This window comes from Embiotoca jacksoni, unplaced genomic scaffold, assembly GCF_022577435.1.
Source record: "Embiotoca jacksoni isolate LCO1_2020_lvr unplaced genomic scaffold, fEmbJac1.0.p SCAF_60, whole genome shotgun sequence".
Classification (NCBI taxonomy): domain Eukaryota; kingdom Metazoa; phylum Chordata; class Actinopteri; family Embiotocidae; genus Embiotoca; species Embiotoca jacksoni.
In genome coordinates, this window is record NW_027185415.1 from 1 (window position 1) to 143,583 (window position 143,583).

The following is a 143,583-nucleotide window of genomic DNA, read 5'->3' on the forward strand; positions in this document are numbered from 1 at the left end:
GGTGTTTCTCCTGTTGTTATTTCACGTCTCTGGTCTGTAATAAGCAGATAGCACCACCTCCCTGCACTAACAGCTGTTAGCTGGACCTCTGCAGGCCGTCTGTGACTGACATTACTCGAAGTGAGTTGAAGATGTGTGAAAACCCTCCAGAGTTCATGTTGATGGGAAGCAAATGTGTTGTTGGTCCGGTGACATTCGCAGCTCTGTCACATGACGCAGTCTGTTACGAGTTTAATTGAATTCCCAGATTTCTTTTCTAAAGGCCAATAAACACTCAGGAGGCTCTAAAAACAACTTTTAAGACCTGATTTTTCATCTTCTCTGTGGATCATAAAACTTTTCCTTCATTTAAGCAGAGCTGTAAATACTGAGTGTGCTCTGATGTCTCCAACATATTAGTGTGAACCTCCTCCATGTTTCTGCTGTAACAGGAGAACACATTTTTAAAGAAGGAGGATTCACACAACAACACACTGTAAGGGACAGCAGGAAAGTATGAGGTACAGACATGTTTATGTCTAAACTGTCCTGGTTTTATAAATCTATATATGTTGCTCCAATGTGCATTTTTTATTAGTTTTAGATAATTGCTTGAATTGTTTTGGCCCACTTCGATGCAGCAGAACAGCTGATGTATTATCATTTTCATAAAGGTATTTTGGTGTTTAAAAATAATTACCTTTTCCCTCTTTATGGCATCAAAGCATGAATTCATGTGGAATCCTGTTTGTCCAACAGTTAGGTTCATTATTTACTCTCATTTTAGACTGAATGTTCCACCATGTTCACAATGCTATCCTCGCCTGCTGTGTGCTGCTGAGCAGGTGGAAAAAAAGCATCAAACAGCTAATTTTCTGTCTGAAAAACAAAAAGAAATAAACAAACAAGAGAAAAAGAAAAAAAAAAAAGAAGAAAAATAAGGGAATGCTGTTTGATAACTGATCTAACAATGCCAGTTGTGCAGTTTCACCTTGAGTTTCTTTGAGCTTCAGGGACCGATGACGATGACTTCTGGTTTGTCCTGGTTTCAGCTAAAGAAAATTCTCAGACTTCCGTAACTTGATGTTTAAAATAATAAATAATAAAAGGGTATAAATTGTCCCTGTTTTATCAGGAGACACATAAATGTAAAGTTGTGTGTCATCAGCGTAGCTGTGGACACTGATGTCTCCTGATGACGTTTCCAAGTGGCAGCATGTAAAGGTTAAAAAGTGAAAGGACCTAAAACTGAACCTTGAGGAACCCCACAATTCATGTTACAGATTTTTGATGAACATTCATCAATGTTTACAATACATTCTCTACCTGTAAGATAAAACTTAAACCAGTTAAAAACAACAATACAGAGCAAATTAGACTTTGACGTCTGTTTAAAAGAATCAAGTCGTCGACTGTCAAAGGCTGAACTTCAGTCCAGAAGAACAAACACAACAGGGTTGATTAAACGGTCAGTGGTTAAGTCGAAGGTTTTGGAGTTCTTTCGGTTGTCAGTTGCTTGTCTTGCATGTTTAATGGCCTTATTGTAGAAGATGAGCTGCTCTCAAAAGATTTGATCATTTATTATTAACTTGTACTTTCGCCATATTTTTTCCCCATTTCGACAGTTTCTCTTTAATTGTTGAAATTCCTAATTTTTCCAGTGCGGTGTTTGGTTAGAAATGATCTTTTACAGTTTTAGTGGGGCCAACTATGTCCAGGAATGACCTTAATTTATTGTCGAAACTATTTGTCTTGTAAAAGATTAATAAAACGTGCAGCCACGTCAGCAGTAAGATAACGTTTCCTGACAGTTCGCTCTGGAATATCCTCCTGAATAAAACCATGGTCCGTCTGTACTGAGCCATGTCTCAGTTAATCAATCAAAATTATTATCTGTAATCAGGTCATTAATGAGAAATGTCTTGTTGAAAAGAGATATGACGTTCAATGGTGGCGTGTTCAGAGTCGGTGGGTAGTTGGTGGTTTATGAGAACATGTGGACCTGAGATTGTTAAAATGACTCCGCCTCGCAGCTTATGAGAAAAACGTCTGTAGGACTTGTTATTATAAATCCTAGAAACAGTTGAGGTGTTTGAAGACCAGTAAGGTGAGATAAGGTGTGATAATAGCAAGCAAGCAGCAGCTGAAGCAGCTCAGTAGAACCTCAACAAAACAAAAACGATTAAAACATTTTTAGTTCAAAAAAACACAATTAAAGTTCAAACGCCAAACAGTCTTAAAATCCGTTAAAAGTTAGTTATTAGTCAAATATTACAGAGCTACACAGGTAAATACAGGTAGATACAGATATACGCAGGTATACACAGTTAGATACAGGTAGACACAAGTCGACTCAGGTAAATACAGGGAGACATGTACATACAGGTAGATACAGGTAGACACAGGTAGACACAGGTAGATACAGGTAGACACAGGTAGATACAGGTAGATACATGTAGACATAGGTAGACACAGGTAGATACATGTAGACATAGGTAGACACAGGTAGATACATGTAGATACAGGTACATACAGGTAGACACAGGTAGACACAGGTACATACAGGTAGACACAGGTACATACAGGTAGACACAGGTACATACAGGTAGACACAGGTAGACACAGGTACATACAGGTAGACACAGGTACATACAGGTAGACACAGGTACATACAGGTAGATACATGTACATACAGGTAGATACAGGTAGATACAGGTAGACACAGGTAGACACAGGTAGATACAGGTAGACACAGGTAGACACAGGTAGATACATGTAGACACAGGTAGACACAGGTAGATACATGTAGATACAGGTACATACAGGTAGATACAGGTACATACAGGTAGATACATGTACATACAGGTAGATACAGGTAGACACAGGTAGATACATGTAGATACATGTAGATACAGGTAGATACAGGTAGACACAGGTAGACACAGGTAGATACATGTAGATACAGGTACATACAGGTAGACACAGGTAGATACATGTACATACAGGTAGATACAGGTACATACAGGTAGATACATGTACATACAGGTAGATACAGGTAGACACAGGTAGATACATGTAGATACATGTAGATACAGGTAGATACAGGTAGACACAGGTAGACACAGGTAGATACAGGTAGATACAGGTAGACACAGGTAGACACAGGTAGATACATGTAGATACAGGTACATACAGGTAGACACAAGTCGACTCAGGTAGATACATGTAGATACAGGTAGATACAGGTAGACACAGGTAGACACAGGTAGATACATGTAGATACAGGTACATACAGGTAGACACAAGTCGACTCAGGTAGACACAGGTAGACACAGGTAGATACAGGTAGATACAGGTAGATACAGGTAGATACAGGTACATACAGGTAGATACATGTACATACAGGTAGATACATGTAGATACAGGTAGACACAGGTAGATACAGGTAGATACAGGTAGATACATGTAGATCCAGGTAGACACAGGTAGATACATGTAGATACAGGTAGATGCAGGTACATACAGGTAGATACATGTAGATACAGGTAGACACAGGTAGATACATGTAGATACAGGTAGATACAGGTACATACAGGTAGATACATGTACATACAGGTAGATACATGTAGATGCAGGTAGACACAGGTAGACACAGGTAGATACATGTAGATACAGGTAGACACAGGTAGACACAGGTAGATACAGGTAGATACATGTAGATACATGTAGATACAGGTAGACACAGGTAGACACAGGTAGACACAGGTAGATACATGTAGATACAGGTAGATACATGTAGATACAGGTAGACACAAGTCGACTCAGGTAAATACAGGTAGACAGGGAGATATGTACATACAGGTAGAGACATGTACATACAGGTAGAGACATGTAGAGACATGTACATACAGGTAGAGACATGTACATACAGGTAGAGACATGTAGATACAGGTAGAGACATGTAGATACAGGTAGATACAGGTAGACACAGGTAGATTCAGGTAGATACAGGTAGACACAGGTAGATTCAGGTACGTACAGGTAGATACAGGTATTATGACTTACTGAGCAGTGTAATGTTCAGCTGTCAGTCTGTGTGAATCATCCACCATCAGTGATGTCATCAACCATCAGTGATGTCATCGTTGGTTTGTGAACATTATGAATCCTCCAGTTCAGATTCTGTCCGTCACCATCTTTGCTAGTTCGGAGCGGTTTGGAGCAGGAAGTGACCATATTTGGACGAGCTGGGGGAGGAGCCAGCGGTGGATCTGACCGATCTGATCGGAAACCTGACGATACTACGTCCCGCCCACCGATAGCTGTAACCTGACTGCACCACAGGCCTGTCAATCAAACAGACACGCCCCCAAAAACAGGTCTTCTTGAATCTTCTTTTCTAATGAATGAGGGATTATTTTCAGATGGACCTCCAGAAAACTAATAAGAAGGAGTGACTTTAGCTAACAACACCGAGATAACTGATGGACACATTTTATTCACTTTGGATTTGATGAGAGAAGTTGAATGGGAGTCTATGGAGCCGGAGGCTTTTTGGAGCCGGCCTCTAGTGGCACTCGCTGGTATTGCAGCTGAAGACACTTCTGGATCAGAACCATTTTACAGACCTGAAGCTACGAACACTTTTATATCCAGTCTGTAGTTTTATATCCAGTCTGTAGTTTTATATCTAGTCTGTAGTTTCATGTCCAGTCTGTAGTTTTTTTATCCAGTCTGTGGTTTTATATCCAGTCTGTAGTTTTATATCCAGTCTGTAGTTTTATATCTAGTCTGTAGTTTTATATCCAGTCTGTGGTTTTATATCTAGTCTGTAGTTTTATATCCAGTCTGTGGTTTTATATCTAGTCTGTAGTTTTATATCCAGCCTGTAGTTTTATATCCAGCCTGTGGTTTTATATCTAGTCTGTGGTTTTATATCCAGTCTGTGGTTTTATATCCAGTCTGTGGTTTTATATCTAGTCTGTAGTTTTATATCCAGCCTGTAGTTTTATATCTAGTCTGTAGTTTTATATCCAGTCTGTGGTTTTATATCCAGTCTGTAGTTTTATATCCAGCCTGTAGTTTTATATCTAGCCTGTAGTTTTATATCCAGCCTGCAGTTTTATATCTAGTCTGTAGTTTTTTATCCAGTCTGTGGTTTTATATCCAGTCTGTAGTTTTATATCTAGTCTGTAGTTTTATATCCAGTCTGTAGTTTTATATCCAGCCTGCAGTTTTATATCCAGCTTGTAGTTTTATATCCAGCCTGTGGTTTTATATCTAGTCTGTGGTTTTATATCCAGTCTGTGGTTTTATATCTAGTCTGTAGTTTTATATCCAGCCTGTAGTTTTATATCCAGCCTGTAGTTTTATATCCAGTCTGTGGTTTTATATCCAGCCTGTAGTTTTATATCTAGCCTGTAGTTTTATATCTAGCCTGTAGTTTTATATCTAGTCTGTAGTTTTATATCTAGTCTGTAGTTTTGTATCTAGTCTGTAGTTTTATATCCAGCCTGCAGTTTTATATCCAGCCTGTAGTTTTATATCCAGCCTGTGGTTTTATATCTAGTCTGTGGTTTTATATCCAGTCTGTGGTTTTATATCTAGTCTGTAGTTTTATATCCAGCCTGTAGTTTTATATCCAGCCTGTAGTTTTATATCCAGCCTGTAGTTTTATATCCAGTCTGTGGTTTTATATCCAGCCTGTAGTTTTATATCCAGCCTGTAGTTTTATATCCAGCCTGTAGTTTTATATCCAGTCTGTGGTTTTATATCCAGCCTGTAGTTTTATATCCAGCCTGTAGTTTTATATCCAGTCTGTGGTTTTATATCCAGCCTGTAGTTTTATATCTAGTCTGTAGTTTTATATCCAGCCTGCAGTTTTATATCTAGTCTGTAGTTTTTTATCCAGTCTGTGGTTTTATATCCAGTCTGTAGTTTTATATCTAGTCTGTAGTTTTATATCTAGTCTGTAGTTTTATATCCAGCCTGCAGTTTTATATCTAGTCTGTAGTTTTATATCCAGTCTGTGGTTTTATATCCAGCCTGTAGTTTTATATCCAGCCTGTAGTTTTATATCCAGTCTGTGGTTTTATATCCAGCCTGTAGTTTTATATCTAGTCTGTAGTTTTATATCCAGCCTGTAGTTTTATATCCAGTCTCTAGTTTTATATCCAGTCTCTAGTTTTATATTCATTCTGTATATAATTTGTGAAGATATCTCTATCTGACGCTCTCTGACAAAATTGAAAGCAGTAATACTCGGAGCACTCTCCTACTCCTTCTCCTCCTTCTCCTTCTCCTTCTCCTTCTCCTTCTCCTTCTCCTTCTCCTTCTCCTCCTTCTCCTTCTCCTTCTCCTTCTCCTCCTTCTCCTCCTTCTCCTTCTCCTTCTCCTTCTCCTTCTCCTTCTCCTTCTAATCCTGGCATCGGGTTGCTCTGCATTCCTCGTCCGAGCCTTGCTCAGATATCTCCGTCAGCTTATTTACAGAACGAGCCTCCACACCTGCCAGCGGATCCTACAGGCGTGTTGTTGTGGGCGTGATGATAAATCTGCTCATTGTTGTTGCTGTGAAGAAGCCCCCCCCTCCCTTCCCCCCCTCTCCTCCCTCCCCCTCCCCTCCTCTCCCCCCCCTCCCCCGCTCCGCCTGACACCAGTCACATTGTTACTCAGAGGAGAAAGAAGAAGAAGAAGAAGGCCATTGTGAAGATGGCTCTCTCGTTGTGATGCAGCAGGGAGCAGCTGTTTATTGATGACTTATTGTCCTTGTTCTGGTTTTATGAGTGTTCAGGGAGCTGAACCTGTTTGAAATAGAAAACTGTAACTCAACATCACTGACTGCAACCTGATGCTCTTTGTTTCACGAAACTGCAGTAACCTTAAGTGACCGTCCACAAACCTCTTCACTGAACATTTGATGAATGGTTCTTGAAATATAGAAACATGGAGGCAGATTCAGTGGGTTCGTGTCATCGACAGGTTAAACTTTAGAGAGTGTTTGTCAGACGTTAGTCAGACATCAGGAATCTGAGATAAGTGAAGGAATACATAAATGTGACATCAATACTGTGTTTTGTGGAAATTTAAACAGCTATACAATCTTAGTATTTTTCTAGCAAAGTACGGTTGACTTGTTTGTACCTACCTCTGATTCATAGTGGCAAATTTACATTTTTTGATTTAAATTTTCAAAATGAAATGAGATAGAAATCAGAACTTCAGCAAGCGGCTCCAGTGAAATGTGAGGAACTACAGGATGTGTCTCCTTTTACCCAGAAACCCTTGCATTTGTTTTCACCTGATCCAATAAAATAAAATAAACCAGTGAACTCCAGAGTTTCCCTGAATTCTCCAGATGTGCTCAATGTGAACGCATCGAGGTTTATGGAGACGGTCCTGACTCAGTGTCTTATTAATGTCTCACAGCAGTCTGTGAGGAAATTATTGAAACTCCTTATGACCTTTATTTTGGAGGGATGGGAAGTCAAACTGCAAACTGTCAGAGGAAAACAGTCGAAAGACGTTTTGACTTGAGTTACAGTGCTGCTGCACATTCTTGCCTTATCTTAATGGTGTCTGATAGGATAGAGCCGAGTTTGGGGTGTGTGTGTGTGTGTGTGTGTGTGTGTGTGTGTGTGTGTGTGTGTGTGTGTGTGTGTGTGTGTGTGTGTGTCTGATAAAGAGAGGTAGTCTGGGTATCATCCTGAGTGTTGATGACGTCAGGCTAAAGAAAGAGGTGGAAAACAGGCGGGATGTTGAGGGATGAGATGAGGATGGTGCAGGAGGTGGGGAGGGGGGGCTGAGGTGCTTCCTCAGTAGTTTGATTTATTCATTTATATTTCAGTGTGTTGATTTATTTCATTCTCTGCTTGTGTGTGTAGATCCAGATTTGCTCTAGGCACCGTGAACAGACCCGAACATGCCTACAGAAAATGTTTCAGCTTGAGTCAAACTTTGTTTGCAAAGCACATGAAGTTATTAAAGTGAGAGACTGAAGAGTTCAGAGTTCTATTTAAAACATTGGTCAAACACACAGCAGTCAAATGTGTGTGAATGAGGTGAAAATATGCAGAACACAACATGAATATGGATGTTCATTCTTTAATGAAACCACACTTTTGTTTTTCACCGTGTTTCGATCTGTTTGAACGAAGTCATGAAAATAATGGATCATAATTATTATGAATTAATGTGAAGATGTTTAGTTGCTGGAAAACAGTTTGTATCATTTTGATCAGTCTCATGGCCTGAACACAATCATCTTCCTAAATAATTTGGATTCTCATGAATAATAAAATATAAAAATCCTCGAGCTCCATTTACAGAGTTTAACAACAGTTTTAAAGGTTGAGGTTTGATGATAATCAGGTTGTAAACTTTCATTACAATAATTAACTACAGAAATATTTTAATCTTAAATAACTGAAATACTGAACATGTCAGCCCCCCAAAAGCCAAACATACTTCCTCCACTCCACCGACCACCCAGAATGCTAACAGGGCACTCGCATACCCACAACCCACCTGGGCTGTAAAAGCCTGTCACAGCCTGTTTATGACCTGCTGCTGCAGATCTGACGAACCAACAGAGTTTAGCCTGAAGGCAAACGCATGCCTGTGTGAGCTACCTCCTAAATCCCAGACATGTCTTCTGCTTCCAGAGGACACACACCTGCTGCACAGGGAGAAACCTGTAAATATCGGAAACCAGCCATCACACACAAAGTCCACATTTATAACACTGTGGACCAGTGGAAAGTTAAACTGGCTCTTCAGAACCACAGATATTGTTATTTTTATTTCGCACATTATTTTTCCACAACACAGCTGACAGATTGGACGGAGGTTTGGTGCATTTGGTTTAAAAGTAGCTTTACAATAAGTTGTTCTGACCCAGCTGTCTGATTGGTCAAATCATGATGACATCACATCCTGCTCATCATTAGAAATATCACTCCACCTCCTCAATGGGAATATAGAATTAGAATAGAATTTCATTTAATATGTAATATAATGTAGTTTCTACTTGTTATAGTTCTATTAAATGACCCATTTGGTGAAGTCGGGTCTCTTTTGGTCCTTTTTGGTCGCTCCGAGCACCCGTACCGTAACACCACGGATAGTCACGCACTTACAATCCTAGAGGAGGCTAGCTGGACCGGTTTGGTTTGAACACATGACACGGAGCTAAAATGTTAAAAACACATGAGAACATGGATATCTTTGTTCATCAGATATCTTTGATCATCAGATATATTCGTTCATCAGATATCTTTGTTCATCAGATATCTTTGATCATCAGATATATTCGTTCATCAGATATCTCTGTTCATCAGATATCTTTGTTCATCGGATATCTTTTTTCATCAGATATCTTTGTTCATCGGATATCTTTTTTCATCAGATATCTTTGTTCATCAGATATCTTTGTTCATCGGATATCTTTGTTCGTCAGATATCTTTGTTCATCAGATATCTTTGTTCATCGGATATCTTTGTTCGTCAGATATCTTTGTTCATCAGATATCTTTGTTCATCAGATATCTTTGTTCCAACCAGACTGAACTAGCTGATCAGTTTAGTGTTTCTGTTCTGTATTTATTCAGTTGGAGACTAGAAATCCTCTCTGTTGCTAGGTGGTTGCTCAGGGTCCGACTACTACGAGTCTAATGATTGGTTTCCAGTTCTTAGTCATAGCCCATGTGTTGCCATGGAAACGGAGATCACACCAACAAAAAGTTTTATATTTTGAGAGTGAATTGCTCCACAATATGAACACATGTAGATGACATGTTTTATTTAGATGGTAACTGGTTGTATGATCACAAAAGTGGAGCTCTCCAGCGTAACTACGTGTTTCACACGTGTAAATATGATTGACTGTCTGAATGAATTCATGAGTGTTATTTATTATACAAACACCCTCCATTAACCTCTGAATGAAGGCTGTGTCTTCAGCTGCTTTGAGCTTAATTTCATGGCGCCTGAGTCATCCGGAGAGGCAGCAGGGTGAACGACTCACCCACCTGAACACCTTCGGTCCTGAACACCTTCACGTTGTCACTGCCTGGAATGTGAAATTAATATGATGGGAAACAGCTGGAGGAGGTTTTTAGACAGAAAAGAGGCTTTAGGATGAGTCGGGGTGGAGGTGGGGGAGGGGACAGGAGGGAGGGGGTGGGCTCTAATTATATGTTGTGGGGTTTAGTCAAGAGCACAGACTGGAAGTAGGTTGAGTCAGCCTGTACAGACAATTACAGGATAGAGTCTGTGTTTGTTTGGGCGGGACGAGGACAGCTGGACCGGGACAACACCAGCCCGGCTGGAGGGGGCTGGAGGGAGGAATGGAGGGAGGATTGGAGGGATGGAGGGAGGAGTGGAGGGAGGGAGGGATGGAGGGAGGGATGGAGGGAGGATTGGAGGGATGGAGGGAGGAGTGGAGGGAGGGAGGGATGGAGGGAGGGATGGAGGGAGGATTGGAGGGATGGAGGGAGGAGTGGAGGGAGGGAGGGATGGAGGGAGGGATGGAGGGAGGATTGGAGGGATGGAGGGAGGAGTGGAGGGAGGGAGGGATGGAGGGAGGATTGGAGGGATGGAGGGAGGAGTGGAGGGATGGAGGGATGGAGGGAGGGATGGAGGGAGGATTGGAGGGATGGAGGGAGGGATGGAGGGAGGAGTGGAGGGATGGAGGGAGGAGTGGAGGGATGGAGGGATGGAGGGATGGATGGAGGGATGGAGGGATGGATGGAGGGATGGATGGAGGGAGGATTGGAGGGATGGAGGGAGGATTGGAGGGAGGGAGGGATGGAGGGAGGGATGGAGGGAGGATTGGAGGGATGGAGGGAGGAGTGGAGGGAGGGAGGGATGGAGGGAGGGATGGAGGGAGGATTGGAGGGATGGAGGGAGGAGTGGAGGGATGGAGGGATGGAGGGAGGGATGGAGGGAGGATTGGAGGGATGGAGGGAGGGATGGAGGGAGGAGTGGAGGGATGGAGGGAGGAGTGGAGGGATGGAGGGATGGAGGGATGGATGGAGGGATGGATGGAGGGAGGATTGGAGGGATGGAGGGAGGATTGGAGGGATGGAGGGAGGGATGGAGGGAGGAGTGGAGGGATGGAGGGAGGGATGGAGGGAGGATTGGAGGGATGGAGGGAGGAGTGGAGGGATGGAGGGATGGAGGGATGGATGGAGGGATGGAGGGATGGAGGGAGGGATGGAGGGATGGAGGGAGGATTGGAGGGATGGAGGGAGGGATGGAGGGATGGATGGAGGGAGGATTGGAGGGATGGAGGGAGGAGTGGAGGGATGGAGGGATGGAGGGAGGGATGGAGGGAGGATTGGAGGGATGGAGGGAGGGATGGAGGGAGGAGTGGAGGGATGGAGGGAGGATTGGAGGGATGGAGGGAGGAGTGGAGGGATGGAGGGAGGAGTGGAGGGATGGAGGGATGGAGGGATGGAGGGAGGGATGGAGGGAGGAGTGGAGGGAGGAATGGAGGGATGGAGGGAGGAGTGGAGGGATGGAGGGAGGGATGGAGGGAGGATTGGAGGGATGGAGGGAGGAGTGGAGGGATGGAGGGATGAAGGGAGGGATGGAGGGAGGATTGGAGGGATGGAGGGAGGAGTGGAGGGATGGAGGGAGGAGTGGAGGGATGGAGGGAGGGATGGAGGGATGGAGGGAGGGATGGAGGGAGGGATGGAGGGAGGGAAGAATGGAGGGATGGACAGTGATCTTGTCACAATGGCAAGAAGTCAGATTACACAGCTGAATTATCCGGCGTTTAATTAAATTCAACCTGCTCTGCTTCTTATTGTCTGCTGGTGATTCAGAGGAACCGACATGTGAGAACAACAAGAGAACGTAGAGGGAGAATCAGAAAAAGTGACGTCTGATGTTTTGTTTCCAAAGAAACAATCTGCTGTTCTGCTGCTTGAAACAACTCATCATGTAGTTCATTTTAAGGGCTTCCACATTCACATTCCTGGTTTATTGAAGTAAATACTTGGGGAGTTCTGTCACTGAAAACAGATTCTGAATTCAGGTGAGAAAAGGTCATTTGCTATGAACTATTCTATATATAAACTCATAATCAGTATGAGACCATCCAGGAACTTACTAGTATATTGAATGTTTCCATACTTCAATACTGTTGACAATAAACCTGATTATTTGTCAGATGTTCCACCAGGTGTTTTTTTTTTTTTTTTTTTTATCTTTACACAACTTTTTGAGTCCTTTGTTGACTCAGTACCAACTTTTTTGAGAAGTGTTGCTGCCATTAAATTCAAAAAGAGCAGATATTTTTCATAAAACAATAATAATTCTCCATGTCAACATATGATATGTTGTCTTTAGTCTATGCAGTAAAATATGGCTTTACACATCATTCTACTTTTTTGCAAATGGGGTTGTGAGTGTAAGTATACAATCTTTCTATAAAGTCACCATGCTGTTGATACACTGCATAAACATTTGTGCAGAATTAAAGAATTTCATATTTTTGCATAGAAGATTATAAAATGTAGGCACAGAAAGTAAACTTGAGTTTTACAGATTTGTCCAATAAAAATGCACTGGTGTGGATAAAGTTGATAAAGTTGAAATATCTGACGATAATTCAACTGTTTAAAAATGACATCGGTTCAACTGTGCAGCATAATTCAGCTGTGGTGTTACTTTTATCTATTTATTTGACTATTATCTTGAACTATTAGACAAAATGAAAACAGAATAATGAAATATGTCACCTAAAAGATGAAAATTAAATTAGTATTGTTGTTGGTATTTAACAGATTTTTCTGTTTCATATGTTGCTGAGAGCAGAAAGAATTACTGACCTATATTCTCTATTTGCTGTTGGGCTTAAGCACAAGCTTAGTTACATTCAGATTTCTGAAACCGTATTACGATGTATGCATTACTGAGATTCCTGGCTGAGTCACAGTTTGATCAGAATACCTTCTATTCTTTAATAATGAGAAACAAAAAGCATCAAAATTTCCTACTGGATAAATGTGTCAGTGAAGGGCACTTGAACAGACAACAACAACAGAAGCAACCATAAATGCTGTGGCCGCGTCATGTGATTGTGTAAATAAATGTTCACCTTTCTCCAACAGCTCTCGGACAGATAGTCCAACATGTCCAACTCATACTTTCCTTGTCTTTCACTCATGTTTTAATCAGATGATCTGTTGATGTCAGGTTTTCTGCTGGCTGTGTTTCATGGTGGAAGCAGAGATGGATCACTGCCCAGGGGCCTCCAGCCAGGGGGGCCTCCTTCCTGACTAACCCGACCCCCCAGTCAAAAACAAAAATGTTTGCTCGGCTTCTTTGAGACAGGTTTGTTAAATACAAAAAAAGACAACCCCTGTTATATTGTTTCACTCATGACATTTTAAATATTTAACGATACCAAAAATAACAAGAAGCATCATTTCCACCTGGGATATGAAATCTTTTCAATTTTATAAAAATGTAAATAATTGTGTGAAACTTTCCCCACTATTTTGTCCAGGCGTTTGCCTCTAATTGCGAAAGCAACTGTTCAGAGCTGATAATCAAACTAAAAGTTAAAGTTCAGGTTAAGAAAACCCTCTAATCTTTAATTTAATAAACGTAACTAAGCCTCACTATATATGCGTTTATTTGAAAACATATCTATGGGCTTTCCTTAGCCATGCATGAAACAGTGAAAAAAAAACCTATTTCTGACACTTTACAAATGAAATTAAAGATCACTGCAGTGAGATATTACAGCATAACTATTTGACAACATTCGGGCTAATTTGTTGGCTTGTAAGACATTAAGCTCAATTACAACCTTGTTTCCAAAAAAGGTTGGACGCTGTGTAAAATGTAAATAAAACAGATTGTAATGATTTGGCTGCAACATGTTTCAAAAAAAGTTGTTCCAGGATCATGTTCACCACTGAGCTGCATCATCTCTTCTTTTAACAACACTCTGGAAACGTTGGGGAACTAAGGAGACCAGTTTCTGGAGTTTTGAAAGTGAAATGTGGTCCCATTCTTGCCTGATATGGGAGGATTTCAACTATTTAAGAGTTCAGGGTCTCCTTTGTTGTATTGTTCATGTCATGATGCTCCAGATGTTTTCAATGATTGACAGGTCTGGACTGCAGGAGGCCAGTTTATCAGCGGACTCTTCTACTAGAGAACCATGCTGTTGGAATACGTGCAGAATGTGGTTTTGTTTGCCCAGAAGAGGCGGCGGTGTTTCTGGATCATGTTTCTATCTGGTTTCTTCTTTGGAGAGTTTTAACATCATTTGTGGACGCAGCGATGAACTGTGTTCACAGACGATGGTTTTCACAAGTGTTCCTGAGCCCATGCAGTGATTTCCACTCCAGAATAGTGTGTTTTTAATGCAGTGCTGCCTGAGGGCCCGAAGATCACCACCATCCAATATTGGTTTCCAGCCTTGTCCCTTGTGTTCAGAGATTTCTCCAGATTCTCTGAATCTTTTAATGATATTATGAACCGTAGACGATGAAATCCACTAATTCTTTGTAGTTTTACGTTGAGGAACATTATTCTTAGATTGTTGAACTATTTTCCAACAGTCTTTCAGAGTGGTGAACCTCTCCCCATCTTCACTGCTGAGAGACTCTGTCGTTCTGAAATCATCTTTTATACCCAACCATGCTACTGATCTGTTGCCATGGTAACCTCATTAGATGTGCGATGTTCCACCATGTGTTTCTTTTAGTGTTACACAACTTTTTAAGTCTTTTTAAAATGTGTTGCTGTTTTTGGTCTATTTTTAGTTCATTATCGGTTTACATGGTTTGCAAATCATTAAATTTTGTTTTTATTTACATTTCACACAGCCCCTCCAACTTTTTTGAAAACGGGGCTCTAGATTGCTTTGAAAATACCAAATATATGTGGTAAAGCTGTTTACGCTCTATGCCTTCGTACTTGGTAGTTACTGTGCTGCAAGTTATCAGTGTTGCTCTCGAACCCTCTTAAGTCATCTACCTCTAGGCTGTGTGTGAACCACAGCAGCTCTTCTGACACTATCACTGATTACGCAACTAACTGGCTTGAAACAGCCACTTATGAGATTATGAGGAGCTGCTGCTGGAGACAATGGACATGGATGTTAAGCTGTTCTAGCTCCCCTCAGGGTTTACGGTCCTGTAAAGGCCATCTGCTACGAGATTTTTAAATAAAGTCTTACCTTTGATCATTTAATAAAACCACCTTCAGTTAATTTTACTCTGCAGCCAATGGTACATTGATAATATATTTTTCCGAAACGTATTTATTATTTATTTAGCATTTATTTCGATATTTAAAAAAAAGGGATTTTGTGGCCATATGTGCTGCAAAGACCTCTTTTTAACTCATGAAGATGAATGCTTACCTGCTCTTTTAAAGTTACTGATAATTTGCATAGCATTTTTTTTTATTTATTCATATATATGTATAGCTAAAGCATACACAGTCAACCAATACATATGTAATAAACAAGGTTGTCTTCTTCAGTATCAAATCTCAGAACTTTTCAGTTTTCCTTTGGTCATGGTAAGACTTCGTATATTAAGCTGAACTCTCTGTGAGCTAAACCTTTAAGCGTAGCAGTTCCTTTTAATTCAATTGATGTTACTCTGAAATTTTGCTTCTGTAAATGTGTTCATGCCCTGATCCACAAAGACTGCAGCTCTGAAAAATATTCGTACAAATAAGTTCCAAAGCAGCAGAACTCTGTAGAAAACAGCACAAATCCAACATAAAGCTTGTTATGAGTAATGCCACAGGTTATTTATGCCTATAATCACATGCAAGACATTTGTATTTCATAACTATTGTTTGCATGGCTGGTGACTCTAAATCTGTGACTAGGAGGGATTTTCTCAATAGACAGTAAACACTAATTTATGTTAGCATAGACACAAACACACAATGAGTGTGTCAGTGAGGTCAATGGGAAAAAGGACCATCGTATCATATCATCTTTATACCACAATATCCACTTCCTTGAGGAGGCTGCATTGTGATTCAGTTACAGCTTTAAGAGAATGAACAGTGGGAATTTAATTTCCTCTAAAAGGCCATGTTCATTTATTTTTAAGATCTGATGAGAATTTAGGACAGCCACTTTCTTTGTTGGGTGAATGTATTTTTGTGATACATTATTTTATGATTATAGTTCTTTGCTGTTTTGAAACAGGGAAAGTCCTCTTTGGTTTTAAAATGGCTGAGCTCTTCCTTCTTGTGTTGAACCAAAGTGGGAAAACAGAGACCTTGTTTAACAAGGGAAGCAACCTGTTTCAGAGCCTCAGGCTGATACGGGGCATCCAAAACACGGTACTATCAGTGTTTCGGCAGGCCTGCTCCAATTCAACAACAGTGTGTAAAAAAACAGCGGCCAATTATTAGGAACCACTGGTGTGTTATTGTTTTGGGGAGGGATTGATTTTGAAATCGAACCGAGATACTTTCTGAGGAAAATATTCTGGGAATGAACTTTTTCACTGATTCAAAACACTTACAATCAGCAAGTATGGTGTTGTTTGATGTTAATAAATGTATTTCACATTTTGGATAATTTTCTACTTTGATGTAACTTGGTACAACTGAAAATCTCAACCAGTTCCAGTGATTGTTACTATAATTACTTATGAGCCTTCCTACTGCCTCATCTCAGCCACACAGAGAAGTGGTCGTCCACAAACATGCACAATGCACTTCTGTTTTGCTTTTTCTTTGCTGTGCGTGCGATCAATAAGCCAAAGACTTTCATTTAAATTCTCTCTACATACTTTGGAGAAAATTCCCCTGCCAGGACTCCATCCTCCAGAGTTCCCTTCGGAGAGGATAAAAGCTCTGGATTTACCACTTCAAAGAACTTTTAATCTTATATTTGCCTTGGCAAGATCTCCAAACCACCCTGCAGGAAGTCTTCCAACCTCCACTATTGTTAAGGTGTGATTTTGCTCTCTGGAATTATATTCATCCAAAATGGTACTTGGCTGCATTTTTATTTGGAACATTAATTAATCAGGGGCCCTGCATTCCCCTGAGGAGGAAGGGAATGTTTTTCTCTTAAAATTCAAAGGTTGGAAGGGAGGAAAAATGTAATTTGATTGGCAGCAAGACATATCCGATTTCTCACAGTGAGAAAGAGGAGAGGACACATATGACTGCTTCCCTTAATGGTCTTAAGTGTAGCGTCAGATCAAAGCGGGACAGTCAGGTAGGGGACACTGACAGATTGTAGGAGTTATCTGGTATTTGAGTCAAAAAAGGCAAAACTATGTGAACACCAGTTCTTGGATTTTACTGAAGCAGCCAGTCATATCAATATAAATGCAGTTTTTGCTGGTGCATGTCTGCAAACTGGATCCATCCCAGCATTAGCCATTAAAAGTTCATAGAATTGTTCAAATAGTTGTGACTGTACAGTCTTTGATTTAGTCCCTAAAATGAATCATCGTTGAACAACAACCAGGCCTTATATTATCGACTTATTGGCAAGCAAATCCACACTCTGGTATTTGAAGGTTCCTCTTGGTGGGGCAGACTGGTTAAACACATCAGCGTCAGTCCAAATCAAGACAAAGGTTTATGTGCAGGTTACGACGACCATGGGAAGCATGTTTCCTGTCTGTTGGGACTCACAAAATAAAAGCAGAAGGTAGGTGTCATCGCTGTAGAGTCATTAAGTCTGCAGAAAGAGTTTTAGGTCAACAAAACTTCGGTTGAGTCACGAGAAGGCTGATGCTTTAGAGAAACCGTCAACAAGGGTTTCTTTCCACTGAAATAAATATATATTTTCTTCCCTGTTTAACAGGAAAAGGAGACAAAGATGCGGTCCTGGACAGTGAGGTTGTCCTGACCAAAATGAAGCTCTTCAGCAACTTCAACGAAAGGTTCCTGATGGCCGACGACTCGGTGTCCACCATCTCCACGGTGTCGGTCTCTGACCGGGACATCTCGGACCCCACCAAAGACTCTGACGTGAGTTCCCACCTCGATGACAAATCTGGACCGCCTCGGATGGAGTCTGGCTCCGACTATCTGTCTGCTATTTTCTCAGAGCCTCAGCTCACGAGGTTGTACAAGTTTGAGTCGGAGGACTCTGGAGTGGAGCTGCCCAGTGGAGCCAACTCTCCGTCCACGCCGACGAGCTCCGAGCAGAGCTTTGTGGTCCACAGCAGAGAGTCCTCTTGTGACTCCTGCAACTCAAACTCAGTGCCTACCGCTCTCGCTGACGGACTAGCTACTGGTGCACAGAGCTCTGACATCGAGCAGCAAAAGGACTCGGAGGAAAACGGTATGAAGACAACAGAGGATACTCAGGGCAATGTGTTCATACGCAAACTCAGTTCCTCCGCTGCGACAGTAGAAGCACACGTGGGTGAGGACGTGGACCAGTGCAGAGCTTCAGAGACCAGGCCTACAGGAGACAAGGAGACATGTCAGCAGCTGGAGGAGACCAGTACTGTAACGGAAAGGACCTGTTCAGAGGGTATGAGGCCGAGGACACAGTTCTCCAGAGGAACCTGTGATGACATGACATGCAACGACTTTGAACCTGAGCCAATCAGGCGAAGCGTCACCAGTGACAGCCTGGAGGAGTACATGGACCAATGCTGCAGACTCAGTGAGGTAAGGCAAACATCACGTCTCAACATCCATTGACCCATCGGTGCATTTTCAACACTGTATCAGGGTGCAGTTGTGCTGACTAAGCCAGCTAAGCCAGGTAGCCCAGGTAGCCCAGGTAGCCCAGGTGTCCTTTTCTGTTGACCAATCCTCCTGGAGGTTCAGCAGTGTGTCCAGGCTGATGGGATGGAGCTCTTGAACACCCTGTGGCTCGTTCATTGGTCCACCCGAGGCGTTCCTTCTGGTCTAAACATGTTCACCCTAAAATTTAAACTAAAACATTTATGCATCCAATGTCACATGACTTTTTTGTAGCAGAGATGTGTTCAGATTGAATCTAAAGCATTAAAGCATTGCTTTAGATTCCGTGCACGGAGCAGCAGGAAGATAAAACCCTGATGAGTAACTGGTCCAAATCTCATCACTTGATCTTCATCAGTTCTTGAGTTCCAGGTGTGTGAGATGTTTCACACCTGAAACTTTATCAGAGAGCGAACATCAAAGTTCGTGAAGTTTCTGGGGAACAGAGAGACGTCTCAGAGACCAATCAGGTGAGGAGCTACGGTTGTGTGTGTGTGTGTGTGTGTGTGTGTGTGTGTGTGTGTGTGTGTGTGTGTGTGTGTGTTTGTGCGTGCGTGCGTGCGTGTGCGTGTGCGTGTGTGCGTGTGTGCAAACACGGCGCTGCAGCATGGACCTGCTCCATATGGAGATATGAAGCGTTCATTCTCAGGTCATGTTTTAGCTGATCTGTGTATTTGGACATATCAAGTATATTTTAACATAAATGCATAAAATCAACAAAAATGTTCAGAAGGACTTAATTTTTGTTATTAAAGATCAGTGGCCAAGACAGTCAAAGGGATATCTTACAGTTAAAGGGACCACTCTGCTCCTCAGTGAACAAACTATGATGAAGAAACGGTTTCTTAATGATCTTCAACATATCCATAATCCTCTACAGTATGTTCTCTTCAACAAGAGAACATACTGTCTGGTCTTATCCCAAATATTAATAACAATGAGTAGCAGTAAGACTTTCTGACCAAACAACATGTCACTTATACAAATGAAGCTTCTTACATGTTTAAGTTACATGTTATTATAAGTGTATTTGTTTTTCTATGTAACAGTTCAGACGCTGATGGCAGCGCTGTGCTCATGTTGAGAACTGTGTTTGTGTCGTGTTGTGTTGGTCAGGACGGACGTGGATCCTCCACACTTCAGGGAAATCCCTTTTCTGTGAGCAACAAAGATATTTCACGTCCTCTGTTATTATCTCTAATTTTAAACTCGTCCCAGCTTCTATGTCATCAGGTAGTTGCATCACTGCAGCTGAAGATATCTGCAGTGTATTTATCGGTGTGATTACAACATCAGGTCGTGTTTTTACTGATCAAAATAATGTAAACAGCTCTAAAGGTGTACCTGTGCTTCGACCTCATGCCTCATTCATAAAGATCTGAAGAGCCGTGTTTCATTCATGTTACGGGAACTGTAATTTTTTTGTTCACATCCAGAATGTGAGAACACAGAGGGCTCCACAGGGAGATCACCTGACAGCTGCAAAGTCATAATCAACTGTGATGTTCCTGAACACATCACAGACTGTCTTTCATTACCAGCAGCTATTAGAGGATCGGAGACAGTCTGAAGTTTAACATGTAAATGCCTTCTGTTGTTTCAACACACTGTGGAAATAATACTCAGAAAAGAATAAAGACATCTAAAAATAGTCTTTATATCCTTATGAGTTAGCAGAAGTTTTTATTGACATTTTCCATCTTCTCATACAAAAGCTGATCTGCTACAGATACCAGTATAAATATTGTAGACTGTTAGCCATCCAAAAACAGCACACTGCTATATAATAGACATCATACAAGTAGCTCCGCCTCAGAGATCTGATTGGTCAACTGAACATCTGGAATAAATCATGATGACATCACACCCTGCTCATCACTAGAAATATCCCTCCACCTCCTCAATGGGAAAATAGAATTAGAGTAGAATTCCATATAATATAATGTAGTTTCTACTTGTTCTAGTTCTATTAAATGACCCATTTGGTGAAGTCGGGTTTCTTTTGGTCCTTTCTGGTCGCTCCGAGCACCCGTACCGTAACACCACGGATAGTCACGCACTTACAATCCTAGAGGAGGCTAGCTGGACCGGTTTGGTTTGAACACATGACACGGAGCTAAAATGTTAAAAACACATGAGAACATGGATATCTTTGTTCATCAGATATCTTTGTTCATCAGATATCTTTGTTCATCAGATATCTTAGTTCATCAGATATCTTTGTTCATCAGATATCTTTGTTCATCTGATATCTTTGTTCATCAGATATCTTTGTTCATCAGATATCTTTGTTCATTAGATATCTTTGTTCATTAGATATCTTTGTTCATCAGATATTTTTGTTCATCAGATATCTTTGTTCATCAGATATCTTATTTCATCAGATATCTTAGTTCATCAGATATCTTTGTTCATCAGATATCTTTGTTCATCAGATATTTTGTTCATTGATATCTTAGTTCATCAGATATCTTTGTTCATCAGATATCTTTGTTCATCAGATATCTTAGTTCATCAGATATCTTAGTTCATCAGATATCTTAGTTCATCAGATATCTTTGTTCATCGGATATCTTAGTTCATCGGATATCTTTGTTCATCATATCGTTGTTCATCAGATATCTTTGTTCATCAGATATTTTTGTTCATTGATATCTTCGTTCATCAGATATCTTAGTTCATCAGATATCTTTGTTCATCAGATCTCTGTCCATCAGATATCTTTGTTCATCAGATATCTTTGTTCACCGGATATCTTAGTTCATCAGATATCTTTGTTCATCATATCGTTGTTCATCAGATATCTTTGTTCATCAGATATCTTAGTTCATCAGATATCTTTGTTCATCAGATATCTTTGTTCCTCAGATATCTTTATTCACCAGATATCTTTGTTCATCAGATATCTTTGTTCATCAGATATCTTTGTTCCAACCAGACTGAACTAGCTGATCAGTTTAGTGTTTCTATGTTCTGTATTTATTCAGTTGGAGACTAGAAATCCTCTCTGTTGCTAGGTGGTTGCTAGGGGTCCGACTACTTCCTGGAGTAGGAAACATTACACACATTACATGAGAGTCTACTGATGCCATTAATTGTTTTCCAGTTGTTGGTCATACCCCATGTGTTGCCATGGAAACAGAGATCACGCTAACAAAAAGTTATATATATATATATATATAAAGGTATATTTTGAGAGTGATTTGCTCCACAATATGAACACATTTACATTACATATTTTATTTAGTTGGTAACTGGTTGTATAATCACAGTATTACACTCAACTTGACCTGCTAACAGACTTATTTTTACCAGGTATCATGTTTACAATGATTAACTATAATGTTTTCTATGATGAACTATTAACTAAATACAAAGTACAGTGGAGGCTGATGGGAAAATCACTTATTTTGCAGGTATTTGGTCATAAATTAAATTACTGGATTAAAGAAATTCTGACTTCGTAAAAAGTCAGAAACTACAATTAATCTACAAACTTTATAGCCTGTTCATCCATGTTCAGAAATTACTGACGTCAACAGGGTCCACCTCTGAGGAACAGAAACCTCACTGCTGATTGCTGAGATAAATGAGCAGAGACTAAAATGGAGCACCGACCAATTACATTGCTCATAAATGAAATGATTCATACACATGTCAAATGTTCATGTCTAGTGAATTTGACAAAAATGTCACTTCTGGTTATAAATGGCAGAACCAAGTGAAACAGGGTGTGAAGACATCGTGCTGAGATATGAATGAAAACATGAATTACTTTTGTGTTTTTTATTTTTACATTTGTATTTGTAGTTTGGGCTGAGCTGTATGTTTCCGTATTCAGACTCTTCAGGCTCCTGTTACAGCGACACGTATTCTCCCATCTCTTCCTATTTAAAATACTGTGCAGCTCAAAGGCCCTTTTGAAGACAAGGCTTTATTATTTCTGGCACATCAATCAAACCCCACCATGAGAGCCTAATCTCACTGAGACGGAGGCAGTAAGGTGGGGGTGGGGGGCATGCGCTACAGTTAGCGGCAGCGTTTTCATCAACCTGCATGTCATGCAACACTTGTTCATCTGTGCTGAGGGAGCTGAGATTTTCTCGGTGATACTGTCTTTGAGCAGCAGTCCCTCTCAGCCGGCCCCCCCCTGATCTCCAGCCCAGCGCCCGCCGGCCGACCTGGACGTATCAAATAGGTGTCAAATATCTCCACTGACTCACATCTTTACCCACATAAAGGCTCTTTGATCGGCACCAGGGCCCCTGTGAGGAGATGGCATGTGCCAGTGGATTTTAGGGGCCCAGCATGATGGACTCTGACGATACAGTGGTGACATGCTGTACGGGTGTGTGGCCCCCACCACCACCACCACCACCATTATCATCATCATCATCATCACTTGTCACCACAGCTCATAATGTAATTATTTTCCTGCTAAATGGGACTCTCATCCGCAGCAGAGAGATAATTGACTTTTCTTGCCTCAGATATGTGTTTTCTCGCCGGCCTGTTCTCACCTCATCGGTTCCTGTCTGTCAATAAATAGAACAACAAATCTCAGCAAGTCTCCAGCTCTACAAGTTAGAGGCACTATTGAGTGCATAGCTGTCATACCTCCACCATCAGGCAGGAACAGGGATCATATGGATCTGTTTATCTGCCGGTCTGAGCTCATACTCGGTGTACAGTTTCAAAGCATACTGACCTCATCAGTGCGAGTGTGAAATGTAATTAAAAAAGAAGCCTGGATGCTTCTGGTTAACTTGGATTCCTCATCTGCACAACAGAAGGTAGAACAGCACACATGTTCTCCCGCCAGCTGTTTTCACTGATGATATGAAGGGCTTCATGTCGTAGTAGAGACCGTGTTTACCAGGTTATTAAACTGAAACCTAAACGGAACTACAATTTCAGAAATGGTGAATCAAAAAGAATTTGATAAATACTTTTGATAGTTTTGATGCGAAGACTTGGCCAACCTGTTGTACCAATAGGGTATCGTTTAATTAAGTAATGTTATGTTTTTGCCAGTTGTGTCCCACTATTTCAGGGCATTTTTATGTGTTCAAATTCAAAAAGGAAAGAAACCAATCATCAACCATCAGTGATGTCACCATCCATCAGTGATGTCATTGTTGGTTTGTGAACGTTATGAATCCTCCAGTTCAGATTCTGTCCGTCACCATCGTGTTAGTTCGGAGCGGTTTGGAGCAGGAAGTGACCATATTTGGACGAGCTGGGGGAGGAGCCAGCAGTGGATCTGACCGATCTGATTGGAAACCTGACGATACTACGTCCCGCCCACCGATAGCTGTAACCTGACTGCACCACAGGCCTGTCAATCAAACAGACACGCCCCCAAAAACAGGTCTTCTTGAATCTTGTTTTCTAATGAATGAGGGATTATTTTCAGATGGACCTCCAGAAAACTAATAAGAAGGAGTGACTTTAGCTAACAACACCGAGATAACTGATGGACACATTTTATTCACTTTGGATTTGATGAGAGAAGTTGAATGGGAGTCTATGGAGCCGGAGGCTTTTTGGAGCCGACCTCTAGTGGCACTCGCTGGTATTGCAGCGGAAGACACTTCTGGATCAGAACCATTTTACAGACCTGAAGCTAAGAACACTTTTATATCCAGTCTGTAGTTTTATATCCAGTCTGTAGTGGTTTTATATCCAGTCTGTGGTTTTATATCCAGTCTGTAGTTTTATATCCAGTCTGTAGTTTTATAACCAGTCTGTAGTTTTATATCCAGTCTGTAGTTTTATATCCAGTCTGTGGTTTTATATCCAGTCTGTAGTTTTATATCCAGTCTGTAGTTTTATAACCAGTCTGTAGTTTTATATCCAGTCTGTAGTTTTATATCCAGTCTGTAGTTTTATAACCAGTCTGTAGTTTTATATCCAGTCTGTGGTTTTATATCCAGTCTGTAGTTTTATATCCAGTCTGTAGTTTTATATCCAGTCTGTGGTTTTATATCCAGTCTGTAGTTTTATATCCAGTCTGTAGTTTTATATCCAGTCTGTAGTTTTAAAAAATGTACCTCACAGTAACAAACAACAACTGTTACCATGGTAACTGTACTGTAGCCTCAGAACGTTAGAAATCAAAAACTTGACTAAAATACTTTGTTTTCATCAAAAGAATAAGATTAAAAATAAATCTGGTCCGTAAACGAGGACCAGCACGTCTTCAGCTCCTGTAAACTACAGGGAAGTGAAGCAGAAACTGTGTGTGCGTGTTGAAAAGAAGAAAGCAGAATACGTGATCCGCTCGTACCTTCCTCCTGAAAGCCAAAAAGATATTCACACACATCTGGTGTTTCATTCCTTTCCAACACGGTCATTTTTAGGAAAGTATTTGGGATGCAGTGCAGATCATGGAAACATCTTCAAGTGTGTGTGTGTGAGGAGATTTTAGTTTCTACAGTGATCCTGGATGTTGTTTTCTTATCGTATTATTTTGAATGTGAAAAAAGAAAAAAAAAGAAATCATGATATTATGGCAACAGCAAAAGAACTCCCCACAGAGATTTCTCAGTTTTACAGTAATACGTAAAGATGAAGGAGATGCTATAAAAGAAGCTATAATGAAGGACTGTGGTTCCATCCCACTTCTGTACGTTGTGGTGTTAAGAGGCTGTAATATTGTGGACTGTTTAACGGACTGCTTGGTCACAGCAGTATGTTTCTTGTACGTGTAAATGTGATAATAAGACTGTGGTTCTTCAGGGACCTTTTATGAGCTTTTTATTCACAGTAAATCTTTAAAGGGCTTTAAGGAGGCCACAGTCACTCACTTAGTCTAGATTTATCAGCCATTGTTTGCTCCAACCCTCAATTATAGTCCAGACATCTGGGTAGTGAGAGCAATTATGACTTTGCAGATCCAAGTGGCCCAATTGAGTTCAGAAAGTCGACATGGAGCTGAGTTGGTTTGGGCTTTTACCTTCAGGACTCCTGGATGTCTCCGTGTGAAGTTATTTCCAGGAATTTCCAACAGGAAAAATATCCTGAAGCTGACTCAGAACTCAGAACTCACACAAGCAGCTTGTCAGACTGGTTCGGAGACCACCAGTGACCACTCACATGGTCGCCTCTTCTTTGGCTCAGAGTCCAAGAAGGGCTGGACCAGATTAACTGGTAGGGATGTGACCAAATAATATAATGACCTTTGCTGTGTTGGGGATGTGTTAGTATTACCATAGGAGCAGGTTAGATCAAATGTTTATATCAATGCCTTCGTTGAGACTTTGAGTATTCATTGTAAGTATGTTGTCTCCAAGGTGGAGGTATGGGGTCAGGGTCAGGTAACCCAATACCTCAAACACCTTTAGGGAATTTATTCAAATTTGGTGCAAACGTTCACTTGGATTCAAGGATGAAGTGATGAAACGCCTTGAAGGAACCACAATGGAAATGAATAAAAGTGAACAATTTCTGAACAATTGTACATAGATCCTGTACACTGTATTTATTTTTTCTTCTTATTGTTGAATAAATAACCAGTTTTTTCATTTTGAAATCATGATCATTAGGCTTCTGTCTCAGATGTCAGCATATAAATGATCTTCAGATGATAATTTAACAGATAAAACCTTTTCCGCCTCTTTTCCACTTGCAAGGCTTCATTTTCTTTCTCCTCAGACGAGTGGGACAAACAGAATTCCTGATCTGACTCACGGGATGAGAGGGAACTCAGAGGAAGTGCAGCAGGGCGTGTGTGTGTGTGTGTGTGTGTGTGTGTGTGTGTGTGTGTGTGTGTGTGTGTGTGTGTGTGTGTGTGTGTTTCTACTTTCTAAATGGGCCTGTGCACGTAAAAAGGGGCTTCCTCCATCCCACTCCCTCTGCTGGGCTGTGGATTGGTCGTTCGTCTCGGAGAGATCATGGATAAAATCAGTGCCGACCCTGATAATGTGACTGCCCCCCCTCCCCCGCCCTTATCATGGACCACTCCTGAGGAAGTGAGGGTCATATCCTGGAAGGAATACCCTTCCTTATCTCAATCAGGGACCGCTAAACTACATAGAAGAAGTCTCGTTTGAGTCAGAAAAGATGTTCTGGGGTGTCGACAGATGAGGAAACCTGTTAAATGTGACATTCATCAGTACTCTGTACACACACACACACACACACACACACACACACACAATACAAACACACACACGGCTTTCTCTGATGTTCGTTATGTCTGATCGTAACTTGTTTAGACATCATTTTCAATAAAACTATCTCGGGGATCTCCATGATTATGATATAAACAGGTTCTGATTGGGTTCCTCTAATAAAGAAATAAATTAACATGGCTGACCTACGTGACCGTTGGCTCTCATGCTGTTGGTTGTTCAGGAGGACCGGCTGTCAATCTCTCCTAAAAACTAATGAAATATTACTTTTTACAATTAAAGAGCTGCAATCATTTGGGGCAGAAGGACGAGGGATGCGCATTTCAAGCAAAACTACTATTTGAAATTCGCTTGTAACTATTTGATTTTGAATCGAATATTGGCCCTCGTCCCAATCCACACACATGAATATAAAGAGATAGGCCGGTTTCTCTGTGCTTCACTCTAATGAAGTGTGTTTAGCGGTGGAAGGCTTGTATGCCAGCTTTACCTGCATGGTTTGCACCGCACCTCCTCTTTATGTATGTTTTGTAGGAGAACTTTCTGACGGCTGTAGTTGTCCATGTTCATACCAGGACATCTAACACCGGGATAGTTTTACCTGCAAAGCTCCGATCCCTGAAAACAGCGTGTTCTTCTTCTCCTTATATTACTTAACTGCAGCTGGCAGGCTTTTTGGCGCACTACCGCCACCTTCTGACGGGAGTAACGCATTACAACCAGGCACCTGCAAAAACAGGAAATAAGAAAGAACGAAAGTCATATGTACTAATCGATTTTAGCAGGAACCACTACATCTGACAGATCACCAATGTATGAAACTGGCTAACCAGCCAGCAGACACTAAACTTGAATGCATTCATCTTTGGTCATTTATTTCCATCTGGTGAATCTAAGTCCAACATTTACTCTCTTCTAGCTCTGATTTTGGTCTCCACCGACTCTTTAGCTGCTAAATCCTCCACTATTTTCATCAGCTACTCTCTGTGTCTTACGGAGTTGAAGAGGACCGCAGAATAGATTAACACCAGTGAGTTTAATACTATGTGACCTATTTCACATTGTAGTCAGTCGTTTGACTTATTCATAGAAATATTAATGATGTCACCTTCAATATGTAGCTCAAAATTTCAAGACCTTTGAAAGCAAAAATGAACCATTTAGCTGTAATTCAAACTATACCTAGAAACATTGGCATTCCTTCCAGTACCATGTGGGAACTGGTTCATGGTCAAGACCCTGAGTGATTGTCCATCAGAGGAAATGAGTGATGTCAGTGCTGCAGGCTGTGAGGCCATTGTTTGACCAGCGTTTCCATCACAGCTCCCATTTGTGTGACCGGAGATTCAGTGTCAGCTGCATGGGAAAGGAGGAGGAGGGAGAGAGGGGGGAGGGGGGGAGACCCCCGCCTCACCGCACATCCTGCTTTTGTTGCAACATTTTAGGAAAGTGGATGATTGAATAAATATTTGCTCAAAATGTCCTTTTTCTCATTTTGCTGAAAAAACGTGGTTGTCAGTACGTCCACATCCACTTGAGGAGAGACATAAACACGACAACGCTTTGAGCCTTTTCATCATTAGTGATGCTGTAAAGCACATTTCAACTAAAGTGAATATAGATCTGCAATGTCCATCTCAAAGCTCAAATCAAATTTGTAATTATTGATAAAAGTTACAAATTCGTCTCTGAAATGAACTTAAATTTAAAATATCTTTTAGAAACTGTAAAATAGGATGTTACTTTTAAACATTTAAACTGTACAAACATTAAACTATGTGGACCACTTTATCTACTCTACATCTTTAAAGTTTAGCTTCTTCAACCTTTGTTTGTTTAAGGCCGGTCAAACAATAATATTTTTCAGTAACACTCCTCATATCTACGTACGTATTTCTGTCGCTGACCTCAGACCAGCTGCCTGCAAGAGATGTAACATCTAGTTTAAAGTCATTTTAATGGAGTAAAGATGCAACTGGTCTAATTTACAGTGCTAGTTTATAAGTACTTTCAGAATTTATGCTGAAGTTTGCACACTGTAAAAACTTCACAGAAATTATAGTCAGTGCAAACTTTGAGAAATAACTGAGACTCCTGAAGATGCTCTATGATATCTGCCACCAAGGCATAAAATAAATTAAAACTAAAACTGATAAATAATGTTTCAAAGCACTGCAGAGGAAGCATAAACTTGTCCGACTTGTTTATGAAGTTCTGTAGTGCTATATCCTTGTAACGAGCTGCTTGACGTTTGCAGTGGATGTTTAGTTCCCCGATCGCCACGAGGCCCAGAGAGTCTTGAAAAGAACAAAATCTGATAAGCGTCACAAGACTAAGTCACTGGTTTGCCAAATGCACATCTGGTTAACTTTTTCACCTCCAACAGTGAGCAGATAAAGATCAGCACACAGCATGGGAAGCATCTCCGACTGTCTGCAGGGGATCACACCCAAACATCGTTTCCCCCTCGTTTTCAGACCCCTAAACCTTTACATTTTAGCATTTGCTCATTCACTTTCACACAGGAATTAAAAATAAATATTTTAACACGTGGAAGTTTATATTTTGTAGGTGTATTAATGAAATGTTGGGTCAGTGCCTGCCTGCTCGGCTCTGTGCTCTTTCTCAGCCACCCGAAGGCAGCTTCAAAGCTCTGTATTACATACGTTTCTCCTGCCTTTGAGTTGCCACTCATTCTTCCTGCCCGACTGGACCTCCTTTATTTTAGTCTCATGGAGATTTTGTTTCTTGGTTTGTTTCTGAGAAGCTTTTCCATACTGACGATACAGTGATGTAGAGGGTGAATGAGTCTCAATGTCTGGCAGCTCTGTGCACAAGCAAATACATTGATATGAAGCTCATTTAAAACACTGGATTATACTGCAAATATAATGATGAAATGTGTTTCATTTTTGTATTTGGTCATTTATAGATGAAGTAAGTTAATACTGAACATATCAGTTAAATATTAACTGACAACTGACGTTTTTTCATCAAAATGTCTAATGTCAGTGGGCATTATGAACTTGCAGTCACTACAGCATCATTAAACTTGTTATGGTTATGTTTAGACTACATTAGGGAGGAATTTCAGTCTGTTTTAATCCAAAAAGTCCTCACTGATTTGAAACACTGTTGTCCTTCTATAACCATAAGAAAAGTGCTTTGCTGTCTCTACTGCAGACAGGAAACCGGACCTGAACCATAAAAGTTCTGGTGAACCTGGCGACTGTGGTGTAGGTCATAAATATAGCCTCATTAATTCAAAGCCAGTGATTGGGTTTGTTCCCACAATGTCGGGAAAACATTTAGAAATGTACTGAACGTCAGTAATGCCAAAATAACACTTTGCCTCCAAATCCCATTTAATTAATAGAATTCAAAGAGCAACAACACAACTTATTTTGAGTTTCTTGATAAACCTGCACACCTTCTGTTACAGGCGCAGCAACTGAACTCCAACCCTCTGGGTTCAGGCCTGGGCTACCTGGAGCACATTTGCCAGCTCATCGAGAAGATAGGCCAGCTGCAGGAGACCAACCTCCGGCTTCAGAAACAGATCTGCAGTCTGCAGAAGGACGGCAGGATGACAAACACCAAAGAGGTGTGTGGATATTCTTTATTGTTCTCTCAGGCTGTAGCTCTGATGGAGGCAAGTAGTAGTACTGCCAACCATCAACCACACCGGATTATTTCTGCTCATCTCAGTTTGGTCGAGAGACTTTAGTGAGGCCTGTGTGAACAATGCTGTAGCCTCCATTCTCTGCTAGAGACCACCCCAGAAACTAAAGAGATTCTAACTACTCTGTTTTTAATCTCCTGTCTTTTGTGAGTTAAATGGCTGACTTTAAATTTCTGTAGAGGACCTTTAAACCACAATTATTTCAATGAAGAGAGACTCTTTGACTCAGACTTTCTGAGTGGGAAATTCCCAGTTCGACAGGCGTTCAGGTGATTTCTACCACTCTGAGGTGGGAATCTTCCCTATGTCCCAGTTGCTTATGAACACACCTTAAACCATCCCCACCTGAGCAACAGCTGGAAGAAAAAACATCCTTTTAACAGAAAGAAACCTTCGACAGGAGCAGACTCAGAGGTTGAGAACATCTTCCTCGACCGGTTGGAAGGACTGGAGAGCAGAGAGAGAAAAGAACAGCGTAGAGAAACACTGTTAAGACTGTTAACTTTGGGTGTGTTGGTGATGCCGGTAACAGACATGGATGTGGTGGGAATGCATAGAAAGACTGGAGGTGAACGGGGTGTAAGAGGGTCACAGTGGATCGTCCTGATGTGACAGCAAGAGAGGGGAACACATTTCAATTTTCACAGCAACGCTGTGATTGGCTGATTGAGATTGTGATGAAATTTGGTTGGTTTACTGATATTGCCCATAGTCAGGTGATGAGAGGGAGCAGGAGAGAGAGTGAGAGGGAATTTTGGAAGATAGTTTCCCTAATTAAACTTATCCTGAGTTTAATGAAATAGTCTTTGATAGAGAATAAGATGGACTTATTTAAAATGCTGCGGCTCCATCAAAGTTCTGCATGAAAGTACAAATGAAACGGTACATTTTGATCTGAAGGGTTGACCCTGATTTTATTGTAAAGGGACAGACGGTGTGAATCAAAAATGGTTGATAGCTAACAGAAAATGTCCAGTGTCAACCTTCACCATCTTATTCTGGTTATTCTCCTTCAGTAGGTAGCAGGTCAAATATAAAACTTACCACTTTCATGTAAGAAGTGATCTATATTAATTGGACCAATGCCTCACAGCTGCACTAATATCAAAATTCAGTAAGGTCAACCACATGTTTGACAGAATCAGTTTTATAATGAAAGGGCAATGACTTTCTACAGCAGTAGATGTTCATGACATTTATGACATGCCGTGCGAATGCTGAAGAAAATATTGTAATATGAAGGTGTTTGTGTCATTTTCCTGCCTTCTTTCTTTTTTAGGACTTCTTCCAGCAGCACTGCAGCTGTGGTGCAGCCAGCTTAGCCTTCCAGGACATTCAGAAACGATATGCCAGAAGTGAGTTTCTGTCATCAAGTGGAACCCTCTCTGATCTGTCCACCATTCAGGAGGTCACCCGGCATCCGCTTATATCAACCAGAAGAGGTAATACCGGTGCATTTTCATCATGTTTATAATGACACAAATGTTCAGTCTTTCATTGAAGGCAATCACAGTGTTGGATTCATGCTGGGTGGAAAAGATGGATGGAGTATTGTGTATCTGAGGGAGTAGAGACCAACCAACAACAGCAATGTAGATCGAGCTGTGTGACTACACGCTTGTCCAGATGCAGCTTCGGGCAGGACGGTGAAGTGTTTGGGAGTCTAGACCTTCATAAATCTGGAAGATAGGATATTCATTCTTCAGTGGATGTTGGCTGTGAGAATATGATATGCAGCGAGAGCCCTGGAGGTTAATGAAACCACCCCTAATGAACTTTAAACATTTAATTACCAGAAGGGTCAGCCCTTAATAAGCTGCTCCGAAGGGATGTGTCAACAAACATGCACAACCACGTATTCATGTTTTAATTTCAGTGTTTGTCTGACACGTTCCTGGACAGGGATGTGTCAGACGAAACACATCCATATTATTAAAAAGCTTAAGCAGGATTTAGGATTCCCGACTTGACCCAGGAGCAACCCCGCATGTTTTCCAGCCTGGTTGTTTACCTTGTCATCGGATCCAAGCTCCAGGTGATGTTAGTCATTCGGGAACGCCGTCATCTCCCCAAATGTTATCATTACTGTTGTGTTTTTGGAGCGGCTCACGTTGCCGGAGGAGCTGGTGGTCCTGTGGGGAAGATGAAATTATAACTGGAGCAGGACACGGCCGGAATTCCTGGCATCCTGCTCATGATGGGAATACATAATGTCCCGTGGACTCTGGAATGCTTCGCTCGTTCCTGTGATGAAGAGGAAACTGGATCTGGAGAAGAGGTTGAGAAGTCAGGAGAAATGGGAGGCCCGGATTAGGTGCGGTAAATAGGTGTGGATAGGTGCCCCCTCAATAAATGTTGTTCTACGGACTTACTATGGAATTTGAGGGTAAGAGTAGGGGGGGGGGGGGGGGGGGGGGGGGGGGGGGGGTTACTGTTGGATGTTGGATCGTTGATTTTACTGGGGAAACACAATGCAAAAGCCTAAACAGAATTCTTCCAAAATTGTGTTCATTGACTTTCATGTACTTCAACACAAAACCATGAGAAACAGCTGCATCCCCACTTTGATGGTTTCCTCCTCCAGCAGAGTGCAACGGTCAGTAGAGCCCCTGTGACGAGGGGAGGTGTGTTTACTTTGTGGGGTGTTCAGGAAAAACAGGAGAAAAAACAGGCCTGAGCTGACTTCCATCACCATTTGTCATAACAGTCATCACTCCCCTTCCAACGTGCAAGCAAAGGCTTCCAACGCATGAACAAACACTTCCCCCCCACAAAGAAACAGCATTATTTAAGACATGTAAGCTGTTGTAAGTGCTGGACTAAAACTTGTTTTTAGTGATACTCATACTTCCCCTGTGGTAGAGTTAAAAGAGAGGCTTATGATTCCAAACTCTCCCTAAAGACATTACTGGTAGATGTAGATTAGTTTTAAAGACCTGTGCGACTTTGACAAATAGCGAGTTAACATTCAATTCAATTCAATTCAACTTTATTCATATAGCGCCAAATCACAACACAGGTTATTTCATGGCACTTAACAGTCTTTACAGCAAGACTTTACAATATTATACAGAGAAACCAACAATTCAACAATTCAACAATTCAATAATTCAACAATTCCCACATAAACTAGGAGGGAAAAAACTCCTCTTTAAGGGAGAAAAATCTCCAACAGAGGAAAGAAAAACTCCCTTTAACAGGAAGAAACCTCCGACAGAACCAGGATCAGAGGTGGGCGGAGCTTCTGTTAACAGAACCAAGGTCAGAGGTGGGCGGAGCTTCTGTTAAACAGAACCAGGATCAGAGGTGGGCGGAGCATCTGTTAACAGAACCAAGGTCAGAGGTGGGCGGAGCTTCTGTTAACAGAACCAGGCTCAGAGGTGGGCGGAGCATCTGTTAACAGAACCAGGATCAGAGGTGGGCGGAACATCTGTTAACAGAACCAGGCTCAGAGGTGGGCGGAGCATCTGTTAACAGAACCAGGATCAGAGGTGGGCGGCCATCTGCGTCGACCGGTTGGGGTGAGAGGAGAGCAGAGAGAGAAAAGGACAGGGTGGAGATACAAGAGAAGATGAACAAGATATCTTGGTGAATAGGGATAGTTTTGCGTTTCATCCACAGACTGGATATAAAACTACAGACTGGATATAAACTACAGACTGGATATAAAAGTGTTCGTAGCTTCAGGTCTGTAAAATGGTTCTGATCCAGAAGTGTCTTCAGCTGCAATACCAGCGAGTGCCACTAGAGGTCGGCTCCAAAAAGCCTCCGGCTCCATAGACTCCCATTCAACTTCTCTCATCAAATCCAAAGTGAATAAAATGTGTCCATCAGTTATCTCGGTGTTGTTAGCTAAAGTCACTCCTTCTTATTAGTTTTCTGGAGGTCCATCTGAAAATAATCCCTCATTCATTAGAAAAGAAGATTCAAGAAGACCTGTTTTTGGGGGCGTGTCTGTTTGATTGACAGGCCTGTGGTGCAGTCAGGTTTCAGCTATCGGTGGGCGGGACGTAGTATCGTCAGGTTTCTGATCAGATCGGTCAGATCCACCGCTGGCTCCTCCCCCAGCTCGTCCAAATATGGTCACTTCCTGCTCCAAACCGCTCCGAACTATCAAGATGGTGACGGACAGAATCTGAACTGGAGGATTCATAACGTTCACAAACCAATGATGACATCACTGATGGTTGATGGTTGGTTTCACCACTAAAGCTGAGGCCAATCTGACGCATCCTTGTACCTCCTCTACCTGCCGTCCACAGCCTCTTTGTGAGGTGGTCAAGTTTTCTACCCTTTCTATCATGGGAATTATCGCAGGTTTTAACACAACACAAGCGTAACATTTCACCAATAAAAGGACGTGAACACAAACAAAGAGTTGACTACAGAACAGTCTTGAGAAAGTAATAGACCTCCCATGCACACTGTAACTGCTCCTGGTTTGTGATTTATGTTTCAGGCGTGAGCAGTGAGGGTTTGACACCCATCCCTGTGTGGAGGAGAAGCCTGAACCGAAGGAGTTACACTGAGGGGGAGGTCTGCTTCCTGGGGGACAGCACTGAAGGGCTGTCCATCCCACAGCGCCGGGTGAGTTGTGCACAAGTATGACTGCAAGAATCAACCAACATGGTTGCATTCACTTTGGAAATTATGACCTACGAGTAAGGAGCGATAAGCATGTCTGCAGGGGGACCCTTGCCCCCTCCCCCTCCCCCATCACCATGGCCAACACACTCTGGATCACTTAAGATGTCAACCTCCTCTGTTTTCTATCTTTATGGCAAACAGGCACAGCAGATCTGTCACTGATGACATGATGAATACGATGCTTTCTTCAGGCCTGGAGGAGTGATTCTCCTTCTGCAAGGGCCCCATCTGTTGGGAGCGGACAGTAATTAAAGCAGCATGGAGGATACAAACACAATACGCCTTGTTTTAGTTTAGTCACCCGGCTGCTGCTTTCCAGACGTTGGAAAAATTCATCTTAAGTCAAGATCCACTCCACTTTCCCATAAGTTTGACGTCCATCTGACCTCAGTCACATCATAACAAGACCAAGGAGACAGGGTTATGGATCCCCTTTATCTATAATTATTTTGTTAATGTACAATTATAAAGTAAAAACTCAACTTTTCCTCTGAAGGATTTTGAAGAACCCAACATTTATACAATTTGCAGTCTGTTAATCTATTTGAAGTAAAACATGGAAATGTGACTTCAAGAAAACCCAACAAGAAATCTATAAGATAATAATTGTAATATTGTGATACTTTTGTCCATACTAAGGGTTTTCGGACACTGACTCACCAACATGAAGGTCTTTAGGTGCTGTTGGACTGTGTTTTATGTTTTCTGTCGTATCTGCAACCTTTGGCTCTAGAAAGTTGTCTTCAGCCTTGAGAAGAGATTTATGATTCACGTTTTTACCACTCGTCCCTCTTCTCATCATTTACAAGCAGAAGACCAGAAGACCTCATGAACTAACAGAACTCTAGTTTCTACAGTCAGAAGCTGAACTGACTCCCAAACACACACAGATAAAATACACAAACTGAATACACTGGACCACAGATCCCACACAAATATGTGTAACTGTCCAAATACCGTACATTTGATAGATTGGGAATCCGACTGCACAAACAGTCCAATGGTCTAATTAGAGGAAAAGGAAAATGTGTTTTATTATCTGTCTCTGCAGAACTGTATAAGCTACTGGCAGAGCTTCACATTGTTGCTCTTTTGGCGGTTTGTTGCAGCTAAGTGATTTTGTATTAAACTTTCTTGGTTTTTATGTGCGTTGTTTTTTTATGTGTGCCTTTCAGTTCAGTGAAAACTACACCTGGAGCCGCATCAAAGATCTGGTGAGGAAGACTAAGGTGAGGAATCCGACCAGGCTGGGGATGACCTCCATGTCGCTGAAGATGTCCTGTCCACAGCTCTACAGGTGAGGAGGACACTTTGAGCTGTGTATTCTCTACACACTGCACACTGACCACAGCGTTGCCTGTTTGGCTCAATCATTTGGCAGGTGAAGAGGGAGCCTGTTGCATTAGCTCCGCCCACCATCTCTGGTGCAACAACCACTGCTGGCTGATGGGAAACATGTCACGAACGGTGCTCCACTTGGGATTTTTCTCAGGAATGTGGCCACACACACACACATTGTTAAATTCATAATGCTGAAAATGTGAAGGATTACATCAGTGGGCCAAAGATTAATCACCGTTCAGGTACCTTATTGAGACCTAATTCCTGTTAGATTACTGTTAGACCGGTTTGGCCCTCATTATTTCCAAATTCATTGTTATTTTAATGAAACCTTTATAGCAGCAACTGGGATTCTGACTGGAAGTCCTGGAAATTCACGACATACTGTACGCTCACATCAGTTCTGCCTTACATGACAGCATTTTCACTTTGTCCTGCAAAATACATGATAATAATATATTATGATGTATAATTTGTGTATCGCCAAGCACACAGTCTGGTGTCATTTCTGCATGATGTCATTTTGCAGCACTGGCATTATTTTATCATATCACCTGAGAGGTTTATTGCAGCTCCTTCACTCCTCGTTTGTCAAAGTTCACAGGATGCACGACACACGAGGAACGGAAACAAGCTTTTCCAGTACGACTGACATGTGAGGGTTAGACCTCAGTGTTGACTTACAACTCAGCAAAGACTGGTGACTCACTGGGAGAATAGATACTGAGTTCCTGTTGACTGAGTGAGCGCAGGTGGGGCAGACAAGGAAACAAGGAGCCGGTAAGGAGGCGGAGCTCAAAGAGAAACAGAGTGTAGCGACCTCTAGTGGCTGGACAAGGAAAGACATGACGAGAAATGCCGCGTTCAAATGGAACTCGTCAGCTCGTGATTACAACATGGGAAGTCATGTGCAACATGTGCTTGCCGTTCAAACACGTGGTTAAAAAACACTGTTGCTAGGCAACAGCAATATAGACACCATCTCGAAGCCACAGAGGCTAACAGTTTATCGAGCTAACAGGAAAGACAAAGACACGGATGGAAAAGATGAAGCTTTTGGGAAGATCAATGTTTCCCTCAGATGTAGGCTATTTTCTAAGTTATGAAGACAAACTCTACATGACTAAAATTACAATATATCACCTGAACATCCAAACAAATATGAACTTCCACGACCTCTGACCTTTCTGGAAACATCAGCAAACACGTCACAACTTGTGAACTCCAGGCTTGCAGAAAATTCAGAGTTCTGACATGGTGAATACCACAAGAGGGCGCCGTTCATACGGACTCTTCTCATGAACACAGTAAACGGTAGAGATTGATGTTTCTGGAAACCTTTTAAAAGTTTAAAATAATTATATTTTTGTAGATAAAATTGCATTGATCAAATGTGTTCTGCAGTTTCCTTTAGCTTTTTTGGAGTATTTTAGCACATTAAAATATCCTTCATGGTTTTAGTACTTTATCAAACCACAGTGTTTATTCAGCCTCCGTGAAGACTTTATAAAACAACGCAAGAGAAAAGTAGTCGAAAAACACATTTTCTCGTGTTTTAACAAATTTGTATTAAGAGACGTCGAGATTCATCCTAAAATCTGTTTTCGAACGGTCTGATGAAGCCCTTGGTTTAGTGTATTTTGGTTGTGATTTTGTACTTTTGGATTGAAATGGTACCAGCTCAACACCAGTGAAAAGGATCTGTTCTCGTTCCCCTCGTTTGCTGAAGAAAACCTTATAAGAATCGAAGGAATGCAAGTTATCTGACAGCATTGAATAAAAGCCAGCATGAGGGGAGGAAAGGCATTTTTGGAGTGGAAAAGTGGTGACAGCTTCAGTGACTTTTGGGCAAGAAGCAGAGAGTGGCAGGTTCCTGGCAGGGGGAGATGAAAGGAGCTATTAGCTTCATTTTTTTCTCTGAGAGAGGGGGGGGGGGGGGGCGGGGGTCTGAGCGTGGATGAACAGTGGCTTGTCTTTATCTGAGAGCTTGTACAGTGTAGGAATCTGGTGGGAGCTGGAGTGCTGCCGGCTCTTCAGCTTCTCCCTCTGTCCGGACTGGAGCTTGGCACCAACCCAGACGGACAGAGGAGGGGTTGGGGAGTCAGACCTGAAGTATGCCTGATGCAGTGGGAGAATTCCCTCCATGGATTTAAGCTGAGGTCTGGTGAGATATGGCTGCTGTCCAGGATTAATTCAAAAGAACACTGTCCTCCTGCTGATTCGAGCACACCAGCCCAGCTGTCCACTGTAAACACTGTAAACTTCTCAGGACTAACTTCCTGTTCTTCTTTACAGGCCTGATCTGGGACCAGTAGAACCTGCTGGCAGGAACAGGAACTCCATGATTGCCTTGGATTGCCAGAGCAAGTTGGACTTCAGTTGGCTTCAATAAACATCCAGGTAGCACTCACCATGTTTTATCCTTCCTCACCAATACCACTAAAGATCAATACACCAATGAGCCAAGACATGTTGACCACTCAGAGATGAAGTTATAGTTATAGAGTCAAAAGGCGCTTTTAGTAGTTAATGTGTGGGATGTGGTGAAATGATCAGATGTAAAGACCGGAGTGACTTTGACAAGTTTCAGACTAATAGAGCCAAACGACTGGGTTGGAACATCTCCAAAATAAGCTTGTGGGGTTCTCCTGGTCCGTAGTGATGTGATCCCCAAAACAGAAGCTCTAGTAAGAACCACAGACTGGATATAAAAGTGTTCGTAGCTTCAAGTCTGTAAAATGGTTCCGATCCAGAAGTGTCTTCAGCTGCAATACCAGCGAGTGCCACTAGAGGTCGGCTCCAAAAAGCCTCCGGCTCCATAGACTCCCATTCAACTTCTCTCATCAAATCCAAAGTGAATAAAATGGTCTGACCTGTTTGGGCTCAAACACCCAACTTAGGGTCTGATTTACTAAAAGGTCTACGCGTGTAAAATCACGTACAAAATCCACATCACACGCAAATGAATGTCCAGCTGATCTACTGACGACGTGCAGCGAGGATTGAGTCTTTCAAATGTGCAGTTTAACTCACGTCTATTTTGCATGTTTGTCTGCATGCATATGTAATATTGGGTGTTTCTACTTGAACGTGCAAAATACTGGGAGGGGAAATACAAATAGATAAATTAATCAGCTGTGATGATATTTACTAAACCTGAAGGTAGAAACAGGAGAAGTGATTGTTGTGTATTTTAGTCCGACTGAAGACAACTTATGAATCAGATGAACATCAGGAGAGACGGCTGCTCTTATTGTGGTGAGAAGGAGACGCAGGAAACCAGAGAACACGTAGAGAACCAGGTTAAACATTTCTGATGTCAGAGGCAGAAATTATTCAGACATATTGTTTGTCCAGCGATGATATTTCTGAGTTATTGAATGAACTAAATGATGATTGACAGCCATTCTTCCGACTCAGCATTTTGCTGCCTCTGGGTGGTTCCAGCGTATCTCTGCTTGGATCTCCCTCCAGTCCTGTTATTCAGGTGTCACATCCTGAATGAGTCCTGCAGAATTCACAGGTAGCTTCATCAGGTTCACGAGACCTCCAGGAACTCAATGAAACATCAGCTGCTCATCACAGAAAGATCTGGACCTGCCTATCGCTGTCTGTTAGAGGATCTCATCCACCTTCCTCCTCTTTTATTTGATCACATTTTATTATAAGCCGTTTATTTTGTTTTTTTGCCTAATATCTTGCCATCTTCTCATGATTTCATCTATTTGTCTTTTTGTTTTTCCCACGGCATTGACTTCCTCGCTGATAATCTCCCATGTAGAGTTTTGTTCTTGTTATATTTATATTGTGCAAAATAAATGTGCAAACCTTAGTGAGCTCTTAGTAAATCACCCGCAAAATGGGTGCAAAATATGTGCAAACCTTTGGAATAAAGACGCAATTCAGTACCTTTATTAGAGCTCTTAGTAAATCAGGCCCTTACAGGTCTTTCAGGATCTTCTGTGAATGTCTCGGTGCCAGATACCACAGGGCACCTTCAGAGGTCTTCCAGAGGTGATGCCTCAGCAGTTTGGAGCTGTTTTGGCCCCATGAAGGGAAAACAACATATTAGGCAGTGGTAGACATAATGTTTGAGCTTGTCTGTGCATATGAACCCACGCTGCTAGATCACATGTATCTGATACAGGACTTTAAACTCTGTTACATCTTTGTTTCTGGTCAGATCAGACCTGGATGGTGTGATACAGGGAAGAGGAAACCATGAAGTTACACAGAGATGATTGAAGATTGGAACGGAAACGGGGAAGAAGAGGAATAATGGAAAAAACAATAATAAAGTGACCGCATCAAAGGAGTGAAGGGGAGAGTGAGGGATGCTGACAGGACAATGAGATACTTGTTAACTGGATACTGCTGAGTACAAGAAAAATACAAGTGATGTTGATGAGGCTCCTACAACACTGACATAATTGCTTCTACATTCTCTGTTGATACTATTTACAGTAAATATACGGTAGTTTTTAGGATGCTGCAAAATCTCAAGTGAAATATACAAATATTTCATAACTTTTTATTTTATTTTGCGTGATGTTGTAAATATGTTGTAGACAAGTGTTGGGCTGCTTTTTACAGTGTGTGTGTGTGTGTGTGTGTGTGTGTGTGTGATGTAGTATAACCAGAGAGAGTGGGCGAATCATACATCATGTTAACATATGAGCCACATATAACACATCAGCCTCACCTCATTTTATGTAATTTCAAATACCATAACTCCACAGATTAAAGTCTGTTCCATCAAACATCACTCTCTGGATATGATACTGTATAAATGGTATGTTTAATGACATGCAGCGCTTGTGTTAAGCGCTGTGGATTACGTTCTGTGCTGGTTTTATGTCACGAAAATGAAAAAGTGTTAATTTGTTGTTGACTTCACATTTGATATGGTTCAAATAATGTGCTTAAATTGTTTAAAACCCATTTTGTAAGGTAGAATCAAGATTTTGACCACTTTACTAGGAACATTTGCCACTTTTTTTTTTTTTATAAATGACGTCAACTGAAGTTACAAATTCCTTAATAAATTCTTTGTATCTGTAGCTGTAGCTGTAAACTTGTTGTTCTTCAAGCACCTGCTCCACCATTCATCTTGTAAACTGACACAGTTGGTGGCTGAAAGAACTTCCGGCTAACTGAGCTGTCTGGGTCACCAGGGGGCGCACTAGATCCTGCACCAAAACCCCCCTTCTGCCAGGTGTCTGTGTGTGTAAACCAGGAGGCGGGGCTTTGTGTGTGTAAACCAGGAGGCGGGGCTCTGTGTGTAGCTGCCTGATGTGTGCAAACAGCTAGTGTCTGTTAGAAGCCTTCATCAACACGGAAAATGACACATTTACTCGGATGATACTCATCTAAAGTAGATTATCTACAGTTTCAGCCGAGTACTCGTCTGAGTTTTCCTCAGTTCCACTCTAAGTTTCTGTTCCACTGCCGGTCAGACAGAAAGAAGCAGGAGTCACCGTGTGATGACGTCATGATGGTGAGGTGAACCTGAAAGACGCTGTCGACAGTTGTCCAATCACATTAGTCACAAGTTGAAGGACTTCATTGACTCTCATTGGTTGTAGAAGTAAATTATTTACACAGAAATGAACTGAATACATCTGTAAATAGTTTTTATTGAATGATTACAGACTGGCAGACAACCAGGTGGCTTTTACCAGCAAACGATTATTACATCATTAATTTATGTTTTACATGTTAAAGGAGTATTTTTCTCTCTCAACATATTAACAAACCGCCACTGGTCAGGATACTGAAGATAAACTGGAAAATACTAAATCAGCTGCAGAGAGGAACAATTGTTTTCATCCAGTCATAATTAGAATTCATGTTGATAAATAATTTACGTAAATAATATGGATAATAAATATGAGGACAGGAGGGTGAACTTGAGCTCTAAGAATAAACAGCTTCATGTTACAGAGGATAATTTTCTGACCACAGGATGAAAATCAGAATTTTCACACATTTCAGCACCATCAGGTTGGTTCATAAAGATTTATATGACATTTGTGCTGTTTAATTTTTAATGAAGATATATCGTTTAAGAGAAGCAGAGTGGGAGAGCATGGAACAGTTACTTCGATTAAATCGGATAGATTAACACAAACCACCCCCCAGAAAAGCTTCATATCCTTCATATCCAGTCCCAATACATATGCTTGTATCAAATAAATCAAATATCTCATCAAATAAAGTATGAAAAGACTAGTTTAATATCAAAGGAAGAGCTCAAAAAGAAAGTAAAGAGAGTCCGGAGGTGCTTGAACTGCTTCTGCTCTTATGCTTTTCGAAATCGTCTTGCTCTTTTTTTTAGCGCCTCCTCCTCATTTACTTCCTTTTCAAGCTCTTCCAGCTTTTTCTTTCCTATTGAGCTCTTATAAGGTAAAATAACTGCTGGAGGCAAAAGAAGAACAGAAGAAGGCAAAAGAAGAACAGAAGGAGGCAAAGAAGGGCCGGGAGGAGAAGAATAAAGACCTTGAGGAAGCACATCAAAAACTTGAGAAGTATAGACACCTGGAGGAACTAAAGAGAGAAACTAAGCAGACTGTCTTTTGTTTTATCTCCTCACGTTGATGTTGACAGCTTGTCAACTCTTTCAACACATTGTTTGGCCATTTTGGATAAAATGGCTCAGAGGAAAATGAGATTGGTTCCCTCCATGAATTCATCTCCATGGATCAATGACACCATCCGTTCTCTTAGCTGTAATTTCCGTAGAGTAGAGCGACGTTGGAAATCCACGTAGTTTCATATCCATTGTCAATAGTACAAAGACCTCATAGCCAATTATAACCACGTAGTTAAAGGTACAATAAAGGTACACACGATGGATCTGACCGATCTGATCGGAAACCTGACGATACTACGTCCCGCCCACCGATAGCTGTAACCTGACTGCACCACAGGCCTGTCAATCAAACAGACACGCCCCCAAAAACAGGTCTTCTTGAATCTTCTTTTCTAATGAATGAGGGATTATTTTCAGATGGACCTCCAGAAAACTAATAAGAAGGAGTGACTTTAGCTAACAACACCAAGATAACTGATGGACACATTTTATTCACTTTGGATTTGATGAGAGAAGTTGAATGGGAGTCTATGGAGCCGGAGGCTTTTTGGAGCCGACCTCTAGTGGCACTCGCTGGTATTGCAGCTGAAGACACTTCTGGATCAGAACCGTTTTACAGACCTGAAGCTACGAACACTTTTATATCCAGTCTTTGGTTTTATATCCAGTCTGTAGTTTTATATCCAGTCTGCAGTTTTATATCCAGTCTGTGGTTTTATATCAAGTCTGTAGTTTTATATCCAGTCTGTAGTTTTATATCCAGTCTGTAGTTTTATTATATCCAGTCTGTGGTTTTATATCCAGTCTGTGGTTTTATATCCAGTCTGTAGTTTTATATCCAGTCTGTAGTTTTATATCCAGTTTGTAGTTTTATATCCAGTCTGTAGTTTTACATCCAGTCTGTAGTTTTATATCCAGTCTGTGGTTTTATATCCAGTCTGTAGTTTTATATCCAGTTTGTAGTTTTATATCCAGTCTGTAATTTTATATCCAGTCTGTAGTTTTATATCCAGTTTGTAGTTTTATATCCAGTCTGTAATTTTATATCCAGTGTGTAGTTTTATATCCAGTCTGTGGTTTTATATCCAGTCTGTAGTTTTATATCCAGTCTGTAGTTTTATATCCAGATTGTAGTTTTATATCCAGTCTGTAGTTTTATATCCAGTCTGTAGTTTTATATCCAGTTTGTAGTTTTATATCCAGTCTGTAATTTTATATCCAGTCTGTAGTTTTATATCCAGTCTGTAGTTTTATATCCAGTCTGTAGTTTTATATCCAGTTTGTAGTTTTATATCCAGTCTGTAATTTTATATCCAGTCTGTAGTTTTATATCCAGTCTGTAGTTTTATATCCAGATTGTAGTTTTATATCCAGTCTGTAGTTTTATATCCAGTCTGTAGTTTTATATCCAGTTTGTAGTTTTATATCCAGTCTGTAATTTTATATCTAGTCTGTAGTTTTATATCCAGTCTGTAGTTTTATATCCAGTCTGTAGTTTTATATCCAGTTTGTAGTTTTATATCCAGTCTGTAATTTTATATCCAGTCTGTAGTTTTATATCCAGATTGTAGTTTTATATCCAGTTTGTAGTTTTATATCCAGTCTGTAGTTTTACATCCAGTCTGTAGTTTTATATCCAGTCTGTGGTTTTATATCCAGTCTGTAGTTTTATATCCAGTTTGTAGTTTTATATCCAGTCTGTAATTTTATATCCAGTCTGTAGTTTTATATCCAGTTTGTAGTTTTATATCCAGTCTGTAATTTTATATCCAGTGTGTAGTTTTATATCCAGTCTGTGGTTTTATATCCAGTCTGTAGTTTTATATCCAGTCTGTAGTTTTATATCCAGATTGTAGTTTTATATCCAGTCTGTAGTTTTATATCCAGTCTGTAGTTTTATATCCAGTTTGTAGTTTTATATCCAGTCTGTAATTTTATATCCAGTCTGTAGTTTTATATCCAGTCTGTAGTTTTATATCCAGTCTGTAGTTTTATATCCAGTTTGTAGTTTTATATCCAGTCTGTAATTTTATATCCAGTCTGTAGTTTTATATCCAGTCTGTAGTTTTATATCCAGATTGTAGTTTTATATCCAGTCTGTAGTTTTATATCCAGTCTGTAGTTTTATATCCAGTTTGTAGTTTTATATCCAGTCTGTAATTTTATATCTAGTCTGTAGTTTTATATCCAGTCTGTAGTTTTATATCCAGTCTGTAGTTTTATATCCAGTTTGTAGTTTTATATCCAGTCTGTAATTTTATATCCAGTCTGTAGTTTTATATCCAGATTGTAGTTTTATATCCAGTCTGTAGTTTTATATCCAGTCTGTGGTTTTATATCCAGTGTGTAGTTTTATATCCAGTCTGTAGTTTTATATCCAGTCTGTAGTTTTATATCCAGTTTGTAGTTTTATATCCAGTCTGTAATTTTATATCTAGTCTGTAGTTTTATATCCAGTCTGTAGTTTTATATCCAGTCTGTAGTTTTATATCCAGTTTGTAGTTTTATATCCAGTCTGTAATTTTATATCCAGTCTGTAGTTTTATATCCAGATTGTAGTTTTATATCCAGTCTGTAGTTTTATATCCAGTCTGTGGTTTTATATCCAGTGTGTAGTTTTATATCCAGTCTGTAGTTTTATATCCAGTCTGTAGTTTTATATCCAGATTGTAGTTTTATATCCAGTCTGTAGTTTTATATCCAGTGTGTAGTTTTATATCCAGTCTGTAGTTTTATATCCAGTCTGTAATTTTATATCCAGTCTGTAGTTTTATATCCAGATTGTAGTTTTATATCCAGTCTGTGGTTTTATATCCAGTGTGTAGTTTTATATCCAGATTGTAGTTTTATATCCAGTCTGTGGTTTTATATCCAGTGTGTAGTTTTATATCCAGTGTGTAGTTTTATATCCAGTCTGTAGTTTTATATCCAGATTGTAGTTTTATATCCAGTCTGTGGTCTGTGCCCACTGCAGCCTGTATTTCTGCTCCTTGCCGACAGGAGTTCAACCCAAAGTTTACTTCGGTTGTTTGCAGCTCATCCGACTCATGAATGAACGTGTTTTACTTTCTGAGAATCTTTTCTTCAAAGCACGTTTTCCTGACGTCTCTGATCACGAAACACTTTTCTGACTGCAGAACTGCACATTACTGCACATATTGTTTGATTTTGGAACCGTTCACAGTAAACTGTAAAGACTTAACAAATGTAGGATATCGACAGTTTAAAGCAGGAAGAGAAGAAATGGTGTATTTTAAACTATGTAATAACTGTTTACATGCAGCTGATGATTGTGCTGTAGGTGAACAGATACAGAGGTGATTAAAACTCATCTGGGGATGTTGAAAGTCTTTCTGTGTTCTCACCAACAGACTCTGCAATTAATCAACTGAATTTAAGCCATCACACTTTATTGAGATATCACTGATTTCATTTGTTTAATTAAAATACATGAGAAACACCATCAGACCACGCTCTATTATATTCATTTTCACTGATTAAACAGCATCAATATAAATCAATCATTTGTATTAATTATGATGTACTGTATAGACTGTGTACAGTACATGAAATTTAATTAGGCATCCCCTTGGGTCATATTATACTATAATGAAAGAAAGAAACAATTCCAGGCAGATAGATGGAAAAACAAAAGAAAAAGTTCATTTTAGTCAAAATGATGTGACTCATTTGCATTTTGTTTTCACATTGTACTTTGATATGGTTGACAGTGTGGCTCATACAATGTGATTCACTTGTTGCATTGATATTATTTGATATGTCAAAGTAAGAAACATCTTTTATAAAATCAATCAAATTAATGACAAATTTAATAACAGCATTGATTAGCACTTCCACTGATTTTAGAGATGCAAACCATAACGTTGGCTCCAAAGGACCAAATGTTCACTCAAAAACTGAGAAGGAGCGGTATTTCTTCTAGCTCTTCACATGGACGTCTTCCTCAGCAGGCCCTTGTGGAGGACTTTGTAGATGCTCTCCTTGTTGTTTGAAATATTGTACGTGGTCAAATCCACCAGCGTGTCGTAGTCCTCTTCAGAGTAGGTGAGGTTGCTGGTGGTGTACGGAGAGTCGCTGCTGCTCACGTCCACCTTCCCGGCTTTTATTTCCTCCTCAGTTTCACGTTTCACACCTGTAAATTCATATGATAATAATAATACGATTAGATGAAACAAAACACTTTTCAGCGGAAACATGAAAACAATAGGTGAGGCCATGTGAAAAGAAGCATCAGAGAGACGGCTTTAGTCACAGCTGTTGTATCACCCTGCTGAGGACATCACACCTTTCCAAACAAAACTTCCTCCACCAACAAGACATAACTGCAGCGTCTGTGTTTTCAGCTTGAATGAGGAGTTCTTTTTTGTTGGTGGAGTGAATTTGTTTGGAGAGGTTTACTTTGCAGCAATGCGTGAAAACCACACATGAGAAGAACGAAACGAAGGATGAGTTGGAAATTGTTTTTTTTAAAAGCTTTGTAGCTCATGCAGCTCGGGATCTTTCTTGACCTCTACAACTCGTCCCTCCTCATCCACAGAGACTGTAACAGAAGATGAAAAAAACTCTTTGGTGGAAATAAAAGTATAAAGTGTCCCACGTCCAGGTGCGCCAGCACGCCTCGCCGCCGCAGGTGTTGAGGTGTTGGAGTTGTACAACGAAAACAAATAGCGCTCTTATTCAACTGACAAAACACTGCAACACATGATTAAAGTCGGCTGATCTGTGTCCACCAAAATACCAAACCCGTTGGATCACCGGCACCCGCCGGGTGGATGAAAATTGGGCCTTGACTTGTAGAAACTTGAAGCTTTTCCTGTTTTGTACTTTGTCCCGAGCAGGTTGTTTCCTCACTCGGCCAAGAGATGGACCTCCAGTCGCTGCTTCGTTCACGTCTGAAAGCAGGCCAACTGTCGGGATGTCGTGTCTGAAGGCTGCATCCTCACCTTGCTGTTAACCCACTGCCTTTGGTCAGGAAAGGTTTCTGTATTTTGTGTTATCTATACCGAAAATGTTTTTCAGAACCTTGTCAGAAACCTACGGAACATGATGCCCTCATTCTTAAATTGTTTTCAGCAGCCGGATTTTCTTTTAATGCTCTCAGAATTTTCGGGTTTGATAACATACATTGTACAAATGTTTTGTGCCAACATTTTATACATGTTTAGAATGTTTTTAGACTGTTATCATAACTTTAAGACGGTAAAACATTACTAGAGCATCATTTCTAACTACTGCAAACAGACTCTTCACCTGCTTCAATCACAAATCCATCAGTCGACTTCAAACTGTCCACAACTCAGCTGCCAGACTTTGAACTAAAACCAGGAAAAGGGACCACATCGCCCCGTTTCAGCCTCCTGAAGCTCCCAGTAGGTTTTAGAATTGAGTTTAAGATTTTACTGTTGACTTTAAAGACACTTCATGGCCTCTCCTTCCTATTCAGCTGACCTGATTGTCCCATACAAGTCTGCCCGTTAGTCTGAGATCCTCAGACAAAAAACCTTTATCTGTTCCGGAGACACGCCTTAAAACTAAAGGTGACGAAGCGTTTTCAGTCAGAGCCTCCAAGTTCTGGAACGAGCTGCTTGAGGAAATGAGAGTCAGTGACATCTTTTAAGTCTCTTCTTAAAACAGACTTTTATTGGACAACCTTCAGCTGATTTTAGTGGTCAATTCTTATTTCTTTTATACCCTGAATTTGTTTTTATGATTGTTTTACATGATCATTGTGTGGTTAAGACTTCTTAGAATTCACTTGTTGTTTTGTTTTAATGGCTTATTTTATGTGAAGCACTTTGTAACTGAAGTTTAGAAAAGTGCTATACAAATAAAGTTTATTGTTATTATTAATTTTTTCTAGCTGGCACAACATAGAAACCATTCATAAAGTACTATACCACAGCCAACCATAAATCCTCCTTTCATCAGGATTATAAAGTTCAGTTGTTGTTCACTCTTGACAGAAGTATTGATATATTTAATTTGTAATATTTGAGACTGTATTCTGTGCTGGTTATACTCACAGGTGTTCCTAATATTCTGTCAACCCAATGCGGGACAAAATATTAAGAACACCACTCAGTAAAACCCATCAGTGTTCAACAGCACCAAAGGCTCCAAAAGGGTTCAAATAAATCAGCTCCTCAAGACTGAACTTTACAACCCGGATGGAGTGAAGCTTTATCACCGGATGCATCACCTGTCGGTGGTTTTAATGACGTGATCAGTGCAGCATCTCTAATCTGAACTACTCGTCCACCAGTCGGCCTCATGCAGCCTTCGTTCTGGACTCGTTTTCTCAAACACCCCAGTGCAAGCAGGTGAACTTTCTATACGGCAACTATAGAGGGATAAAATATGGTAACATATGATGACAAAAGGCAAAATTCAACCGGGGTAAGGATTAGTTTGAACGGTCACTGCATTATGAAATCAATCATTTGTTAAGAGGAGTGTCAAACAGGCAGATAAAGAAGGAAAAGGAGGAATCTCTAACTGGGGATTTTACCGTTGGATCGTTCTGTCTTTTTATTTTACTTTACTAACCAACAAAAGTCCACAGAGAATACAAACCGACCACAGTTTAAACAGGTTTTGACTGCGTAATGAGGTTAAAAACCCAGCGCAAACCTTTTGAAGGGGCTTACCGGGACGTTTGAAGTCTTTGTATGTGTCGTTCACAAGTGGGAAATGAATCACAATGGGGGCCTTGGGATTCTCCTCATCCTCTAAGATGTACATCTCTTTCTGAGGCTCCAGACTGGCAAAATCAGTGCTGGGGAAGGGGATGTCATGGTCTTTACAGTATGCAACGGTTTTCTCTAGGACCTGAAAGATGAAACAGAGAAATGTTAACGCCTCCACACACTTAAACAAGTGTTTTACAGAATCATATAGAATCGTGAAAAAACAAGTATATTCCATGAAAATTGTTGAATTTTGTTGACTTAATTGGACGAGCACACATTGGATCCTCTTGAATACAGTGTCTATAAATAAAGGTAATATATGGTATTATACAAGTAGCTCCGCCCCAAATCTGATTGGTCAACTGAACATCTGGAACAAATCATGATGACATCACACCCTGCTCATCATTAGAAATATCACTCCACCTCCTCAATGGGAAAATAGAATGAGAATAGAATTTCATATAATATGTAATATAATGTAGTTTCTACTTGTTATAGTTCTATTAAATGACCCATTTGGTGAAGTCGGGTCTCTTTTGGTCCTTTTTGATATCTGATGAACAAAGATATCTGATGAACAAAGATATCTGATGATCAAAGATATCTGATGAACAAAGATATCTGATGAACAAAGATATCCATGTTCTCATGTGTTTTTAACATTTTAGCTCCGTGTCATGTGTTCAAACCAAACCGGTCCAGCTAGCCTCCTCTAGGATTGTAAGTGCGTGACTATCCGTGGTGTTACGGTACGGGTGCTCGGAGCGATCTTTGTTCATCAGATATCTTTGTTCTTTGTTCGTCAGATATCTGTGTTCGTCAGATATCTTTGTTCGTCAGATATCTTTGTTCGTCAGATATCTTTATTCACCAGATATCTTTGTTCGTCAGATATCTTTGTTCATCAGATATCTTTGTTCCAACCAGACTGAACTAGCTGATCAGTTTAGTGTTTCTATGTTCTGTATTTATTCAGTGGTGACTAGAAATCCTCTCTGTTGCTAGGTGGTTGCTAAGGGTCCGACTACTTCCTGGAGTAGGAAACATTGCATGCGAGTCTACTGATTGTTTTCCAGTTGTTAGTCATACCCGTGTGTTGCCATGGAAACGGAGATCACACTAACAAAAAGTTGTTATTCAAATCAGAGCATTTTCATGTTATTAGATATGCCCGAAGATATCTTTAAAAATAATGAAACACATTCAGAATACTGTTTACTCTGCAAGAGCTGCTTATTTTATTCACCTTGAAGAAGTTCTGTGGGTTCCATGAGTAACTCAGAGATATGATCACATCCACGTCTCTCTCGGGACGCAGCACTGGTGGACAGCCCATGTTGATGTCCAGGCCGGAGTCCATCAGGCGGAGAGTGGCGTCGCTGGGTGTCAGTTTGTTTGGGAAGCCGTCTTGGTGTGTTTCTGAGGAGAAGATCACCAACACATGATGGGATGGATGGTGAGGATGCAACAATCATATTCTTCACATGTGTACTTTTTATCATTTTGATGCATTTTATGCATCTATATTTTAATATATATATATATATATACATTAGTGTTGCATCTATTGGCTGTACTGCCCGATGAGGGATTCCTTCTCACTTGTTTGTTTTTCTGCATTTTTTTTTCCTGTTAAATGTCTTTTGGAGAGTTTTTCCTTTTTCAGATTGACGGTGTGAAAAAGGACAGAGAATGCTGCATTTTGGACACATCGTAAAGCAATTTTGTGATTTTCGATATTGTACCATGTAAACTAAATTTAATTGAGTTGATTTTTATTCGAATGCAGAAATAAAAAGTGACGCACAAATATTCAAACAGCTGCAACAGCTCTTCCAGTGAAAACATCCGTACAGACTACAGAGGAGCAGAAACACTTCAGTGACACCAGCACTGCTGGTAAAATAACAGATCCTGTGTTATTTTATGGTTTCATGTAATAAATAGAAGTTATTAAATGTCTGCGGTGGAGTTACTCCTTCTCTTTGTTTTTCAGGAAAAGAAAAGTGTCCGTGTCAGCATGGGTTTCTGATCCTACCTTTCCAGCCATTGAAGTTGCTGTTTTCACTGTAGTTCCAGCGCAAGAAGAGACCGTGTATGAAATTGTAGATCTCAGCAATGACAGGACGATCCGTGAAGAAGTCAGTCAACAAAGCGTCACTTTTGGGCAGTGGGGTCAGGATCTGCATGTCCGCAGGCGAAGGTCCACAATCGACTTCTGCAGAGAAAGACGACATCTCAGTGACACGTACTGAATTCACTAAATTCAGAGTTTGTATGTCATTTGTTGGACTATAATAATTCTTTATTGCAAGAAAGCTTTTTTTTTAATTTCTTGCCACTTTTTGTGTGAGAAAAAAATGAAACCATAATGGTTCAGAAGTTGTGTTTATGTATCTATTTTTAAAAATTGGATAAGCGGATGATTATGTTGTTTGTTATATTTGTGGAATAAATGCCTTTTAACCCCATTAGTTGTAAAATGTTGCACCAGGTGTTTGTTTTTTTAGCGTTCCACAACTTTTCCAGTCTTTTGTTGACCCTGCACCAACCTTTTGGAGACATGTTGCTCGCACCAAATTCAAAAAGAGGAGATATTTTTAATAAAAAAAAGTTTCAACACTTATTTTGTTGTCTTTTGTCTGTTTTCAATTAAATATGTTTTTATGTGATTTGCAAATCATTGCATTTTGTTTTATTCACATTACACAGCGTCCCAACTTTTTCATGATATTTATGGATACATGGCGAGCTACTTTGAGCTCCGACATTATTCAACTCGTTCCTTTCATCTCGCTGTAGTACAGAAGTCTCATTGCTCTCATATCCATATACAGTCTAACTAGAGGCACCATCTTGTCACTACCAGCTTTACAACCACATCCAGGCAGAAGCACTGAGACCCACACAGGTCAATAAACTACTTATGAAGCGCTTCTGATGCCTGTTTCAAACAAATATTGCACCAACCACATCTCTGATGTCGTGCTGCCTGTAAGTACCAAACTTACAAATCACACGATCGGTGACAAAAATAAATATTCCTAAACAATTTTCTTGTAAGTAAATGATTGTTTTGACTTGAAACATGATGTATTGTTTAAATCTTAATGTGCATGGTCTAAATAAAGTATATGTACCGATCTCGCTGACATCCGGCTTCCAGGGAGCATGAAGACCTGTAACATGCTTCCACAGCTGGGCCACGGTCATCGAGAAGATGCTGCTCCAGATCCCTGACAAGGTTTACAGGACAATAACAAGATTTTAGGATCATACACTGGTTTTGTCCAACAGGATGCAAACATTTTCCAGAGAGAGAGTGGTCATGTTCTCACCGATCAGATAAGGGATGCGGACTTCTGGGAGCTTCTTGATGATATGACCGAGGAAGAACTTACTTCCAAAGTCCTCGGTCCGGACATATGCCCCATATTTTTGAAGGCCCACCTCATAGGGGGTAAACTCACACCACTCTGTCAGCAGAAGGAGAACACAGTCAATCATTCCATCACAGCTTTCATTTTTCAGGGATCGTTTATTGGGGGCGTGGCTTCTTGTGGCCATTTGGCATCAATAAGGATGTTTAATGATATTGTAGTTACATTTAAATAGATTCCACTTCACTTAACTTCTGGTTACTGTCGTACTATCAACAAACTATTTTACATTAATGCAAACTAATCTCAAAGATTTTCCTTGAAATAAATTAAATTAGTGACGTGTTTTCCATCACTCAGCAGACGGGAGGCGGAGCTAACGAAGCAGGAGCTCTTCAACAGGCTTTTAAACTGCCAACTGACCGACATCACACGTTGCAACACGGTTTGGATCTGGAGGAAGTAAGGTCCAAAATCACAGCTCCAATTATTGCTTATTAGAACAGATCTTCCATGTTGTAACTTTAGAAAGAAAATGTTCAGAATATGATTGTAACACGATTCAAGCTGCACCGGAGTCAAGCTTAACGATTTCATTTAGAAGTCCAACTTTTTGGAGTGTAAATACCCTTTAAATTTAATCCTTAACTCATCATTTAACACGACGGTGTTGCAGTTTCTTACATCTTTGAAGAATCGCATAGTTGTAAACATCTGTACATTCATTCCTGTTGCAAAATATTGAATAGCTTTCAACTTACTGACATATTGGTTTAAAATAGTTCAGCTATCGATCTGTATGATCTGTTTTTTATCCCCTCAGCACAAAATATCACCACGACGTAAAATTAATTCATGTGAAGTTTCAGCTATTAAAATGATGAAAACATAAAACTAATGAAACGTTTCCAGGATATTTACCAGCTTCAGTCTGACAGCCGTTTATCTCCTCCTTCACATTCACGGCCGTGTATATGGGGAACGGGTTCTGACCCTCACTCACTGCCATCTGCTGCTCAGACAGGGTACTAGTGACTTTCTGCAATTTGAAACACATAATGAATATTATTATCTGAAGGATTTCAGTTATTTTCTCCTGAATTTTCAGCTTTAAAGAAATTCTGTGAAAATCGGTGTTGAGCTGCTGACCTTCCCGAAGGCGAGCTGCTCAAAGATCAGGCCGAACATATCGACGAGAGACACCAAGTGACCCTCGTCCTCTTTCTGTGACATTTCTTGCTTGTAATAGAGCAGTTTGTCAGGGGACAGGAGGCTGAGCATGCTCTTGGTGAGCTGCTCCCTCGCTGCCGAGATGAAGGTGTTTATGTCCTGTTGTGACCAGCGGGCCTCCTGATACAGAGCCGTCATCGTCCTGTTCACAGCAGCAAGCAACACATTCATCTTCATTCATTTTGCAACGCAGAGAAGTGCTCCTCAAATGAAGGTGGAGGTGATTCAGACATGTGGAGCGTGATGTTGTTCTCACCAGGTGGATCCAGAGACACCGGTGATGTAAGTGGTAGCATCGAGGACCCCGATGTCCTTCAGGGCCCTCAGACTGCCCAGCAGGCCCGTCATGGCCCTGGATCCTCCTCCTGAAACCACCACGGCTATGTTTGGCACCTGGACACAGAAACCAGCGGGGGGGCACAAACCTTTTTAAACCTGTGAATGTGTTTGTTGGTGTATTCACACGCTGGTAACACATTGAGGACTTTCTTTCCTTGTTTATTAGGGCCCGAGCACCGAAGGTGCGAAAGTCCTATTGTTATTCACAAAATTATTATTCTTTTTATCCTGAAAGTTTAAATGCATTTTTGGAGGCTTTATCATGTTCAAAATCTCATGAAAGTTGATCCAAAAATCTCTCCTGGCGAATTTTTTTTTTATTTTAGTGGAGTTGCGAGTGGGTGTGGCCAAATGGCTCGCTAGCGCCCCCTACACAGATGCCCCGGCGGCTACATTTACATACATGCACGAAAATCGGTGGACGCGTGTATCTAGACGTACAAAAAAGTTACATTGCAACATTACATCAACTCAACAGGAAGTCCACCATTTTCAATTTAGTTTCCATGTTTAGAAACACACGTACTTTAATGAACTCCTCCTGCAGATTTAGTCGGACCGACTTGAAATTTTTTCTGTATACTCTTAACATGTTTGGGATTAAAAGTTACAAAATTTCTTATTTTAGTGGAGTCGCAAGTGAGCATGGCCAAATGGCTCGCTTGCATCTAAACAGATGCCCCGGCGGCCACATTTACCTACAAGCACGAGGTTCGGTGGACACGTGTATCACACAGAGATGAACAAAAAAGTTCCAATCCACCATTACGTCAACTCAACAAGAAGTCCGCCATTTTGAATTTAGTCGCCACTTTTGGCGATTCACACATGTTGGATCGACTTGAAATTGAGTCTGTGCACTCTTAACATGTTTAGAATTGAAAGTTATCAAAATAATATGTTTTCGTCGATTGGTGTGCCCGTGGCGGCCAAAAAGTGACCCATAAGTCATAGCATGTCGTTCAAAAAAATGACGAGTTTTGTTTTTAAGTCTTTTTTTTTAAATCTTTGGCTCACTGCAACCTATAACTCCACCGTCCATAAATATTAATTTAAATGGACCAAAATTGCCGTAGACATTCTTTGGATAGTAGATATACGTGTTTTCAAGGAGGTCTGCAGTGATATTAAATATCTTCCTGTAATGTGTTGTGAATGCAAACCTTTTTCAATTTCTCCAAACGTTTCAATTTCTTCAAAAGTTGAATCAGCATCAACAGGTGGAATCTGAACCTTTAATATCAACCTTAGTGAAGTAGAATCTTTTACCTGTTGAGTGAACCAGACTGTCAGCTGAGTCTCTGGAAGCTCTGAGTGAACTCTGTGAAACTCTTTCTCCTGCCGCAACACCTCTACCAGCGCTGAAGACAGTCCAGCAGTCTACGACGCTGGAAACCACCTTATGAAGACCCCAGCTGCAAGCAGGAATATGTGGACCCTCGCATGCTGCACGTCTGCGACCCCGACCCGCAACGTGCATGTCACTGCTTGCAGTTTTAATTACATCTATAATTTTTTCTTTCGGTGTACTTCTCTTTCCTACCTGTATTCTTCAACTACAGTTCCCCACTGCTAGATTAATGAAGTCTTATCACATTTCTTTATCTTATAGTGACAATGGCCGTGGTTCGCACCAGGCTACCTACTTTGGGCTCTGAAGAAAATATTAGTGCCACAAAATTTAGGTGGCTCTTCTACTTAAAGCAATTTTTGGTTGATTCTAAAACAATTCTCAGTTTGGTAGTTTGAGCACCACAGAATTTCTGAAGTCTCACAGATTGCTTAACAAAACTAAAACATATTGGAGTGAAAGAAAGAAAAAAAAATACATGTTATATCCTTAATTTATAGTTTCAAATAGTAACAATGTACCTTCCCAGATTCAAGTGGACAGCTGAGGCCTAAAATCTTCTCCAGAGCCGGTGCAACAATGACCGACCTCTTCTTCAGGTACTCTTTCTCTTGTGGAGGGATGTCACAGCCAAGGCGAACTGAAAGATCTTCCTCCTTGCTATATATTTACAAAGCAAAGGTATCATGGTAAAAAAATGTACACACATATACAGTACAGCTGCTCATAGTTCCTCAAACTTGTTAAGTAAGAATCAACTTACCTTTCACGTGTTTCCAGGTCTAAAGCCAGTTTCTCCTGTAATGGCAAAATGCCACATTATTATGCACTAATAGAAAACCTTCTAAAAATCATCCCTGCTTTTGTTGATGCGTCTCTGCAAGACACCTGTTCAGCAAGTAGATATTATTCTATTAAATTCCTATCATTATAATTTCACGTTCAGATGGAGATGTTGGCTCAGAGTGAATTCATGGAGGTTTAAAGAAGAACTGGATCCAGTCGCAAAGGTGGAACTCGCTCACTTCAATAAAAAATGCTGACCTGGCGCTAGAGTCAAAAGGTTTCTATCTTTCGGGTGCATTAGTGATTCTCTCGGTGTCCTGCTCAGTCCGTAGACTTTACATTGTGATGATGTAATGAGCATGTAGACAGAGCTGCCATGCAAGTTGTGACATCGGGAAAAACTTCACACTTTAGCATGTGGACGGGAGGAACCTGGTTTTGAACCATCGCATGTAGCAGCAGTCAGACGAGGAAGACTTCTCAAAGTTAAAAGAGTAACATGCACAAAGACAGAAATGGTCAAAACCTCAAAGTATTATAGAGAAACCAAACAATTACTGCTTGACAAAAAATATGAAATTGAAATTGAAAGGTCAAATTTCACTCTTTGTATATTACATTTTTAACCTGATTAAAAACAGAAAATGTGTTTTTACTTGCATGACATCATCTCAATGTAAAGTTTACGGGCTGAGTGGGAACGTGCAGACGGGCTCCAGTGGGAGAAAACACCAAAGCTTTTCCATCGAGTAAAAAAAAAAGTTATTTGAGTGATTAAAGCGTCATCTCGAGTGTTTGTAATATAGTACAGTAATTATTGTATATATGTCAACTGGACAGTGGCATATGCAATTTGTCAGGTTTTTCTAACAGTTAAATATAAACATGTCCACCTTGGGAGATACATGCATCATAAGACTGATGTCAGCCAGTATGTTTCTGGCTTTGAAAAATGATCCATAACTGAATCTTTTCCTGTCTTCAATCGTCACGAGTCCATCAGATTTACGATCTATTCCATTGTGACATTTTGATAAAGTTCACAGAAACATATAGACAACTGTAGCCTATCTTTATACCTGCGATGAGTTCTTACCTCATCAACACCGAGGAAGACTTTGTGTGTGTTAATGGCTGATAGTGGCGGGAGCGAGATGGACGTTTCCATAGGAACAGCAGAGGAAGGTTCATCATCATGAGGCTAGCAGACACAAGAGAGAAATAACATGTCACGTTGGACTGGACTTTTAATGTGGTGGTTAAAATACGTCAAAATAGCTTCTATAAAGTGACTTAAAGTTGCTCTTCTCATCAGTTACCACTAAAACAGACCGACTGCTATTCCTGCAATTCATTCTTTTCTTCTTTGCATTTCCAAATAAATGAAGGGCCAAATACAGGCAGGCTCCAGAAATGTTCTGTGATTCTGCAGAAGGTAAAACTCACTGCCAGTCCGAGTTCTGTCTCCAAGTCTCTGCTGATGTAGAAACTCAGTTTCTGACTTTCCTGTGAATTTATCGTTTGGTTTTCCTGAAAGGCACCTCTCACTTTCAGCACCTTTCCCTCAATACCTGGTGGAAAAATAGAGATAATGTCACATGGCATTTATTGTTTAACAGAAAATATCTATTATTATAATGTGAATGTGTTTAAAAAGTAGACATTTCATATGACAGCTAAATAGAAGCTGTCGAGCACAGAGAGCTAACAACGTACAACCACTGCTCAGCTGCTCGTCAACGCTGATGTCCAAAACAGCTAACGGGGCGGCCTGGAGGACACCGAGAGAAAAAGACTTTCATTATGCTCAACCCACTGACATTAGAAAGGATTTCTCAAAATATGTCTGTCGTCCAGAAACCTTCAGCAGCAGAGCGCGGAAAGTAAAGCTGGGACTGTAATCGTGCTTTTTCATTTCTAAAGCAAATAATGTAAAGAGCGGGAACTTTCTGCCTCCTCCACTCCACAACTTCATCCACATCACTGGAGGTGTCATGGCGGCTGAGACTTACAGATTCCTGGAGGAAACTGGAACCAACCAAGGAACACACGATATGTTTTATTCTTTCTGTGTGGATCAAAGGCCTGTTTCTCTCTGCTGCCCATTCTGTCTGATCACAGGGATGATGACTGACTTTCCCTCTCTGTCTGTCTGTCTGTCTGTCTGTCTGTCTGTCTGTGTGTGTGTGTGTGTGTGTGTGTGTGTGTGTGTGTGTGTGTGTGTGTGTCTGTCTGTCTGTCTGTCTGTGTGTGTGTGTGTGTGTGTGTGTGTGTGTGTGTGTGTGTGTCTGTCTGTCTGTCTGTCTGTGTGTGTGTGTGTGTGTGTGTGTGTGTGTGTGTGTGTGTGTGTGTGTGTGTGTGTGTATCTGTCTCTCTCTGTGTGTGTGTGTGTGTGTGTGTGTGTGTGTGTGTACACTCTGGTGGTGATTGGCTTCATCAGCATAGTGTGACCTCAGAGAGCATGAACATAACAGACGTTCATGAAGTCCCTCCAGCAAATCGCTATCTTGATTTCAATAATTAACACAGATTCAAGCAGACTTCAAGCAATATTTGCAGGAGTTTGCATTTTTTTGTATTTCCCACAAAAAACTTCTTTAGCAGAATCTGTGCTGAAAGTATTCACGACATAAAGTAAATCTTTTCAAACAAAACTGGCTTCATTAACAACAATAACTCCTCATTTCCAACCAGAAAATCAGAAAGAAACTGGAACCAGAGGAGAAACAGGAAGTGACGTGGTTTGTGGGAAATGTGTTCTTCACATTAAAATGATGATTAAATGTTTGTGATCAAAGGAAGTGATTCCATATTACTGGATGTTAAATGAGTTTTCTCCACACGTCCAGTTGTCAGAGACGTCTCTTTGTTTGTTTCATCCAGCAGGTCTATGTGTTGAATGAACATGAATTAAACAGCATCTAAAGCTCTTATTTTGACAGCTGATGTAGTCCTTGTTTCTATATTCCAGTCACAGACGGTCTGTTCTGGAAACATACGCAGCTTTTAGGACCTTTTAGGACCTTTTAGCAGCTTTTAGGAGCTTTTAGGAACTTTTAGGAGCTTTTAGGAGCTTTAAGGAACTTTTAAGAGCTTTGATCTCCACGGTTCTCTAAGTTCAATAAGCAAATAATAAAACATTAGAAATAAAATATTTCAGGGAAGTTATTACATTTCATTGTTCATCAGGGTTAGGGTAGTGCTTAAATTTTTTTTTATTTTTCTTCCTCCACCTGCAATTCTTCATCAACAATGTCTAAAGTGAGTAAAACATACGGTTTATAGCTGCTCATATCGATGCTGTGGATAAAACCTTACCATGAGGATGCCATTAGTCACATATTCATTGGGGGTTTCCTGGCTGCAAAAAGGGGAGAAAACATGCCATTCAAACAGGACAAGTGGACAAGTGGACAAGTTATGTTTCAATGGTAGATCCATCAGTACGGTGTGGTACTGTATGGTACATAAGTAATAGCAATAGACTCATACCTCTCGAGGAGCTCAAAGTCTACCTGAAGTTCATCCTTTCTCTGTAATACATTCAGCAAAAGAATATGAATATGTCAGGTACTTTAAATATGACACAGCAAAAAGCAGCGACTTCTCATGCCCACGATATCCGATTCATTTCCTTCATGGTGTTTCACTCTCGCACCTTCAAACTGAAAGACAGATGGAGTTGTGAGATAACTAAACCCCAATAAAGAAAAACAGTTCATATGTGTTTCTGTCCAAACTCATAGAATTCGCTGCAAAGAAGCTATAAATTCATGAATGCTTCACACAACTTGAATCCTGACATCACAGAAGATCAACACAAACCAGTAATTGTTGGCCTTATTGAGGTTTCACAATACTTTACCTCACAGTTTAAGATGAAGACCTTCATCAGCTTCTCCCCCACAGTGAGGCTGCGGATGTCAAACAGAACTGTGGAAATCAGGTCATCTGAATTCAGACAGTCCTGATCCCACAGCTTGATCTCCAGAATATTCTAGGTAAACAAGAGAGGGACTCGTTGGCTGTTGGAAACGTTGTTGAGCCTACTGGTGATACCATTTCTAAAGAAAGAGTTAACATGCTCTCGAAGTTTCTCTTGCTGGTCTTTGCTTCTTTCCTCCCACCTCTGCAATTCAATTCATCTTCATGTATATAGCGCCAAACCACCAAATAAGTGATCACAGGGAACTTTTCTTACAACAGAAATATTAATAATTGTAATATCATAAAGAGGAACCCAACAATTCAACAACCCGCACGCACATGAGCGACGGTGGGAAGGAAACACAGGAGAAGAGTTAAACGCTTTTCCTCCCACTCAACCTTTGGAACCACAAGTCACCCTGCACTCTTATTTTGAAAGGCTGTGTTGAGAAATTATTTTATTATGAGCTCTAAAAATATGATGGACCTTTATAGTTCAGAAGAAGGAATTCACATTTTTAGTGTTGGATTTACAGGAAGCCAATGAAGAGGAACCAACATGGGATGATAAATCCCATCAGTACTCTTGTTTTTCAGAGTTATTGTGACATTTTGATAATAATTAATGACAACAGTCCAGCGAGGTAACGAATGAATGAACTATCGTTTTTCAGCATCGCTCTAAAACAGGAATTTCCAAATTTGGACAATCTTGTGGAGGTGAAAGATGAATCTTATGTGTGAGTTAAAGGACGTATTCTGATTAAAAATAACTCCCAGGTTCCTCACAGTCGTGCATCCGGTCTCTTTGGGTTAATATTGATAGTATTGGTCGAAGCTAACGACCATTAAGATCCTGTCTAGCCTGCTCTATCTAAATGTCAACGTGGTTTACAGACCTCAAAGTTTAGTTCGGACTGTAGTACCGAGCTCCCAGTGCCGGTCGCTGCTGCAGATTAGCTTCATCTTGCTTTTTTTGTGGATGTTTATCATAAAGTCGTGATGAGGAAGGATTTCATGAGGCACAGTTCTGCAATAGAAAATAGTCTGGCCTCGTGCACAATGGTTCACACGTTACTCCTGAACCCTTGTGACAAGTTGAAAAAATGTACGTTGTTAAGAAGGAAGTAATGGACTCACTTTTAATTGGACGGGTACCCTGATGGTAAACGTTTCATTCCACTCTGGGTTCTTACTGTTGGACACAGTTTTTGTGCGGCAAATCTTCGCCGTCGCCGTGGGGAGCGACAACATGACAAAGCAGTCATTTTCAGAAACTGGAAAAAGGGAAAAAATCAGCTTAGCATGCATTCATTATTATAGAGCCAATTTCCCTGTGTGTTGGGAAGAAACATTAAAATGGGAGATGGTATGATGCAGGCAAAAAAATATGAAACCGAAAACAGCAGAGGAACGAAGGAGAATCAGCGCGACCGTCAATCAAAGTCTCACTGAGGTGAAAACCTGAAGAATACAGTGGTGGTCGGCCATGTTTGTTGCTGGATAAGCTGCAACAGTTACACAGCGTATCAGGATGACGTCAAGTCAGATTATTGCCATTATCATATTATGATTTTTTTTTTTCTATGTTATTAAAAATTAGACCAGTAAAATCTTGAATGATGAGAGGCTCGGTCATCACAAATTGCCTGAAGAACATTTAATGTTTTCGCCAACATTTCCTTGAAGATGAGGAAACATTGCAGAGCTTGGGCTCCGGTTGATGTTGGGTCGACGGGAAACTCATTTTAATTTCAGTTGAGGATTACAGGGAATCACAATTTAACGGACTGCTTCTCCCAAAACCAACAGCTGTGCCACTACAATAATAAATAAAACAATACAAATAATAAAACAGGTTAATGTTTTTAAAACATGATTAGATATGATTCTAAAAAAGGTTTCCTTAATATCCTTCAAAGGCAGCGCTGCACTTACAGTAGTCCTCAGAGTGATGTAATAGTGCCTTCAGTATGGTGACATTCAGCGTCCAATAGGAGACAGCTTCTTTCTTCTGCAGAGACAAAACAGGAAACCCATGATGTTACTTATCTATTTTAACATAATGTTTCTTAAACTTTACCATCCACACAGAGGGGCCATTATTACACTATTATCTCTATATATAGTCTCAAAAACAATCTGTTGACTTATAAATGTTTACCTGGATACGAGACACACGTGAAACATGTGACAACCAAACTGAAGTCAAAATTGTATCATTGCATGTCTCAGTTGAAAGTTTCCTCACTATCCATGACATCAGTGACAGGACTCAACATGAGTTGGACTCTGTGTTGAAAGTGAGCTCAGAGGAAGTAGTTTATCCAGTTTTCCATTTGTTCAGATTTAATCTGTGTATGTTCTTTGCTTGTGTCACTTTAATGTATACGTTTAAATAATGACTTTTTAAGCTCTTCACAAGTTATTGTTAGAGGTGAAACGGGTTATTAAATCCTTTACTTCTTTTACTAGTGTAAAAACACTATGTCTATACTATACACTATAGCTGTATGGAAGGACAGTGAGAACAATGTATTCAAGAGTACAGAAAGAAAAGATGTCATTACACTAGTTAGTGTATTAATATGTAAACACCATGTTATTATTGAGTAGTTTAATCTAGAAAAAAAAAAAAAAATCACATTTTTAAGGCCATCGTTTCATAGGAAATTGGTCATGTAATTTATAGTTAATTACATTGAAAGTACTCGTACAAGTAGAAATACTTAAAAATTCCATTAGTTGTGTTTCATTTCTAATCTAAATGATTGTTTGTTATGAAGGTATTTTTGGGTCTTTATTATGCAAGCAAAAACATTTTTTAAAAGCAAAAAAGTTTGTAAGTAAAAATACATAAACTAAGAATAAAATTATTGCATTGCAAACAAATTTGCTCCCAGTTTTGTTAGCTTTGGTAACAGAATTAAGAATTTTGCTCAAGTTCAAGTTTCAAGTTAAAAATCTACGAGTTGAGTTTGGATGTAGTGGGCGGGGCATACGGTACGTGCCGGTGGAAGTACCGGCAGCCGACCAACGTATACTGCTAACGGGACCGGCAGTGACAACGTGAAATAAAACCAAAGTGAAAGCCGTGCTGTCATGTTTTAAAGCATTTAAAGACAGAAAAGAGTGATGTAACGTTGGCAGACCTCTGATGGAGCTCAACACAGTCCTCTGCTGTCAGAGGCAGCGAGTTGTGCGTCTGCAGTGATGCTGTGCGGATCTGAGTCAATCCACCAATAGAAACTAGGTCTCCAGTGTAAGCCCCGCCCACTACATCCAACTCACCTTGTAGGTATTTAACTTGAGAGCAAAGGTTTTCAATTTGCAGCCAAAAAGTATAGTTTCATAAGCAAAATTCTTAATTCTGTTACCAAAAGTAACAAAACTGAGAGCAAATTTGTTTGCAATGCAATAATTTTATCCTCAGTTTATATATATTTTACTTACAAACTCGATTTTTTTATTGCATTGCAAGAAATTTGCTTATAAAACAATTTTCTTTGCTTGCATAATAAGGACCCAAAAATACCTTCATATTTGTCACGTCACAGTCTGCCGTGAAGTGTTACCTGCTGTTGGACAGCTTTTAAAGGATCCTCCCTAAAAGGAAAATAAATAGAAATTATTTCAAAGGTAATAAAATGCATTTTAGCCTTAAAGAAATAAATAGAAGAAAACGTATAAAGCGAAACGTGAATCACTTACATTCCAAACAGCTCCTGAACTTTTTGTTTGACTGTAAAAGAAGAGGGCAGAAAATGTCTTTTTTTTATTAGTACAATTTTAGATAAGTATTTTTTATTGCTGCACTTTTCTTTTAAGTGAAAAAACACAGTCAACTCAGCTTCTGTTTCTACGTTCAGTTTTTCACATTTAACGTACTGAATAATCCCGTGCTGCTTTTAACTTCTCAATAACATTTCAGTAAAAGAACCTCAGCCTTTAGTTGTAGTTCTGCCCACATGAAGCATCACGAATGGATGACAAGTAATGAACATGGATTCATGTGATATTTCACCAGCTCCCATCACACATTAAGTAAACTGTTGTACATATAGTACAACCCCCTATCATCAGGTTTGGAGGCTGTCAGAGGCCAGAAAAGAATAAGTGAAAAGGTTGGGAGGCTGTCGGAGGCCAGAGAAGAGGAAGGGAAAAGGTTGGGAGGCTGTCGGAGGCCAGAGAAGAGGAAGGGAAAAGGTTGGGAGGCTGTCGGAGGCCAGAGAAGAGGAAGGGAAAAGGTTGGGAGGCTGTCGGAGGCCGAATGGGAGGTGTTCAAGATTGAGATCCAAGTCTGGCAGCGCCTAGCCGCCCTTTGAAGTCACATGATGTCACTACACCTCTGTAGACAGCAGCTTGAACAGTCTGGCTCCTGAAAGGATCGGAAGAGCTCCTTAGTTGGGTTAGGATAGAAATCAACCCGACCACATCTCAGAGTGTATTCATCCAGACAGGTGGAAAGAATGATACCATCTCCTTCTTTTGATGGGGAGGAGATCTGGCTGTTGGTAGGGCAGTCATTGTGAAGCCTCAGGAAGCTTTATGTCACTGTTCTCTTAAACAAACACCTGCTTTTTCTTTCTTGATTCATATCATTGAAGATCTGCATTGTAAACCCTGACAAGTTAACACAACTAAAAAATGAAGACAACTGATTTCCTCAACACTTTCAAGTTGTTGTCAACTTTTTTCAGAACTTAAATATTTTGATTGGAAGTTTTCAATCATATCTTCCATTGGATTAAGTTGAAAGAACTTAAAAAAAAGTACACAAACACATTCTTATTTGTTAACTCAACTCATCATTCATTACGGTTTGTAGTCATTATTTAATGACACATAAGTTACACACTTTCATTTAATTTTACTCAAAATCATGCAACTCAAAACTTAAAGACTTTGCAGCAAACTCATTGCCTCCATTACATTAAGTACAGCTCACTTTAAAGCTGGAGTAAATGCTTTCTATTGTGCAGTATTTCCTTCTCTCCAAATTTAACAGTTTGCACTGTTAATGAGGAAAAACCCAGAAAAATAAACCGTTTTTGTGAGTACAAGTGAGATGATCCAAACATAGCATGCTCACAACGGAGCAAAGTACAGAGATTTATTGAAAACTGAAAGATGATGGGCAGGTGCTCGATGAGGGAGGAGAGGAGGTAGTTGGTGATTGAAGATGGACTGGGCGGGCTGAAAGGCAGACTGGAGCGGATGGTGGGGGAGTGAGTAGGCAGGCTGAAGCTCAGTTGAACTAGGACTGGAAACTGGCACTCACTGACTGGCTCACAAAGGAAGAAGAAACAAGGGCCAGACCAGGGGTTTGGGTGGAGAACAGCTAACAGGATATAATCCAAAACCACGAGGAAGACGTTTAAGTAGTCGGTGGTCTCGAAGTGACCAGAATCGAGAACGACACATACAACATAAGAACTGTGAGCCGACAACAACAGGGGAAGTGGACAAACTGGGAAGCCCCAACAGGGCCATGATGTGTACCAACGTGTGGAAGATCCCACAAGCAAGAAGTCCCAGAAATGTCATGTGCTTGAAGGAGAACTGACACCGCACAACTGATGCCCAGAACCCTGACTTGGAAAATGTTCGGGCTGCAACTCAGCTTTGATCCATTGGCCAGAATAGATGGCGGCGCGATCGGGTCGTGCTGGCAGAGGTTTTGGACTTCGGTAAATGTGAGGTAGAAAGAACCAGCCTGCCAACATCCCAACGGCGGATACACTTCATCAGGCAGGAAGATGGAGCAGATATCATCAGGAAAGGAGTGAGCTGTCGTTACACCTGGATGTGAGTGGAACTTGAGAGTCAACCTGGACCAACAGACGAAATTCCCATCTGACATGACTACAACCTCTCTGCAGTCAGACATTGTTCTGAGGTACACCTCCGGGAGGGCAGTGATGATGGTCAAGCTCACTGTTCTGTGGGAGGAAGGTCAGAACGCATCCTTCCAGCAGAAGAAGGACAAGTACAATCAGTTGTCTGTGGCCGGCACAAAAGCAGGCTGGAAGGCTTCTACTTGCCCAGAAGATGTCGGTTACAAAAACTTCATTGGAAAAGCCATTCATCGATCCTGATGGAACTTATCTGGACCAGGTAAAGTAGGCACTCAAAGATCTCGCCAAGGAGACAGAGCAAGGAAGCTGATGGATCTGACCCACAAGCAAAAACAATGCCAAGGAAGAAAGGTTCTTCAGGTCAGCTGTAGGGGGATGTCCCAACACCTCGAGATGTTCTGATCCGTGAAGTCTGGACTCCGCCTGGGGCGTCGTGTGCTGGCAAAAAATTTCAACTGCAAGTGTTTCGTGAACTTTGTACAACTGTTTGGCCTGTAGTCTCTTGTACTGCTATCTGTTGCTTGGTTGCCTATCTGGTACTGGACACGGTTAATTGTTTTTTAAGCTGTGGGAACGTTGGTGCCAACTGCTCAGGTTGCTTTTGGTTTGGGTTCTTCTGAAATTGTGTGCTCTACCTCAGCGGTTTGACAGTTTTCTCTTTTTCTTTAGTATTCCAACCAGACGAACAAGACGACGTGTTGTAGACACACCTTTTCCTTTCTCTGCATGTGGTGGCATGATGTGGTAATTATGTGCTCTTTAAACTGGCGTGCTATTGTGTGATTTTTAAAAAAATTTATTTAGGTGATGGCGCATGAGTGTGAGTGTATTTGATGGCAACTGCACACTCTGATGACAGGTGGGTATTGAGGTAGTCTGTTGAGTTTAACCTCGTTGCTGGTGATCTTGGCAAGTTGGCATTACCCAATTATTATTGTCTGTGCTTTCATGTTGTAAAAAATGGCTGGAACATATATTTATGTAGTGTCAATAAATAAATTGTCCATTGAGTCAAAATCCACATCTCCCCAATATCCTGTATTCTGTTACCACAACTTGTGGGGTGCCCAAAACCAGGTTTAAGTTTCCTGGCTTCGTTGTCCAACCTTGCTAAGCCTCATCACGTTGCTTTGGTTACACTTATATATCCTTTTATCTCCTTTACACTGTTTCCCATTCATCCATTGACACACACATTCACATCGGCGGCTGAACCTGCCGGACACGGTGCTCGTCCGCCATCAGGAGCAACTCTGGGTTCAGTGCACGGCAAAACACTTTGACATGTGACAGGAGGAAGTGAGGATCGAACTATGTATGAACCTGCTTTATCTACCTGGGTGAGCCACAGCTGCCCTCATAAAACCTCCTGTCATAACTGAACTCCCTGCAATTCTATACATTCCACAAACCGTCTAATAGTTTAGAGTCAACAAAAACAGTCAACCTTTTTTTTATTACATTAGATGAAAGTAAAATTGTCTGCTTCTACAAAGAGATTTAAAGAAGCCTACAAAAAGTCTGTGTATGATGTGATATGGCACCCTTCCAGCCAGTAAGGTTAATATAGTTTCATCAAATTGTTATTATCACTTTTAAAATGAGAAAATATGATTTTTACTTTTAAAATTTTAGACCTTTTAATGTTTCTTCAAATTAAACTTTACAGTATGAAAATTAACTAAACTTTTTACTGTATTTGCACTATTCAATGTTTGTTATAATATTATGTTATAGTTATAGTATAATGTTTGCTCATGAACACATCTTTAAGCATTAAGAAGAAAAGTAGAACATGACAACTAAATGTAATAATCAAAGATTGTGCATTATGCATCTCTATAAGATTTAAATGTCGTTTTTTTTCTGTTTGGTGATAAAAGTCAAGTTGTCAAGTTGAGTTGTTGGGTGAAGTTTGTTTGCTCTCTTTAATCAGTTGTTGAGTAAATATTACTAAATGTTTTAGTTCTATAGGAATTCACGTTTAGTGCACCAATACTAAACAACAGTAGCAGTTTGTGTGTGAGTAAAAGCTGTGTGGCTGGAGCCCCATCAGCCATCACTTTGACCTACAGGTTTGGCCTGAAAGCCTCCGGTAGAGACACATCATGCAGGCTTGTGATCTGTTCTACAGTCACACGGTGGCTGAACAGGTGGAACAGCTTACACTGAGCGCAGATCATCCCTCTGACAGTTTCATCACACAAACTGTCAGCATTCAAACACTGGAGTGCTCAAGTTTACTCTAGTCTGATGTCATTGAACATTAGAGTTGTGGTCTCCAGCGTGTGGTCTCACCTGTCCCTTACCTGTCCCTGTTAGTCTCCACACCCGGCTGCTGCCGCTGGCTCCCATCTGCTTTCCAGGCGAAGCACAGTTCATATCAAACGAGCATACAGTTACCAAACCGGGTTGAGCGGGTGTTGTTAGATTAAGGCGGGTGTAACCAATCCGGATTGATGTGCATTCACAGCTGTTTTCAGAAGACCGCAAGGTCGATCTCAGAGTCACTGATGGTTAAATGGAGAAGACACGCACAGAATTCTTTCCTCTGAGTGAGCAGCAGCTTTTAATGGGGACATATAGAGATAAAATATGAAATATGTCAAAAAAGGAAAAACTAATGTGATCATTAAAGAGTGTGAAAAGGGATGGCAGATATTAGCAGACCAACTGAATGCTTATCCTAAAAATAAATATTTTAATTGAAACTGTCATAATAATATCCTTCAAGGAGTTATTTATTTACTCAAATTATTATTTGTTTGAATTACAAATCCCTCTCTTTTATATATTTTACATATCTATAACTAGTCTATCTGTGTAAATATATTTGTATGTTGAGAAAGATGGATGGAGTGAGGGAGGGAGGGATGGAGGGAGGAGGGAGGGATGACTGATGGAGGGAGGGAGGGATGGAGGGATGATGGATGGAGGGATGATGGAGGGATGATGGAGAGAGGGAGAGAGGGATGACTGATGGAGGGATGGAGGGATGATGGATGGAGGGATGATGGAGGGATGATGGATGGAGGGATGATGGAGGGATGATGGATGGAGGGATGATGGAGAGAGGGAGAGAGGGAGGGAAGGAGGGAAGGAGGGAAGGAGGGATGGTTATTACGTGGTGCTGAAAGAAAATCTATCTGAAACAGGACCTTGAAGCTGGACAGGCTGAGTCCCCGTCTGCCAACGTGTGATTTTCACCGGCATCATTCTCTGCTGCACTAAGTGTCTTTTTTTTTGTCTTTTTTTTTTTTTACCCTTTTTAAAACAGAATGCCCAAACTTCTGGAAAAACTCATTATCTGAACAATGACACTGCAGGATGTGGACTCCATCGCATTGGCAAGCCCCTACGATGGTCTTTCCCAGACCCCAATGTTTGTCCACAGGGTGGCAGCTCCATGTTGTTTCTTCGGGCCCCATGGGACGCTGGCGAGCTCCCCTCCCAGGTCTGGCTCCATGAGGGGCCCCCGGTGTCCCTGTTCTGGACGAGGTAGCTGAAGTCCGTGGGCTGCTGTTCATCGGAGGTAAGTTGACTGACTGTGGTCTGGTCCCCCCTGGGACCAATATGTCTAGGAGACTCCACCAGGGGCTGATACCCCGGAAAACATTGCTCCCAGGTCTGACAAAGCTCAGTTCATGTGATGGTGGTGAGTGTTTCCATGGTTACATCTGTTACAAGATTTTTGGAGTTCTTCTGTGTTAACATCAGCAGCAACACTGGCTCTGATTGAAGTGGCTTTGTCTCTGGAGAACAGTACCAGTTCTTCACATGGTGATGCTGAGACCTGCAGGGGGGCGGGGCTAGTGTTGAGTAGCTGCTCAATGGTGGAGAACAATATTCTGGAGTTTCCAACATTCGGTGTAATAATCTTAGAACAGTAATCCTTTCTTTCCAGACGTGTTGCTCTGTTATAGGAAGTCATGGCCTCCTTGTAAATATCAGTGAACTGAGTCCAGTTTTCCTTCACTTTCTTCTCTCGATCTCTTTCACTCTGTTATTGTTGAACAACGGGGAGATTCGACTAGTCGACTTCTTTCTGACCTGAAAGGGAGAAACGGTATTTAGAACAGACGACAGAGTTATTGAAGTGTTCAAACATGTAATTTAAAGAGCACTCATGATTATATGGTTCAAGCGATCTCATCATCTCAGAGAATTTAGCTTCAGCACTTTCATCAAGGAGTGTCTTTTGAACCAGAATTTCCCTTTTAGTCGTTGGCATGGTTACAATCACATCATAAAGTCTACAGTGATGGTCAGAGATACTGAAACCTGATCCATGTGTAACCCTCTTGTTATCACCAAGTCCAGGTTGTTACCCTGCTGGTGGGCGGCTTCCTTTACATGTTGGGTCACTTCAAAGCTGTCCAGTAAATTCATCAGCTCTCTAGCTTTGTATTCGTTCTCGTTATTAACATGAATATTCAAGTCTCCGTTCAGAATGAACCTGTCATGTCTGGTGATTCCTGGTGAGATCACGAGTACTGAGTACGTTGGTGGCCGATAAACTGTGATGATCAGTACTGTTGATTTACCTTTCAGCTCAAGAGCAACATATTCAAATGATGTAAAATCACGATGTCACTGCACACAAACGGTGTGGAGAAGATCACTGCGATCCTCCTCCTCTCTTGTTTTGTCTAACTGACTGATAAAATGTATGGTTAGGAGGGCAAGCCTCTATCAGAGTTGCCTCACCAGTAGTGTTGTTGGGCCACGTTTCAACTAGGAACAGAAAGTGCAAACTCTTATCAATTATGAGATCATTAATCAGAAAATATTTATTGGTCAAGGATCTGACATTAAAAAGAGCCCATTTCAACTGCAGGGAATCTATGACTGGAGAGGAGGCTGGTTGTGGCTGAACATTGACAATTTAGAGATGACTGCACCTTTCTCGACCTCACCTCCAGTTGGAGCCGGTCGTTCTGCTGAATCCTGTAATCTCCCTGGAGGATTCCCTGCCAAGTCTGCCTGTTAGCCGTTAGCTGCCTGTCACCTCCGGCCTCCTTAGTTCGGCTCACTCACCTGTGATCCAACTGACTTCCGGTCCGAGACCCCTCTGTACGCCTCCAGAGACTCTTTCGAGGGCTCTTCTACCCTCTCTGGGTTCAGTCCAGCATCTCCACCTCAACTGTTCCATCATTTAAAACTGTACAATAAACCTTGTTCTTCTACCGCAGCCTGAGTTCTGCTCCTGGGTTCAGATCAAGCCAAAAACCTTGACATGCACAAACTGTAAAAAGTCTTGAATGCAAAAAAACAACAACTGCAGAATGAATCACATTTGCAGTATAAACTGAGAGCTGCATATTTGTTAACATTGTGTTAAACCAGGGGAAGCAAACTTCAGGTCGCGGGCCGAACAGGATAAACATTTATTGAACACACTGAAACTACATGTTTGAACATAAATATGAATAAAACAGACAGGAATATTATTTCAGAATAAATAAACTTAAACTTTAAATAAAATAAAGTATTTTGCTCTCCATAAAATATATCCTGTCAAAATTATACAAGTTAGAAATATGAACATGCTGCAAAAAACCTGAAAAAAATTAATAAAAATAGTGCTTTTAAGTAAAATAAATCAAAAGATTTTTCTTTGCTCTTATGCCATTTTGTCAGAGCAGGATGTTTGGCATCTTTTTTAGGCAATAAGATGGTTTGGGTTTGGTGTGAGTTCCTGTTGTGGAGATCCTCAGGATGGACTGCAGGTGTTCGTCGGTGAGACGACTCCTGTGTGCTGTTTTGTTCATCTTCATCACTGAGAACAGCTTCTCACACAGATATGTGCGACCAAACATGCACAAGGTTTGAGCAGCATGCAGACGGAGCTGGGGCTTTGTTCCAGGAATGGAGTGAATAAACTGTGCGGGCCCTGCGGTGTCCTACTTCGCCTTTAGTGTCTCATTACACTGCAGCTCAATCAGCTCCATCTGAATCTGGACAGGAGCAGTTTCCACGTCGACGGCAAACGGGTTGCGAAGCAGCTCCAACTTCTTTTTTCGTGCGGATTCAGCGCGTAGTGGCTCAGTTTGTCAGCAAAGTGCGTATTTGGGAACACCGTTGCGCCGACTTGGTTCAACATTACTTGGCAACAGGGGAAGTGAGGCAAGTTGGACTGGTGCATGTGTGTCTCCCATAAGAGCAGCTTCACTTTAAATGTCTTCACCGCATCGTACATGTCAGTGATGATGCGGTCACGTCCCTTTCGGTACTTTCATCAACAGCAAGAGAAAATGCAGTAAAGTCTTTGCTTCTCTCACTCAACTGTGTTTTTAAATCAGTGGCCATCTCACAAATCTGATCAGCAACCGTATTTCTACTCAGGCTTACATTTGCAAACATCTGCTTTTGTTCTGGACACAAGACATCGCACACCTTCATCATGCATCCCTTCACAAACTCTCCCTCGGTCAGTGGACGGGCTGATTTGGCAGATCTCCTCTGCCACAATAAAACTTGCTTTCACAGCAGCTTCACTTTGGGATTTTACTCTGGTGAAAAACGTCTGCTGAACTCTCAGAGTCTTCTTTAACTCTTCTACTCTCTGTATCTTCTCCTCTGCATTCAGGTTTTGCAGCTCCTGATGTTTTGTCTCGTAGTGCCGTCGTAGGTTAAATTCCTTCATTACAGCCACATGAGCTCCACAGATGAGACACACAGGTTTACCGGCAGTGTCAGTAAACATGTCCTCAGCCTCCCGTCGGTTTTGAAAAGCTCTGTTTTCAGAATCAACTTTTCTCTCCTCCATCGTGAGGGGCATCGCAGTAACTTTTCAACAGGGTTGCAGCCAGTTGCAGCGCAACAGAAGCTGACTTGATTGATGTGGGAAAGTTCCCGGGTATCCGAGCGTCCGTAAAGGCAACTGAAGCACTGCATTATGGGATCTGTAGTTTGTGTAATATCAGCGCTTCGTATCGCCGGGCCATAATAATAGATCTATAGAAAATGATCTCGCGGGCCGGATATAATTGCACGCTGGGCCGGATGTGGCCCGCGGGCCTTGAGCTTGACATATATGTGTTAAACAGTTCTTCTGGGTTGTAGGATGTGGTGGGCATTGATGGGTCCGCTCTGCTTTAAGTGTTCACTTGGGACACCACCTGCTGGCACAAAGAATTCACTGCAGGAGAGTTTATTCCTAATGAAGAAACGTGTTAACAATGTTGAGTGTGTTTGTTGTTGTGTTTGAAAATGGAAAGTGAGTTCAGCCCCTGAAATGATCAGAATCAGAGCAGATTCATTATTGATCGGGATGATTCTAGAGCATCTAAATGTGATGGTTACTTCAGTGTCCTCTGTGAATGTAAATACTGCAGTGAAACTTTACTGTATGTGGTCCAACATCTACATGTCAGAAGAATTTACTGAGCAATGATAAGGTTTTTAATATTGTATGGTAATTAAACACACTTGCTTGTAAATATTTTTGTGTAACTGAAGACAAGTCAGATGACAAGTAACACTGTGAAGGTCCTCATGCTCACTTACTTCTTCCATGTGGCTGGAATAAGCGTCTTTCCTTGATTTCTGACATACAACAAGTTATTCAGAACGTGGGCTTCAGGCTGGAAACGTCCTGTTTGAATTTTCTACGGCCCGCTGCCTGCTGTGTAAGTGGTGTAGTAAATAACACTAAGGGTTAAATCTCTGAGCTACTTTAAGATTTCTGCATCATAGCATCAAACCCACTCCTGTTTTATGTTGGTTACTAACGCTCTCCTCTCGTTTCAGGTGTGTTGACCTTCTCTTGTGTTTAATTACTCATCTGTTGCTGCGTTCAAGCGGAACTCATGAGCTCATGGTTACACCCGCAAGTCGTATGCGCGGTATGCTTGGCATTCGAAAGGTTAAGTCGTAAAAGATGAGGCTGTTGGGAAGATCAACGTTTTCCTCAGACGTAGGCTATTATATCAGTTATGGAAACAAACTCTCCATGACTACAATTACAATATTAGCCTTGATTGTATCATAAACAGGCCCATCCTGTTTCACTCTGTTCATCTTGTACTTTGCTGCCTGAAACTGATATCATAAAAGGGATGCATGGGATTAGTTTATTCCATGTACTAATATATCTACTGACATCAAGAGTTATTTATAGCCATTAATTGACCAAATCTGATGTGCCCCAAGTGATTTTTCTCTCTGGCCTTGTTTACTGAGTGTGAATACCCCCAAAGAACAACATCGTCTCCTAACATTCGGCAATTCACACACTCAACTTTCCTACTGACAATACTGATAGCACCACTTATTATGTTTTTGTATTAAAATCAATTTTCGTTGAAAAAATAGTTAATAATTTGTCTTCAGCACACTTTGTCCTGATTTGTCATGAGATATAAACAGAAAAACTACAGAAAACTGGGAGCTACATTTGTCACTCATGCCTATCATGCTTCTAAATCTAGGTCTAAATATACTGTACTCAAATATAGTACTGGGCAATCCCATTCCTTGGCCACAGTCACACAAACCCCAACTCTACTGTCAAGCAGATAGAAGATTGTTAACATTAATTTCTGAGGGTGAGAATTTCCATTTTAATTTGCAAACTGTAATCACGAGATTTCATACCGTTCCTGTTCATTGCTTCTAACATTGCATCACTGAGCACTTGTGGCTCTAGATGAGATATACCTCAAGGATCTGTTGTATTATCCTCAATAATATCATCAATAACTATGAGCTGTTATGTTTCAATAACATTTATTTCATCGATTTACTTAAGATATATGAATTTCACGTTTAGATGGTGCTGAATCTATATTTTGTGTTCTCAGTTTTTTTTATTTAGTCCTACATGAATCATTTATCAATCTTTATTTGTATTCGGGAAAAACTACATGTGGAACTGTCAAATAAAACTTATAGCTCTGCAAAACTGGTTTCGCGGAATTTTATTTATGACTGCGTGATCTCAGGTTTTCTGCCACAATATATTAATGAAGAGAAAGTTTGACATTATACTGCATATTTATGAGGTAATAATAATAATAATAATAATAATAATATATACAGTAATAGCAGGTGCAGCAAAATGTATGTGCCATGGGAGATCTTAACAAATATACACCACGTCCCCTGAGGTCAAACCGCATCTGTATACAGTAAAAAAACAGAACCCTAACTTTCGAGTCAATATTATATTTTTGAAAATGTAAAATTTGCTGACTATGTTGGTGTCTATGAATTTGTTTATATAGAGTTCAGAGACTCATAATCAAATGCAACACAATTGTGTCCATCCTCTGCAGTGTTTCTATAAAATAATAAAATTGCCACAGCACCACATAATACTACAGTGCAACTTTTCCTCGGCACGATATGCAGAATTTCTTAGTGATAGAAATCATTTTGAACATCATCTTCCATCCTGGGCTAATGTGTTTGGTACATGCAAACTTTTTTATTTTGCTTATGTTTATAAGTTAACAGGCAGCACCAACAATGCATTAGACAAGTCCTGCAGGCTCCCGTCGTGGGCCTGGTTAGAAACGAGGACTGTGAGTTTGTACAACTCAGAGAAACTCTTGAGTATTTAGTCGTTCTCTTCATTTTTGAAAGGTTCCACGTTTCCCCTGCTGATGTACTTGATGCACTGGCGGTAAAAGCTTACAATACGTGTTTGACTCAGCTTAAAGGCCATGGACATGATGGCCATTCCAACAATAATAAAAAGTGAAGTAAGCATGAAGTACTTTGGGTGATTGGGTATTATGTCACCAAAACCAATGGTAGTGAGCGTGATGAAGCAGAAGTAGTAGGGATCAAAGCCCTTAAATTGTTTTTCCCAAAATGGGAGAATCCAACCGCCGAAGCAAATGTAGGCAAACACAATGAAAAGAATCAGGACAAAGGGTACATTCAGCATCTCCATCCCATCCCCTAACCCTGTGAAGTCCCACATGCCGATTATTATTTTGGATGATGGTGGCAGCTGGTCCAGCTCTGGGCAGGAGATGGACCTGAGCAGCGGGCCCTTTCTCAGTAAATTCTCCCGAGCCAGAATCTTCTCGAAAATCTCTTTGTTGTTTTGGAGCTGGATGGACTTGTGCCGTACATCCGCCTGGCTATGCAACACCTGCAGGATGTCGAGGGGTTCACGGATCACTACGTCGTGTCTGAAAACAAAGGTACCGTCCTCAAGGGTCTGTTGGCTCGAGTCCGCTGCCCTTTCCCGAGCCTTCCACGGCGACCAGCTACGGGAGCGGAAGGTTTTGAAGAGGGTGTGAATACGAATGTAGATTCTGGACATGATCATAGCGAGGAAGTCCCCCACATCCAGGATGACCAACAGCGTGAGAGGGATGCCCACCATGGCATACAGGACACACACGATCTTACCAGACAGGGTGACCGGGTAGATCTCCCCATACCCTGCAACAACAACAGACACAATAGACACTTAAGTACTGTGAATCAACTGTGTGATTGGCTCAGCTAAAGTTCTTGTTTAGCAATCCCTAAATTACAAGTATTGATGAAATACAATACTGTAATAATATATAAATGATGTATAATGTGTAACGTATAAATGTGCTTGGTTTGCATGTTTGTGTATGCACAGATAAGTCTGTGTTTGTTGTCAAAGGTTTGATAAATTTCACCAAAATATTGGAAAATACACTCGAAATCATCAAAATGACGTGTGATTTTTGTTTTTGATTTTTACCACCAACATTTTGACTACTGTAAGCGTTTTAAGTTTAAACCGTTCATACCGTCATGCAAAGCAGCTGCATTTAGGCTTAATGCATTTTCAGTAATGGATAGTTGATCTTTTTTCTGGTAGATCTCTGAGCTGGCCATTTTAGAAGAAGTTCGCAAGTGTGGACACCCCTGGGCTACACGGATTTGCACAAAATTGGTTTCACACAATATAGGGGGAGGGTAATAATAGAATAAAATAGGTGTGGCTTATTACAAGAAATCTACATTTCACATTTCAAGCTTAAAGTGTGAACATATATGCAGTGTTTCATATTGAAACAAGGACAACGTGAGCAATATGTGAAATGCAGCTTTTTCAAATATACAGTCATTGCAAGGTTGCAATGCAAAATTCTAACTTTTTATTTAATTATAAAACTCACTTTCCAAATCTGGCAAAATTGACTTTTGTGAGAATCTTTATGCCTTGCTTTAAACTGACATCATGCTGGTTATGTAGATAATACCACTTTCCAACTAACAAGGCAACACACAAGACAATGTGCCGCAAGACCTTTAACAACCTCTAATAAGCTTTTTGCAATGATGTAAAAGGAATTCTCTTCTGAAAGTGCTTCCCTTGCCTTCTGAGAGTTGTGGGTTTCCTGTTGCCGTCAAGCCATTAGCCATTAGCTGGCATCCCTTAACCACTTATGGTGTATCTGAAAGTAACAGACTTAGTGATGAATCTTCACAAGCTTCTTGCACATCAAATCATTTCAAGTAAAAATGAAGCTCCAGATAGAAGGAGTGGTTTATTCAACAAATATTGTATATATTGTTTACTTCACAAATTGATCACTAATAAATAAAATAAATGAATAAAACACTAGCAATTGAAATGTGGACATCTAAGGTAGTTTATAGTCTGATTCAAGTATTTAATTGGGTATATCTAATAAGTTCTGGCAAAATAAAACAAGGGAGCATTTAAACCTTCATTCAGGAAACCTCTCTTTCCTTTTGACGAAAATTACTCTTATTTAAAATTTCCATCCGTAGTGAAAATGGGAAGGAGTTCACCACTCTTCGAAACACTGCGTGGGCAAATAGTGCAATAATCTAGTAATAATATTCCTCTGTGTAGAATTACAAAGAAGTTGAGGATTTCATAATCTACGGTTCATAATATCATTAAGATATTTAGAGAATCTGGAGAAATCTCTGTATGCCAGGGGCAATGCTGAAAATCAATAATGGACTGATATGATATTTGGGCCCTCAGGCAGCACTATAATAAAAATCAGACATAATTCTGTCATGGAAATCACTGCATGGACTCAGAAACACTTTCAAAAACCATTGTCTGTGACCAACAGTTCATCACTGCATCAACAAATGCAGGTTAAAACTCTTTTTGTTTTTGCAAAACAAAAAAACATATAAACACAATCCAAAAATGCTGCCAACTTCTGTGGGCTCAAGCTCATTTAAGATGGACTGAGGCGAAGTACAAAATTGTCCGATGATGTAACAAATCAAAATTTTAACTTATTTTTGGAAATCATGGACACCTTGTCCTCTGGGCTTAAGAGGAGAGGGACCATCCAGGTTGTTACGAGCACACAGTCCTAAAGCCAGCATCTGTGATGGTACAGGGATGCATTAGTGCTCATAGCATGGCTATCTTTCACATCTGTGAAGGAACCATTTTTGCTGAACGATATATATTTTGTCACCGCAACTTCGTTTAACAAAATCACCACACACATAATTTAAAGACAACGTGCTGTGCGACAGAATAGTGACAAAATTGTTTTCTTATTTTGTCTAAGCTTACAGCCTTCCTCTGGGTAGCAAACCATTGCCAACTGCCTGCCTGCACAGACAGAAGCTGCCCACACTGGTTGAATCTGGTTGTGGGTTGGCCAATTGCAGACACATTTAGGGGGAAATTTCATATATGTTGACTGTGTGTTCTGTGTTTTTTGCTTCATAGACAATCTGGACAATTGGGTAACATCAGACAAACAAAAAAATGTATCAATTGTGTAAGACTGTTATTCATAATTAAATTTGAGGGCCATGTAAATTATGGAAATTTACGTAAAACAACAAACCAGGAGGGCGCCGGGAGACGGCTTTAAAATACAGGAGAAACATGAGAAAAACAGGAGTATTGGCAGTTATGCAAAAATATGTTTGGTGGTAAATCTATAGGAAAAAGAAAAAAAAAAAAATCTTAAAATATAATTGTGCTTAACAGGCTAAATGTCTTTTGTTTTTTAAAATTTCCCAATCTCAATTTAACATTTATTTTGGTACGGCGCTAATTTCCTGACAAAACCGAGCAAGCAAACAACATCTTGTTTAATTCACTAACAAACACAGTTTTCTGTGCAAATACAAAACAAATCAATGCATTCCAGTCAGGACACTGCATCAGATTTAACTATTTATTAAAGACATCAGACATTTTTGTTTGACAGTCACTCTGCATATTGACCATTCGTGCGATCACAAAACCCCCGGCAGAGGCTGAAATTCCCCGTTTTTGAATGGATAGACACAATATAAGCTAAGGAAACCTTAGACTCCATGTCTGCCTGAATTACAGCGGAGCTCCATTTTGTGTTGCAAACAATTGTAAAACATATGTTTAAGAAATCATGCCTCATAAACAAATACAGCATCTCTTACAGGCGCAAAGGAAAATATCCTACAAAGAAAATAAACATATTATGTGACTTTGGCACAACCTTTCCACCATGATTATGCTGTGGATTTTCTCCAGAGTAACTCGTAGGGATGAGACGAGTACTTGGCGGAAATGAGTATCCGGTACGGATAATGTACTCTTTACAATAATTAGTATCATCCGAGTAACTGTGTCAATATCCGTGTCGATGAAAATCCTCTGACTTTTAACAGAGCAGCGCTTCCTCTGCTGCAGCTCTGCTGAGACACGAACACACACTCGGTTAGTGTCCAGCGTCCACAGGAATTAACAACTGGAGACTCTCCTGGTTCATTTCTGGCATCGGCTCGTTTCAATCAGGTTTGTATCAAAGATCTTCAGCCGAGTTACTCTGAGAACTTTGTTCTTACGGACGAGTTGCAGGTTACAGCTGGCGACTCTGCTTCTGCTAGTTTGTTTCCCTGCCTGGAGGGTGTAACTGTTTACACCCTTTAAGGTTTGCTTCTAGCGACTGGTAGGATGAAATGAGGAAGTGGCCAAAAAACACAAACAGTGATATATTAAATCATTTTGTGCCATCCCTTGGAGTATATGGTGCAACTATGAAAAAGTACAAGAGCCTGAACCCTATGAATCTTTTAACAATGGTAAAGTGAGATATGCATTATTCCACCAAGTGAATAATTGCACAGTACAGTCGGTACACCGGGCGGTTGTGACCAGCATGCGAGTGGGTAATGCTAACAGGCTACTTATGTGTCACAGAAGTGAGAGAAAGAGAGTCATGGAGAAACTGTAAATATCTAATCTAATCTCATAATCATCATCTCATCTCTGAAGTACATTGCATGGACTCAAACTCAGTGAACTATGTGAAATATCCTCAACATCAAAATGTAATATTTTCAAATGAAATGACTTCATGAACAAAGACTGCATTGCATTTCTAAAAATATTAAAAGTTAAGGGAGAGCCTGTAACAGCTGTTGGAAACCTGCTTTACAAATACAGTGAACCCTCGTTTTTCGCGGGGGTTACGTTCCAAATAGAAACCGTGATAGGCGAAATCCGTGAAGTAGTAACCTTTATTTTTTTTACAATTATTATACAATGAAATACTCCATAATACATTGAAACCAAAGAACAAAACCTTTTTACAGGCCCAAGCATTTGTTTAACAAATAAAAGTACTGTATAAATGTTTTTTTTACAAATAACTACTGTACTGTAAAATAATAATTTTAATCATCAATACGAACTGAAGGCTTCAAATTGCTGAGATCAGCACCGCCCCGCTGCGACCCGAGTCATTGGATTAGAACGGGAGAAAATGAAAAATGATTATGAAAAAAAATACAAAGTACAGTAGGACAAATAGTGACTCACGTGTATTTCACTGCCGCAAGTGCCTTTGTCGGTGCAGAACGTTTTGTCGACATTATGGGTTTTAGAGAAACTTGAAATTGCAAGAGAATTTGCAAACTTAAATTTGGCAAGCTGTTTTACGTACATGTACATATTAAACCGCAACGTTATTGACAAACAGGTAGAGAAGAAGCGGAGAGACTGTTTAGCCAATCAGAATGCAGAACACAATGCACGATGCAAATCCGTGAAGCAGCGAGACCGTGAAAGGTGAACCGCGTTATAGCGAGGGTTCACTGTATAGTCACTCCAGCCACGTTCCCATCCACCCGAGGAGCACAATGTATTCACCACCTGCCAGACGTTTTACATATTTTACACTGTCTTCATTTCATTTGACTTGTAAAAAGTAGATCCAACCCGATGGGAATTTCTGCTCACCAGTTCACTCTGTCTTCCTAATGCAAGTACCAACAGGCAGCAATTTAACCATCAATTTCATCCACATTCATGTGGGACTGCTTGTGTCATTAATGTTAAAAAACAACAACAAAAAAACCCTCCTAGTTTGGTGCTAAAAGGAGAGACTAGAATTCCTCTCCTGGCAGGTCAAGTTTACATCCATGTTTGTCCAGAATCACATGAGTAGCTAACCCTGTAGGAATCATTATGTGTTCACATACTCGGCCAATATAGCGGATATTGATAGAATAGTTTGATAGAATGGTTGCAGCCATGACAGCAGACGTTGCTTCCAGTATAGATGTTGCTGCAAAGAAGCTACAAATTCTCAAGTGTGGATGCTTCAGACATCTTCAGCACATCATCGGTTCAGTATCTGACACAATATGAAATGTGATTACAATCTCCCCCACCGTTCCTGAGTTATGGCATCGCACTAACAAGAATGTGACAAACATGAGGCGACAGTGACCGAAATTCTTTGGCAACCAAAAGCGTTCCACCCTTGAGTTGAATGCCTGTTGTACATTTTCTAATAATTCAAGGTTGAAGGAGGTCTAAGGATGAATGGGGGTAAAACAGCCCTCATTCACCACACAGACACCAACATTTAGTTTCAGGAATATTTACATGAATTCAAACAGATCAAGAACACTGACAGGTTTTTTTTGGGTCACAGATGTGGAGCTGAACTCAGTTTGAGGCCATTTAAGTGTCTTTGCTGGAAGATTGGTGGGATGTTTCTCATTGTCTACACAACGTAGATCAGCTCCCAGACGGCGGGCCTGACGACAAGTGCATACATACGGTTGGTCTCTGATTTACTTTAGCTTCTATAAGTTCAGTACATGATAGAAACCATGTCAACTTGAAATAAACAGTGAACGGGGTATCTGCCTCACAGCGTCGAACATGAAGAGGCTTCAGGCCTGTCGGTCTTTAGATATTCCAACAGCTGCTTTCTGATAATAAGACACAGCCAGACACACATGGTTAATGAGAGCCATGATCTTTTTTTAGGATCTTAGCTCGTTAGTCTGCTATTTAGGAGGTAATTCAACAATTAGGTGTCTGTACTATTTGCACTTTCAGGACCAGAACAAAATCTTGTTTGGATTATGATAGATGATACCAATAAACTTTCATGACTCCTCCATCTTGACATCTAACGGCATATAATTCCCCTTTGACTCAAAATATTTTTCCCCAGAAGGCACTGCAAAATCTAACTCATACTTTCACAACATTTTCTGTAAATATGGGTCTCGTATGTATCCCAATGTTTGTGGTGCTCTTTGTTGAAGCACCAACCTCAGGCTAATTGTCAGTTTGCACTGTTTGCTGGTCACAATGTTTCAGGCAGATTTCCTTCTATTCTATGAGGAGAAATTGAAACTAACGTGAAATTAATGTACATTCATGTTTCCACTGCATGGTGACATCAGTACCGGGAGCTGAGCATGTAGTCATTAGCACCAAAGTGAAACAAACCACACGTCAGTCAGGCCTTACAGGTGCTGGATGTTTGAGTGGTCATCTGGCCCGAGGGCTGTTTGTCAAAGTCACACGAGTAATTTAGCCAAGTTAGTCATATGCAAACATGTTTTCTGAAAACAAAATATAAAATACAAAAAAACATGCATTACTGATGTGCAAACTTCTACTAATCGGTCGGTCGGTCTACCGCTTTGGTTCACAAAATTTGCAGTGCAACCAATGTTGGGCATTTATCCCAGACACCATGTAAATGGAATTAGTATTTTAGAAAAACCTTGTTACTTTAAACAAACATATAAATATCTTGCCCAGTTGATTACAGAATTGACAATTCTGTAATCAACTCTGTCGCTTTCAGCCCTTAAAACAAACTCAGAGTGATTAGTCAGCTTTTTTTGCACGTGAACATTCCAAACCAACTCAGACCTTTTTTGAAGCAAACCGAACTGAGACCACGTCGGGAGCTGGTTGCGTAGAGCAATGATATTTGATTTAATTGGAAGACGAGCACCAATCAAAAACAAGGCTCAACATTTGAGCGCATGCTGCCAAAGGAATGGCAACAGAACGAATACTGTCTCCTACATTCACACGTTTTAGTGGAAATAATATATCCAGATGGAACCACATTCCCGATTGCCAACATTTTGAATGGCTGTAATCACTTTTTAAAAAAAAAATTGTATTACATGTAACTAACTTAGTCCCCAACACTGCATGTCACTACAGTGATTGTGTGTCGGGCTCTGTGCACTTCCAAAACACAGATGACTTATAACTTAATACTGTGCCTGAATACGAAGGGAAATCAATAGTACTGCCATTAACAGATCACAGAACAGTAACATGCACAGGGGAAGCAGTAGCTTTCATGAGTAAGTAATCCTTTATGTCGCTTGATCAACTTCAACACCTGAGCTACACATGTTTTTGTCACCGTGCACATTTGTGATGACAAAATGGACCTAAAAGCATAGACAGCACATCAAAGTTTGTGTAGAATTTTTGGGGAAAAGAAAGAAGTCGCAGGGAGATAGATTTGGAGAGGAGGGGTAGTGAGGGGCGGCAATTATGTTGGGCAAGAAACTAGTGCATTTTGAATGTGCTGTGAGCAGCACGTTGTCATGTGGAGAACACAAGTGCCATCGTGCCACAGTTCAAATCATTGGTGCTGAATGGTTCGCCTCCGAATGTCACAGCAGAACTCGGTGTTGACAGTCTGACCCTGGGGGGAGAATTTATGGTCCACAACCCTGCACAATGCAAAGACTACTGATCTGCTTCTACAAAATGTTCTGAAGCATTACAAGAGTGTCCGTTGCCAATTTCCAGAGTCTGACAAAAAAAATTCACAAATACCAGCAGTCACAAAAACACGTGTGCTCAGGTGCTGCTGTTGATCAAGTGATGTAACTTGGACTACTTATCCAGGAAGGTTATTGCTTCCTCCTTTCTCCTTGTGCTTCACTGCGCCGTGCTCTGTTCACGCAAATTAATTTATCCCCTTCGATATATCCGACCTGCTTTTAGACCAGTCGAGACCATTTTTTATAGAGGACGTATTCTCACCTTAAAATTTAGCCAATACTTTTTTCAACAACAATTTTCAGTAGAAGCACAGCAACATTATCATTTATCTGGAATCATGTTTCTGGCTATGTAATGAATATCCTGTACGTCTAGTGTTTATTCTCTTGAGAAAGAGCAAGATGTCTGGCTCTTCCGTTCGTTCCTGCCCCCCCGGTGGGCAGCGACAGCTTCATCAGAGGTTTTCCTCTGAAACAGTCACCTGCTGCTGCTTAAAAACATTGCCTACATGTCATGAACCCAATAACTGGCCTGAAACATGGTACAAGTCTTGTGGTGCTTCAGGCAACTGCGAGCAATGAGGATTTGTTTTTTGAGATTAAAGTGACAATGTTGTCGATCAATATAATATTATTGATTGGTACCACAGCACATTGAATTTTCCTCCATATCAAACCTCGTTTCCAAAAAAGTTGGGACAGAGTCAACAAAAAACTGGAAAAGTTGAGTCATGCCAAAAAAACACCTGGTGGAACATCTGACAACTAATGAGGTTACCATGGCAACAGGTCAGTAACATGATTGGGTATAAAAGATGATTTCAGAGAGGCAGAGTCTCAGCAGTGAAGATGGGGAGAGGTTCACCACTCTGAAGGACTGTGTTGGAAAATAGTTCAACAATCTAAGAATAATGTTCCTCAACGTAAAACTACAAAGAATTAGTGGATTTCATCGTCTACGGTTCATAATATCATTAAAAGATTCAGAGAATCTGGAGAAATCTCTGAACACAAGGGACAAGGCTGGAAACCAATATTGGATGGTGGTGATCTTCAGGCCCTCAGGCAGCACTGCATTAAAAACACACTATTCTGGAGTGGAAATCACTGCATGGGCTCAGGAACACTTGTGAAAACCATCGTCTGTGAACACAGTTCATCGCTGCGTCCACAAATGATGTTAAATCTCTCCAAAGAAGAAACCAGATAGAAACATGATCCAGAAACACCGCCGCCTTCTCTGGACCGAGATCATTGAAGATGGACTGAGGTGAAGTGGACAACTGTCCTGAGGTCTGATGGATCACAATCTGAGATTCTGTTTGGAAATCATGGACGCTGCATCCTCCAGGTTAAAGAGGAGAGGGACCATCCAGCTTGTTATCAGCTCAGTTCTAAAGCCAGCATCTGTGATGGTACAGGATGCATTAGTGCACACGGCATGGGTAGCTTGAGCATCTGGAAGGAAGCATTAATGCTGAATGATATATTCAGGTTTTGGAGCAACATATGCTGCCATCCAGACAACGTCTCTTTCAGGGAAGGTCTTGTTTATTTCAGCAGAACAACGTCCAACCACATTCTGCACGTATTCCAACAGCATGGTTCTCTAGTAGAAGAGTCCGCTGATAAACTGGCCTCCTGCAGTCCAGACCTGTCAATCATTGAAAACATCTGGAGCATCAGGACATGAACAATACAACAAAGGAGACCCTGAACTGTTGAGCAGCTGAAATCCTCTATCAGGCAAGAATGGGACCACATTTCACTTTCTAAACTCCAGAAACTGGTCTCCTCAGTTCCCAAAGGTTTCCAGAGTGTTGTTAGAAGAAGAGTTGATGCAGCTCAGTGGTGAACATGATCCTGGAACAACTTTATAGAGACGTGTTGCTGCATTAGATTCACAATGAGAAGATATTTTAAATAAAATAACACAATTTATTAGTTTCAACATTTGATATGTTTTCTTTGGTCTATTTAAATATGAGTTTATGTGATTTGCAAATCATTGCATTCTGTTTTTATTTACATTTTACACAGCGTCACAACTTTTTGGGAAACAGGGTTGTAGCTGGGTCTCAGTTCATCCTCCTCCGTGGGTCTACTGTCCATCTACTGAGGCAACTTGAGCAGGAGAAATTCGTTGGATATTTCATGAACCATTTTAGATATACAGTAATTGGAGAATTTCTAGTGATGCCCAGACTTACATGTCAACTCCTTTCACTCTGCCAATCAATTGTTTACTCTTTTTTAGGAAAGTAAACTACATTTCCGATGGTTGTCATGTGTAAACCGCGGTATTATTATGAACAAAACCAGTTTACTTGACAGGTGAACACCACACTGACTGCTGAGACTGAATCCTAGTAATACAGCGGAAGGACTTCTACTGCATGACAATGTCAACTCCAGGGCCAGAGCACGCAGTCATTAGCACCAAAGTGTCTCAAACCACAAGTGAGATGGACCACAACAGACAAGAGCAAGAGAAGAATGACGTCATCAATCGCTCAGTACCGCAGGATTATGTTTAAAAGCCTCACGAGTGCTGTGTTTGAGAGCAGGTTGGTCATCCGGCCTCGGGCTGACTCACAAAGCCACAAGTTTGTGTAAACACGTTTTTCTAAATACAAAAAAAACATGTATGATTGATTCCATGTTACAAATTCAATATGTCAAAGATACACAATAAACTATAAACATTTCCAACTTTCTCTGTGAAACACAATCAGTAAAAGTGTCTTCATCAGTCTGATAAAAAGAGCATGAAAGATGAACCGTAAGCTGCTTCTGGCCTCTCTTTTTTCATAATGTGTCTCAGTTCTAAATAACAAGTCGTAACAAGATTCTGATACTTGGTTGGTCAGTCCACCACTTTGCTCCTCACAGATTCAGAAACTGAAACAGAAGAGTGATATTTTGTCCAGACATTCATGATCCACGCAGAGTGAACACCACAGATGTTAATATGTTCAGTTTCAGACCAGTTTGCCGAGAGCTGAGATGACGGGATCAATGTTATGTAGCAAACAAACGAGGCGTACTGACATTAATTATATTTGATATGATAATTCAAAACAGATCTTCAGTGCTGCTAACCGTGCTAAGAAATATCCTAAATGCAGTCGATATATGGTTATGTCTTATCTAAAAAGAGAAATAAACAGGCTACAACTTAAACTGCAGGCTTAATGGATAACCATTTTTTTTGTCTATTAACTAATGGGTGCAGACGATGGAAACTTTACAATCATCAGTTACAGAAAAACAAAGAAGAATATTTAAAATTCTGGTGCAGAAAAATGTAGACAGTAAAGTAAAAAAACAGAAAGTAAATCACTATTTCATTCTGGTGCCCAAAATGGTATTAAAAAAAACCTGGATTTAATTCTTACAAATTACATATTTGAGTACAAATTTGAGATATTTGTGCTTATAGTTCCATTTTATGCACCTTCATAGTTCTATTCCACTAAATCTCAGAAGCAAAAATACATTTTATGGACATGATTTGAAATAATATCATGTTTAATAAATGGCAGAACATTTCTCTACAGATTGTCACAGTCATGCTCGAGAGGATCTGATCTGCCATCAAAAATAAAGGTACACATACAAAATATAACAAAATGATAAAAGAATGGACTCTCATCCATAAAGGGTTTACAAACCTTTAAAACAATCTGTTTATCACACTTTTGGCCTCATTTTTCTCATAAATAAAAATAAATGTCTTAAAAAGGGGATTTAGAATAATTTAACATTTCAGTGATACTGACAGTCAATTCATCCGTTTTTATTGTATAAATTGTAAGTTGTACTGACTTACCGACTGTTGTGAATACTGTGCAGCAGAAGAACATGGAGCCAAAAAAACTCCATCTCTCAGGTCTCTGGAACCAAATGGACTTAAACTCCTCTTGCATCTTAGTCTTCACTTCCTCCACGATACTTCTATGCATGGAGCCATTATCTGGAAGTAAGGAGTAAATATTGAGTATACAGTTACAGTTATGGCTCTGGGAAATGAGCCTTTAATAATTTACAGATCTGCATAGATGCGTTTAAATCGATTCATCAGCATTAGAATAAGTGTAAAATATACCAAATAAACACATCATCAGCAAAGAAGTCCATAAATGTCACTAACACGGTTAATTCAGATAACACAGCAATAACAGATATTAGTAGTGACCCACTGGTGAGGTTCTGCACGGTGCTGACCATCTCATCCAGAAACACATGGTACTCCTGCTGGATGGTGGTGATGCTGGTTCCCCCTTCAATGTGCATGAAGACGAGCGCACCGAGCGCTGCGTATCCAACCAGAGACAGACACAGCAGGAGGTGCGGGAAGAGCCTCCACAGCCGCACGGCGCACTTCCTCGTCTCGTTTTTAGCGCTGATTCCTTTCTTCGTTGCCACCGACATCTTTGCTCTCCTCCACCGCAGCTCCTCCAGGATAGTAGCTGGGAGTCCGTCAGCATAGCTTTATGCCCCAGGAGTGTGTGTGTGTGTGTGTGTGTGTGTGTGTGTGTGTGTGTGTGTGTGCTGAGGCAGTGAACACACTACTTCATCCATCCACGGAGCCCCCGGGGAGACCGTGGATTAGGACTCTATATACTCTTCTCTCTGACTGCCGGGGCTCACGAGGGAGCAGTACAGCAGCTCAGACGTCCTTCACGTGTACACCACGGAAGTCAATAATCACACCGAGACTGACGTGCTTTTCCTCAGCAAAGAAAATAGCATTCATTTCATTTTCTAATAAAGAAGAATGAATCCGTGGGAATAAAACCCTTCATTGAAAATGTAGCAGTCAACACAATTTCTTATGTTTGTTTTTGTAAAAATGTTGTGATGCGAATAGACAGGTAATAAAAAAAGAAGTACAATAAAATGAAGAAATAAAAGCAGGAGCATTTTTATGTAGCTACTTTTAGCAACTTCACAGGTAGTCTACAGTAAATTATGATATTTATTTCGTCAAACACATTCATGAGCGTCTCCTGGTGGCATGTTGGTCGGCTTCAGGGCAAATGTGCTGCTTTCATTCAGTGTTTCTGCTACTTGAGGTTGAAATGATCAAAGTGAAGACACACATCAAAACTTATGTCTGGACATTAAATCATGTAACCATAACATTATTATGTTCAGTTATGGTCATTACTGGTTATATTTTTTTATGTTTTTGCATTAGATCATATCCTGTGGAGCTTTAGGACAGCGTCTCATTAACAACGCTCCACTTCCAGCCTCTATAAGACATCCGACATCCTTCACATCATCATGTTGAGTCAGACCACGAAACCAAGCCTGAAGGAGAAATTCCCCAGTAATGCCGACAAAAGAATATTTGACAAACAAAGCGTGACTCCCTCCACAGTCCTGTGGCTGACTTTACCTTTGGTCAGTCAAATTAAAAGTAGTGTCATGTTTAAAGTCTTAAGTTATTTCCAGAAAGAGGCCACAGTTGTTCTCTGACTGAGACACACAATTGGACTTCGCATGCTTCACTAAATATAGAAATCCCACGACACCTGTTGCCTGTGGAGCTGCATCGAGGGCAAGACCACGCTTTTTACATCAAAGGGGCAGAACTGCATTTACAGGAAGGAAGGCTTCCAAAAGAAAAGAGATTATAGCTGATTTAAAACAGTGCTGCCAAATACATGTATATAAACTACTGTACTTAAAATCAATTTGAAGAACTTGTTTGAGTATTTTCATTGTATGCAACTTTATATTTCTCCAAAAGTTTCCACTAAAGTTTTGAAGGAAATCTTGTACTTATTTATTTTATACCTCTAGGTACTTCTCAGACTAAGATTTTACATGAAAACGAGAGATGATCAGGTTATCAAATCCATTATTAAAAGATGAAATCAGTGATTTCCGTGTAGTTGGGGCTCTGCTGATGTGGTTCCACAAAGAAGACATTTGCCCTCTCTACATCTCTGTTCGTTTGATTACCTGAAGTGGTCCAATAATCCAACATTATTGAGTTAAAAAGAAAAAAGATAAGAGAGAAATAATATATATAAAATAATAATTATATTGACAGAACTGTGTTTTTAATTATTTCTTGCCTCTTTAATAATCTTATGACCCCTCAGAATTTTTTTTGTGACCCGTTGGTGGGGCCCAGGACATTAAAAATGCCAACTTCATCGTGGCACAAAAAAAAAGAAAAATACTTTTAGTAAAGTTTTATGGACTCACCAAGACAGTGTGTGGACACCGTTGTGAAGTGTGATTAAAAGGTGAGTAGAAATATCGAATGAGCTCATTCATTAACTTCAGGCCGTGTGAGAGTTCATGTGTGATTTGAACAGTAATATTATAGAAGCTCATCTTATAACTTATTTAGTTTTACAATGTGTTGAAATCAAACTCAGTTGAAGTCTATTATTGGTTGTTGTCTGAGTCTGTGTCATAATGACCATAACTGGTGTAAGACAGACAAACTGCTGCATAAGGGAGGCTTCTGTTCGTGAAATGCACCACTTCAACATCTCTCACGTCTGCTCGGCACCAGTAGAAGAAACATTTGGTTCGTTAGAATAAACAGCCATCAGAGAGTTGTGGTGCTCTGGGATCTGCTCATCATATTATTTAACAGCTGTAACATACCAGAACAAGGAGTCAGAGAAGTCTGACCCCAGACTGCGTGTCTTAGACAGAGCTTTTAAAGGCAAGCTCCGTCAACGGTGTTTGTGTTAATGTGACTTATTTCGAGGTAAACTTGGAGACCTCCCTGTGACGCTCCTATACGCTGCTGACTGTGTTTATACATGAGGCTCATCTTGAAAGAAGACGCTGCACAGCAGTTTCACCACGACGACATGTACCGACAGCCACGCGGTCACAGGGGAGGTTGAATCATCCAGACCGGGGTTGCTAATGAAAACTCAGGGAGAAACAGGGGGTCCTTATTGAAGCACAACGCAGTGAAGCCCAAGGCAGGTTCATAATTGTGTGTTAAAAGCATCGCTGCAGCAGCTAAGGGTGGAGGCTAAGATGTAGCAGCCGTGCACCTCCTCAAAAATGTAAACACGCGTCGGCAGTGAGCTTTGTAAGGAAGTGCAGACGCACACGAGTGCAAACCGGAAATGGGAATTGTTGAAGGTTGAAAAAAGGCTCAGAAATCTCCTTTTGAAAAACACACGTCTGACAAACGCATCTCCAGACATCCACCTCGAAAGCTTATTTCACCATCAGCAGCCCTCAGACAGTGAACGAAGGCAAACAGAGTGAAGCTTTATCTAAAAACACGTCTGGTATGTTTTCTACTTTATTTTTTCTTGGTTAACACATTTGTTCAAATGTTCAGTGATAACAATGTTTTTTTTCCACAAGCACATGGTTTAAATTACAGAACGACGGTTCATCTGTTTTAATACAGAAGTCCACAGTATTAACAAACAGTGCATTTATTAACATTGAACCAAAGCCAACATGTGGATGTGGAGCCGTGTGTTAATAAGACCACTGCTACAGTAGCATCGATGACCCAGACAGGAAGTGCTGTCCACCATCTCTTTCTCTCCATCTAATCTCTCTCCTGACAGAAGGTAGGTGAAAAAGAAATCTGTTTTAAATCACTCATTTATTTATTTACTCTCATTTAGTGACTGAACATACTTTACAACCTCATTTCTGTGTCACTTTTTTTTTTGACAACTAGGCAAACTTCACCTCATGCTTATCATATAGTGTTGCATAGTTTCATGCATTCTGTTGATGCTACTCAGCAGTGACGTTATTTTCTTTTTCGAAGGTTATATAATTATAATATTACAGTGACTGTATCTTGTCCAAAGATTCTCCAAAATATTGGAGGGAAGTTGCCTGAATTTGTAACATGAGATTCTTTTAGACTGCAGAAAAACTTCCAGCCCTTTTACCAGTTTATAACTGAAACTCTTCGGGTCCGTCTTTCCTTGTATTTTTTTCCCTTCTGTGTTTTCCTCATCCGACTGATCATCAACCCGGTATCGAGCCTCATCAGATCATTCTGTCAGCCTCCGCGCTGCAGCAGCGACGACACCAAGAAGTTCAGTAAATTCTGATCTCAGCCAAATCTTCCGTCTCGTTTCATCCTGGTTTCCTCTGCTGAGTTATTGCCGGTACGTGTGCCAGTCGCCTGTTAGCCACCTGCTCCGTGTTCCTCGTTGATGATTGACACCTACATGCTCCACCTCATTCTTGTTGATTGTGGAGAATCAGCCCGACGTCCCTGCGGCAGCCGGTCTTGGTTCTCTGCTCCGTCTGGACGCTCGGCTCGGCTCCCCAGAGAAACACCCACATCACGGTCTGCAGCTCGTTACAGACACAAACCTCTGAGCCTCAGCCTGCTCACCGGACCTTTCCACGCTCGCACAGACTCTCCTCAGAACCTCCAGTTCCATCCGAAGAATCCAGCCTGAACTCACCTCTATGGTTCCGCCATCATCCGCCTGCCTGCCCGCTCTCCAACTCACCTGACTTAAACTTCACTTATAATTGGACTCATCTCAGCAACAAATCTAAATCTAAGTTAGTTATTAATCCACAATCCATGTCCTGCATTTGGGTCCAAACAAAACTACACTTTCCATAACAGAAACTTCCCGTGACTTCCGCTTTCCCACACTGTCGAAATCATCTTTCTCAATCCTGACCCGTGTTTTTCAGGCCAATCCGCTTTCAGTTAAATGTCCTTTAAATGTCATCGTGGTTCCGTCTTTCAAACCTCCTCATGCGTAACCTGCTATACTAATCCTCACCAGTCTCCACGCTTTTCAACTCCAAGAACTCGCTTCCATCACTAAGTCCGTCCAGTTCCGGACTCCATCAATCTCTCAAGAACACATTGCATCTAAGAGGACATAAGAGGACAAGAAAGTTCGATCCAGGCGAGACTCCACCAGCTCTCCGATCACTCCAGTTCAGGCTGCACATCTCTCTCTGACAGCCGCCATCTCAGCGGCCGCCTCAGCCTCCACTTCTTTGCCGCAGTTTTCTCTGGTCTCCCAACAATCTCCCTCTCATGGCTGCGTGTCCTCATATTGCACAAGCTGCCAACATTTCACCAAGACTTCGCTCTGAAATTCTGCAAGGTAAAGATATCAATCTAATAAGTTTATTACTTCCATCCCCCGAATGCGATGAAAAGGTAACAACTAGCGAGACCATAACAGCTGTGCTTGAATCCTACGATGCTCGCCTCACCAGAGACTCGACCACTGGTGAGTTTCTAGTAGCCTTTGGCATATATCAGGATGTCCTCTGCTCCGTTTATCCAGATAGAAGACGAGAACTTTACCTATACTGCTCGTCGGGGGTTACTTCATCTCACGTATTCTTGTCATGAGGTGGTGATATTTTAACGGACCCAAATGCAAACACAACAGCAGATTCACTTCAGAACCAGGACTCTTTATTCTCCCAGACCAGGGCCAAGCACGGGATAAACACAGAATGTTTGGATTCCGAGGCGGCCAGGCGTCACCGGTCACTGAGTGGTCTCCTCTCTCTCTCACGCTTCCGGAGCCGAGGGAAAACTCGTCTACCACTCTTGACGGCAGGGAAGCCGACTCATGCTTTGTTTTGATGGTGTGTCCGACCCTCGCCTGACAATAGGAGCACTTACAGATGACATGACGTTTATGCTGAGCATCGATGGGAAAAGGAAATGCTCCAAGTCCTTGTATTTCATCACTAGCTTGCCCATCACAAGGGCTTTTGGCATCCCCAAGACTACAGCCCACAGGATCGGACATAAGGCCAGCGGCAGTACTTAGGCTCCTGAAGAGGGTTGTCCGGTACCCTTCAACCCGACCAAATGAAGGAGGTGGATGCTGGATGTTGGCTAGCTGGCACTCCGGTATTCCACGTGGCAGTCGGCGCCATCTGCAACCATCATGGCAACTCTACCCACCAGAGGGACAATGCATCCCGGATGATCGTGGTTACACCTGTCTGACGCCCCCCATTTGTTTGATAACGCGCTACGTCGCACCTGTCTGGTGCAACCACAAGCTGTCCAGAGCCAGGTGCATCACTGAGCGGTCGTTTGGAATGATGAAGACCTGTTGATGCTTCATCTTCTTCAAGTCCCTGGAAGTGAGATACACTTTTTCACCGGGTGTCGTCACCTACTGCAGCTTCCTTCACAACCTCCGCATACACAACGGAAACATTTATGGAGAAGTGTGATGAAGACAACACTGAAGCAGGAGATGATGAAAGTGACGGCCTGGACCCTGGAAACAAGGATGTTAACCAGCCGAGGGTGCCGGGGATCTCTTGGCTGCAGCACTATCTGGTCTGGCTGACTTTATTCCAGATCTTCAAGATGATGACTGCATCCAGAACTAGGATCCACAGTATCACCCCACTTCATTTCTTTATTCCAAAGCTTGAAGCCAATGTTCAGATGGTTATGGTTAACAGGAATTATGTATAAAAGATCTCATGATTACTCTTGACTTGTGTATATCACTTTGTCATTTGACAAAATGAAAGTTTCCGAGAGCTACTGGTGTTTAGTAACATCAGCACGTAGCTGAGCTCCACCCAAACCAGCTGAATCAACTTTTTTTATGCGAGAAAAAAATCAATCAATCGTCAACGCACACATTTTGTATCACAACAGCTTAAATTCAACAGCATGTGCATGTTTGTTTCTGTTTGCTTTTAATTTGAAAAGTCCTGTAATTCATCACTGTAACTTTGATCTCTCACTCAGTGACAGACACTCAACGCAAGCGTGAGACGTGCAGTGTTCCTTCTCTAAACTCTAATCATGGACGCTGAAATGACATCATGCCACGCAACAACAGGTAAGTGTGTTCCAGGCCCAAAGATCTACTCGCAGGTCACGAGCGATGGGTTGGAGACCCAGGAGCATAAAATGAAAATACTCCGAATTTTACTTCAGTGCAGTACTTTTTACTTTCCACCACTGTTTGCTTTAATATATTTTTTACTTGAGTCATTAAACGGTAATTATTGCTTTAAAGCAACAAAGAGTTCCCTGTGACTTTGAAAGTAATGATTGTTCAGAGGAAATTGTGTTTTGGATTTGAAAATAAAAGCAACAGCGCCAAAGGTGCTGGACTCATCCTGAGGGCAGATGCTTTGCTTCAAATGATCTAACGGTAATCTGTAGAAAACCAGTTAGGTAAAGACTACTGTAGCATCACGAAGACAGTGTCAGATATAAATAATGAATTAAGGTACTGATGCTGTGCCAAGTTTGTAAATAAATTCGGAAGTAAAATTCCTGATCTTTAAAAATCCTCAACCAGTACAAGTCCACAGACAGATGACTGTGTTATAGTAACAAGAATACATGTAGCTCATTACTTCCATCAGTGAGGAATGTTTTGATAGTCAGACAGTATAATATTTAAAATACAGTTTCATTGGTGTCTTTTTGTGTTAGACTGGTGTTTAGCACAGCAAATAAAGGTTGGTAGTGCAGCAGTAATGCTTCTTCATATAAACAATTCTGAAAAAAAAATCAGCCAATACAATAGTTTTAGTGCCTCAGTTAGCAGAACAATCTCTTCTGTTAACACTGACGCGGCTCAGATCTACATGTTGGATATAAATCTATTGAGTGGACACGTTTTCAGAAGCGTCTTTAACAAATAAAGTTTGAGAAAAAAAATCAAATCATGTTCGAATGTAATTGAATCCGATGTGGACACAGAGGGCATCGGTAGCATATAAAGCTTCACATCATACCCTGAAACCATTAGCACAATCTAATTCCAAGTCTAGAGGCGGTTCCTTCCCTTCAATTAGTGATTATGTTCTCTATCCTGGACCGGCTGTTTGCTTCGGGACCACGGCCAAACTCAAATGTGTCTTAGTCATAAGCTCTGTTAATATTTTGCTTATGTCTCCAATCATCTCTTTGTATGTGTGACAGATTACTAAATGTGCTTAAACGGAACATAGTAGTCGGGACATTTGGGGAAATATTGGTTGCTGTTATTTCTGCTCATCCTGTGCGGAGGTAAGCCTTCGCTGTGGTGTGTAAATGAAAGTGAAATGAAATCACTGCACTACGGTGGCCCAGAGAGCTCAACATACTGCACCTGGAGAAAACACATGCAAATAGATAAAACCAAACATACAAATTCAGAAAACACAAACAATTACAGAAATTAAATCAACTGAATTACCAATGTCTAACATCAGTGTCACAACTCTGAGCTGAACCCGAGTCACCTTTTTTAAAGTAGTCCCCAACAAGTGTGCTATTTACTCGTTTTAGTGACATTTGTTTGACACTAAAGTGCCCGACTGACCGTTTTACTAAATTACTGCAAACTTAAAAAAAAAATAAAGTATTTACTTATCAACGTCTTTTTAAGGGGGTTACATCTTCAGTACGGGAACTAAGGGACGCGCCACAGACACGGTGGGGAAGTCATCAAGTGTTGTTGACAATGTTGGTTTGGGGCTTTTACAAAATAATTATAGAAACATCAGCCTCATCCTGGGAATTGTTTAAATGTGTGTTTTTAGAGCACCGTAAAAGAAAGCAGCTGCACCTATAGGCTGCTAACATCCGATCCAAGCCAGAGGCCCCAAGAAGTCTGAGACCTCGAAGCATGCATCCATAGTGGGGTCAGGTTGCCAATAAAGATACTGCTGCACAGTCTTGATAAGGTTGAACATTTTAAACAAATGAACCGAATTATCTTTAATTTGTCACAGTTTCAACAGGAGGAACGACCCAAACGCACAACACAGAGGCAGGAGGGAGAAACAAAGAGCACAATCCAGGCAGTTGCTTTTACACAAAGGGAAATTCAACAAACAAGACTTAAACATACGACTTTACACACAGGCTCGACACGGTTACAGTCCAGCAACTAGTAGTTTCAGAGTGGGACTATAAATATGCTCGTTGGAGATGAACTGTGCCTCGCCAGCAAAGTGGGCGAGAGCAGCTGCGGGGGTGGAAACAAACACATGAAATCAAGTCGGACAGTTTTCAGCAGCCATCAGTCTGAAGAGGAAGTCATAGAGACACTCATATCCTGATTGTCTGATCCAAATCGAATATATCAGAACCAACCACATATTCAGTTTCCATTTGTTTAAATTAGAACCGAGGAGCTAATTAAAATACTGTACAAGTGGTCTGTGATCTCTGTTTATGTTTCAACCTTCATTTACATGAATTACGCAAATCAGCATCCTGTCAGTTTGCCGCTGTAAATAAGTCCGATGAGCAGACCAACGAGGGTGGATCGACGAGGTCTGAGACGGCTCCTGTTTGCGTGACTGTTGTGCAGCACTGTGAAATGCATGGAGCAGCAGGAAGATAAAGCCTACAGAGTAAGTGTCACAAATGTTGCTTGGTTGAAGTCCGAACCCGAGTTGCGCCCATTTTTGTGACTGCTGGTCCATGTGTGGACGTGACCAGAGGGCACACATACAATTTTGTATTAAACTCTGGAAATCGTCAACGGAGACCCTTAAATGCTTCAGGAAGCCTACGCCGATGGCACTGTGGGCCTGGAGAGGTGTTTTAACTGACTTTGGTGTTTCGGAGCAGCGGATGTCACTGCGCGTCAGGTCAGGAGCAACCAGCTGGGTTTTCTTTGACATTTGCTGGATTGTGCACCTTCGTCCACCAGGGCCAGACTGTCAACACCAAGTTTGACTGGTAGGTTCTAAGGCGCGGTCATTTTTAGTGTTCATTTGGCTCATAAAAGCTCTTTGCTGCCGCTCCTAATTGTTTTAATAGCAGGACAAACTGTTTCTTGTGAACAGCTCGCTGCTGAAGTGGGTGAAAGGTGAAGAGATGTTCGACCCGTCCGCTATAATTCTCACAGTTCTCAATGTGGAAGCATTGCAGACGGTGAGCGCCGATCTCCTTTTCTTAAAGTTAATGAATATTAAATGTGTTGCTATTATGTAACTGTGCAATAAACTGCTCCAGTGAAAAAGGGACAGGATACAGACATCCGGGAGTCTGTTGCTCTATCAAGAGGCAGTGAGGCTGTTTCTCTGTGGAAGCTCATTGTCTGCAGTGGTTCATGTCGCCTTTTAATATTGGCTCACTTGTAACGAGATGTTTTTGGGAGGTCCCACATATTATCCGTGGAGAATGGAAAGTATGAGGTTCCAGCTCAAACTGCCACACCATACAGCGACTCATCTTTTAATACTGTTACCCGCTGTTTCCCTGGTGCAACAACCTCGGACATTTTTCATGAGCTGCAGGATCTGCTGCCGTCACTCCCTTCCACCATCAACAGAATAATTATCTATGTGGGAACATATGATTCACTTCTCCAGCAGTCCCAGCTGACCAAAGCTGATTACAGACATCTTTTTAACTTAAAAAAAATAAATTGGGAATAGTCTGTTTTTATTTTCGGTCCCATTCCCACAGTAGGTTGCGGTGCAGGTCACTTCAGCAGAACCCTCCGTCTCATCACGTTGCTGCAGTCCGCCTGCAAAACTGCAAACCTGGCTTTTATTGACATTCTTAACCTGTTCTGGAATCATTTGCTACTTTTAAACAGGGATGGCATCCGCCTAAACAAACATGGAGCACACTGGTCCAATCCCAAACCACACAATCACGGCCTCGTAAGTCTGTGGGGGCTTCGGGCTGTCCCAAAGTGAAATCATCAAGTCCGTGAGGGCACTGATGCAGACTCTATGCACCCTCTCTTTGAGTCCGCATATCTGCAGACTTTCCTTAACAAATCATAAATATGCTGGAAATTATTTGCAGTACACTCACTTGTTGACACTAAAATGCTTGTCTCATAGTGGCATCCTCACAGAGCACCCCGAAAGGAGGTCACAAGCCATCAGTCAAAACAGAAATGGGAAAACTTGAAGAAGTAATACTTGCCACCCCCGCAGACCTTATGGCTGCTCCATCGACCTCCTGCCTGGCGCCCCCTATCTACGAGTTGGTTGTACAACCTGTCCAGACCTGAGTGGGAGGCAATGGAAAAGTACATCAATGATTCTTTGGCAGCTGGGATTATTTGTGCCGGTTTGTCACTGCTGGGAGCTGGTTTCATTTTAGTTGCGAAAAAGGACAAGAGTCTTCCTACATTGACTTCTGCGGACTAAATAACATCACTGTTAAAAATAAATACCCTTTACCACTAATCAGTTCTGCCTTCGAACCCCTATCCGGAGCCACCATCTTTTCAAAGCTGGATCTAAGGAACGCATACCACCTTGTCCACATTCGCGAGGGCGACGAATGGAAGACAGCACGCCTCGGGACATTTTCAATTCTTGGTGATGCCCTTTGGGCTCTTCAATGCACCCCGCTGTCTTCCAAACCCTCGTGAATGACGTCCTCCATGATTTCCTCAACCGGTTTGTGTTCGTCTACCTCAACGACATGCTCATCTTTTCCCAGAACCCTCAGCAACACAAACAGCATGCCCACAAAGTCCTTTAGCACCTCTTGGAAAATGTTCTTTTTGTTGAATTCCACGTCTCCTTGGCCCAGTTCCTGGGATACATTATTGAAAGCGAACAGGTTAAGTGAGATCCGGGCAAGATGAAGGCTATTTCATCACCGAACTACCTCCCTCGGTCATCCTCCCTGTTGTTGACCATTTTTCCAATGCTGCTCACTTAATCTCTAGGTGCTGCATGTTTACCGCCTACATGGCATCCTCCATCGACATTGTGTCAGACCGTCGTCCCCAGTTCAGCCTTCCCTCTGGTTTCCACCCACAATCAAATGGCCAGACAGAGGGTTGATCAAGATAGTTGGGCTGCAAAGGATGCAGAAGTTGTATCCTTGTTGTGTCCTTTCTCGTCCCAGAAAATAAGGACGCATTTTTAGGTGGCATTTGAAGAAGCCTTTGAAATAGGACAGCCTATTTGCACCACTGCGACGCAATTGGTCTTCAGATGCAGTCTTCGAAGGATGCAGCACCTTATTTTGAACACAGTTACAGACAGGGAGAGACAGACAATCACAAGCAAAATAGTGAATGTTGAACACATTGGAAACACTGAGGGTGCAGGTTTGCGTACACCACCTGTACACATTGTTGTTGGAGGGTACTCACAAGACCCCCACTGGTCGTTGGTAATAAACTGGTGCAATTGTTTCAACACCACTGCTCTGTGACCCTGCGGACCCACCACCACCTGCAAGGAGGAGCATCGGGGTGTAGTACATTGCCAGCCAGGTGGCAGACCGGGCCGGGGCCCTGGACGAGCTGAACCCCGGTGACAAAGACGAGTTTTAGGGACATGGAAAGTCATCTCGCTAGCCAGGAAATAGCCGGGAATAGCTGGTACGGGAGGTGGAGTGATACCAGCTACATATAGTTGGGTAACCTCCTTGCACAGAACTGGCTCTGGAACCCTGGAGGGGTGCTTGATTCTGTCCTTTTCTGGAGTGTCCCAGGTTTAGAGCTGCTGGGTGGGTGTGGGGATACTCACAAGTCCCTGGGTGAGGGCTGGTGTATTGGAGGTTTCCTGGAGAATGAGAGGATCGCCTCCATGTGCCTGGAGGTTGCTAGGGGAAAGGTTCTGACTATTGCTTGTGCATATGCATCAAATAGCAGCTCAGAGTATCCGGCCTTCCTGGAGTCGCTGGGAGGTGTCCTGGAAACGGGATATCAAAGCCTCCGTTGTGGACGCAGCAGGTCATCGGTGCCTGTCGTGGTGGCCACCCAAGAAACTGGTGGTCGACACTGTGGAACAAATTATCTGTAGATATCAGGGAAGCTAGCTCAGTTAATACTTTCAAAAGAAAGCTCAAAACATATCTCTTTACTTTAGCCTTTAACTAGCAACTCTTGAAGCTCTCTTTGCACCTGCCATGCTCATGAACTACAGTGCTTTTGAAATGCATATGGTGAATTTTACATTTTAACTATATATTTTGCTAAAATGTAAAAAGATATGTAAGTGAAAAGGGAACTTTAGTATGTACGAATGGGTTGGACCCGTGTGAGTTTGTAACCGAGGTTTAGCAGAAACCTGAAGGAACACTGACGACTCTACCTTAAAGAATTTACTGAGACCACAGCAGCAAAGCAGATTTAATCTCTCGTGTGTTACTGGGTAATATTATAGACTGTGTAAAGTAAAGTTCTAGAAAAGTGCACAACTGCTACAACTGCTATTTCCACTAATTCATATCATAAACTGAATCTTGGAGAACAACCAAATCAAGCTTTTTATCTGTTTTTATGCATTTGATCTGTTTCATCTCATTTCTTTTTTATATTTTAAATGTTTTATTTAAACTATTTTATGTGAAACACTACATGTAATTATCTTGCTGTGAAGCACCTTGAGCTGCATTTATTTTATTATTATTATTATTATTATTATTATTATTATTATTATTATTATTATTATTATTATTATTATTATTACCAGGGGATGAGGGAAGCTGTCAAACTAAAGAAGGAGGCCTTTCCGGTCTGGCTGACCCAGGGCTCTCGCAAAGCAGCAGCGGGGTGCCGGCAGGCCAGCAGGTGGTCCCGGACACAAACCATCCAGCACTTCCGACACTCCAGACTGTTTTAAGCAGGGAAGGAGAACTGCTGACTTGGACTGGGGATATCATCGGGTGGTGGAAAGAGAACTTTGAGGAACTCCTGAACCCAACCAACATGTCCCCTGGGAAGTAGGTAGTCTGAAGACTTGTCTTACTCATATCTCTGGTGATGTATCTGAGGTAGTCAAGAAGCTCCTTGGGGTTAAGGTGCCAGGGGTAGATGAGATCCGCCATGAGATGCTGAAGGCTCTGGACATTGCTGGGTGGTCTTGGTTAACACACCTCTTCAATGTTGCCTGGGGGGCAGGATCACTGCCTTTGAACTGGCAGACTGGCAGGTGGTTAAAAAAAGTGGGACTGGAGAGTTGCTCCAACTATCGGGGTATCACACTACTCAGCCTCCCTGGCAAAGATTATGCCAAGGTGCTGGAAAGGACTCCGACCGGTTGTCGAACCTCGGATTCAGGAGGAGTACTGCTTATTCTGTCCAGACAGTGCAGCAGTAGACCAGCTCTTTACCCTCGCAAGGTTACTCGAGGCCATATTTCCGGTGGGTGTTGGCCTCCCCCAGGGCTGTCAAGTTTGGGGGTCTCGGGATCACTTCTCCGCTGTTTGTAGATGATGAGGCCCTGTTGGCCTCTTCGGACCTCCAGCATGCACTGAGGCGTTTTGCAGCCGAATGTGAAGCGGCGGGGATGAGTGTCAGCACCTCCGTATCTGAGGCCATGGTGCTCTGCCGGAAACCGGTGGATTGTGAGTTCCGGGACCGGGTGCCTGCCCCAGGTGAAGGAGTTTAAGGTTCTCTGGGTCTTGTTTGGGAGATTGACAGACAGATCACGATGCGGCAGCAGTGAAACAGACGCTGCACCGGACCGTTTAGGTTTGAGGTCTCCGCGACCCTTGGGGTGTCCGCGGAGGTACTGCAGGGGTCTGTGAAATATTTGGTTGATTAGACAATTTTTCTTGTTTATTTTTTTCTACAAATTTAAATGTCTTTACATACACATTAACATGAAACCAACATATTGTAGTGAATAGATAAATGGAGGCAGAAGATGTTATCTTTCAGTCAGAAATGCACATTCAGTGACACACAGGAGCTCTCAAGCTGGACACCGGTTCACTCACAGCACGAGACTAGCCTGGACCTGTCCCTCCAAGCCTCCTGCACTCCTTTAACATAAAACACAATTTTATACAATATATATAGAAGGGGTTCCCTGCTCCATCTCTCTATCAGTTTTGGGGTCCTTGGCCTGAAAAACGTTGAAGACCCCTGGTTTAGGTGAAGAGGGAGCGAAGTTGAACGGCGAAGCTTTCAATTTACTGGTCGATCTACGTTTCGACCCTTACCGATGGTCCTGAGCTCTGACTGAAAGAACGAGGTCACGGCTACAAGCGGCTGAAATGAGTTTCCTCTGTAGGGTGCTCTGGCTCAGCCTTAGAGATCGGGTAAGGAGCTCCGACATCTGGAGGGAGCTCAGCGTAAAGCTGCTACTACTTTGCGTTGATAGGAGTCATCTAAGGTGACTCGGGCATATGATAGGAATCCTCCTGGGCGCCTCCCTGTGGCATACCCAACTGGGAGGAGACCCAGAGGTAGACCCAGAACATGCTGGAGAGATTGTACATCTCATCTGGCATGGGAACGCTTTGGGTTCCCTCGGGATGAGCTGGTAAATTTTGCCTCATTTCAGTGTAGGCAAAGTTGCTTGACCTGCTGCCTGCACCCTGGAAGTAAATGGATGGATAGACCGCCACTGTATAGTGCATCCGGAAAGTATTCACAACGCTTCACTTTTTACACATTTTGTTATGTTACAGATTTATTCCAAAATGGATTAAATTCATTTTTTTCCTCAAAATTCTACACACAATATCCCATAATGACAAAGTGAAAATAGTTTGTTTAGAATTTTTGCAAATCTATTAAAAATAAAGAACGAAAATATAACACGTACATAAGTATTCACAGCCTTTGCTCAATACTTTGTTGAAGCACCTTTGGCAGAAATTACAGCCTCAAGTCTTTTTGAGTATGATGCTATAAGCTTGGCTCCTATTCTTGGGCAGTTTCTCCCGTTCTTCTTTGCAGGACCTCTGAAGCTCCATCAGGTTGGATGAGGAGCGTCGGTGCTCAGACATCTTCAGATCTCTCCAGAGATGTTCAATCAGGTTCAAGTCTGGGCTCTGCCTGGGACACTCAAAGACATTCACAGAGTTGTCCCGAAGACACTCCTTTGTTATCTTGGCTGTGTGCTTCGGGTCGTTGTCCTGTTGGAAGATGAACCTTCGCCCCAGTCTGAGGTCCAGAGCGCTCTGGAGAAGGTTTTCATCAAGGATGTCTCTGTACATCGCTGCATTCATCTTTCCCTCCATCCTGACTAGTCTCCCAGTTCCTGCCACTGAAAAACATCCCCACAGCATGATGCTGCCACCACCATGCTTCACCGTAGAGATGGTGTTGGCCAGGTGATGAGCGCTGCCTGGTTTCCTCCAAACATGACGCTCGGCATTCAGGTCAAAGAGTTCAATCTTTGTTTCATCAGACCAGAGAATTTAGTTTCTCATGGTCTGACAGTCCTTCAGGTTCCTTTTGGTAAACTCCAGGTGGGCTGTCATGAGCCTTTTACTGAGGAGTGTCTTCCGTCTGTCCACTCTACCATACAGGCCTGCTGGGTGGAGTGCTGCAGAGATGGTTGTCCTTCTGGAAGGTTCTCCTCTCTTCACAGAGCAACGTTGGAGCTCTGTCAGAGTGACCGTCGGGTTCTTGGTCACCTCCCTGACTAAGGCCCTTCTCCCCCGATCGCTCAGTTTGGCCGGGCGGCCGACTCTAGGAAGAGTCCTGGTGGTTCCAAACTTCTTCCATTTACGGGTGATGGAGGCCACTGTGCTCATTGGGACCTTCAATGCTGCAGAAATGTTTCTGTACCCTTCCCCAGATCTGAACCTCCATACAATCCTGTCTCGGAGGTCTACAGACAATTCTTTGGACTTCATGTCTTGGTTTGTGCTCTGACATGTCCACTGTGGGACCTTATATAGACGGTGTGTGTCTTTCCAAATCATGTCCAATCAACTGAATTTACCAGGTGGACTCCAATCAAGTTGTAGAAACATCTCAAGGATGATCAGTGGAAACAGGATATACCTGAGCTCAATGTTGGGTGTAATGGAAAAGGCTGTGAATACTGATGTACATGTGATTTTTTATTTTTTTATTTTTAATGGATTGGCAAAAATTTCAAAAAAACTTTTTTCACATTGTCATTATGGGGTAGATTTTGAGGAAAATCTTTTCTTTAATCCATTTTGGAATAAGGCTGTAACAACAAAATGTGGAAAAAGTGAGGCGCTGTGAATACTTTCTGGATGGACTGTATGTCTTTAGGCTGTAGTAAAAATCTTCCCCTGGCCCTGTAAGTTACGGCAATCCTGATATGTACTGTACACGTTAGTATTCCACTTTAACCAGTGCTTTCCCATCAGGGAAAAACTTACTGGAAAACAACTACATCTCCTCTGAAGTGTCTCAATTTGAAGGCTAAGTTGACTTGACTCTAGAAGACAGACTGTCCGGAGCTAAAAAGCTGAGCAACAGAAGAACAGCTTAATCTCCTCTTCTCTGTCTTTCAATTACAAAATGAAATCTGGTAAGATTTTAGAAACCCTGCATTGAAAACAGAATCATCGATAGAGTTTAGGATCCTGACATCATCTCACAGAACATTAATACAGTTTAATTACAACTGTGCTGTATCGTTGCCTACATGAACATCTAAAAGGACTTATCATCGAGAAAGTCAGACTTGACAGAATTTGTTCTCTTAAATTTGCTGTAAATGGCAAGCTATGACACGAGAAGCTCCTCTGCCGGAGTTCAGTCTATTCAGATAATATTCAGTCTCACCTTTTCAAGGGTAGAGAAATGAGCTCGTGACCAGCGGGTCATCAGTTAAATTGGAAAAACCACCGCAGAGCAGAGTACCCCTCCCTCTGCATTGAGCTAGGCCCTTGACCTTAACTGTATCAATGAAGCTGTACTATGGCCAATAAGATAGACTGCGGTTCAACGGAGCAGCCAGCAGGAGTGAATGAGTGTACTGTGTGAATGGGGAGTTCCTGACAAAGAGAGGTTACCTCTCAACCAGAATACCCAAAATAAATAATGTTTAAAAAAAATAAATTAAAAAAAAAAACACGGGGAATGGACATTACATTTGTAATGTGGGAGACATCTTACTCTTGAAGCTCTCTTGCACTGCCTGCACTTGAACTACCGCCCCTTTATAATGCATATTGCTTGTTTTATATTTTAACTCTTAATTTGTATGCATTTTATCTGCTTTTATGTATCAAATTTCTTATCTATATTTTTTAAATATTCCTTTATATCTGTTTTTATGTGAAACACTGCATGCAATTGTCTTGCTCTGAAGCACCTTGAGCTGCATTTCTTGCATGAAAGGTGCTCTGCAAATAAAGTCGATTATTATTATTATTATTATCTTGTATCCAGTAAATATAGGCTACTTTTGAAATAATCCACATTAATAGATTTTGATTTTTTTTTCAATGAGAAAGGATTAGAAATTACTTATAGCTTTTCCTGTTTAGAAAAATACATAAAGTATTTGTATTTATCTTTCACATTTATTTCTCCAGAAGCCCATAGTTACATCATTGTGAGTAAAATATATTTATGTAAATTAAGTCATAATCTATAAGTACAATGAGTGACAAAGACATGCCACGAGTTACTGTTGGAATATTAAAAACAGTTATAAAACTGAATAAAAAATGTTTTAAGATTACTGGAAAATATTTATAAAAAATAATTACACAGGACTTACATTGAGTTGGCGGCCCGTCTCGGGAGCACTCCACCTTCGCCTAAAATAAGATGTGACAGGCTCCAGCACCAGTACAAAGCGGGGCGTGTTGTAACTTTAAACTTAAAAATTGTGCGGGCTAATACACAAGTGTCTGGTTGGTATTATGTTAAAGAAAAGCTGAACTACTGCACGTTGCAAGCTTGATCAGAAATAGGGATTTGATGGCCGTACCCTTTGGCCAGGGTTCCTGTCAAAACCTGCAAGAGGAATGCCAGACCTTGAACTCTGGAAGCCAAGTACTACACATAGTATATCTAACATCCATCCAGACTGGAAAAACTTTTTATCTCTTTCTGCCTTACTCAAAAACTAAAAAAACGACAACAACAGGGGACTTTACAAATCCACGCATGGCCACCCATGGAGGTCACCATTTAGCAGTCCCACATATATGGTGATACGGGAGAGCTGCGAGTACCTCGACTCTCCTATTAGGACGTTTTTCACTGAGACTGGTCTATTTTTTCTGATCTTCTTTGGCAAAGGCAGTAGAAATATAGTAGAAGCTGCAGAATTGATTAAAAAAACAAAATGAATGTCCAGGGTGTCAGCTGGGATAGGCTCCGCCCCCGTGACCCTGTTCAGGATAAGGCGGGTATAGATAATGGATGCATGGATGTTTCTCAATGCCCATACAGAGGTTAAAACAAGCCAAACTGAATGCTTGTTAATCCTGGCTGTTATTTGTCAGCTCAGCACTGTGTTGTAGTACTTTCTCATTTCACATTGAGTACTCCTGGCTGGGCATCTACTCATCAGATGGTACAACTGTTCAGAATTATGGCCATCAGTGATAAATAGAACGGAACCTTGTGTAAACGTTGCACCTCAATGAGTCTGGCACCCCACCTGATCAGGATACAAACCAACTTTAATTCATTTGTGCATGTTTGTGCACAAAAAATAAAAAATTTAGCTCAAACCATTTTTGAGAAATTCTATATTAAGATTTTGTAGCACAGTGCAACATGTATTTCCAAAATCATCTCCTTTGTTTGTACAGCAGTTCTGCGCAGTTGTGCAAGAAAGATAAACATCCATGCTCCATTATTTTTTTAAGTTAGTACATATTATTTAAATGACATGACGCTCATAACTTGAATTTCATTGAAACAAAAGAAAATATTTTGTTGGAATAAATGTGATAAAAAACACACAGACAAAAAAACCCCACTTCAGAATAATTTATTTGGTTGCCAGAGCTCGTGCTTAAAAAAACGTTTTTGTTTTTTTAATGTTTTTTATTTTGCTTACACAATCATGCACAAAGGATGCACAAACAGATCATGTGGATTGGTGTCCTGCACAGATCTTCTGAGTTAAATTACATTTGAATGTTAGAACGTCTGCAGGCATGGAGGTGTAGAGTATAACGTAGTGATAGCGTTGATGGTTTTTATGTGTATGTTGATGTAATCTATTTCTGTTTGTATTCAATAAAAATAGCATTACAAGTAATTTCCTTCTTTGACATGTATTCTATATGTGCCTCCAGAGCACTACCGTTATAAAAGCTCCCTAAAAATGAATGAACGTTAACAACCCTATCTATAATGGTTGAAAGGTCATTTTAAACGATTACACCACCAATTTCCATAAATAAAGCACCAGATCATTGACGCACATATAAAAGCACCACTGCCAGAAGAAAACTATTGAGTAAACACAGAATAATGTTTCCTTCAAAGCATATAAGAAAAAAAACAAACACTCAACTGTACATAAAGGCAATTTACAGTAGTCAGGGCTGCAGCGTTGTATGCGAGGCATATGCAGCTCTTTTAAATGAGCCCGACCCGCTCAGCCAGTCCTCCACCACTGCAGCAACCTATCTCCTCACATACAGTAGCTGTGGCCCTTTGACCGACCGAGGCTGCACTACCTTCAGAAGCCACATGGTGGCCCCACAGGCTCAACAGTCGCATCTCAAACAGAGCTGAGACCAAACTGCCCAGTGATGTGATTCCAGTGTCCCACAGGCTTGAGTCTAATGGCCCTGGCACCTGAACCCAGGCTTTACATGCAAATCTTTGACTGACAGTTATTCCAGCATCATAATTTCTAATGATGAATTGGCCTTTTGATTATGGACTGGAACAATAGCAAATCAGAATATAATTACATTAAAATTCAAACTAGATGTTCACTGATCACTTGGCAAGTTAGATGGGAAGAAAGATTTAACGCTGTAGCGAAGCACCGGGTTTCTGCTTCAGGTGAGCAAATCTCTGAATTTATGTTGTTTTCAGGAAGTCTGAGTCTGTTTTAACTTTTAACTATATATCGGGACACATTTGAGGTCTCATGGAGTCAAGGCCACCACGACAGCTGACACTGATTTCATGTCCTCATTGATGGTTCTTCAAGCTTAAAAGTCCGGCTATTTTCTGACAGAAAAAAAGTTATATCAATAAAAACAGTCAAAATTCAATCGTATTTCTCCACCCAGAATTATATGCCGGCCGTGTGACGAGGTCTCTGACCCAGAACTTAAGGAGATAACTTTTCAATATTATAAAAACACAAGTGGACATTTATGTGAATAAATATAATGGAAAAAAAAAAAAGCCAATTAATGACATGATTTTAGTTCTTAATGAATCATAATTTATTAACAACATAAACGTGTACTCACATAATTACAAAAAAAAAATTCTTGCTGGGGATACTATGGTACTAACAATGTGACTGTTATAAACATTAGAGGTACATCACTGCTGACAGACTGACGTATCACTCATCAAATCAAACCAATTAAATATCTTATAACATTTTGCCATATTGTCAGAATAAATATTCACGCAAAGACCACTACTGTCACTCCTGCTAAACGTTGTGGTTTTATGGGTTATATTTTGCTCCTACTAACTACATACTGTATACACAATAAAGGAACCTATTATTATGGAGATGGGGCTGTAAGTAACAATTATTCACTGACCTATAGATTATGTATTTATTAATTTTGTAGACAATAAAATGTCAGAAAAAAAAGCAAAAATTCTCAACCAGAGGAAAACATTGTTAAATGTGACTGATGTGATTCCTTCCTCACTTTCAAAAACCTAAAAGTGAAACGGTTTGATAACCTATTGTGGAAATTGTTGCTGATTATGTTTTTATGCATCAACTTATTGATCATGAATATTTTCTGGTCAGAATTAAACATGTTAAAATCAGTCTATTGGGAAATGGAAGAGAAAGTTCTTTATACAGAACCACAATATAAATAAGAGAATGCTGAAACCAAAGAGTGATGAGTGATTTATATTTCAGTAATATATAAAAGTAGTCAAAGACAAACCCACATTGGTCAATAAAGTTTATTGTACCATTGTGGATTGTAAGTTAAGAAAGGTTTTACCACGATGCATCACAGCTAACACTGATATATGGACGTTATGAGGATGAATGATGGCAAATTAGAATTGATTGCAACAGCTGCATAGAAAAGCAATTCTCGACTAGTTTGGTCTTTCTAGTTATTTAATTCATTAAAAATTAGATTTAAAAAAAACCCTCATTGAATCAAACAACCTCAGAATCATGACGGCAATAATTTCCAAAGATGCAAAGCAATGAAAATAAGCTGAAGCTTCAGAATACCAGTCGTTCAGGAACTCACTCACGTTAGACTGTTAATTAGGGATTCTGAAATAGTTGTTTGATAGAGTAGCTTTTAGATCAGGAGATAGTTATTTAGATCATAAGAACGACCGCCTTCATGAAGAGAAAGAACATGAGCGACCAGCTCTAAACTTTTGGGATCATACCTAAGTGCATAGTCTTAATGAGAAATATGTGTCAAGAGGTACTTAGATGTGATTTACACAATGGCTCAGCACATCTGCAAAAACACTTTTTTCTTTTCATACTGAAAGTTAATGAAGCTTCAAGGACATTTTTGATGAGGCAGAAGTGAAATGATAAGTGTGTTTTGATGAGATAAGACTGAATGACTTTTAAAATGTGTAAACACTTTTTCTTTCAGATAAAGGATGCGTTGCTTTAAAGGAAAACACATGTGACATACGTTTTACAGCCAGAGTCAAAGTTGTTGGCGACCGCTGATGCCGCTTGCCTTCACCTTTTCTTCACATTTGATTCCTTTTCAGCCCTGAAATCCTGCCGCACACACTTAAAGTCCTGATTGATGCGCCTCGCAAAGAAGTTGCTGCAATTGAAAAAGACAAAAACGGGACAACTGAAGGGCTAAATTCTTTTCATACCTCATTTAATCATCCAGGTATTCAGTGCTGCCTGAATGTGACTGCTCGGTTTTGTTCCGTGACGACGTGCTGCTGTATAGCTTCACCGATCACCCTGCTTTGATGTTGAACGTGTGCAGGGAAATGATTGACCGATATAACGGGAGAAAGGTGGTCATGTTTGGAGCTCTGGTGATTGATGTGATGCTGCAGTGTCAGTATTTGTGCCTCCATCTCCTGATCTTGCACACACACTTCCACACTTGAGTGTACAACGTGCCACTGTGGCTGTTGAAGCTGTTTGCCTGTGGCTCTGTTTATGCTGCACGGTCTCTGGCTTTCTGTCATTCATTATATTGGCCCAGTTGCAGCTGTGCTAGCTGTAGCCATGCAGCACCTCCCTACTTAAAGAGGAGCAGCGAGCAGTAGATGTTCGGGGAGCTTCCTGTATGCAGACAGGACCTTGTTTCTCAGAACAGCAGAGGGCTCTCAACCACTGTGGATGCTTCCTCCATTCATCTGTCTTTTCTTCTGACTGTTTTCATACATCATGTGCTGTCACCACTTAACTGAATCCTCCTCTTTCAGTACGTCGTATCTTTTCTCCCTCCGGCTGAATGATGCCCTTTGAGCTTTGCTTCTTTTATGCATGTCGTCAACTCTGTGTTTTAGAAATTACATGCCTTTACAATTAAATTGTTTTCCGAGTTCGGTTCACTCGATCGTGTTCACAGCCATTCTATTTCTAATGAACGATGCACCGCATTTATAAACTGCAGCAGTCAGCAGGATGAGGTTGAGTTGGTCTACAAACCACATAGCTGTCATACCAGAGGCTGGCAGGCACGTTCACACTCCTGTCTTTAAGTTCAGACAACAGAAGCCCTTCTCGTAAAGTTCAGAGAGGTTTTAATTCAATGGAAGTAAAAACTTTGAATCTGAAGTCACTGTGGACGTATTCTGTATCGACGACAATCTTTGCCCAACATCGATTAATTAAGCTTCTAAACACAACTGTAAAAAGCAGAGAAATGCTAATGTCAGTCAGGTGGATATTGTAGAACAAGTCTGTTTCCTCCAGCGTACAGCAGAGCACAGTTTAAAGGTTGTACACTCTGTACCGAACCATGCATGTGTTGTTGCTGGTTGCAGGCCGCTAGCTTCAGTTCCCACGTTGTTTAATTAGCAGATGTACTCGTGGCCATTAGTGTGTTGGTTTGAAATGAGGTGCATTGTTGCTATCTTGAGTGGAAAGTGGTTGATTGATGAGCATCAGCCTGGTCTTAAACGTGAAAGTGTGCCCGTCCACGCCTAGTTTCAACACCAACTCACCCATGGGTGCTCACAAGTGCTTTCTCTACAAACAACACGAGGTGGACGGGAGGACACCGACGGCGTTGGTCTGAAACCAGCAAAGACACTCGCTTGGTGTTTAGCAGTGAGAGGAAGACAGAGAACTAATTACAAAGGCTTTGAACCAGGCGCTCCACTGGGGACCATCGTTATCATCCAACACACCAGCAACAGGGGATTTGGACCAGCCTCAAATACTTTATATGGATATATAGTTATGATTTCCCCTTGTGGAATCAGTAAAGTATATCTATCTATGATCTATCTATTATCTATCTATCTATCTATCTATCTATCTATCTATCTATCTATCTATCTATCTATCTATCTATCTATCTATCTATCTATCTATCTATCTATCTATCAATCTATCTATCTATCTATCTATCTATCTATCTATCTATCTATCTATCTATCTATTATCTATCTATCTATCTATCTATTATCTATCTATCTATCTATCTATCTATCTATCTATCTATCTATCTATCTATCTATCTATTATCTATCTATCTATCTATCTATCTATCTATCTATCTATCTATCTATCTATCTATCTATCTATCTATCTATCTATCTATCTATCTATCTATCTATCTATCTATCTATCTATCTATCTATCTATCTATCTATCTATCTATCTATCTATCTATCTATCTATCTATCTATCTATCTATCTATCTATCTATCTATCTATCTATCTATCTATCTATCTATCTATCTATCTATCTATCTATCTATCTATCTATCTATCTATCTATCTATCTATCTATCTATCTATCTATCTATCTATCTATCTATCTATCTATCTATCTATCTATCTATCTATCTATCTATCTATCTATCTATCTATCTATCTATCTATCTATCTATCTATCTATCTATCTATCTATCTATCTATCTATCTATCTATCTATCTATCTATCTATCTATCTATCTATCTATCTATCTATCTATCTATCTATCTATCTATCTATCTATCTATCTATCTATCTATCTATCTATCTATCTATCTATCTATCTATCTATCTATCTATCTATCTATCTATCTATCTATCTATCTATCTATCTATCTATCTATCTATCTATCTATCTATCTATCTATCTATCTATCTATCTATCTATCTATCTATCTATCTATCTATCTATCTATCTATCTATCTATCTATCTATCTATCTATCTATCTATCTATCTATCTATCTATCTATCTATCTATCTATCTATCTATCTATCTATCTATCTATCTATCTATCTATCTATCTATCTATCTATCTATCTATCTATCTATCTATCTATCTATCTATCTATCTATCTATCTATCTATCTATCTATCTATCTATCTATCTATCTATCTATCTATCTATCTATCTATCTATCTATCTATCTATCTATCTATCTATCTATCTATCTATCTATCTATCTATCTATCTATCTATCTATCTATCTATCTATCTATCTATCTATCTATCTATCTATCTATCTATCTATCTATCTATCTATCTATCTATCTATCTATCTATCTATCTATCTATCTATCTATCTATCTATCTATCTATCTATCTATCTATCTATCTATCTATCTATCTATCTATCTATCTATCTATCTATCTATCTATCTATCTATCTATCTATCTATCTATCTATCTATCTATCTATCTATCTATCTATCTATCTATCTATCTATCTATCTATCTATCTATCTATCTATCTATCTATCTATCTATCTATCTATCTATCTATCTATCTATCTATCTATCTATCTATCTATCTATCTATCTATCTATCTATCTATCTATCTATCTATCTATCTATCTATCTATCTATCTATCTATCTATCTATCTATCTATCTATCTATCTATCTATCTATCTATCTATCTATCTATCTATCTATCTATCTATCTATCTATCTATCTATCTATCTATCTATCTATCTATCTATCTATCTATCTATCTATCTATCTATCTATCTATCTATCTATCTATCTATCTATCTATCTATCTATCTATCTATCTATCTATCTATTATCTATCTATCTATCTATCTATCTATCTATCTATCTATCTATCTATCTATCTATCTATCTATCTATTATCTATCTATCTATCTATCTATCTATCTTGCGCTTTGATTGTAAAAATAAAACTCAGTTTGTGTTGACATCCATTTTTTATTTATTTGTGTCGTGTTAGTTTAAAACATTTATTCCCCACGTTGATATAAAACTTCATTCAGTTTATTGTTTCCTTCGAACTGTATTTGCTGTTGTAGTTCAGTTGTTCATGAAGCCACCAGGTCTTTGTGGCACATCTCATTGTCTTCATTGTTATTCTTTATCCAAGTTTAGTCCTAATTCTTAATATTGTAATTGTTGTCCTGTTGTAAATACATCAAATGTGTGCAATTTACTAAAAGCCAGTGGCTCATAGTGTCGTGTTAAAAGTAACATCAGTGGTTTCTAATCTTTGTGTACTGTCAGGTTGTCATGCCCTAGTTTTATAACAATATTACAGCATTAATGAATTAAAATATTTTGCCGTGAGCACATATGAAGTTTATTTGCTGCACAGCAACTAACGTGGACTAATCCAACAAATGCTCCATTTTCTCCTGTTTAATGAAAAGTATAAAATCTTTTTTTTAAGATATGTAAAACTATTGTTGACCCTTTTTAATTACTCCATGACAGTAGGACCCAACGGGCTCAGAGCTCTGACGGGGTGGTAAAGTTACAAGTACTGAGTTAGACTAATGTTTTGTTGGGTTTTGAGCTGTTGACAATTTGAAAAAGAAATAACTCCTATCCTTTAATTATTAATACGTATAAGTATCTCTGTAGAACGGTCTCATTCGATGCTCTTCCTCTGTGAGCTTGTCTTGGGGACTGAGAGAGAAATCCTTTGAAACCCTGAGTGATGGAGAACAAGGCCTCCCAGCACCATCGAACAGGTCCTCCCTGCCAACACGCTGCTGAAGGCTCCTCCAGCGCTGCAGCAACAATCTGATGCATTTCTTTATCAGCCTTTACAGTTAAGATGAGGTTAAACAGAGCAGCGCAGCCTCACAGTCAAAACGGTCGTGTTTCCAAACACTCCCAAAAGATTTTTCACAATATAGAAAAAAATAAAAATAAAAAATAAAAAAAAAATCCATCTGTGTTGTGAGAAATGGTGGGCTGAGTGGGGAGAGAGGCTAAGATTAAAAAAACACGATTTATTTTCAAAGCTTTTATGATGCTTTCTATTGTTCCCCTCATGCTTCAGTCTGGATGCACACTGACAAAGGGGATGTAACTGTTGCAGACATACAAAGGAACTGCTCAAATTACACCTGTGACAATTACTACAGCAAGGCCCGCTGTCGGTGGGACAAAAGAGTGTTATCTAAAACTACTCACAGAGAATGTACAGAAAAAAATCAATTACTGCTGAGGCTTTGTTGCAGGTTTTAGGCTGTCTGGTACGTCAACAGCATATTAGTATAACAGCGCTGAGATATTTTCTGTCTTTAAAGTGCCAAAATTACACATAGTGCCATGAATACAAATAACCTCTGAGCTATACATTAGTCACTTTTCCAACTACATTCACAAGATGTCTTTATTCCACACCATCATATAATAAGATGACTTATTACTAAATGAATTGCGGCAACATTGCAAATATCAAACGGTTTTTCTTACAAGATTTAAACCTGCAAAACATGGACTGGAACATCGTTGAGCCGAGCTGCTGGCAGGAAGGCAGACGATGATGTCGCTCCACGCACCTTGAAAACCTGCTGTTTCACACAGATATTAAACAGACTCAACACATGCAAATGAGTGTAAGGAATGGTAGCAGTGAAGGAGAGAACCAGTCAATCATCTGGTTGACAGCCCGTTGTAGACAATGCCTGCAGAAAACAAACGACTGTGGAGTGAAAACAACACAATTAGCTACCTTCCATATCATCAGATATCAGCACACGTCCATATCAGAGGCTTCAGTAGTTCTCTACTGTCCAAACAGTCCATGAACCCAAACAGCCACTTTTCTCTCACCAAAACAAACAGTCCTGAATTCAGCTCTATTTTCAGCAGTTGGATCCATATTTGGTGCAATTGCTTCATTGTTGGTTTTTGACTTCATGAAAATGAATTAAAAAACTCCAGCTTCATCTTATCTGTCACCGTTTTTCTTTTTTTCTTTTCAATGTAGATATATTCATTCAGCTGCAAAATGCCACCTCCTCTCAGTTAACCTAGCTGTGCCCCGTCTGTTGCACATTAGCTGAGAAGATTATGTTGAAGCCCTCAGTACCCATTAACAATAGAGTTGTCACTGGCCTGAGAACACAGGGTCCCAACACCACAAACCAACACACACAATTAATCCCAATTATTAGCTCAGTTGTCAAAACTGCTCAAAGTTAAAACCCAACGTGTAAACTTCAACAGCTCCGATGAAGCTTAATTGGTCGGGAGGTTTGTTTTCACAACACCATCCGTAACTGGAAGCTCTCAGTATTTATAAGGCACCAAGGATTTTTAACCAAAGGGGGGGGGAAAGCAGGATAAAAATTCCACACTTGCAGTGAAAACAGCGCTCAACCATTTTTGAGCTCAGCTGCCAGCGTAGCTCTCTGTCATAGACGGAAACAAGCTCTTTATTTGGAGGGTTCAAGAACAGCTTGCTCCCTCACTGAGGAACATAATCACCACATTTGTAAACGTAAAGCAGAGCTTTGAATATAACCATTCATCCTGAGTTCCCATGTTGTCGCTCAGACATCAGGGCTCTCCAAGGCCTGCACTCTCCCAGCAACCCACCTAAGGCCTGCACTCTCCCAGCAACCCACCTTGTATTAGACAAGCTAAAAGGCTTTGCCACAAAGTGCCGAGCAGCCCTGGGTCCTACTCACAGGACCACTGACAGACAACTTATAGCAATTACAGCAGGCTTTAATACAACTATAGGCAGAGCGTGGTTTGTCCTGTTTGTGTTACTGTTTAACTCTGTGTTCCACGGTCATATTGTGCTTTCACTGAAAAGCTGAACTGGTCTGGTGTTACCCAGAAGGGTCGCAGACCCAACGCCAAACACGCTTCACAGCTCCGTAGCACAAAGTCAGTGTAACGTCCGGCTGAGACGATAGACCGGGTCGTCGTCCGAAGAATTCAGAGCGAGCGAGTGGGCATGTCGGAGTCGTTTAATATCAGGTGACTGTGTGGAACCGGACTAATGCAAATATCTGGGTGGTGGTGAACAGGAAGAGTCATTTGCAGCAGCCAAAATGTAGAAATTGGACCGACAATGACGTTCCAGAAATGTTCACGTTTGGGGCCAGAACCAACATCAGAAACAGCAAGAGACTGAAAACATGAGTGTAAATAAAATACTGCTATTTCTGCAGCCTACTTTTGTGTCATGCACGCGATACCCAGGTGAGAAAGCAAACTGGTGATTTCTTGCAGGTGAGAATGCATCTGACACGGATGATTTCCTGTTGGGTGTATGTGATCGGCTCGGTCCGGAGAATCAGGGCTGTACCAGGAAACACCTATTTTAGAGGATGTTGGCATCTGAGCAGGACTCATGACAAAAGTAACTATTTCCTGTCTAGAAATAAGGAGAAAAATACCCCCTTTCATTCTGTCCGACCATCCTAAACAGTTCTGGGTTTGATTTGATTTCCCAGGACACATTTATTTCCAACCAGACTTTGAATACTCTCAAAGGAAACCGCAATGTTAAAATAATGAAAACTGGTCACATTGCAGCACAAGTAAGAGTCCAGCCTTTCAGATGGCGATGAAGCCGGTTGTGTAAAAACGGTGACTGTAATGGTGAGGATACAATTCAAATTTATTTATATAGAGCTAAACCACAACATAAGTCATCCCCAGCCACTCTACATAGTAAAGACTCAGATTATTATAAAAAGACACACATGAAGAAATGTATATTCAAATCAGAAAATTCCTGCCAGGCGGTCTGATGTGATTTTATTAAGTTGATGACAGCTGCCACACATCAGCCGGATTCACCAACGTTTGGTCAAACACCGATGTGTCGTACTGCAGTGCAATTTGTGAGTATATTACATTATGGAGATTTAGATATTTAATTATCCGGTTTGAGTGGCTGGAACAGAATTTGAGGCATCAGTACGTTGAACTTCAGCTCCAACAGGATGAAGGCTACTTGGTTTGGGGAAAAAAAATAATTTCTGCATCTGATCTCTTACAGGTGCTGTTTGTATAATGTCATTATGTCATACATGAGCTGATTCCCCGTGAATAGTAATATAATTTTTAAACTTACAGAAGAGCTATCAGCTGTAATAGAATATAATAAATATACAGTGGATTGCTTTGTCTTCATCCTAAAAAAAAGATTCAATACTACTGACCCTGAATTTGAAAATCATTTGAAGGGTTCAACATTGTGTTTAAGTTTAAGTTAAGTCAACTTGAGAATGGCCAACAGTATGATTAAACTAATTACTTCAATATAAAGGGTCTTCTGGAGTTCCGCAAAGCTACGTGTTGGGCCCACTTTTGATTATTTTTTTAAGCTTTCCAAAACATTAACTTTTATTTGATGATAACTCGATTTTTTTTTTTTTTTGGTACTGCATCAACAAGTGGAAAAAAAAAAATTAAGAACAGTTTATTTGTTTAAACTTGAACAATCTTCACCTGTTGATTGATTACACTTAATGAATTGATAAAGCAGATAAAGTAATTTTTTTAGCTCACATATACATCATGTCGAAGCATAGACCAGGTAGGGGTCTCTAAGGTGAATAATTGGAGTTGAATTTCATATAATATGTAATATAATGTAGTTTCTACTTGTTATAGATCTATTAAATGACCCATTTGGTGAAGTCGGGTCTCTTTTGGTCTTTTTTGGTCGCTCCGAGCACCCGTACCGTAACACCACGGATAGTCACGCACTTACAATCCTAGAGGAGGCTAGCTGGACCGGTTTGGTTTGAACACATGACACGGAGCTAAAATGTTAAAAACACATGAGAACATGGATATCTTTGATCATCAGAAATCTTTGATCAACAGATATCTTTGTTCATCAGATATCTTTGTTCCTCAGATATCTTTGTTCATCAGATATCTTTGTTCATCAGATATCTTTGTTCATCAAATATCTTTGTTCATCAGATACCTTTGTTCATCAGATATCTTTGTTCATCAGATATCTTTGTTCATCAGATATCTTTGTTCATCAGATATCTTTGTTCATCAGATATCTTTGTTCATCAGATATCTTTGTTCCAACCGGACTGAGCTAGCTGATCAGTTTAGTGTTTCTATGTTCTGTATTTATTCAGTTGGAGACTAGAAATCCTCTCTGTTGCTAGGTGGTTGCTAAGGGTCAGACTACTTCCTGGAATAGGAAACATTACACACATTACATGAGAGTCTACTGATGCAACTGATTGTTTTCCAGCTGTTAGTCATAGCCCATATGTTGCCCTGGAAACGGAGATCAGGCTAACAAAAAGTTGGCTATTTAGAGAGGGAATTGCTCCACAATATGAACACATTTAGATTATATATTTTAAAACTAAAAACTAAAACTTTAGTTGGTAACTTTTTGTATAATCGTAATATTACATAATTAATATCTCTTAATAATAGAACATCTAGAACAGTCTGGTAAGTTCTAAGAAATGACACCAATTTACTGTAAAGATAGTGATGCTGGTCTCTTACTGTGAGGAAGTATAGAGGAAATAAATGAAATATAACAATCGGAAATGTAACTTTAAAAGTGACCGAAAGATTAGAATTTGACATGTCTGCAACAACAGCAGAGGTCTCTGCAGAGCCCGTGTGTTTTTCTTGGTATGGTGGTGTGATCATGTATAACAGCATGTTTTGGAAGCTGTGCCATGTTTCTATTGTAGTGCAGCAATATTGTGTGCAGACACATCCAGTGATCAATACTTCAGTATTGTATGTTCACCTTCACTCACCTGCTATCAATCTAATCTGATGCACCTTTATCATACGTCCCGCCCACCGATAGCTGTAACCTGACTGCACCACAGGCCTGTCAATCAAACAGACACGCCCCCAAAAACAGGTCTTCTTGAATTTTCTTTTCTAATGAATGAGGGATTATTTTCAGATGGACCTCCAGAAAACTAATAAGAAGGAGTGACTTTAGCTAACAACACCGAGATAACTGATGGACACATTTTATTCACTTTGGATTTGATGAGAGAAGTTGAATGGGAGTCTATGGAGCCGGAGGCTTTTTGGAGCCGACCTCTAGTGGCACTCGCTGGTATTGCAGCTGAAGACACTTCTGGATCAGAACCATTTTACAGACCTGAAGCTACGAACACTTTTATATCCAGTCTGTAGTTTATATCCAGTCTGTAGTTTTATATCCAGTTTGTAGTTTTATATCCAGTCTGTAATTTTATATCCAGTCTGTAGTTTTATATCCAGTTTGTAGTTTTATATCCAGTCTGTAGTTTTATATCCAGTCTGTAGTTTTATATCCAGTCTGTGGTTTTATATCCAGTCTGTAGTTTTATATCCAGTCTGTAGTTTTATATCCAGTCTGTGGTTTTATATCCAGTCTCTAGTTTTATATCCAGTCTGTAGTTTTATATCCAGTCTGTGGTTTTATATCCAGTCTCTAGTTTTATATCCAGTCTGTAGTTTTATATCCAGTCTCTAGTTTTATATCCAGTCTGTAGTTTTATATTCAGTCTGTGGTTTTATATCCAGTCTGTAGTTGTATATCCAGTCTGTAGTTTTATATCTAGTCTATGGTTGTATATCCAGTCTGTAGTTGTATATTCAGTCTGTGGTTTTATATCCAGTCTGTAGTTTTATATCCAGCCTGTAGTTTTAGATCCAGTCTGTGGTTTTAGATCCAGTCTGTAGTTGTATATCCAGTCTGTAGTTGTATATCCAGTCTGTAGTTTTATATCCAGTCTGTAGTTGTATATCCAGTCTGTGGTTTTAGATCCAGTCTGTAGTTGTATATCCAGTCTGTAGTTTTATATCCAGTCTGTAGTTGTATATCCAGTCTGTAGTTTTATGTCCAGTCTGTAGTTGTATATCCAGTCTGTAGTTTTATATCCAGTCTGTAGTTTACAGACAAAGTGTAAAAGCTATTTGGAATGATTTGGTTTTCTGCCTTTGATCTTCATCTAAGTCACAAATACAGACAAACATAATGTGCCCAACCTTATCTAACTCATCTAATTTAACTAACTTATTTAACTTATCTAATTTGTTGAAATTATCTAATTTATCAAAATTATGAAGTTATCAAATTAATCAAATTAATCAAATTAATCTAATTTATCTAATTCCCGTTCAAACCTCCTTTGCCAGTAAAACGTAAGAATCGTGTCTCTGAACTGCTCCAGCTCAGATTCTCCAGCTTTCTGTTGGAAACAGTTCTCAAAGGAACATTTCACCATATTCCACATTTGGGATAATAATAATAATAATAATAATAATAATAATAATAATAATAATAATAATAATAATAATAATAATAATAATGTTTTAATGTTGGTATGCAGTGACGCTTTTACTCCTCACATGGTGATGTTTGTTTTTCCCAAACAGTTTAACCTGAGTTTCATCAGTTCCCACGTTGTTAGTGTGTCGAGGTGTTCTGTGTCTGTGGCAAAGGTCCGTTTGTGTGACTGCAGGCTGATGAATATCTCTGGAAAGAGTTCAAACGTAATCTCATTGAGATTACTTCAGCGTGAAAGTAATCTCTTTCTAATCTCTTTGTAATCCTTGTCACCTCAAAATAAATCAACATTTCCTACTTTTCTGGCCACTTTGTATGAGCCTCCATCCTTCTGCATATTGTCCATACATCAAGGTCTTTAAAGTCCTAAATTACAAAATTGATCTTTTCATACTGCGGTCAAAAAGCAACTAATTCCTCAGTGTGGCGGTTTATCCAGCGCCTCCCTGCACTTCCCCTACATGTGACTAAATGTATCATCACCAATCACATCACCCACATTTATATTTTACAAAAACAAAAACTCGACAGTTTCTCCAAAGACAGATGATTTAAGAAAACACAATGGACAAGATCATGTAAACCAAGTGTAGCTGTTGGACATCACCGGTCAACCCTTCCAGCACACCTCCCGTCAGACTGAGCAACATAACGGCTGATTATTCTGTCAACAAATACAATGCTTTCCCTTTATTTTACTCATAATTTCATGAAGTATTAAAATTGGAAGACGTTCTTTGGAGCCCCCAAAAGGCTTCTGTTTGGTTATAATGGTCAATTTAATTTTCTGGAGTTATATATTGTTATTAGCATCCAGATCTGCTCTGATCCAGGATACTCAAACTGTTACCTGCAAATGAAAACGCTCAGTATCACATTAGTGGAGACTGAAATATAAATTTGTGTGTTGTTTCTGGTATTTGTACAATTCACATTTGTTCATTATTTTACAAGGAAAATGCAATTAGGAATGTTTTCTCACATTTTTCGGATTTACCCATTGAAATTCCTTTCATAGTTAAATTGGTGTTCTAAAAAGATATGACCTGCGTCTGTAAAGTATTCATGCAGTATTTCTGTCCACTGAGTATGTGATATTTCTGGGGTTGTCCTGAACACATTGGTCTTTTCTCTTCCTCAGCTATTGTATGCAGCAGAGAGGCCAAGACGCTGCGTCCTCAATCTATTTCCCAGGCTGCTGCTCTGCACCACAGCTTGCGAAGCCCACGTCCCCTTTAGTCGCTCCCTTTTTAGCCTCCTTTTTACCTTCCTCAAACAATGGATCCTGCCCCACTTCAAGCAGCAGCCCCCCAAACACTGCGTGAATAAAGTTAGTCCAACATGCAGCCCTTAAACCCACCCTGAGACTGCTGCCGGGCAGCCACACTCGCAGAATTGTTTGTTAATAGTCCAATTAGATAATTGCCATCTTTCACTCCTTTTCCTCTCTGTTTCCCATAAAGGCATGAATGGCACTCAGGGAGGGGGGCAGCTTGAAGAGGGCTTCTGGCCAGCTAAGGTGACAAGAAGGGCCAGAGAATGTTCCTTGCACTGGGCCACTGGTTTGAATTGAATCATTGTGGCCTAATCAATGGTCTTATTGGATTACTGGCCACTGCTGTGTTCAGAGATATTGTTGCACTGACAATGAAAATAGCCAAGAGTTGGTGATTGGGTGGGTGGGTAGTGGGCTGGAGGGCGAGCGGTGGAGAGCGGTAGGGGCCATTGCAGGGGTAAGCATGTGTGAGAGAGAGTGGAGGCAGCCGAAGCACTAATGACAAGTTTTGTTCCCCTTTTTTGTCTTTTTCCAACGCGCAGGTTAAGATTATGGGCGCTGAAGATGGCTCCTGGAGCAGTCTGAATGCTGAATGCTGAAGGATGTGGCGTTCGGATCTCGCCGGGTCGCTCTGCGTAGCTCTCTGACTGAACGCGGGACGACAGGAAACTTTAACCCAACGGCGGTGGAAGAAGATCGGATCGGCACCGTAGATTCTGCTGGATGTGGATTTGTTGGTTCTCCTCTCCACGTATCTCTCTCTCTCCCTCTCTGGCTCTCCTCCGGTGTCTTTCGCCTACAATAGCGTAGCGGCGAGATCCTCACATTGCAGTAATCCGCTGATTGGTGAGAGAGCCGAAGGGAAGAAGGGGTTCAAAGTTCGCTGACATGCTGCGACAATCAGGTGTGCTGTGAAAAGTCGGAGGGAAAATGTCTGCAGACGGAAGAATGAAGCGCCCGGGAACTTTTTTGGGCTCTGCGAGAGTCGTACCTCTGTGATTGTGTGCGTTCAGAAAGGCTCGGTTGCGAGACGAGACCAATCATTTGTCTTGATTCCCTGGGCTGAGAGCAGGCAAACCGAGGGGGACGGGACCAGCAAACCCCTCCATCAAGACCTGATCTATTTCCCCAAACAATTTAGTGTATTCATGAGGTTACGCAAATGTGGAGGCAGCAAAATTACCGTAATCAATCGAAACAGCGAGTGCGCCTCCATGGCTGATTATTTGGAGATCATCTATCAGCCTGATGTCTATGTAACGAGGAAAGGGGGGCATTGAATTACTGTTGAGTTTCACTGAGAAGTCCATGATCATTGGGCACGGGAGTTTGGTCAGTGATAATAGGGCTCCTCGGTCGGGCGACGGAAGTATTTCACCAAGCATTAGATATCTGACTCTGCACAGTTGAAAGGTGCTGTTTTGAAACTCAAACCCACTCTGTCCAGACCAGCTGCTGCGCCGCGTCCTCCGTAATCTACATTTTTGTTTTTCACCTGACAAAGGAAAAAAAGAAAGAGGTGGACAAGCCGCAGGTCTGAGAGGATAAACTGAGCATGGAGGTCAGGTACAACCAAGAGATGGAAGGGATGGTGCTGAAGAATGGACAAAAGGAGGGGAAGGATTCCCAGGGCAGCTTGTCCAAAAGCTTCCTGAAGGAGCAGCAGGACTCCTTTTCCCCTTCTGGAGCCGTGGACAGCTGCGAGAAGAGCCGAGGGAGCGCCGGCGACCCCGACTACTGCCGCAGGATCCTCGTCCGAGGTAAGCCTTCTGCCTGCCTTCCTTTTCTTTTCCTACTTTTTCTTCCCAATACTTTCGAGCTCGTACGGATTCATCGGAGGAAACATTTCCTGTTCGACATTTTAGAATCTTATAAATGAGACAATCTTAAAGTTGTGAAATGAACCTTTGTAATGTCACACAGGTTGTTTATACGAACAGAGAATCTTTTTCTTTCAGGGCAATTTTGCTAAACATTAAATTTAACAGATAAAAATCAGTTATAATGAGTTGTTTTGTTCTGTTTGTTTGAATTGTACACTTACAGCAATACAGTAAGAGAACTAAATTATCCACCATGAAAAAATTAAAAAGACCTTTCAGACTTAATGTTAAACTATTCAAAACATTTTAATGCTGATAATTAAAATGACTAAATGACTTATATTATGCAGTGTAAATCTTAATATGTGCTTGGTAATGCCTACAGGGTTTACACTTTCAGGGTGATAAATATTAAAATCATTCATATTTAAATACAGAAAACAGTTTGTTTTTAGAAATATTTCATGTCAACAAATCATACGTGGTGATGTGTATGAGAGGGAATTGCTCAGATAATAACTTACGTAATTTCCTTAATGAAGTGTTGGCCCAACACGAAGTGTGTATGAAAACAAACTATAAATATGGTGAAACCGAGGATTAGTCACGCAGGGTATGATGAGACACCGAGGCCTAAAATCTAGAAAAAAGTTGTCCCTTCAAATTCTTTATTGGACGTCAATTTTTTTTTTTACATCCCACATATTTGTGATTTTTTTTTTTTTATTATTTTTTTTTTTTAAATAATGAAATAATAATGAATTAAATTCCTGCAGCACAGCAGGGACTTTTAGCATTTACAACAGAATAATTTGACACAATTCTCAATTTAAACCTAAATCTTAAAAAAAGAAAACTGGAAGGAATGAGATTTATTATTCTAACAGACATTTTAATGTCAACACACTGATGTAATTTGTGTTTTGTGCTGGATTACATTAATATGGAAAAGGAACCACAACATATTCAGGCACTTTTATTTAATGTTTATTTAATAATCTTTTTTTTTTTTTTAGGTGCACAGATTTTAACATATTGTTTAAATTTATGTCAAAATAACAAAATTGCTGAATTTTCAGTTTTCTGTTCCTGGTATTTAATCTGGACTGATATTTTCCAATTTAATAATCTACAGTGTTGTGAACTCATTAATGTATTAAATGATTTAAACAGGATTTGGCTCCATATACATCATGTTACACTTAAATGGAACTCATCATTATTAATTCTCAAAATCTCCACTGTGTTACGTATACTATTACTACTATTACTACTACTACTACTACTACTACTACTACTACCAATAATAATAATAATAATAATAATAATAATAATAATAATAATAATAATAATAATAATAATAACACAAAACCTGTTCACACCTAGATGACTTTGTTTGTGAGTATTTCATTTGAAGTGCTCCTCGTCTCAGATGCTAAAGGCTCCATCCGGGAGATCATTCTGCCGAAGGGTTTGGATTTGGACCGGCCCAAGCGAACCCGCACCTCCTTCACGGCCGAGCAGCTGTACCGGTTGGAGATGGAGTTTCAGAGGTGCCAGTATGTGGTCGGGAGGGAGCGGACAGAACTGGCCCGGCAGCTCAACCTGTCTGAAACTCAGGTATGCGATTCTTCCCATCAGCTCCTATCACAATTAAAAAGGAATTCATTTGTTGTGAAGTGGAAGATATTTTTCTGCAGACGGAGAAAACTGAAATAGAAATAAAGTGATACATTTTTTAGTCTTTTACCAAATATGACTTTGTATTTGGACTTCAGATGATCGTGGACGATCTATTCAGACTTTCTTTGTCACAGGAAGAAAATGAATTTACCTGCATAATCTAATTAATTAATTTAATTTGTGGGCACATAAATAATTATGTATGAATCAATTTAATAAGCAGCTGTATATTTTAAAGGTGCAATCAATCTCTGCCTGTGTAATTTAAAGAGATACTCACATATGTAATTACATTTCTAATCAAAGAAATATGAATTTTGTTTCATAGCTGATTCTGACTAACAAATAAAGTCCTGTTTTACAAACATTATGCAGAACAAACCTGTGAAGGAATCATAAAAAAATTTAAAAAAAAAATAAACAGGCTCACGATGATTTGAGTGCTGCAGTGATAAATTTGAATCCCAATTTTTTGGTTCAATTTTATTCCCCCCTTTTAAAGTAAATGTAATGAGCTGGGATGTTTGAGATGTGATGCGGTGGCGGTCCAGGTGCTGTGTTGGTTCTGGTCTGAGCTGCCTGCACACGTCCTCGTCATGTCATATGTTTGGTGTCAGCAGCGGGTCACACAGTGTCCGCGACGGTGACCTGCGTTTGACACCAGATTCCTCAGCTCGTCGCCCAGCCGCTCGGCTCTTTAAGCCTCGCTGCATCTTTCAGCTATTGTTGCATTTATCTTTGATTTTTAAAATGATGCCATCGCCGCCCTCGGCTCGGTCTTTGGTGTGAATGTCTCGGCTCGGTCTTTGGTGTGAATGTCTCCTGGCTTTCAGTTGGGCTGAAGCAGCCTGACCTTGAGAGGAAGTCTGCAAGAGGTCAACCTTTTCCTCACAAAATGACATCACACTCTTCCTTTCAATAACACCTATGGAAATCTCACTCTCCTATTTGCTTTAACATTTAGAATTTTAAATGTTTTAAGGTTCAGTTTTATATTTTTTTCATGCAAAGTCTGAACGAATTAACAGTCCTAAAGGGTTATTTTGCTCAGATAAAGGTTATATTACGTTAATCTGAGCCACTTTCCACCCGAAGCAGGACAAAGCCAGGATGTTCTTCCACCATCTGCTCATGAGACGCCTTTTAATGACTGCGTGGTGACATTAACATGTTGTTCTCTGGCCCTCAGAGCTTCTTGCATTAAGGAATAACAGCCTTTTGCATGCGCTCACCTAATCATCTTTGTTTGAGCGGCCAGCTTCATCTGGTGGTCTGATAATGTCGCCTCTAAAACCAACCACATGTTCCTTCTGAGCGGTTTTTATGTTGGACGGAGCGGAAAGGCTTCTTCTCTTTAATGTGAAATGGATGTTAACAGCCTGCAAAGAGTTAAACCACCTACTGAAGTAAAAATGGGAAAAGAATATTCAAATGTGATTGGCCCAGCAGCAGGACTAGGCTGCAGGCTGGCTGCTGATTGGTACGTGTACATTTTGTTCCAAGTGAAAACAGTCAGGTGTTTTATTGGAGACTTACAGGTACAATTATAGAAAAACCTGTATTTGTTTTTGGGTTTTGAAATGTATTAAAATCTGTGTGAAACTGAACTCTGAATATTTTAAAATGGACATGTTGAACCTGATTTAATAAGCATAAGCTTAGTGCACATAGTTAAATCAGTTGTATCACTAAGACTGCATTATTATTATTATTATTATTATTTAGTTCTTATGTATGGGAACATGATTATTAAGGTTTCATACTTCAGAACCGGCTGAATGTTCAATTTACTGTGCACACAGGAGGTTTGGACATTTTTACATTTTCAGTTCATCAATTGTAGATATTTTCTCAAAACCAGATCTGGCAGCATTTTCTTTTTCTTTTTTTAAGAATCAAATCGTATATTTTTGATTTCTTAATCTTTCAGAGATTCTCTAACTGGGGACGTTGAACCTTCATTTTCAGACTCAGTGGTGCTAAATTAAAAGAAGGTGCAAGTTATTGAAGTCAGAGTTAATGGTGGCCATTTTGAATGTGGAGGTACAGAGACTGGAAATTTGCAGTGACTCAAACCTCCTAAAAGTCTGTTTAGTAAGTTTAGTAAATAAATAATTTCTATACCACAACTATGAAGCATAATAACTACAATCAACAAGTAATAAAACACACCGTTATTTTGCCTGTTTTATGTTAACAGAACCTCTGGTAGTAAAGCAGCCGTTTACATGAGAACGGAAATCTGTGAGCAAGTTTTGATTGAATTAACTTCCTGTCGGTCGTCACGGTCGGCGCTCACCTCCACGACGAAACACAATCACTGCATCTTCTGATCACTTACAGCCGACAGCCATTATCTGGTGTGAGTGTGTGTGTGTGTGTGTGTGTGTGTGTGTGTGTGTGTGTGTGTGTGTGTGTGTGTGTGTGTGTGATTTGCCAACGAGAGCGATCATCCTAATCTTTAAAGTCACACTATTGTACAGTTCATGGTGCAATTACTAATTACTAATAAGTAGTGATATTATCAGATTATGACTCCACGATGGTCACAGGCCTTTTAACAAAGTGAATTATAGCAGACTTCTTCCTGTTACACCGCTGCGCTATATTTAGATGTATTTCTCTATCTGTGGCCCGTCCCATGAAGCAAATATGTAATCATACAGAAAATATTTCTATTTTCCTCAAGCTTCTGTGATCTGTGTTCCTGTCCAGGTGAAAGTCTGGTTCCAGAACCGGCGCACCAAGCAGAAGAAGGACCAGGGGAAGGACTCGGAGCTGCGTTCAGTGGTTTCGGAGACGGCGGCGACCTGCAGCGTCCTCAGACTGCTGGAGCAGGGCCGGCTGCTGACGCCTCCGGGCCTGCCGGGCCTTCTCCCCCACTGCGGCAGCGGCAGCCTGGGCCCCGCCCTGCGCCCGCCCTCCATAGCCATGGCCAGCAATGGCAGCAGCAGCAGCAGCAGCAGCAGCGGCAGCAGCGGCACGGCGGGCGGCAGCCCTCCGCTGCCCGCCGTCACCAGCTCAGGGACCGTGGCGGGCCTGCAGAGCTCCACAGCGGCTCACGGCCTCTTCAGCTTCCCCATGCCCTCCTTACTCAGCGGCGTGGCCACCCGCATCTCCTCCAACCCGCTCTCTATGGCCGGCTCACTGGCTGGAAACCTGCAGGAACTTTCCGCGCGCTACCTGAGCTCCTCTGCCTTCGAGCCTTATTCACGGACCAATGGCAAAGAATCCATGGACAAGAAGATCCTGGAATGATGCTTTGTTTTTACACAGAAGGATTCCTGTTTCCTCCGGACACCGTTCGGTTGTTTTCTCCGTGGTTACCGTCTCCGTTTGGTTCTTTCATCTGTCTGTGTCACATTCTGTAGCAGTTTATGTATTCCAGTTGCACATCTGGCGCCTTGTACAAGCAGGAAAACAAAGACCCACACAAGCTCAGCTAACAAAGACGAGGGTGGCAGTGGAGAGATTTTGCACAAAATGTTCACCCAGGATTTTAACAGGTAGAATTAGAGCGACGTGCTCTAGCACTGTGCTGTGGGCTCTTTAGTGGAGTTCTATTAATTGAGTCGCATTAATCCAAAATAACTATATAAGCAGGCACCCAGAGAATTCAGCTCCCACATACCAGAAGAGCTCAATCACTGCAGGAGAGGTGGTACACAGTGTACAGCGAGAGGCACGGGGACGGTGACAGGATTTGTAAAGTGACGGTACCTTTCTGAACTGTGTTTTATGATTTGATTGTGTTGGGTAGATGCATGTCACCACAGTGAGTAGAAGTAGAGAAAGAAAGCGAGATGTCAAACACCTGAGCAGCGTTTTGTGAGATCCAATTAGAGCGTTTTAAAATGCAGCGTTACGAATGAGCGAGCGTAGCTCGTTTCTCCACGTGCGACTGGGCGAAGGAAAAAAGTGCCTCTGTTTGAAGGTCACTGCAAGGCCAGCGTCAGCGCCACAGCCAACACATTCAACGTGTGAATGCTATCTGCTTATGCAGATGCCTCACAAAGATTCGGCGTACAAAAAGATCTTTTGTAAATTGATTTCTATTAAGTTTGGACCGAACCAAAACATAACCCAGACGAGCTGCTGTCTCAGTCCGATAGTTGAAATGTTCCGTGTTGTTTTCTCTATGGTTTGGTGAAGCTTTTGACATTTTACTACAAAAGTCTTCACTTTGTGGCATTTTCGTAGCTGACGTTTTTCTGTTCCTTATTTTTAGTCTGTGATTTTAATATCACTGTGAGCTCCCAGAGTTTTGGTGTACAGTTTCTATTCTGTGCAAAGAGGAGCTGAGCGCAGGCACGAGCTGCTGAGAGGGAGAAAGGCTTTTCAGCATTAGCAAGCTGCTTGTTTTGTTGAGCACTACAAGGTAACAGGTTTTTCAATCAATAAGACGATATAATAACCGTTCTTGTGCAAAAAATTTCAGAATTCACAGCCTTCAGAAAAGAGTTTGGCAGATTGATGCATGTGGAGCCCGAATGGAATTATTGTAGTATAAAAGTACTAGAAATGACAAATGTACCTTAAAATTGTTATTTTATTGTAAATTATTCAATTCTGTAATTAATAGATTATTAGTATATCTGGAAAATAATGAATGAATGAATGTATTAGAGGGGTTGAGGAATCAATCAAATTCTCTTTGGTGCTGTCGTTGTGAAATATCTTGAAATTTGTGAAACGTGTGGTACAAATGTGCATATATATTATGTATATGGCTGCAGACAAAGACAAGTGTGTTTTCATTTTTCTTTCATACATGTTGCTATGAATCAAGTTATGATAAATTCCATGACTGTTATACCTCATACACCAGCCTGATGTGTATGCTCTTAATTTGATTTCAACTCATTCTTTGACTGAAGTGAAACGACCTGGAACTTGTGCTTAAAAGTTGAACTTATAATATTAACAGGTGAACTAAGAGGTGTAGAAAAGCAGCGATTCGAGCACCAGCAGTCATGACATTGTGATCAGTGAGAAATCTGGAGGAGATTCAATTACGACTGCAAGTAATTATTTTCATCATCATTTATTCTCTCATAAAATACACAGATGTTACAGAAACTGTGAAAATGCCGGTACCAATTTTAACAGCTAAAATGTTATAATCAACACATTTTTACAAATGTAAAACCACAGAAAAACATCAAATCCTCACATTGGAGAAGTTGGATTTAGATCATTATTGGCATTTGTTCTCAAAGAAAAATAAGAATGAATGAATTATCAAAATAGTGAATTATCAGCAAGCTCATTTGTTTCAGTTATAAATGTAATATTTGTCTGAAATGTCGTGGCTACTGGTTTACAACGAGAGGAAAATCAAATTCACTGGTAAAGGTGTAATTCTAATGGGAATGGGAAAACCTCCATTTAGATTTTTATAAATCCCCCTGATACTTCTAGTTTCGTTTTGATTTCCTGACTTAAATCTTTCACTCCAGTTATCATTCTCTCGTTAATTATTTCCCTCAGTTACTGTATAAACTCAACAATAAGCTTTAGGAGCAGCAGCAAGTCTCATGGGATTTGTTTTCATTTTTTTTGTCCTGGTTTTGCTTTCATGCAGGTTGCCTCAACCACCTAATTGGTCGAGGTTGTTGCCATCTGATGAGAGACCTGCAGACACTACCAGTCTATTTTTTTTATATTATTAGTTTATATTCCACTAAAAATACAGTAGAATTAAATTGAATTCATCGAGAGTTAGAAAGTAGGTGGAGTCAAGTTTTTTTTCCCTCTCAGCTGGCATTGACACAGTTTCAGATTTCTTGATTTCTTGATTTCTTGATTTCTTGATTTCTTGATTTCTTGATTTGTATGTGAGGTGGGGTTCTTTAGGCACACTTCATCTGTACACTGTCTGGGAGTGAGCTGAGAAGCTGTAACAGGGCGGTTCCCCCTGAGCTGCCAGGATGGGTGCTGGAGGGAGTCCTCAGGGTTGTGGGTGAGTTGTGCCGCGGGACAATTTTGCTGATTCCAGGAACAAAAACACAGCACCTCTCCTAGACCTTAAATAGACCAGCAGCCATCACTTTCAAAAAACAAAACAAAGATTTGAGAACATTTTTGAGTATCCAACAGCAACCATTCAGCAGTGTGCCAAGGTAAACAGCATTATGGTGCATTTACCGAACTGATGAAACTTAACTACAGCTTTCAGGTATTTCAACTTGAATATTTCAAATGCATTTCATTTTAAGCTTAATTTCCAGGACATCTCAAAAGAAGTTAGTTATAATTGACGACACTGACCAGCTAAAGCATTAAAATGCTGCTAATAATATAATATAATATAATATAATATAATATAATATAATATAATATAATATAATACATTCTCATATATCATATAATATCATATAATATATAACCCTGTTTTCCAAAAAGTTGGGACGCTGTGTAAAATGTAAATAAAAATAGAATCCAATGATTTTAAAATTATGTAAACCCATATTTAAATTAAAATAGACTGAAGATAACATTGCACTTTGAAACATATACATACATTTTGAATTTGATGGCAGCAACACATTTCAAAACAGTTAGGACAGAGGCAACAAAAGACTGGGGAAGTTGTGTAAAGATAAAAACAAAAACCTGGTTGAACATCTCACAACTATTCAGGTTACCATGGCAACAGATCAGTAACATGATCGGGTATAAAATGATCATTGCAAAGAGGCAGATTCTCTCAGCAGTGAAGATGGGGAGAAGTTCACCACTCTGTGAAATACTGTGCGGGAAAATAAGTGAAACGATTAAGAATAATGTCAATCAAAGTAAAATTGCAAAGAATTTGGGGATTTCATTATTTACGGTTCGGCAGCTCTGCATTAAAAACACACTATTCTGGAGTGGAAATCACTGCGTGGGCTCAGGAACACTTGTGAAAACCATCGTCTGTGAACACAGTTCATCGCTGCGTCCACAAATGATGTTAAAACTCTCCAAAGAAGAAACCAGATAGAAACATGATCCAGAAACACCGCCGCCTTCTCTGGACCGAGATCATTGAAGATGGACTGAGGTGAAGTGGACAACTGTCCTGAGGTCTGATGGATCACAATCTGAGATTCTGTTTGGAAATCATGGACGCTGCATCCTCCAGGTTAAAGAGGAGAGGGACCATCCAGCTTGTTATCAGCTCAGTTCTAAAGCCAGCATCTGTGATGGTACAGGGATACATTAGTGCACATGGCATGGGTAGCTTGAACATCTGGAAGGAAGCATTAATGCTGAATGATATATTCAGGTTTTGGAGCAACATATGCTGCCATCCAGACAACGTCTCTTTCAGGGAAGGTCTTGTTTATTTCAGCAGAACAACGTCCAACCACATTCTGCACGTATTCCAACAGCATGGTTCTCTAGTAGAAGAGTCCGCTGATAAACTGGCCTCCTGCATTCCAGACCTGTCAATCATTGAAAACATCTGGAGCATCAGGACATGAACAATACAACAAAGGAGACCCTGAACTGTTGAGCAGCTGAAATCTTCTATCAGGCAAGAATGGGACCACATTTCACTTTCAAAACTCCAGAAACTGGTCTCCTCAGTTCCCAAAGGTTTCCAGAGTGTTGTTAGAAGAAGAGGTGATGCATTTACATATACATAAATATAGGTTTACTTGATTTTCAAATCATCGCATTCTGTTTTTTTTATTGTTAACACTTGCCTACCACTGCAACCGTAGCATCTTTGAAAAAATGTACCAACAAGTCTTATCTTGTTTCTAATATTCCACTCTGAGTTCAGTCCCGCTTCTTCTGGCAGAGTATTCACTGTCGAAATGCAGTGGCTGTCCAGTAACAGAGAAAACTGAAGCTCTTTTGTGAGCAGAGCCAAAGAAATCAATCCTCCCCACTGTGTCTTGGGAATCTCCCGGGAGGAAAGAAAAAAGTTCACATCTACGCTTCCTACCCCCTCTCCACCCCACACAGACACCCCCACCCATTCTCTCCCTTCACCCACAGTCCAATTAGAAGAAGGTCGAGGAGGTTTTTGTAAGTGTTTTTGTGTGTGTGTGTGTGTGTGTGTGTGTGTGTGTGTGTGTGTGTGTGTGTGTGTGTGTGTGTGTGTGTGTGTGTGTGTGTCAGCGCTGAGCTGCTCTCGCTGCAGACCACCAACACATTTTCCCCCATCACATGGTCCCGTCTTTAAACTCAGGTTAGGAGGTGAAAGACAGGGTACATCCTGTGTTGTATTTAGTATCTGTCCTCTCTGTGCCGTGCAGTGGACGCGGGATTAAAGAACTAACAAGTCCAACTAAAGAAGTCTATCAAACTGATCCAGCAACTTTAAGGTCTGCCGTGCAGCAAATCTACAGGATTCCCTTTGAGACATCTGCAGCCGAAAAAAGCTGCTCTGCTTAGTCACAGCATAATTAATGGCAGTAAGTATTGAAAGGAGTGAAGGGAGCAGAGAGCCCCTGAAAGCAAAGGTTCCACGTGGTTATTCTGTTACACACTTTGCATAAAGCCGTGAAATACCTGTAATTGTCAGACTTATTTAAATACTACAATATTTCACTGCAGCTGCAACATCTTTGCTGCCATTTACTCTGCAGATATTTCACTGACATTTTAACATTTTAACAAATTCAAACGAGCAGAACAGAATCATAGAAATATTATTATCAGCACTAGGGCTAGCAAGTAGTGCTCACATGGAAAATGAGTTTCATTATTTATCCTTGTCTCTAATCTGGTTGATTATTAACTTATGGAGCACATCGTCTTTAAAGCTGAACGTGCCCTTTTTTTTTTTAAATTTTAAAGAAATTCAATGACTAACATAAAAGATGGCTGCCTTTGGTGAGAATTTCTACCCTTCAAGTTATAACTACGGAGCATGTTGGCCTCTTTTCTTTCAGCTCACTGTTTTGATTTTTCATCCTTCAGCTTCACTGTTTTGGTTCAGTCTCTCAGCTCTCATCAGCATGGTTTCCAGCAGCAGCAGACACTTGCTTTCAGTGAAAAGGCCTTGATAAAGCCACTGTGCTCTACCTGCTAAGCACCAAACCACAGACAGACTCAGTTAACAGCTCGGTGGTAAACATGGAGGAGCATTTAGCCGCTGAAGAGAAAGATGTTTCCTGAGTTGGTGGCGACCGAAACAGAGCAAAAACCAGAGCGAACGTTCATCACTTGGACACAAATTTGACTAATATTGCTTTGTGCCTGCTGGCAGAGGAAACGGATGACGTTTTAGCAGCAACAGCTTTTTAAGGAGATAGGATGCCAATATTACAGCATTTCCTGCTGCCCTTAAGTGGACAAAACAGATTTAATTTTCAAACCAAGAAATGTCGTTGGAAAGAATAATGCCAACAATCTGAAAATTCCAATAAACCAGAGAAAATGATTCCCGTCGGATTAATCTCATATTCAATGAATTTACACAGAAAGACCATGTCAATGTATTTGAGAATTAATATAATAATTCTCCACAAATATATCTTCAAGCAAAAATATATATTGTTGTATAAAAAAAAAAATCCCCATACAAAAAGATGTGGATTTGTATTTGTGTCTCTGATGAACACACAGAAATCATAGATTATAGAAATCAAGAAAATATTTACTGAAAAGTATTTGTAACTTTCTTTAAAAAATAATTTGGATGTTATTGCAATACATATACAAATTGTTGAATATTGCATTACAAACTGCTTTTAATTTGTGAACGTCACTGGATTTATTTGTGGTTTTTTGAGACCCCTTAAGGCTTAATTCTGAAATTGTGTTTTGTCAACCTGTAGTGTCTCCTTCCTTTTCAGCCAATCACATGGTGATTGTTTATTGTGTGTATGATAAAAGCCGTGTCCTGATTCAGGCGCTCCACTTTGTAGACTGTGAAGGTCAAACCAAATATAGATGGTCTGGTCTTTGGGAGATTTCCTGTCACCAGCTGTTCCCACACTTACTGATGAGTCATGAAGTGCCGCTCCTGTTGTGCACCAATCTGAAGAGTTGCAGACTGGGAATAAGCTAAATGATGGAGCCAGAAATTTCTATTTCATTTTTTTTTTTTTTTTTAAGTTGATCATTTATCAAAGGAGGAGAGTCGGCAATTCATTGGTATCGGGCGAAGAAAGGACGACAGGCAAGTAAAACAAATGAAGTAAGGGTACTTTTAGCCAACAACAATGTTAACATTAGCTAGTTAACAACAGTTAGTTAATGTATGACTGGAGTCATTTTACTTTCAAATAAAATCATATAAAAAAAACAAACAGTGCTGGAATATAACCAAATACATAAAGGGGAAATTTGTAAGAATTAAATCTATAGTCTTCGTACATGAAGGGTTGCAGTGAGTCACTGTAGATTAGTAGGAATTGACGAGTGAGGGGAACAATTTCAAGACAGGTTGCAGAATCTGATCGGGGACGGATTTCAGTGTAACACCAGTTTTCAACGTTTCTGCGGTTTGGTAGAATTGACATATTCTTGCCCTGCAGTTAGTTGTTGTTTTTTTTTTTTTTTTTTTTACAGCTGATGGCTGTAAAGTTAGACTGTATGCAGCCAGTAGTGGCAAGACCAAAAAATGGTGATCAGTCAGGCCTGTAGTTTACGTTATCACCCTTTTTACGAAAGACCGTACGTTTAAAAAACAGTCTAAAGTGAATGTTTTTCAGCACAAGTTGTTTTGTCATTACCACATTAAAGATCTGATTTAAATTGTCCAAACAAGGTCAGTACACCTTCTTACTGTTGAGCTAATAGAGTGGCACGGCTGCCGTGCGAGGTGCTCGTCTACCACTGGGAACAACTTGGGCCAAAGACACTTCGCCGTGTGGACGGGAGGACCAGCCTTATGATTGCTGGGTAACCCGGGTTACAGTAGGAATAAAGTGTTAGAAAATTAGAATTAAAATTAAAAACACAGGCTGTTTTTTTAAGGTGACTTGTTTTTTCTGTGAATTGTTTTTTCGCTGTAGATCAGTGGTTCCCGACCCGTGGTACGTATACCTCTGGTAATATGAGAGACTCCACCTGGTGAAAGCGAGAGCCTTGCTGAAAGGCCTAATAATGGCCTTTCAATTGGGCCAAGTAGTTGGTTTGGTACATGGTGGTACATGGCCTGAAAAGTGGTTCAGGTTGTGAATTATAATTTCTAGAGTTCAGACATTTCCAAATGTAAAATACATCATTCATTTCTAATAAATGGAGCATTAAAATGAGGCTCCAATCAGTTCTTATTTCGTCACATTCCTGCCGCTTCCATGTCCTGTACGTGTTAAAGGGCTTATTTACTTGTACATTTACATGATGTGAGGTTTTATTTGCTTATGCAGCGCGGAACGGAGATTTTAAGCAAAAATGGTTGCTTGAGAAGCAGGATAATGTGAGGTGTGAACTGATGTTCGAAGTGTCCACCTGTGATCGGATGACCGAGGACACATAACGGTGTGACCAGGCTCTCGGCCGGGTCGCGGTATCTCACAACGAGCTCTTAAAGGCTATTTGCCACCGGTCCATTTGCCCAGAAGCAGGTCGCCGCTCTGCTCCGCTACAGACAGAACAGATCGGCCGGGCAGGAAGTCAGTCGGATAATCCAGTCAATTTTCAAAATAAAACCCCCATGTACAAACTCCCAGTCGTTAAACATGTCATACATCAGCGTCTTCCCCCGCGGTCTTTCAATCAGGAACACATCCTCCTCCTGCTGCAGACACGCTATGTGAATTAGTTACACAACAAACAGGAGGGTTTGTGTTTTTAATGACTAAATCACAGCAGCTGTTTTAAGTTTGTCTGAAAGTTGCAGCACAAAGTAGGAAATGACCAAAGTAAACACAAAATACACACCGCAGCTGGAATATGAATGAACCAAATGGTGGTGAACACATGACGTGACGGACCGTCTTCGGTGGAATATGCAGGTATCATTCTATCTATGTCACAAAATACCAACATAAAGTTCAGACAGACCATAAACCATCCTTAAATGTCTGTCTGGTTGGAAAGAGAAGCCTAGTTTCAAAAAGTGAGACATGGCGTCCGCTACAGGAAAGGTCATATCCACTTTGTCAAATGATGTCATCGATCTTTTTTGGTCCTCTCTGAAGTAGGTGTACTCCTTATTTGCTGCATGGTTCATTCACTTTTCACTATTTCATTGAATTTTCATATTTGTATTCTTGAAAATCTTTATGAAACAAATTGCAAAGTCTAAAACTATGTTTTGCTACGAAGGCCAAAACTGGAACCTGGACACGGTGTTCATATGCCTACGAAAGGGATTTCAAACTGTCTGATAGCTCGTGTGAACAGACCTAACTGGACCAACGACCTTCAAGGTTCAGTGTTCAGGATATAGTCAGAAATACAATATGTGTCTCATAATTTAGTTTTCATCAGTGTATAATCACCTAAAACTAACAATAACAGTGTTAGAATGAGTTCTTCATAGCAGCGTTTCTACAGAAGCCCAAAGAGGACAAACCTTTCACGTTGTTCTTGAGTTTAGCAGCGATGGTGGATCCTCTTCCACGTTCATGAGGCGAACAGGGTTTACTGGGTTTCCATCGACAAAATCACTGCTAGATGCTGCAATATTCTATTTTATACTATATTAATTTCTTCTGTACATTTATACTATACTGAATAACATATCTTTATACACTCTATGCACATGACTCTTAAAATAATCCATATCACTGTTGTGCAATATACAATATATCCTGGGAATTTACAATTAACAATATATTTTTTATCACATACATGCAATCATTATTTTTCTTTACATTTCATTGTGTAGGTCGAGGTGTATTTATTTATTTTGTGTATATTGCTTGCTTTTGTGTATATTTATACCTTGGTTTGTATTATTTTACATTTTTATAAAAAAATTAAAAAAAAAAAAGATAAATTCTATTCTTTTTTTTATTGCATGACAAATTCAGCAATTTCCTAACTGCAAAAGAAAAGTGCAGTGATTGATGTGTTGGCTTCAGTCTGCAGTTCCCTCGTTACATGTTATAGTGTGACAGGCTCAGCTCCTCTACCAATGAGATGCTTTCAGTAACACAACGTACACATTAAGATGTATTAACGGTGCAGCTCGCTTTGACCCGTCTGCTCAGTCTGAATGTCTATTTCCATATATTGTTAATAATGGTGCCTGATTACACGTCTCTCACCTGTGGCTTCCCTGTTGTCTTTGAAACATACTGACAGTCAACACCTTTGTGTTCCTTTGTATTCCTGGTGCCTGGCCAACATAACCAGACATTTGTGAGTCATTTAGCATAAGGTGAGTGGTGATGTCTGTCTTATTATATGTGATGTCATAACCTACTCGTTCAAGGTTTTCTGAGACCCACATAACAGCTTCTTGTTATATTGTACAACCACTACATTGTTAGACCTAAAAGAGTTGATTGGAAAGACTCTTATTTGAAAGAGGGCCCTTGAACATTTCACTTTTAAGAGAAAAAAGATCTTTTCTTCTGAAAGTGACAACGGCAGCTCCAGATTTCAATCAGATTCCTTTCAGCAAATGAGAAATTATCCATGAAGGGAAAACTGAAATGAAGATCAGATTTCAGACACAAATCAGATTTTCATGCAGTCTGCTTCTCTCATGTATTGTGTTTTCAGCCAACACCAACTACTATCCATGATGTATGAAAGCCAGAGACACAAGCATCCCGAAATAATTCTAAAAATAAGCTTGTCCACATTCTTTGAGATTATATATCAACAGACGGTTCAATAACATGATTCTGACCTGGAACAGTCAGAGAAGACTGATAAACCAATTAGCTAATGGGTGCAGGATTAGCAGACTAATTTACAGAACCAGGAACAGGAGATGATTTTACTATTTTATTCTTTTCATATGCTTTTATGATGCTCACCAACTGTCTTTAGGCTGCAGCTGAGAAATTAGACTCAATGATTGCAAAATGTTTTACATGAGCTACAAATGAATACGATTTACAAATGTGTTCTACGTTTTTTGTGTAATCCTTCACAAACACACAAATCCAATCCACACAACAAAAAACAGGCGAATTTGAACACATGTAAAACATTTTATACAAACACACTAACCTAAAGAAATATATATTTTAGATTCAGAATTTTAACTTAAACACCGGCTCTAATAAGTTTTGCTTTTAAAAGCCTCCTGTGTATACGAGGGTGGATCCGAATTTGCTCCTATTACGTGTGAACACGCAGAGAAGATATTATCTTCATAACTAAGGACTCTAAGTTTTGTTGTTTGATCAAAATCAGTACTAGAGTTGCACGAGCTCTTGTGAGCAGCGGTTCGAGTGCGTTTGTGATTCCTTCGTGTTCGTGGCCAGACGGTGTCCAACTCTGGAAATCATCAACAGGGGAAACCTGCGTCCAATAAAACAACGAGCCTGGAGGGGAGTTTTCATGACATTTGTGTTTTCAAAGGGCCGAACGTCATTTTCCAAAACTGTGAAAGGTGCATGAGGTCAGGAGCACAACACGGTGGTGTTTCCACTGTGTGTGAGCAAGGAAACAGCACCTTCGAAATGTTGGGAAAACATCAAACTAACTACAAACTGACAATCTAATTCTTGTCGAAACTGACCTAAAACCAAAATTGAATCAAAATTAGAATTCTGCATTTTGCACGTAAACACATAAAGAGGAGAGACTCACTTTGCTGTGAACTCGGAGCTGCAGCGAAGCTTCTTTAGCTTCGTCTTTGAGGTGTCGTATATTGGTCAGTGAATGCATCGTCTGCTCGGTGCTTCACTCCAATAACTGGGTAGCTGTGCTACACTTCTATTCTAGCTTTACCTGCAGAGTTTGTACTGCACCCCCATCTTCATTGGTTTTTAAAGGAGTTCCACACAGAACTGTTTGACAGCTTTAATGGTCTTTGCATGGTTTTCCTGTTCACACTGTTTTACCTGCAAAAGCAGTGGACCGGTGAAGCAACGGCTTCTTCTTCTGTTGCAGCTTTTAGACGGCATCACCACCACCTTCTGATGGTAGTAAAAACATTACGACCAGGTGCCGGCAAAAAAACTGGGGGGAATAAGAAAAGACGATAGTCGCATATTTGATTTTTTATATTTTAATGACTGTCCAGGAATAATGACCCATCCTGAAAACAGAATCAGAGTTCAAAACTGGAACTTGTCAGAGATTTTTTCACTAAAAACACGATGGTGGTGAATTTGAACCTTATATAAACTGTAATTCGGGGACTGGGAAAGCAAACAAAAAGCTAAAAGAGGCTGAGAGATTATTTTCACATATTTTTATAAACACTTTGCTCAGAAATACTGCGCTGAATGTGACATCCAGTTTGCACATGAAGGTGCTGTGTGAGTCCTTTGACAACAAAAGCAGCGGCACACTAAATGAATTTAACACAGATTTGGAGGAGTACGAGTGAAATCATAACCATTTGAACTCATTGTAAAAGACTGAGGAGGGGAGGAACTGGTATTTTTAAAATGAGGGCAGCGCTCCTGTAGGCAGGAAGCCCTTCACTTGCATTAATTTGCTATTTTTTTCATGCGGCCTGAAACATTTGAATGAGCTCTCTGGGGGCCTGCCGTCAGCCTCGCCGCCGCAGTGCTTACCACTTCAGTCTGGAGTGCTTTTGGACTGTCAGAGCTGTACGTGTCTGTCTGTTAGTGGCTGCCTGTGTGTTGGTTTTGCGGAGGGGCACGGTTCAAAATCAGCTTCAAACAGTTGCTTACAGGCTTTTGTGCTGCTTCAAACCAGAATGATACACATACATGAGCTTCAGTTTACCTTTGACTTTTTAGATATAAAAACATCATCCTTATATTTCACCATGTTAGATACTTCTGTGAAATGTTGTTATAATTAGTACAATTCCTGGGTTATGGCCACAAATGGGTTTTGTGAGGTTATAGTGACAGAAAATGTTTGTCCAAAACAATGTTTGTGCCAAATTTGAATACAGTCCCTCAAGATATTCCTGAGATATTTCATTCATGAGAGCAGACATACAAACACATGATAACCTGGCACTTTTTTCCATTCATCCCAAGCTGTATTTATTTATTTATTTTTATTTTATTTGTTTTTTGTGTATGTAGTCTGTGTGTGTTTATTTATTCATTGCTCTTATTTTTTTTTATCTACCTTATTTCCTATATCTTATACGTATTTGTAAATCTTTTCTTATTGTGTGCACCTTTTTGTTTTTACTATGCTGCTTGTGACGACTAAATTTCCCCACTGCGGATTAATAAAGTCTAAATCTAATCTGATAAGAAGGGACGGACAAACCAAAAACATGATGCTTCCATCTTCTGTTGTGGGCGGCGCGGAGGCATAAAAAAACAACCATATATGCAAAGGTTTGCCTATCGCAGGCCCTGAAGGTCCCGGGACCGGCCCCCGGCACCGGCCCCGGGACCGGCCCCCGGGACCGGCCCCTCCATCACAGGGCCAACAAACACAGAAAACAGACTCACAATCACAGCTTTTTATATGGAGGGAAGAAGCCGGGAGGACCTGAGAGAATCGTGACAGATCTACAACTAGCAGGACACATAGCATGATATTTAAATTCAATTCAGTTAAATTGTATTTACATGGGTACATCGTGCTAACATAGTAAAGTTCTTACAGCATTATAGAAAG

General features: G+C 40.6%; 4 protein-coding genes across 6 annotated transcripts; 2 read left to right on the forward strand and 2 right to left on the reverse strand.

Moving 5' to 3' along the window:
- Positions 1–17,798: 17,798 nt before the first annotated feature.
- On the forward strand, positions 17,799–41,555 carry LOC138213548 (uncharacterized). 3 transcript variants are annotated; one of them, XM_069174720.1, is made up of 7 exons: positions 17,799–18,612; positions 30,268–30,429; positions 31,787–31,949; positions 34,967–35,094; positions 36,330–36,451; positions 38,791–38,895; positions 40,679–41,555. In XM_069174720.1, exons 1-6 carry the CDS (start codon positions 17,845–17,847, stop codon positions 38,885–38,887), a joined length of 1,440 nt encoding a protein of 479 aa, XP_069030821.1. In that variant the 5' UTR covers positions 17,799–17,844; the 3' UTR covers positions 38,888–38,895; positions 40,679–41,555. The 3 variants fall into 3 exon arrangements, with proteins under 3 accessions (XP_069030821.1, XP_069030822.1, XP_069030823.1); XM_069174721.1 differs by having other exon boundaries at positions 40,684–41,555; XM_069174722.1 differs by lacking the exons at positions 38,791–38,895; positions 40,679–41,555 and adding an exon at positions 36,536–38,387.
- A 4,936-nt stretch (positions 41,556–46,491) lies between these two features.
- pla2g4f.2 (phospholipase A2, group IVF, tandem duplicate 2) lies at positions 46,492–69,050 on the reverse strand. Its single transcript, XM_069174671.1, has 22 exons — positions 68,981–69,050; positions 64,525–64,555; positions 64,389–64,419; positions 62,752–62,827; positions 61,954–62,090; positions 60,712–60,883; positions 60,379–60,454; positions 60,205–60,247; positions 58,603–58,657; positions 58,333–58,457; positions 57,983–58,087; positions 56,864–56,898; positions 56,622–56,760; positions 54,667–54,803; positions 54,330–54,552; positions 54,102–54,219; positions 53,139–53,276; positions 52,941–53,036; positions 51,839–52,018; positions 51,047–51,219; positions 49,756–49,936; positions 46,492–47,240 (listed from the first exon to the last, which is right to left on the reverse strand). The coding sequence occupies exons 1-22, from the start codon at positions 69,024–69,026 to the stop codon at positions 47,035–47,037; spliced, it is 2,523 nt and encodes an 840-aa protein (XP_069030772.1). The 5' UTR covers positions 69,027–69,050; the 3' UTR covers positions 46,492–47,034.
- A 6,453-nt stretch (positions 69,051–75,503) lies between these two features.
- Positions 75,504–89,172, reverse strand: kcnk18 (potassium channel, subfamily K, member 18). The gene is made up of 3 exons (XM_069174701.1): positions 88,877–89,172; positions 88,507–88,650; positions 75,504–77,072 (listed from the first exon to the last, which is right to left on the reverse strand). The coding sequence occupies exons 1-3, from the start codon at positions 89,106–89,108 to the stop codon at positions 76,234–76,236; spliced, it is 1,215 nt and encodes a 404-aa protein (XP_069030802.1). The 5' UTR covers positions 89,109–89,172; the 3' UTR covers positions 75,504–76,233.
- A 34,755-nt stretch (positions 89,173–123,927) lies between these two features.
- Positions 123,928–131,767, forward strand: vax1 (ventral anterior homeobox 1). Its single transcript, XM_069174726.1, has 3 exons — positions 123,928–125,199; positions 126,695–126,882; positions 129,661–131,767. The coding sequence occupies exons 1-3, from the start codon at positions 124,995–124,997 to the stop codon at positions 130,201–130,203; spliced, it is 936 nt and encodes a 311-aa protein (XP_069030827.1). The 5' UTR covers positions 123,928–124,994; the 3' UTR covers positions 130,204–131,767.
- The last annotated feature ends 11,816 nt before the right edge of the window (positions 131,768–143,583 follow it).

Excerpts from the sequence above, each read along its gene's own strand:
- LOC138213548 (XM_069174720.1), top strand. The coding sequence starts at position 17,845 with ATGAAGCTCTTCAGCAACTTCAACGAAAGGTTCCTGATGGCCGACGAC. Across the intron at positions 30,430-31,786 it reads GGATGACAAACACCAAAGAG|GACTTCTTCCAGCAGCACTG; the intron begins GTGTGTGGATAT and ends TTTCTTTTTTAG. Across the intron at positions 31,950-34,966 it reads GCTTATATCAACCAGAAGAG|GCGTGAGCAGTGAGGGTTTG; the intron begins GTAATACCGGTG and ends TTTATGTTTCAG.
- pla2g4f.2 (XM_069174671.1), bottom strand. The coding sequence starts at position 69,026 with ATGGGAGCCAGCGGCAGCAGCCGGGTGTGGAGACTAACAGGGACAG. Across the intron at positions 62,091-62,751 it reads ACATCACTCTGAGGACTACT|TTTCTGAAAATGACTGCTTT; the intron begins GTAAGTGCAGCG and ends CCCTTTTTCCAG. Across the intron at positions 58,088-58,332 it reads AGACAGAACTCGGACTGGCA|CCTCATGATGATGAACCTTC; the intron begins GTGAGTTTTACC and ends TGTGTCTGCTAG.
- kcnk18 (XM_069174701.1), bottom strand. The coding sequence starts at position 89,108 with ATGTCGGTGGCAACGAAGAAAGGAATCAGCGCTAAAAACGAGACGAGG. Across the intron at positions 88,651-88,876 it reads CACCGTGCAGAACCTCACCA|ATAATGGCTCCATGCATAGA; the intron begins GTGGGTCACTAC and ends CCTTACTTCCAG. Across the intron at positions 77,073-88,506 it reads CACAGTATTCACAACAGTCG|GGTATGGGGAGATCTACCCG; the intron begins GTAAGTCAGTAC and ends TTGTTGTTGCAG.
- vax1 (XM_069174726.1), top strand. The coding sequence starts at position 124,995 with ATGGAGGTCAGGTACAACCAAGAGATGGAAGGGATGGTGCTGAAGAAT. Across the intron at positions 125,200-126,694 it reads CCGCAGGATCCTCGTCCGAG|ATGCTAAAGGCTCCATCCGG; the intron begins GTAAGCCTTCTG and ends TCCTCGTCTCAG. Across the intron at positions 126,883-129,660 it reads TCAACCTGTCTGAAACTCAG|GTGAAAGTCTGGTTCCAGAA; the intron begins GTATGCGATTCT and ends GTTCCTGTCCAG.